Source organism: Myotis daubentonii, chromosome 10, assembly GCF_963259705.1.
Source record: "Myotis daubentonii chromosome 10, mMyoDau2.1, whole genome shotgun sequence".
Lineage (NCBI taxonomy): Eukaryota > Metazoa > Chordata > Mammalia > Chiroptera > Vespertilionidae > Myotis > Myotis daubentonii.
Genome location: NC_081849.1, coordinates 34,226,008 through 34,367,475, shown reverse-complemented (window position 1 = coordinate 34,367,475; position 141,468 = coordinate 34,226,008). Strand labels below are relative to the sequence as shown.

General features: G+C 45.8%; 5 protein-coding genes across 13 annotated transcripts; 3 read left to right on the top strand and 2 right to left on the bottom strand.

Moving 5' to 3' along the window:
• The first annotated feature begins 39,424 nt into the window (after positions 1–39,424).
• On the top strand, positions 39,425–58,057 carry KEL (Kell metallo-endopeptidase (Kell blood group)). The gene is made up of 18 exons (XM_059712039.1): positions 39,425–39,463; positions 39,737–39,878; positions 40,110–40,286; positions 42,222–42,346; positions 42,645–42,791; positions 45,910–45,972; positions 46,067–46,255; positions 46,490–46,638; positions 47,737–47,866; positions 53,631–53,741; positions 54,831–54,929; positions 55,164–55,241; positions 55,656–55,756; positions 55,919–56,029; positions 56,192–56,259; positions 56,482–56,651; positions 56,983–57,078; positions 57,780–58,057. Exons 1-18 carry the CDS (start codon positions 39,440–39,442, stop codon positions 57,939–57,941), a joined length of 2,142 nt encoding a protein of 713 aa, XP_059568022.1. The 5' UTR covers positions 39,425–39,439; the 3' UTR covers positions 57,942–58,057.
• Positions 58,024–59,462, bottom strand: LLCFC1 (LLLL and CFNLAS motif containing 1). The gene is made up of 2 exons (XM_059656072.1): positions 59,321–59,462; positions 58,024–58,751 (listed from the first exon to the last, which is right to left on the bottom strand). The coding sequence occupies exons 1-2, from the start codon at positions 59,460–59,462 to the stop codon at positions 58,567–58,569; spliced, it is 327 nt and encodes a 108-aa protein (XP_059512055.1). The 3' UTR covers positions 58,024–58,566.
• A 950-nt stretch (positions 59,463–60,412) lies between these two features.
• On the top strand, positions 60,413–98,320 carry TRPV5 (transient receptor potential cation channel subfamily V member 5). Of its 5 annotated transcripts, none has more exons than XM_059712035.1 (16): positions 60,413–60,565; positions 64,670–64,857; positions 67,149–67,246; positions 67,368–67,490; positions 67,902–68,039; positions 68,330–68,428; positions 68,564–68,739; positions 69,126–69,272; positions 71,107–71,319; positions 80,925–81,011; positions 81,110–81,186; positions 81,403–81,568; positions 81,773–81,839; positions 83,617–83,885; positions 93,122–93,228; positions 93,952–98,320. In XM_059712035.1, exons 2-16 carry the CDS (start codon positions 64,730–64,732, stop codon positions 94,238–94,240), a joined length of 2,184 nt encoding a protein of 727 aa, XP_059568018.1. In that variant the 5' UTR covers positions 60,413–60,565; positions 64,670–64,729; the 3' UTR covers positions 94,241–98,320. The 5 variants fall into 5 exon arrangements, with proteins under 5 accessions (XP_059568018.1, XP_059568016.1, XP_059568017.1 ...); XM_059712033.1 differs by having other exon boundaries at positions 60,413–60,642; XM_059712034.1 differs by having other exon boundaries at positions 60,413–60,642; positions 64,667–64,857.
• Positions 98,321–109,556: 11,236 nt separating this feature from the next.
• TRPV6 (transient receptor potential cation channel subfamily V member 6) lies at positions 109,557–124,719 on the top strand. 3 transcript variants are annotated; one of them, XM_059712031.1, is made up of 16 exons: positions 109,557–109,683; positions 109,937–110,091; positions 117,895–117,992; positions 118,153–118,275; positions 118,718–118,855; positions 119,144–119,242; positions 119,392–119,567; positions 120,064–120,210; positions 120,294–120,506; positions 120,963–121,049; positions 121,139–121,215; positions 121,459–121,624; positions 121,987–122,053; positions 122,423–122,691; positions 123,692–123,798; positions 124,013–124,719. In XM_059712031.1, exons 2-16 carry the CDS (start codon positions 109,964–109,966, stop codon positions 124,287–124,289), a joined length of 2,172 nt encoding a protein of 723 aa, XP_059568014.1. In that variant the 5' UTR covers positions 109,557–109,683; positions 109,937–109,963; the 3' UTR covers positions 124,290–124,719. The 3 variants fall into 3 exon arrangements, with proteins under 3 accessions (XP_059568014.1, XP_059568015.1, XP_059568013.1); XM_059712032.1 differs by lacking the exon at positions 109,557–109,683 and adding an exon at positions 109,717–109,836; XM_059712030.1 differs by lacking the exon at positions 109,557–109,683 and having other exon boundaries at positions 109,734–110,091.
• Positions 124,720–124,802: 83 nt separating this feature from the next.
• Positions 124,803–140,486, bottom strand: EPHB6 (EPH receptor B6). 3 transcript variants are annotated; one of them, XM_059712028.1, is made up of 18 exons: positions 140,192–140,486; positions 139,725–139,885; positions 132,420–132,618; positions 132,075–132,139; positions 131,082–131,835; positions 130,227–130,382; positions 129,565–129,915; positions 129,351–129,475; positions 129,000–129,162; positions 127,936–128,050; positions 127,670–127,722; positions 127,366–127,485; positions 127,018–127,265; positions 126,608–126,781; positions 125,961–126,110; positions 125,507–125,700; positions 125,228–125,383; positions 124,803–125,122 (listed from the first exon to the last, which is right to left on the bottom strand). In XM_059712028.1, the coding sequence occupies exons 3-18, from the start codon at positions 132,517–132,519 to the stop codon at positions 125,014–125,016; spliced, it is 3,033 nt and encodes a 1,010-aa protein (XP_059568011.1). In that variant the 5' UTR covers positions 132,520–132,618; positions 139,725–139,885; positions 140,192–140,486; the 3' UTR covers positions 124,803–125,013. The 3 variants fall into 3 exon arrangements, with proteins under 3 accessions (XP_059568011.1, XP_059568010.1, XP_059568012.1); XM_059712027.1 differs by lacking the exon at positions 139,725–139,885; XM_059712029.1 differs by lacking the exons at positions 132,420–132,618; positions 139,725–139,885 and having other exon boundaries at positions 140,192–140,482.
• Positions 140,487–141,468: the final 982 nt, after the last annotated feature.

Here is a 141,468-nt window from a genome sequence, read left to right as displayed (position 1 = left end):
AGAACCACTGGACCATGGTGTTCATGCAGCAAGATATATGGGCAGGAGTACTGATTAACACACACTATCAAAAGAAATCAGGAATGAATGAAAAGGCTTAGACCATCTTCCCCAATGAAGCCATGAGTCCTTTCCCCAGTTTCCAGATTTGAGCCAGCTCTCAGGCCAGCTACCACCAAATGAAGAAGAGTTGAGGTACTAGAAATAGGATTCTATGACACCGTGACAGCGATACCCACAGTGATGTCTCCAGACTCTCCCCAAAAGGCCTCCAACCATTTATTTGTGTAACCATCACTGAAGAAAGAGTAATGTGTTAAGACCTGTGGGGTATAGTGTGTGAATTGGAGCTCATACTCAGAGATCTGAAGCATCATCAATGTCCCCCTTATCAGGGAAATACATGTGAACCAGGTAATTAAAGGAGTATTGATCCAGATCCATCCCACAGTGGTTCCACTGAACCTATCCATTTTCAACTCTTCTTCTCTCCCCTTTCTCCTCTCTTTTATTCTCCCTTTTCCCTCTTTCTCTGTTCTCCTTTTCCTTCCCTTTCCATGCCTTCAGATTCCTCCATTTCTCTCTTATTCTCAGCACAAGTGAACATTGATTCTGCACCAGGCTCTGTGCCAGGCATTGAGAACTCAGAGCTGAAATCTAGGCCCTTTCACCAGAGAGCTCCCAGTGCAGGGAGGGTCAGAGGTGAGTCAGTGAGCAGCACTTTATAATAGGATCCCCACAGAGGGGGACCTCCCATTTGGCCAGCAGCGGGGTGAAATAAAGAAAAGCTCAGAATCAATCAAGTCTGAAAGAAAAATGAGCATTGTCAGGGAGAAAGTGGGGAATCCCATGTTCTTAAGCTTGTTTTCATATGGGATCTGGCTTCCTTCAAGGTTAATCTTGTGTGTGTTACTAATCATGTGAAAGAGACATTTAATAGAAGACACACCAACCATGACAACATTCAGAAAGCTATCTTATAAGCAGGAACCTCTCCCTCAGGAGTTTGGGTTCTAGAACTACCTGGCTTCTGCCAGATTATTTTATTTCTCACTCACAGATGAGGTCCCCTCCTGAAGTCTCCCAGAATACTCCTGGATTTAAATAAGAAACTACTCTGGATAGAGAACTATAAGTACAGAAAACTAGCTTTCCCAGCAGCTCACATTCTTTCCCCTGAATTATCTTGCCAATATAATTAGTGGAAACACATGGAATTTATAACAAGTTCGTGACCTTAGGCCAGATATTGAACATCTCTGAATATTATAGGGTTGACTTCCAAGGAAGAAAATTAAACAGTCAGCCTTTAAAGGAGCAGGTACATATCAGATCCTCAATAAATGTCAGAAATGGAACGCCTGTCTGAGCTCATCTACACTTTGCTTTTTACGTAAATCATTGTCCAAATTCGCATGGTTAGCCAGTGTCCATGCTAAAATTAAACTCGGGACTGATGAATTACAAGCAGAGCTGAACTGGGGAGCGAAAAGTGCAAGGAAGAGAAGATATATATAGTCAATAAACAAGTTCATGGAAGAAAAACTGCGAATTGATTAGGTTTCTTAGGGAACCAGTGGAAGTTGGGAAAGATTCATGGTCAAATCATGGAAGCTACTTTCCAAGGAGCAGAAGTGTGGCTAAAATATGAAGGAAAGAAAAACAAATCGATGAATGATGATAGGCGTCTGTTGATGAGTTTCTAGAATGGACCGCAGACTCAAAGTCAGATGACCCCGTCTCAGTGTGCAGGCCAGATGCAGTGGGAGCGGGAGGCTGTGGGGAGGATGGGGTTTGCAGCTCAGAGGCAAGGTCTGCCTGACAAGCCTGGTGATACTTGTTCTGTTTCTTTATGAGCAGGAGGCTCGAGGGCCAGGCCATGTTAAAGGAAAAGAGGACCAGACCCAAAATGTTGCTGCTGTGATTTGGGGGCCCCTTACGAGAGGAAGGTGGTTTGATCAGAGGTGATGCTTCCAGAATATTGTGTGTGTGAGAGAGAGAGACAAAGTATAAGCTGTCTGGATGGACCTCATTAAATTATGGAATTAATTATCCATGTAAACCTGCTGAAAGAAGTCAGCGTGCATGGTAAGGTGTTAGAAGTTTAGCGAAATTAAAAGAAAATTGGAAAATATTTGGTTCTGTCCAGTGATATGCTACATTAGCCATTCTCTAGTTTATTTGTGGTTTATAATTATTTCCCTTGGGTTGAAATGAAAGTATTATGTGTTGGTGTAAATTACGGCAATGGATAGAGACTAGACAGTGAATAGATAACTTAAGGCTATGAACGTATAGAGTGAAAAAGACAGAGAAGAACTTGATGAGCGAGTAAAGAGGAGGTATCTGGTATCAGGAAGGATGATTCTGTTTAGAACAGAGCTAGAGTAGTCTTGAGAAAGAGAAGATTTACGGAGGCAGGGCTTGGGAGAGTTGGACAGAGGCTGGGGATGGTACCGCTGGGTAGAGTCTGTGCAGACAAAATCCAGAGACAATGAGCTCAGCTGGCTGACAGAAAACCCAGGATCCAACGGGCAAGGATAAAGATGTCTCTAAATATCACAGATACAGCAAAACTGCTTAAGAGTGAGACTTGCCTTTTAACAATTAATACTGCCATTACTGACCACAGACCTCCCGATCTCATGCTGAAGATGCTGGATACATTTTTTTTTCCTAGTCCTTAGAACGACCTTGCTAAGAAAAGATTATTGTCTTCATTTTACAGATGAAAAGTATGCAGCCCCTAGAGCAGCCGTGGGCAAACTATGGCCCCCGGGCCGGATCCAGCCCGTTTGAAATGAATAAAACTAAAAAATAAAAGAGCGTACCCTTTTATGTAATGATGTTTACTTTGAATTTATATTAGTTCACACAAACACTCCATCCATACTTTTGTTCCGGCCCTCCGGTCCAGTTTAAGAACCCATTGTGGCCCTCGAGTCAAAAAGTTTGCCCACCCCTGCCCTAGAGGTTAAGAAACACAGATTAAAAGGGACAGAAATTATATTTGAACTTGAGTCTATCTGATGCCAAAGCACCACCCTGGTGCTTCCCAACCATTTCAAGGTGCTCAAAAATATGTGGCATACCAACCATGGCAATGCCATCCACTGAGTGAACAAATTCCTATGTTCAATTGTATGTGGTTGGTGCTCTGATAAAGAAAATGCCCAGCCATTGAAAAATATTGCTGATTTTGTATTATATGAATTTTCTCAACTAAAATGATCCATTTTATAACTTTTAGCATCAGTTAGTGGATTTTCATCATTTGTTACCATTTAAAGAGAGTCCTGCAGCTAAAGGAGGTTGGGAACACTGCACAATGCCACTCCCAAGCTGGCCTGGCCTGCATCCTATTAGCCCAGGTGGTGGATGCCCGGTGGCCCAATAACATGCACAGAGCACACACCTCAAAGCCCTTCACGCTCTTTAAAAAGGCATTGTGTGCCTCATACGTGTGTGTGAATATGAGATGCACACATTATGGGATGAATGAGAGGAAGGAAGGGTGAATGGGCTGAGCATGGGACACTTACCCAGACTCTGACTGTTGTTTACTATTGTGACCAGAGGTGAGAAAGAAACATTTGCTTGAGACAATTCCTCATTGATTATAGGTACCTTCCTTATGCTTATCTCATTTTTATGAGGTAATTAATGTTAACAATTATTGTTACTGCTTACCCTCCAAAGCAAGAACAAGAATGAACCTTCAGATCACGACTTCCAAGCTTCACAGGTGTGTACCTTCTCAGGAGTGTGTATACAGCCCCACCTAGTGGCAGCTCTGACTATGCAGCAGTGATACCTGGGACCTCTCTGTTAACAACCTGCAAAAACAGCATGTTCCAGGAATGTTATCATAAGGAAAACACAGAACCAGAGCACCTGCTCATTTTCGGGAGTGGGGAAGGAGTAAATAACATTAGAAAATTGGGGAGCAGGGGACAATTTCTTGAAAACAGTAGACAATTTTGAAGCAAATTTGATTTTTAAAAATTGTTTGAGAGAGATCCTTGAACAGAGTCTCAGTATGTGAGAACAACAGTTTATTTCTATGAATAGGAAAACACAATTGAACGGCTTGTTAAAACTGGGTTGAACTATGGCCTTAAGAAATTGTAATAACTGAAGGGGGTTCAATATTAGATTGACTCCTTTCAGAAGAGCTAAGAAACTGGGGGCAAATTTTGATGAAATGCTTAGAATTGTAAAACCCAGACTGCTGTGTCTGAGAATTCACAGACACATACTTAAGTGGATTTTTTTTTGTAAATACATTTATTGTCTCTGTGGGGATTATGGGTAGTAGACATTGAACTGTTTTTACTGAACGTATTGAATGCTACTCATAATATAAGCTCAGTCTGTGGTGTCCACACTGTGGACCAGATCTGTCGTAGAGTTTGACTGCCTCATCTTCACCACAACCACACACATGAATTACTCTGACTCGGGTTAAGGGCAAGGAGAAAGAAGATACAGAGATACCAAAAAACTTGCCCACACTCTCATCAGTACTCAAAAGCCAAGATTTAAATTCAGGTCCCTAATTCCAGTTCTTTCCACCGCAGCATACTGCTTTTCTTTGTAGCACATGCATGTAAATTTCATTTTCACATTGCATATGATATAAAGTTAGAAGAGTACAAAAGTGTAGGAGAAAGTGAAAATCAAATGAAAACAAAAATTACAAGTGAAAAGCAGTCTCCCTCCTACCCCAGGCATCCATTTCCTCCTCCTTAAAGCACCCCTTTCTCGACAGCATCTTCTATAACTTTCCAGAGTATATTATCCATGTGTATGTTAAGAAATGTTAATTTAACATTGCCCTGGCTGATGTAGCTCAGTCGATTGGGCATCATCCTGTTAACTGAAAGGTTTCAGTTGAATTCCCAGTTAGGGCACATGCCCAGGGGTTTCGGGTTCCATCCCCTGTAGGAGGCATGCAGTAGGCAGCTGATGGATGTTTCTCTTTCATATTAAGGATTCTCTTTCTCCCTCTCCCTTCCTCTCTTTCTCTCTCTCTCTCTCTCAAAAACAAAACAAAACAGTAACAAATATTTTTTTTTTAAAAAAAGAAATGCTAACATCAAAATGTTAGAGTCTCCAACATTATAAGAAATTTATTTTTTACTAATGCAGAAAGTCACAAGAGGTTAATTAACTTAAACATTAAAATCAAAACTACCTTGTTTGCCCCAATACAATTTTACATTCAATCAGAAGTTAAATATAGCAGATTTTCAAAATATAATATTCACCATTCAGCCATGTGAATAGTTTTGAATGACTACTAACATAAGGCTTTTAAATAATTGCTTAAGTTTTCTCTAAAGCTTGTATGCATGCCAACAACTGTCCCAAAAGCTTTCAAATTACCCACAGTCTGTTTCCCTTCCCTTTCTTGTATTAAAAATGTTGTTCTGATCCCTGGCTATGTGGCTAAGTTGGTTGGAGCACTGTCCTGTATGCCAGGTGTTGGGTTCAATTCCCAATCAGGGCACATAGCCAGGTTTTGGATTCCATCCCCCATCCCTGGTCAGGATGCATATAGGAGGCAACCGATTGGTGCTTCTCACTCACATCGACATTTCTCTCTCTCTCTCTCTCTCTCTCTCTCTCTCTCTCTCTCAATCTCTCTCTTTCTCCTATAAAAAATTTTTTTGATGTTGTTTTTTTTAAATGTTCTGATTCCCAGATCCTTTTCTTGGTCATTAGATAAACCCTTAGCCAATGACATTAATGTTAGCTAGGAACACTCTCATCAAAAGAGTCTGAGCCAAAAATGCGTGTGTGGATTTTATTTCTGGATATATTGTGGGCAAGCTAGCTGGTCACTTCACTAACCAAATGCCTTTAAGTTTTGAAAATGCTCTAAAACTCTTTTCCCACATGTTGTTTTGTCAGGTTGAGTCTGGTGTTCACGTGCAAAATGAATCAGATCCACCACACTGGGTTGTGCAGTACATTTTTGCAAGTGATCCCATTTTTAGCTAAGTTGCAGCTGAGCTTTCCTTTCAGCTAATTAGTACTTGTTCTCAAATTGGGGAGTTCTAACACAAACTAGGCAATGAGATGCAATTTACTTCCTTTCCACTGTCCTAAAATTAACTAAGCTGTAAAAATTTGTGTTCCCTTGTTTTTCCCTTTGTCGGCCCCAGGGTTTGGTTCCATCAAGAAGAATTCAACAGAACTCAATGTTTCACCAAATCTTACTGTTCTGATCTGAACAGTAATGGAGTGCTTCTTTTCAAAATCCAAGCTCTTTGGTTGCCAAGCAACCATTAATTTATTGTAACTAGCTAATAGTTAAAATTATAGGTGATGATTAAGTAGAACAGTATGTTTTTTTCTATTCCTAAATGTACATAGTATTGGCCAAACCAGGAATACTTCTTGAGATTAAGAGAAGAGGGAGGGAATTTGCCTACTCTCTGTAGGAGCCCTATAAGAGTGGTTGTAGAGAATACAGTGAACTGTGGGGGTTATGCAGTCTGATCGCCCACAAAATTGGAGGAGGCCCAGGTACTGGAAGATCCTTGTCCCTAAGGGAGAATGACATGAACTATGAATAAGTTACAGGGCTCCCCCCGGGGACCCTGGCAACACTTCCATTAAGAGTTCTCCCTGCTCTCAGACTGTGAGGTTGGGTGTTTGGTTAGGCTGGGCCTTTTAATCCACGCTTTTTAATATAAGGATATTTCAAAGTGCATGTAGCCAATGTATTCAATGAACTAAATTTAATGGGGTAGATGTTTATGGGTACTTTAGATATCCTAAAAGGTCATGTGCATGTCGCATTGCTTAGCAATCATCCTCCAATCCCTGCACTGATTATTCACTCAACTTACAGCTTTTTGAAGCCCCAGAGTCTCTTCATTCAAGAAGAGAGTCCTCTTGGACCAGGAACCTTTGAGATGGCTCATCCTTCCATGGTATCCACTTGGCATCTTTTGCTGTATTGACGGTAGGAGTGCAGTCTTGCTATCATCCCCATCATTGATGAGGCAAGAGCTCTCCCTGCTCTCAGACACTGAAGATAGGTGTTCATTTCTCCCTATAATTCTGTCTTCCTGCTGCTCTTCTCCTGGGTCCCTGGGGCTTTGAAACCTGGGAGTGGGATAAGTAACAGACTTCTGCATCTCTGATCTCTAGGGGTTTTGTCTTGGGGATGCCTTTACTTTCCTAGGGCATGTGGGAGAGTGGGGACTACAAAACTCTACTCTTGTGACTTTTTCTCTAGTAACTGTAGTATCATATTTTTTTAGCCTGGATGGTAGCGAAATAAAGGTCACTGGGCTATCATTCCATGTTTAATAAGTCTGGCAGCATTGTGTACTTTTGAATTTGTGGTAATTAATGCCTATTTCCTGAGATTTGGCCTTTGAAATTCTATGACAATGAAAATGTCCATTTCAATATGTCAATATATAGGCAACCAGAGAATGAGCAACTTTTCCACAATAGAAACAAAACTGTAGGAGAAGGTGATAGCTGTCTACCTTGGAGTCCACTGATTTTTGTCTCTGGTTTACTTAGGCCAAAATCTAGGTGGGAAGTTCAGAGTTGGGACAAGATTAAGGTTCATATCAGGAGAACAAAGCTATAGATAGGAAAGCTATGATGAGAGCAGGACATGTGGTCGGCAGACAGACAAAAACTAGAAATTTATGCCCTAACTGGTTTGGCTCAGTGGATAGAGCATCAGCCTGTGGACTCAAGGGTCCCAGGTTCGATTCTAGTCAAGGGCATGTACCTTGGTTGCGGGCACATCCCCATTAGGGTGTGTGCAGGAGGCAGCTGATCGATGTTTCTAACTCTCTATCCCTCTCCCTTCCTCTCTGTAAAAAAATCAATAAAATATATATATTTTTAAAAACTAGAAACTTGGAAAGGAATCTGCAAGAGAGAAGATGGGAAATAAAGTAGTCTTCTTCCACACCTGCTCTTATCCTTCAAACATGCTCAAGTCTATTCCACTCTGGGTCCTCCACGAAGCATACACTCAGCGACATGTCCAAGAAATGTTTCAGGGAAAATGACTATGGTGAAAAGAATCTTATACTGCAGCTCAGACCTAAAAATGTTCAACAAGGCCAGCGAGTTGTTCTTGACCCTAAGTCGCCATCTGAGCTGCCCGGAATCTCTTGGGAACAGATCTGCCTTTGTTCCTTGCCTCCCACAGTCATCAGCTGGGAGCAGCCCGTGGGAAGCATGGCCCTAGTGCAGACAATGGTAGGATTTCAGAGCACAGCAGCTGGGGCTTCCCATCAGCTACACTCCCTGCCATCACAGATATGTCAGGTGTATTTCCATGTCTACTGCATACTCTAAACAAAAAATGAATGAGTGAATGAATAAATTTTCTGAATTCTGGCTTATCCATTAAGTTACCATCCAATCTTAATCTGTCCTTCCTTGCCAAGTTTTCTGAAATAGAAGGATGCACCCACTGTTACTACTCCCATGTCTTCCATTTATTTCTTCATCCTCCCCATAGCCCATTGGAACTGCTTTAGCAAAGGCAATCATGACTTCCCAATAGTCTTATTGCAGGGAATATGTGAGTTTGGAGCTTAGGCATAAAGTCGGCCAGGATGATAGTTGTGGATGCAAGGATATGGGAATAGCCAAAACTTGGAGGGAGGAAAAGGGGGAGAGATAAAGATTTGGAAGTTTTATAAAAACGAGAGAAGAAAGAAGAGGCAGAGAGGCTTAAAAAAAGGTATGGAATTTAAAAATACCTTTCAAGATAATGAAAAAAAATTTCAGACAGGCAGCCTAGGAAAACACAGGAACTTCTTGGGAAAAATAATCAAATCTGCCATCTTTGCCCTGGCCGGTGTGGCTCAGTTGGTTGGGCATCATCCCATGCACCGAAAGGTTGCCAGTTCTATTCCTAGTCAGGGCACATGCCCAGTTTGCAGGCTCAATCTCTGGTAGGGTGCGTGCAGGAGGCAGCCAATTGATGTTTCTTTCACTTTCATATTGATGTTTCTCTCTCTCTCCCTCGCCCTTCCTCTCTCTATAATTTTTTTTTTAAAATTATATATCTATACCCATACGTATACCTATACCCATACTTATATCTAATTTATATCTATCTGTCATCTTTTGGCTGATTTCAGATTTACCAGAAGAGGTCAGCAAAGACATCAATACCAACCTTTGCCCTCTCTAGAGGCAAGGTGGCTGGTTGAGGGATTTTTGTCTCTTTGCTGAGAGCTTATACAGGGCTTCCCTTTTCCAGACTACCTTTCTCAGGCCCTCTTCCCAGAGTTTTGTAGCTGTCTGGGCTCTGGGTGAAGGGGTGGATCACAGATTTTGTGTCATGAAATGACAGACTTTCCATTGCTATCTCTATGCTTCCCCTCTAAGTCTGAGTAAATTCATTAAAGCTTCTGGCACAAGCCAATACACTCAGACAAGAGAAAAAAGTGCAGGTGTAAAATATTAGAAGGGAGGAGGAGACAAAATTAACCTTAATTTCAAATAACTTGATTGCATATCTGGAAAACTCAAGAAAATAAAGTGAAAAACAGAAAGATAGCTAAATAATATGGCTGGGTATAAAATCTATAGTCAGAAATCAAAAGCCTTTAAATATACAAAAAAAATAAAAAAGCCAATTAGAAGGCATAGCAGAAGAAAAAGGATTCTGTTTGCAAAGACAACAAAGAAGTAAAACATTACTAGGAATAAACTTAAGGAGTTAAAGTTCAAGAATCTCACAAAGAAAAGTTTTAAAATGCTCCTGAGAAGCACACAAAAAAGACATAAAAAGTGGAAAGGTGAACTCAACAATTCAAAATATCAGATTTCCCCTAATTGTATCTATTTAAAATTATATATGTTATAGCAACAGTGTTTTTTTAATCTAGACAAGCTGATTAAAATTTTTATGTACAAATGTAAGCAAGCAAAAAATAGCCAAAACAATTCTGAAAAAAAAAAAAAGAGTAATGAGGAGGAACTATACCTGTAAAACAGATTATAGAGCTATAATTAAAACACTTGAGTTCTATAATTTGGGAAAAAAATGAATTATTCCATAAATGGTGAGATAACTCAGAAATCTAAGAAAAAAAATTAAGTTAAATTCACTGCTGCCAGTATATATTTAATGTGGGTGAAAGATTAAAATGCAAAAAATAATAAAGTTAACATCTCTATATATAAAAGCCTAAGTGACCATTTTGACCAAACGACCAGTCACTATTTCATGCACTGACCACCAGGGGGCAGATGCTCAATGCAGGAGCTGCCTCCTGGTGGTCAGTGTGCTCCCACAGCCAACCTCCTGTGGCCAGCCAACCTCCCACGGCCCCTCCCCCTGGTCCCCAGTAGGCCAACCTCCTGTGGTCACTCCCCCCGGCAGGCCCCAGTCACCAGCCAGGCCAAGGAATCCTACCCGTGCATGAATTCGTGCATCAGGCCTCTAGTATAAAAATAAAAGAATGTGAATAGGAATGGATAAGATCTTTCTAAGTGTGACATAAATATGGAAGTCAAAAAAGAAAAGATTGATAAACCTGACTTTATTAAGAATTTTTAAAAAATAAGTATGGCCCTGGCTGGTGTGGCTCAGTTGGTGGAGCCTCATCCCATGCACCTAGAGGTTGCAGGTTTGATTCCTGGTCAGGGTAAAGGCCAGAACTGTGGGCTCAATCCCCAGTAGGGGGCATACAGGAGGCAGCTTATGGATGTTGCTCTCTCATGGATATTTCTCTCTCTCCCCTCTTCTCTCTCTCTAAAAATCAATATAAACATATTACAATTTTTTAAACAAAATAAAAAAAATAAAAAATCAGTATGAAAACAGAGTATATAGACAAATAACAAACTGAGGAACACATGTGTAATTCATGTCCTAAAAGACTGATTTTCCCAATGTATAAAGAGCCTCTACAAATTAATAAGAAGTATAATAACCCAGTGGGAAAAGAAAAACAGGCAAAAGATAAGAACATATGAGAATACTCTAATCTTCACTCATAAAGAGATCAAAGCAAATTAAAACTGCATTGTGATACCATTTCAACTTATTAAATTGGCAAGCATAAAAAAGTTTTATAACAAACTGTGGGAAAATAGGTAGTGTAAAATGAAATAACCTGCATAATGGGTAATTTCATGATACCTTTCAAAGTTACAAATGTTCATACCCTTTGACCTAGTGAGTCTTCCAAGGAATTGTCATCCAGTCTGACATGGGAACATGACGTATGTATTTGATTATTAAATGTGTCATTGGCTGTAAAAGCAACAGATTGGGTTGAAAACAACTTAAATATTTATCAGTGAGGAAATACTCAAATAAACATTGTCAATCCACATTGTAGAATAATCTAGAGCCATTGAAAAAGGAAAAGGAAAAAGAGGGACTTCTTAAGTAGGGATATGTCAATGGACATATACTTCCACTTGTACAAAAAATAAAAATGTGTGTGTGCATTTTTTTATACAAGCTTAAGATACCTCTATAAACATACACTGAAATATTGATAACATTAATTTCCTGTGGGGAAGGGGAGTCAGATGTTGGGGGACTGAGGGGGAGAAAAATGTTCCAAAGCATATTTTGAATTTTGAACCATGTGAATATATTGTGTTCTGTTGCTAATATTTGAGTGTGGCTATGTGTTTCTTTGATATTCTGGCACTTTAAAAAAATTGTCTATTTGAGATACCCTATAATAATAATAATCTAGGTATGCTAATTAATATATAGAATAAGATCTTATTTATCCAAAATTCAAATACAGAACTACTTTCCCTCACCTTTCTAGAATCTGGCTAAGATCAGGAAATGGCAAAATAGATGTCCCAGAGTCCATGGACAAAATAAAGCTAAGGTACTTTACTTATAGGAAGTCTGTTAGACTCCCTTTCATCTATTTTATTTTATTTATTTATTGGAGACAATTATATCAAGCTTGATAAAATGATTTGCTCATAGAAGGTATGAGTAAACGGGCAGGGTCTACTGAAAGCAACCAGCAGTTCACAATCTGGGCCAAAAGCAAAGTCAAGCCAAGGACTTAGGACAGCAGCATGTGTGTTTAGTTAGTCGAGGAGCAAACCTTCTCAGAGGTCATATCTGTATGACTGTGATATCCTCTTATTGGTCTTGAGGGATCCACATCACATTCAGGTATGCTCAGTAGGGTCAGTTGATGTGGGTTTTCATCCTTAATGTTAAATGAAATAGAAAAACTTTTAATGATAAAAGTATAAATCTTTTTATCCTATATAATAAAAGGATAATATGCAAATTGACCCTAACAGCAGAATGACTGGGAATGACTGGTCACTATGACACACACTAACCACCAAGGGGCAGACGCTCGATGCAGGAGCTGCCCCCGGTGGTCAGTGCGCTCCCACAGGGGGAGCTCTGCTCAGCCACAAGCCAGGCTGATGGCTGCCAGTACAGCGGTGGTTGTGGGAGCCTCTCCTGCCTCCTCAGCAGCGCTAAGGATGCCCAACTACAGCTTAGGCCTGCTCCCTGCTGGCAAGTGGACATCCCCTGAGGGCTCCTGGGCTGCCAGAGGGATGTCTGACTGCCAGCTTAGGACAGCAGGTGGTCATCCCCCGATGGGTCCCAGACTGAGAGAGGGCACAGGCCGGGCTGAGGGACCCCCTTGAGTGCACAAATTTTTGTGCACCAGGCCTCTAGTGTATTTTATAATACATAGAACCCAGAAGAAAATTTTAACTTCTCTGAAATGCCATGACTACAAAACTGATGATCAAAATATAAAGAATAAAAAATATCTAATAGCAAAGAAATGAGAAGAATCATAGAAGTCATTAATCTAGGATGGATCAGAACAAAACAGATTGCAATGTAATGATTAACTCTAATAGAGTAATTAAGAATATTGCTGCCATACTCTTTGACCCAGCTATCCATTTATAGGAATTGTTCTTCAGATATTCTTACACAAGATGCAAATATACATACACACGGATATGTTTATACTTGTGGGAAACAAATATCTTTTATTTAAAACAATGAAATTTGAAGCAGTTTATATGCCCACTAAAAGTGACTAATTAAGCAAACGATGTTATTTATTTTTATTTCTAACTGCATACCATTGTAATCTGAGAAGATCCTTGATATTATATCAATCTTCTTGAATTTGTATAGGCTGGTTTTGTGTCCTAACATTGGTCTATCTTTGCGAATGTTCTATGTGCACTTGAGAAGAATGTACATTCTGTTGCTTTGAGGTGAAATGTTTTGTAAATGTCAGTTAGATCCATCTGATCTAGTGTCTCATTTAAGGCCTCTATTTCCTTGTTAAATTTTTGTCTGGAAGATCTATCCAGTGATGTCAGTGGGGTGTTAAAGTCCCCTATTATGACTGTATTGCTATCAATTTCTCCCTTAAAGTCCATTAAGAGGTTGTTGTTTTTTATGAACTTGGGTGCTCCTATATTGGGTGCATATATGTTTACAAGGGTTATGTTTTCTTTTGAAGCATTCCCTTTAGTTTTATGACATGACCTTCATTGTCTCTTGTTATGGCCTTTGCTTTAAAGTCTATTTGTCTGCTATGAGTATTGCTACCACAGATTTTTTTTCCTTTCCATTTTCATGGAATATATTTTTCCATCCCCCTACTCTCAGTCTGTTTATATCTTTTGTTCTAAGGTCAGTCTCTTGTAAGTAGCATATATATGGGTCATGTTTTCTTATCCATTTAGTCACCCTATGTCTTTTGATAGGACCATTTAATCCATTTATATTTAAGGTTATTATAGATAGGTATTTATTTCCTGCCATTTTTATTTTCTTTAAAATAAAAATGACCCTCTTTCCTTTTCTTCTCAAAGCAGCCCTTTAACATTTCTTGCATTGCTGGTTTGGTGGTAATGTACTCCTCTAACCTTTTTTTTTGTATGGAAAACTTTATTTCACCTTCAATTTTAAATGATAGCCTTACTGGTTACAGCAGTCTTGGATTTAGGTCCTTGCTTTTTATTACTTTGAGTACATCATGCCACTCCCTTCTGGCCTGAAGTGTTTATATTGAGAAGTCAGCTGACATTCTAATGGGAACTCCTTTGTAGGTAATTTTCTGTCTCTCTCTTGCTGCCTTTAAAATTCTTTCTTTGTCTTTAATGTCTGCTATTTTAATTATGTTGTGTTTAGTGAGGGTCTCTTTGGGTTCATCTTGATTGGGACTCTCTGTACCTCCTGAACTTGTGTGACATTTTCCTTCACCAAGTTGAGAAAGTTTTCTGTCATTATTTCTGGTATTCCTGTAATGTGCATGTTGTTATGTTTCATGTTGTCCCAGAGTTCCCTTAAGCTATCTTCCTGCTTTTTAATCCTTTTTATATTTGCTGTTCTAATTGGGTATTTATTTCTTTGTCTTCCAAATTGCTAATTCAATTCTCTGCTTTATCCAATCTACTTTTAATACCCTCCGGTGTGTTCTTGATGTCAGATATATCATTCTCTGTTTATATCTGGTTCTTGTTCATGGCCTCTATTTCCCTTTTCATACTGTTGTATTTGCACTAGGAACTTAAGCATCTTTATAACCATTGCATTGAACTCTATGTCTGATAGGTTGCTTGCCTTCATTTCATTTAGGTTTTTTTCTGGAGATTCCTTCTTTTCTCTCATTTGGGGGTTGTTTCTTTGTCTCCCCATTTTAGCTGTCTCTTTGTATTTGCTTCTATGTGTTAAATAGAACTGTTATGCCTCCCAGTCTTTATAAGATGGCCATATGTAGAAAGTGTCTTGAGGGGCCCAATAGTGCAGTCTCTTTTTTCACCTGAGCTGGATCTCTAGGAATGCCCCTTTTGTGTGTTATTTGGGCTCTCCTGTTGTAATTAGAACTTGATTGTTGCTGTCCTGTTTGTGGGGGGTATCTCCCCTTTGACTTGCGGCCAGTGAGGTTCAACTCCAATGTCATTGTGCCAGCTGTTCTACAGGTGCTTTTGGGTCTGCTATTTGAGGGACTTGCTGGATTTTGCTCTGATGTTGTTGACTCTGGTCCTTTTGTTAGTCTATCCTGGGCCTCCTGGGAGCTTCTATAGTGCAGATGAATGCGAGTCATTGTTCCTTTCTGGCCCTGGGCAACCAGATTGAGGTCTGAGAGGTTGAAGGCCCTAGTAGTCCAGTGGTCAGAAACTCCTTAGCCCAGAGGCTGTGTTTGCGTTGAGTCTCACACCTTGATTATCCCTGTTCTGAGCTGTACTTCCTTCCCCAACAGAGTTGGTCCTACAGATGTCAGCTGCAATCACCTGGGGTCTCACTGACTCTTGCTTTGCTGAACGGTCCAGGATGGTGTCTGTGGTGGGGGGTTGGGGGTAGGTGGGCCTCACATAGGAGGTCCCGTTGGCATTCTCCTCCCTGCGTTGTCTGGGGTGGTGAGAAAATTATGTTATATCCATAACTATGTTATATCCATACAATAGAAGACTATGTAGTTATTAAATAGATGGAGGGGATACTATATATTGATGTATAAAACTGAGTATTTAAAAATTATGAAAATGCCAAGTTGTAAAACATCATGTGAAGCATTATGTATTTTTTTAAAATTTTCTGTTTATGTGCATGCATGTTAACACTTGTATGTTAAGATATTGTGTGGCTCAGTGGTTGAGTGTTGACCCATGAACCAAGAGTGCACTGGTTCAATTCCCAGTCAGGGCACATGCCTGGGTTTTGGGCTTGATCCGCAGTAGGGGGCATGCAGGAGGCAGACAATCAATGTCACTCCTTGATGTTTCTATCTCTCTCTAAAATCAATAAAAACATATTTAGAAAAATATGAATGGAAAGGAGTTATAAAGATAAACACCAGACATTTGAAACTAATATAATATTCTATGTTGATTAAAAAATAAAAAGATATTTTAAAAATATTTTAAAAGATATACACCAAACTGTTTAAGAGTTGATTGGGAATTTGGGAGGAAGAGGGAATGGACAGCAGTTCAGAAACTTTCACATTTTACTTTACACATAGCAATATTATTTGATATTATTATTATTATTATTTTAAATATATTTTATTGATTTTACAGAGAGGAAGGGAGAGAGATAGAGAGTTAGAAACATCAATGAGAGAGAAACATCGATCAGCTGCCTCCTGTACATCTCCCACTGGGGATGTGCCCGCAACCCAGGTACATGCCCTTGACCGGAATCGAACCTGGGACCCTTCAGTCTGCAGGCTGACGCTCTATCCACTGAGCCAAACGGTTTCGGCTGATATTATTATTATTTTAATCCTCATTCGAGGACATGCTTATTGATTTTAGAGAGAGGGGAAGGAGAAAGGGAGCAAGGGAAGGAGAGAGAAAGAGAGAGATCAGTTGCCTCCTGTATGTATCCAAACCAGGGACTGAACCCACAACCTTTTGGTTTACTGGATGATGCTCCAACCAACTGAGTCACACTGACCAGGGCAATGTTATTTTTTAAATGTTTAGAAAGAAGAATATTTTTGTTAACCCCAAAAGTCTAATTGATGGGATAGATTAGGAAATCAAATCCAAACCAAATCATAATTGGATTAAGATAAAGTAATAAAAATGACTGAGCTAGAGAATGGTGTGTAATAATTCTGTTTGGTGTTTAGGCAGAGTTCTTAAATAGGGGATTTCAAATCAGTAAAAGTTATTATAATGAAGAGAGATTGTTTTGTCTGCCTGAAACTCATGCCTTCTTTCTCTGGGGCAGCACCCTATTCTCTTGGGAAATGCTTCTCTCCCCTTTGCAAACATTTGGCTTAAAGAATATGCAAGTTTCTTTCCAAGTCTATGCTCCTGACCCAAACGATAGGCCTGAAGGCAAACACCTAACCCATAATGAGTCAACCTTATGAACACCGCCACCTCACCCCAATTATAATTGATGATGTAGTATCCACCTGACCTGGCAAGACCAATCACAGCTCTTTTGTGGCATTTTTTCAAACTGGACTTGGAGGAGAGAATCATTTCTTCTTGATGGTGAGAATTAAGGAACGTGTATCCCTGGGGCTGCCACCACCCATGTGGAGAAAGCCAGGTTGTAGGAGATGATGGAGCCAAAATCAGAAAGGCACCATGATGAGACATGGAGAGCAAAACAGCCCAGCTCCACCACTGCCCCACTTCCTGGTTTGTGGTTGTGTGGGAAAGCAATTCTTCCCATGGCCTAAGTTAGTTCAGGTTGGGTTTCTGTCCTTCACAGCCAGAAACATCCTGGCTAATAACACACACACACACAGAAGGGTGAGCAAGCTAACATTTATTTGCTTCCACCTTCATTGCAATGGTAGTGTAATAATGATATATGAATCTGAAAAGGAACTGATAATATTCACAAGATTATAGATTAGGATGACTACCACTTTTAGAATTTAAATAATAAAATCATGAAATAGCGCAGTACTTTTAAGTTCTCAAAGAAAACAGTTCATCCAAAGATCATTGTTTTCTGGTTGAGTGATCAATCATTTGGTAAAAAAATAGAAAGATTTCTTACAGCTTCAAAGACCAGAGACAGAATTTCTGATCACATATTTCACCTGTAAATAACATTTGAAAGTTATTTTTAGCAGCTCCCTAGGTAGAAAAATTATGTTGGAGGGATTTAATGGAAAACCATGACAGCTACTGGATGGTTGTCACGATCAGTATAATGGAGACTAAAAACCACAGGTGAGATCAGAGAGATAATGAATGAAGCACACATTCAGACATGGAATAATTAGTGCAAAACTTTATGTCAGAGAAAGGAATCCAAAGTTTCTGCTTTGGTGTTTAATATAGAGATTAGACTGTTTTTTTAATTAATCTTGTGGAATTGAGTTAAATACAGCTATCTTCAACCCATTTTAGAAAATAGTACATGCCAATGTACTCTGTGCATAAAAAAGCATGATTGTTAAAGCAAAACAAAAGAAGTATAGGAGGGAGAACTATTTCTCAGAAGGTAAAACAACTCTCAAGAAAAGTCTCATTCAATATTGAAAAGTATAGCCAATTTGTAAAGTTTAAAAATAGAAGATGAACTAAGATGCTACTACTAAATTATAGAGAAGGTATAAATGATATTCACTATAACAGATGTCAATGCATAAATTATTAATCATAGCGGTCACTATGTAAGATAATGGGAAGGCATAATAGAAAAGAATAATTAAATAATTTTACATTTGATCAAATATAGCACTAAAACTTTTCATGAAAACATGTTTAGAATGGAGCAGAGTAGGGCAGCCATCAGAACTCTCTTTGTAGACCTCCAAGTACATGGAGTAATTGAGGAGAGCTCCAGCTGCTGGGCTGTGAAACCCTTCACCGTGGGAGGCTCTGCTACCCACAGGCCGCTCCCATGGTATCTAAGGCACACCCATTCCTGGGGACAAGGGATTCTTCTGACTGAAGCTTCAGCTGGAGGAAATCATCCTGGGATGATTTCCCAAGCTGCCTTGACTATGTGGTCTTCTGGAATGCTTCCACCTACCTTCCCTCTCTCCTTCGTCCCTCCAGGCCAGACTTGCATTGTGCTTGAGGACTCTCCCAGCCTTCTCTTGCTCCCTCCCTATATTTCTCCCAGGCATTTCCCTAATAAACAGTTGCATGGTTAATCTGGCTGTCGCATCTGGTTCTCTGATAGCCCAGAGATAGTGACAAAATAATGCATTTGTGGTGAAAGCTGCACAGTATCAGACTATGAGCTACCTTGGCAAGTCCAGGGAGCAAGCATGCTAGAACTTTAACATTTCAGATGTGGCAGGAGAAGGAAGGCAGAATTAGACTTAACAACATAGTGGCTTCCCAAGATGGGTACATCCCAGGGGCAAATATGGATTTGTTTTTGGCTGAATTCAGCACTTTGAGAAGATCTCAAATGAGGCCCTCAAATGTAGGAAGCATTAGCTCCAGGTAGTAGCCAGGGGATGCATACTGTGGTTGGCTCATGTACTCATCAGTGCAAAGGGTTCAGGGAATAGAATTGAGCTTCCCAGGCAACAGCAATGGTTGAGCTGGAGATGAGATCCAATCTTAACAGCGGTTACAACCAGAAATGGACACAGAAGTTCTATGGCATCATTCAATGCAGAGGTCACAGTAGGAAAGCAGCAGCCCAGGAGGCTCACTCAGTCACCACAAATAATCATTAAGGAGTAATAGCACTCACCACAAACTGCTCATACTCTCAGTAATAGGACCCATAATGTAATTCTTATTCGTCAGGATTACCTCAAAAAGAGTGGTGCTTCTTGGGGAAGGGAGGCAGGGAAGAAAAGGACTGACATCTTATATAATAAAGAGGTAATATGCAAATTAACCCCCAAGCCCTCACAAGATGGCTGCCTATGACCAGGCAGGCAGGGGGGTTAGTGAGGGATGACCAAACAGCTGAACAGCAGACTGTGTGGGGCGACCAGGCCAGCAGTTGGGGGTGTCCAAGCTGGCAGGGAGGGCAGTTGAGGGTGACCAGGAAGGTAGGCAGGTGAGCAATTAGGAGCCAGTGGTCCAGGATTGTGAGAGGGATGTCCAACTGCCAGTTTAGGCCCTATCCCCAGGATCCCCCAAGGGGTCCCGGATTGGAGAGGGTGCAGGCTGTGCTGAGGGGACCCCCATGCATGAATTTTGTGCACTGGGCCTCTAGTTACTCAATAAAACAAATTAATGAATATATTGACACTTGGACAATCCATTTATTCAGGCAATCTTAACACACTTTTGTGAAATTAGATGAAAAAACTTCCTAATAGCAGGAATTCTTCTCAATACCTTCTCTAACCACAATAGATTTGAAGAAGAAATTAATAATAAAAATAGTAACAAATTCTTTTATTTTGTGAGATAGTAAAATATTTTTGTAAGTAAAAATTGGCTTAGGAAAGAAATTAAGAATTCAATAGAAACCTATTTTAAAGCATTAATAAACACAGCTCTGCATATCAGAATGTGTTCAGATGTGGCCAAACAGTGTTTAGAAGAAAATGTATTCTAAGAGGTCTGTAATAAGAAATTTTTAAAAAGAGAGATTAATGAAAAATTATCACACTATAAAATTCTAGAATAGGACAAAGTATTAATCTAAAACAAAAGAGGAAAATAATGTAAGTTATTAATATGGAAAATATGTGGTATAAATTATATCAAATTAAAAGTTGGTTATTTGAGGAGAAGAAAATTGGTAAACCTCTGATAAATATAATCTACACTAATAAAAGAAACATGCAAATTGGTGTCACTCTGCTATGCCCACCAGCCAATCAGGATGAGCATGCAAATTAACTCAACAAGGATGGAGGTTAATTTGCATATGCAGGCACAGAGTGAAGACTGAAGATGACTAAAGACTGAAGACGACTGAAGACTGAAGAGGCTTGGCTTCTTTGCTGTGGCCAGAGCAAAGGCCTGGGTCCCGGGTGCTGGAGGAAAACCAGTGCTGGCAGCCAGGGAAAGGAAGGCCTATTGCACGAATCTCTTCATGCAATGGGCCTCTAGTAATAGTATATAAAGATATCTTTATGGTCACCCATATGTTTCCCATTATATCTCTTGGATAGCTGTGACATCTACCAATTAAAAAAATAAACACACGCACGCATGCACACACACACGCACACATGAAAAATCCTAACATGCCCTGAATTAATCTCCTTTGCTGGCTCTTCTCTTTCTAGCCATCAAATGTTGGACAGACCCATGATCTGACCTCTAAGATTCATCCCTAGGGGATTTCCTCTGGACCCTTGACTTTAAAAATAAACTAAATTCAGACTTCCAATTTGTTACCTCTATTCTTGACCTTTCCCTTGAACTATAGATGTTTCTCTTTAATTTTGTACTCAACATCTCTACTTCACTGTCTAGTAAGCATCCTTTAAACACTTAAACAGAACCTAATACATGTACCCATTCACAGCTTATTCCTCCTTCAATTTTCTTTCCCACAGTTCCTCCAGCTTTTCAGGTATCAAACCTAGACATTTTGTTATTGCATCTCTTTCACCTCTCACCTCATCTCACATTGGAATGTATCAACTAGTCCTATTGGTACTATCTTGAAATATATCTATATTTCAGCTGCTGCTTGCCATTTCCATTGCTATCACTTAATCTGTATCTTTATCTTCTCTTTTCTGGATTTTGTAGTGATTCTAATGGCCTCCTAACCAGCCTTTCTGCTTCTATTCAACACTCCCTTCCCAGGGGACTGGATGATCACTCAGACACTATCCATTGATTTCCCATCACACATAAAGAAAAGTTCAAAGTCTTGCCTCAGATCATATGGTTATCTCCTTTATTCCTGCCCAAATGTCAGATCACATCAAACATGGTGCTTCATTCCCACCACCCTCCATATCTCTCTACTCCCTTTTCCTGCTTTAGTTTTCTTCACAGTAGTGGTCACTACCTAACATTGCAGTGTTTATTTGTATGCATGTTTATTCTCTGTCTCTCTCTCTCTGGCTTCCAAAACACTGCCTACCCTTGCCCTGCCCCATCCCTATTCACAGCTATTTCCTATGGCCTCTTTTAAAAAATCTACTCAGGCCCTAGCCGGCTTGGCTCAGTGGATAGAGCATCAGCCTGTGGACTGAAGGGTCCCAGGTTCGATTCCGGCCAAGGGCACATGCCTGGGTTGCGGGCTCGATCCCCAATGGAGGATGTGTAGGAGGCAGCTGATCAATGATTCTCTCTCATCATTGATGTTTCTATCTCTCTCTCCTTCTCCTTTCCTCTCTGAAATCAATAAATAAAAAGAAAAAAAATCTACTCAGACATAGCAATTCTCAAAAATACTTAGGTAAGAAGGTGGAGTGGAGGCTTGGAAAAGGTAACAGACTGTCTGAGACTATGGGAGGCCCCCATATGTCATAGTCAGAAGCAGGAGCCACGAGCACAGTTGTTTCAATATATGCTGGGCATTGAGTTATCACACAGAACAGAGATGCTATGACCTCATCAGAGAATATAACAGCTATATAACAAATACCTGCTGCAAAGGTAGACAAGACCTGGAAGTACTATCAGTCATCCATAAATACAAGAATGGTGGTTGAAGTTCACTTCACTTGATGATCTTTCTTGTTATAGGGTGGAGCTAGAATGGAGTCCTTATTTCTCAAAGTGAATCTCAAAGTACAAAGCTTGCTGGCTCTAATTCACCTCTAGTCACAGGGAGAAACTGAAATCAAAAGGTTGAAGACTCCCGGTATGGAAGTGTTGGGAGAGAAGTAGGGAGGTCTTCTCGATAATCTGTGAGCTCTCTGGGAAACTGGCTGTGCTCAGGTTTCCTCAGGGCGGGAACAACACTTTTAGTGGGTCTCAGTGAGTTTGGGACTAGTAGCCTGAACAGGGTGTGTGCCCTGTAGCTTCGGACATCTACAGCCAGCCAGCTTCTGGGTCATCTCTTTGTTGGAGAACCACCAAGTGTGGTTCTGACTCTTATCAAGAGTGGTTACGCCTTCCAAGCTTGAGTAACCTAGTCTTAAATATAGAGAGTGCAAATCCATTAACAACACTCTTACATTTTAAGCATAGCGTTGGCACTGCAACTCAAACTGCTATACTAAAATCAAGTTGCATCCGCCAGTTCTATATTTACAGACCACAGGCTTTAAAAAATGTAGAAAACAATCTGGAAAGCAAAGTAAGAAAAGTTCATTTCAAAATAAGGTTTGCTTGGGAGACTCCGGGTGCCCAAAAGCGAATTGTCTTGGAGACTCTACCGCAACAGCCACCCAAGATCTAGAACAGGAACAGAGGCAAAATACACACATTCTTATTATCTCATGATAAATTTGGATATCTTATTTTTTTTCAATTAAGAAGTGAAAACAACCCAGGACTAGCCTCATGAGAATCTGGGGTTAGATAGATGTGTCATCTTCATATCCTCTTTGGAGAAATGTCTCTCCATGTCTACTGTACACTTGCAATTTGGATTGTTTGTTTTTTAATGTTGAGTTTAGAGAGTGAGGTAGGGAGAGAAAGAGAAAGATTGATGTGAGAGCTGAACATTGATCAACTGTCTCCTGCATGCTCCGTACTGGGATGGCGCCCAAAACACAGGCATGTGCCCTGACCGGGAATTGACTAGCAACTTTTTGGTTGGACAATGCCCAAACAACTGAATCACACAGGCCAGGGCAAGAGGTTTTCGTAATTATGTATTTTAGATACGAGTTCTTTGTTGGATGTGTGGTTTGCAAATATTTTTCCAGTGTGCACTCTGTCTTTCCATCCTCTTAACATTGTTTGTTGCACAGCAAAAGTTATTAATTTTGATAAAGTGCAATTTATTAATTCTTCCTTTTATGGATTGCAGGCCTGAGAATCAGGAGCACCAGTGTCCAAAGGCAGGGGAAGATGGATGTCCCAGCTCAAGCAAAGACAGCAACTTCATCCTTCCCCTGCCTTTTTCTTCTATTCCAGCCCCCAGCAAATTGATGACACCCACACACACTGGCAAGGGTGACCTTTCTCCTTGCAGCTTCAGTGAAATATAATACTGTGTAAGTTTAAGGTGTACAATGTGATTATCTGATACACATAAATAAAAGCAAAATGATTGCCACAATAAGGTTAATTAATACACCCATTACCTCATATAACTAGTATTTTTTTTTGGTAGTAAGAACATTTAAGATTTATCCTCTTAGCAACTTTCAAGTATATGATATAGTATTGTTAACTGTAGTCACAATGCTGTACATTAGATTCCCCAAATTTATTCATCTTGTCACTGGAGGTTTGTAGTCTTTGACAAGTATTTCTCCATTTTGCCCACCCCATCCCCTATTCACCGCCACCCCTGGCAGCTCTGTTTCTGTGAGTTCAGCTTTTGTAAGAATCCATATATAAGTGATATCATGCAGTATTTGTTTTTTTTTCTGTATGACTTATTTCACTTAGCATAATACCTTCATTTTTATGGCTGAATATATATATATAATTTTCTTTTTGTTGCCATAGCTTTCCATCTATTATGTGAATAATGCAGTGAACATGGGAATGAAGATATTCCTTCAAGATCCTGCTTTCATTTCCTTTGGATATATACCCAGAAGTGGGATTGCTGGATCATATGGTAGTTCTATTTTTATTTTTTTTTTCAGGAATATTTGTACTGTTTTCTGTAGTGATTGCACCAATTTACATCCTCGCCAGCACTAATCCGAAGTCTTCCTTTTTTTTTTTTTCCCCCCAATGATTTTAGAGAGAGAAAGGAAGGGAGAGAGCGAGAGTGAGAGAGAAACATCAATTTGTCTTTTCACTTGTTTATACATTCATTGGTTGATTCTTGCATGTGCCTTGACCAAGAATGGAACCAGCAACCTTGGTGTATCAGGATGATGCTCTAACCAGCTGAGCTACCTACCCAGAACCTCATCTCTTCTCTTTTTAACAGTAACCTTTCTAACAGGTGTGAGGTGATAGTTCATTGTGGGTTTGATTTGCATTTCCCTGATGATTAGTGAGGAAGAGCATTTTTCACATACTTGTTGCCCTTTTGTATGTCTTTGGAAAAATGTCTGTCTATTCAGCTCCTCTGCCCATTTTAAAATCAGATTATTTGTTTTGTTTACTTATTTGTATCAAATTGTATGAGTATCTTATCTAATAGATTAGATATTAACCCCTTACCTAATCTATTGTTTAAAAAGATTCTCTCCCATTTTATACATTTTTTTTTTACTTTGTTGATTGTTTCTTTTTCTGTACAGAATCATTTTATTTTGATGTAGTCAAACTTGTTTATTTTTCCTTTTGTTGCCTGTGCTTTTGGTGAGATATTCAAGAAATTACTGCCAATCCCAATGTCAGAAGTTTTTCTCCTATGTTTTCTTCTGCGAGTTTCACAAATTTAGGTCTTACATTTTAGTTTTTAATTCATTTTGTGTTAGTTTTTGTGTTTATGGTGTAAGATAAAGGTTCAATTTTATTCTTTCGCATGTGGATATCCAATTTTCCAGCACCATTTGTTGAAGAGACTATCCTTTCCACGTTGTGTATTCTTGGGTTCCTTGTCTATGATTAGTTGACTATATATATATATATATATATATATATATATATATATATATATATATATATACATATATATATATATATATGTGTTTATTTCTGGGATCTCTATTCTGTCCCACTGATCTCTAAGTCTGTCTCTATGCCAGCATTGTACTGTGTTTTTTTTTTAAGATTTTATCTTTTTAGAGCAGTTTTATATTCACAGCAAAATTAAGATGACAGTGCAGAGATTTCTCATATACTCCGTACCCCTACACAGGCATATATAGTCTCCGCCATTTTCATCATCCCCTACTAGAGTGGAACATTTGTTGCAATAGATGAACCTATATTGACACATCAACATCACCCAAAGTCATAGCTTACATTAGGATGAATGAACTCTTGTTATATATTCTATGAGTTTGCACAAATGTATAATGGCATGTATCCATCATTATAATATACAGAGTAGATTTACTGCTCTCAAATTCCTCTGTGCTCTACTTAGTAATCCCTATTCCCACTCCCCCACAATCCCTGATAACCACTGATTATTATACAGTATCCATTGTTTTTTTTTAATTGTTTTATTGCTTAAAGTATTACAAAGGGTATTACATATGTGTCCTTTTCCCCCGCCCCCGCCCTTGATAATCCCCTGGCCTCCCCTACCCGCCAGTGTCTTATGTCCATTGGTTATGCTTATATGCATGCATGCAAGTCCTTCGGTTGATCTCTTACCCCCCTCCCTCCTGCCCCCCAACCCTCCCTGGCCTTCCCGCTGCAGTTTGACAATCAGTTTGAGGCAGCTCTGCCTCTGAACTATTATTGTTCATAAGTTCATAATGGTCTCTATTATCCATGAATGAATGAGATCATGTGGTATTTTTCCTTCATTGACTGGCTTCTTTCACTTAGCATAATGCTCTCCAGTTCCATCCATGTCTTTGCAAATGGTAAGAGTTCCTTCTTTTTTACAGCAGCATAGTATTCCATCGTGTAGATGTACCACAGTTTTCTAATCCATTCACCTACTGATGGGTACTTAGGCTGTTTCCAGATCTTAGCTATGGTGAATTGTGCTGCTATGAACATATGGGTGCACATATCCTTTCTGATTGGTGTTTCTGGTTTCTTGGGATATATTCCTAGAAGTGGGATCACAGGGTCAAATGGGAGTTCCATTTTCAGTTTTTTGAGGAAACTCCATACTGTCTTCCATAGTGACTGCACCAGCAGTGCATGAGTGTTCCTTTTTCTCCACATCTTCTCCAGCACTTGTCGTTTGTTGATTTGTTGATGATAGCCATTCTGACAGGTATGAGATGGTACCTCATTGTTATTTTTATTTGCATCTCTCGGATGATTAGTGACTTTGAGCATGTTTTCATATGTCTCTTGGCTTTCTGAATGTCCTCTTTTGAAAGGTGTCTATTTAGATCCTTTGCCCATGTTTTGATTGGATTGTTTATCTTCTTTTTGTTAAGTTGTATGAGTTCCCCATAGTTTTATCTTTTCCCTAATGTCATATAGTTAGAGTCATACAGTATGTAGTCTTTTCAGATTGGCTTCTTTTACTTAATAACATCCGTTTAAGTTTCCTCGATGTCTTTTCATGGCTTGATAGCTCATTTCTTTATGGCACTGAATAATATTTCATTGTCTGAATATACTACAGGTTATCCATTATCCTGCTAAAGAACATCTTAGTTGCTTCCATATTTTGGCAATTATGAATAAAGCTGTTATAAACATCTGTGTGCAGGTTTTTGTGTGGACATAAATTTTTAACTCCTTTGGATAAATACCCAGGAGCATGGTTTCTGGATTATATAATAAGAGTATGTTTAGTTTTGTTAGAAACCACCAAACTGTCTTCCAATGTGGCTGCATCATTTTACATTCCCATCAGTAATTAATGAATGTTCCTATTGCAACACATCCTTAACAGTATTCAGTGTCCTCAGTGTTCTAGATTTTGGCCATTCTCATAGGTGTGTAGTGGTATCTCATTGCCATTTAATTTTCATTGCCCTAATGCTATATAATGTGGAGCATCTTTTCATATGCTTATCTTCCATCTATTTATCTTCTTTGGTGATGTATCTGTTAAGATCTTTGGGCCATTTTTTAATCAAGTTGTTTTCTCATTGTCGGGTTTTAAGAGAGGTTTTTTTGTGTGTGTATTTTTTGGATAATAGTCCTTTATCAGATGTGTCTCTGGCAAATATTTTCTCTCAATCTCTGGCTTTTCTTCTCATTTTCTTTTTTTTAAAATATATTTTATTGATTTTTTTACAGAGAGGAAGGGAGAGGGATAGAGAGTTAGAAACATCGATGAGAAAGAAACATCCATCAGCTGCCTCTTGCACACCCCCTCCTGTGGATGTGCCCACAACCAAGGTACATGCCCTTGACCGAAATCGAACCCGGGACCCTTCAGTCCGCAGGCGGATGCTCTATCCACTGAGCCAATCCGGTTAGGGCTCTTCTCATTTTCTTGATATTGTATTTCACAGAGCAGAAGTTTTAATTTTAATGAAGTCCAGATTATCAATTATTTCCTTCATGAATCATGCCTTTGGTGTTTTATCTAAAAAGTCATCACCATACTCAAGATCATATAGGTTTTCTCCTATTACCTTCTAGACATTTATAGTTTTTGTTTTTTTACACTTATTTTTTAAAATATTTCAATAAAAATGATTTTAAGTATAATAACGTTACATGCAATAAACATAAATATTTTAAGAAAAAAGATTTTAAATATAATACTAGAGGCCCAGTGCATGAAATCATGCACGGGTGGGGTCTGGCTGGCTTGGGGAAGGGTCATAGCCAGTTGTCCAGCCCCAACCCCTGGTAGAACTCCTGGTCAAACTCCCAGTCGAGGGGACATTTTGCATATTAGCCTTTTATTATATAGATTACATGCAATAAACATTAATATTTTAAGAATAGAAGAGTTTATACATTTATAGTTTTGAGTTTTATATTTAGGACTGTGATCCATCTTGGGTTAACTTTTGTGAAAAGTATAAAGGTCTGTCTAGATTTTTTTTTTTTTTTGGCATGTGGATGTCCAGTTGGTCCAGCACCATTTGTTGAAAAGACTCTCTTTGCATTGCGTTGTCTTTGCTTTTTTATCAAAGATCAGTTGACAATATTTTTTTCAATCTTTTTTTAAAATATATTTTATTGATTTTTTACAGAGAGGAAGGGAGAGGGATAGAGAGTTAGAAACATCGATGAGAGAGAAACATCAATCAGCTGCCTCTTGCACACCCTCTACTGTGGATGTGCCCGAAACCAAGGTACATGCCCTTGACTGGAATCAAACCTGGGACCCTTCGGTCAGCAGGCCGACGCTCTATCCACTGAGCCAAACTGGTCAGGGCAAATCTTTAATTTCTTTATTGATTTAGGTATTACATATGTGACCTCATCCCCTCATAATATTAATGGGAGTCTAGTTCTTCCCCCTCTATTTTGTTCCATTGATTTCTCTTTTTATTCTTTAACCAATACCACACTGTATTGATTATGGTTACTTTATACTAAGCCTTTGAAGTTAAGTAGTGTCAGTCCTATAATTTTGTTCTTTTCGTTCAATATGGTTTTGGCTATTCTGGATCTTTTGTTTTTCTATATAAACTTTAAAATCAGTTTATCAATATCCACAAAATATCTTGCTGGTATTCTGATTAGAATCGCATGGAATCTATAGATCAATGGGGAAAAAACAACATCTTAACAATATTGAGTTTACCTATTCATAATTTTATTCATCAGAGTTTTGTAGTTTTTCTCAGACAGATCTTGTACATGTTCTGTTAGATTTATACTTATGGAATTAATTTTGGGGGATGCTAAGGTAAACATGTTTTTAATTCTAAATTCCATTTGTTCATTGATGGAATATCATATGGTTTTGATTCATATCACTGTGTAATACACACATTTGAAATCAGGAACTGTGATGCCTACAGATGAGTTATTCTTTTTCAAGATTTCATTGGCTATTCTAAGTATTTTATTGTTCCATATAAGTTTTAGGATTTTTTCTATTTCTGTAAAAAATATTATTGGAAATTTGATAAAGATTGTATCAGATCTATAGATTGTAGTGCCATGAGAATAGCAATGTCCATTCCAAGGATGCTGTTTCCAGAGGATAAAAACATGTAATCCCCAAGATATTGATAAGTTCTCCACATGAGAAGATAGAGTTTTCTTCCCAGCTTTGAGTCACTCTTGATCATCTGGGTCTTAATGCAGTAGTGCATGTGCTCAGAGCTTTACAAGTGAACCAAAAACTCATAGTAATTTGTCTGTTTGCAGATCAGACCTGACCTCTTCTGCATAACCTCTTCTGCATACTCTTTATTAGAAGGAACTAAGTTTCCCAAGGCCCCTTCCCCTCTGACTTCTAGGAAGATGCAGTCAAGAGGAATAAGGTAGAAGTAGAGAGGAAGCCACAGTGTTTCTCTTTTTCTCTCTGCTTCAGGGTGCACCTCCAGTGGTAGCTGTATCTACTCTGTGGCTACAACTCTCACTGGGCAGCCTTTTTTTCTACAGTCCCAGTTTGCTGAGCACATCCAATATGATTCCATGTTCTGCTGGGTGATCCCTGATCCAGGGCTCTATTAACAACGTCCTTCCCTTCATTCCAGTAGCCTTATGGGTGGTAGTAGTTTTTTGTTGTTGATGATTTAGGGGTTTCTCATTGTCCCCCCATCCATATGGCTTCTCAATTCTTCTATCATCTGTGTACCCAATTACAAGTATTGAATATCCTCTGTTTGAAATACCTAGAGTGGTTTGTTTCCCTGGAAGGACTCTAACAGTTAAAAAAATTCATAAAAATAATGCCAAGTTGAACAGTTTGAACAAGGATATCAAGGTCTCTGGGTGAACCAGCAAGCATTATAGGCACAACTTAGCAGTATGAGTTCTACTTCCCCTTTTCACACTATACTTGTTCTTAAGGGTTGTCATGTGGCACAACTGATAGAAAATCATCCACATCCTAGACCATGTAATTGACAATCCTTAGAGTTGTGCAGTTCACAATATGGTCATCTGTATCTAACAACTCTGGGTGGATAGATGTTAATCTAATTTTTCTTAGATAGTGATGTCTGTTCTAGTAAGACTGGAGTCAATTCTGAGAGATAGAAGAAATTACAATAACTCAAAGAAGAGTAATTTTTTCACAGAAAAAAAAGTCTGTAGAGACACAGTTCAGGGCTGGTATGGCCACTTATCTCCATAAAGTCCATAGCCACACAGACAATGGATTCCTTCCATCTCACAAGTCTGACATCCCTAGAGTGTCTATCTTATCCTTATAATCCATGAAGCATATACTTTCCAGGCAGAAGAATGGAGTGAGGGACAAAATAAATGGAGAGGCAATGGGAGGTGCCAATTATCTCCTAAGAAAGATTCCAAATAGCTACTATCACACTTCCGCTCACATCCCTTTGGCTAAAACTTTCAGGAGTGAGGGTGGGTGGGCTTAGGTTGTTCCTTCTCTGGTCTATGGTTATCTCTAAGTAGTTGATGCTCATGCTCTGGCCTTAAACTTATAGAAACTTCTAAAGCCCCCATAGAAGAAAGAGAGACTAAATCAGAAACCTAGAGTCATAGGCTTTGAGTACTAGATTTTACAGATATGAATAATTAGGTTAAAAAATCACAACTAGTTTATGAAAAATGTAGGATTGAAAAACAGATTTTCTGATTCTTACTTTGGTGATCTCTTCATGACATGTTGCCTCACAGGGAAGGCTGTTCTTCTCCCTGTGGCATATTAAACAGAGATGCAAACTCTTTACAATTCATCTCCTCAAGTGGTAGACTTTATTTTTCTGTTCTTTGAACCTGGGCTGGCCTTGAGACTTGTGTTGACCAATCAAATATGGCAAAAGTTATATTGTACACATTTTCAATGTAAGTCTCCAGAGCCTTGCAGCTTCTACTCTGCTCTCTTGAAATGCAGTTGTCATGGGAACAAGCCTGAGCTGGCCTCTGGGGGTGCTCAATGGGGGAGATCTCAGACACCTTGGCCAATAGTTCCAGCCAACCACCAAATTGTGAGCCCGTTCTGGTCTAAGCAGCTCTGAGCTGGCCTGTTACTTGAAACCAAGCACTATAAATGGGCACAGCTGACACTCCAGCTGTATTTAATTTGCCAAGCCATAGAATGGAGAGCCAAAAAAATTATTTTTAAGGCACCAAATTTTGGCATTGTTCATTATGGAGCAATAAATTACTGGTGCACTACCAAACAAGCCAGTCATATTTCGTGTGTGTGTGTGTGTGTGTGTGTGTGTGTGTGTGTGTGTGTGTTTAAGCTTCACAGAGGAAGACCACAAAACTTGTCCTATTATTTGGTTTCCTATTGTTATAAGTGGGAAAATTGTTGTTCATCAATCCTTTGTACAGCACAGAAAACCTACTGAACATTAAATAGGACCATCCAGTGCTAAATTTTTAATGCCATTTGTATTGATAAGACAGATTTAATGAAATCATGCATAAATATTTTCCCCTCATTTTCCACATGATGAAACAAGTGAAGTTCCTTGTCCTTGGTCATGAAGTTAATGTGACTGATTTAATAATGGAGTTAGACTCAGCAAGGTGGAAGCAGAATTGTCTTTATTCTTTTCTACAACTATTCATGCAAAACCTGTTCTGTCAACTTGTTCAGCACCACTGCGTGAGATCCAGGGGCTTTTCCCAGGTACTTTAGAAAATAAGAAGTCTCCCAGTCATTTCCTGGTAATAAAATGGGCACTCTACCACCAAAACTCTGGATCATTGTCTCTTTCAAAATTTCTGTCCTTTGCCTGTCTGCACTTGTCTCAGGCTTGAAGAATGCAGTGGGAAATGCAGCTCATGGTCAGAATCTCCTCTCTTTCTCTACCTATCTCCTTTCTAACTTGCAACTGCAGTTGTGGTTCCTTTCAGGTTGATGCTTGGGAAGCGGGTAGAAATAAGGATGGAAAAAGTTTTACTTTTAATCTAGTGTTGGATTCCTCTGTCTTGGCAAATTAAGAGACTAATGTCCAAAGTTGTCTCTCCCTTATGGGACACTCTCTTATGGGCTCGTCAGAGTTATTCTCACTAGAAACATCGGATCAAAGTTCTCCAAATTGGATTATGCTTCCTTTGGTTTACTGATTTCAATTTTGCCTTAATTTTTACTCCCAAGGGTGTATGTCTAACCACTTCTGTCTGGGTAGCCTTTCTTCTGGCAGGAAGCCCTGCAGCATGTACATTCCAAGTCAGCTGATGGCCAATTCACTCCATGAGATTTACAGAGCACGGAAAGTATGTGGAAGGTGCACATCCATAGAAGTGCATCTTGTGTCCAAACATGTGCATCTCAGGGCAGGCACCCACCTAGAGTTTCTTAATGACATAAGTTATGTGCTACTTATGTCAAGTTCTCCAATTTAACCTCTTGAACATCTTCATTTGTCTCAAAGCAAGTGATAAACATGATTCACGGCGAGGAGAAGGAAAACTCTAGTATATCCCCAAACTCTAAAAAGTCTCCATTTTCCAACATCTTAGCAAATTCAGTCTTCACTATAATTCTAAAAGCTATTATTTTTTCCCATTTTATGAACAAGAAAACATGAAAGTATAATAAACTTTCCCAAAGTTATAAAGTTAATAATTATCAGAGCTGGGAGTCAAGCCAAAGCCTTAACCATTGAGCTTCTCAGTCATGAAGATTCTGTTTTTTGGAAGTCTCTTCCTAGACAGAATCTTCTTTTATCTAAACTCTTTAAACTACCCCTCATTGCTTGACCATCTATATATATAAAAGCCTAAGCAACCATCACAACTGAACAGACAACCAAACAGGCTGCGTGGGGCGACCAGGCTGACAGGGGGGTTAGTGAGGGATGACCAAACGACTGAACAGCAGGCTGCATGGGGTGATCAGGCTGGTAGAGGTGTTAATGAGGGATGACCAAACAACTGAGCAGCAGGTTGTGTGGGGCGACCAGGCCGGCAGGAGGGTTAGTGAGGGACGACCAAATGACTGAGCAGCAGGCTGCAAAGATGGCGGTGCCCACAGCCAATAAGGAGGGAATATGCTAATTGACTGCCATGCCCTCAAAGATGGTGGCGCCCACAGCCACAAGATGGCTGGCAGGGGAGGGCAGTTGTGGACGATCAGGCTAGCAGGGGATGGCAATTAAGGGTGACTGAGCCAGCAGGGGAGGACAGTTAGGGGTGACCAGGCCAGCAGGGAAAGGCAGTTAGGGGCGACCGGGCCAGCAGGGGAGCACTTAGGCATCAATCAGGCTGGCAGGGGAGTGGTTAGGGGGTGATCAGGCTGGCAGACAGAAGCGGTTAGGGGCAATCAGGCAGGCAGGTAGGCGAGTGGTTGGGAGCCAGCAGTCCTGGATTGTGAGAGGGATATTTCACAGGGATTGGACCTAAACTGGAAGTTGGATATCCCCCAAGTGATCCCAGAGTGGAGAGGGTGCAGGCTGGACTGAGGGACAACCCCCCCCCGACCCTCGCCAGTGCACAAATTTTGTTTACCGGGCCTCTAGTGTTATATAAGTGCCTTGGGGCTGGTATTCTCCAAACTCTCAAACATCTAATTTCACCTTTGGAAGATTGTGGCCTTTGTTATCTGTCCATATAATCAGCTACTATCTACAGTAGTTAAGGTATCAAAATCAAGGATGAGATATTTATCTGTATAATGTGGTACTCTCAGGTATGTACATCACCAGCAATTCACTTCTAGGATCAATTGACTTCAGTGACAAAAGCAAAGAAGCTACCTTCTGAGGAGCAATAAACCCAATTTTGAATGAGCCCGAAAAAATCTTGATGTCCCAGGAATGCTGGGGCAGTTGACAAGAGAAGGAAAAAACAGATCACTGAGGCAGGTTTGGGGACATTCTAGTTGCATTTTCAAAGGGAGCCATAATGAGAGTTGGGGATCACCTTTGAGAAAGTAGAATTTATGATTTTTGGAAGAAATTTAAGTAATGATAGAAGGACTACCTTTAATATTTACACCATGTGCATCTCTTTTATAGATATAGGATTAGAATAAGAATATGTAATCACTGTTAAATTAGTAAGTCCATCAAACATTATTAGGTAATAGTTGGTTTGGTATTTGAATATGGCAAAAACTTGAAGACTAAACTCTGAAAGTGTACAAGTTGACACATCTCAAAAAGAAGATCCTTGTTCGTTATTTTTCTTGGTATTTTTCCATGCTACCACTTCCTTCTTCCCAATCTGACAGGGATACAGGGAATTACTCTTAACAAAGGAAACTTCAGTCAACAAAGGTATCAATTTCATGTATGTATACTCACAAAGAATTTGGATAACATCTTACTAAGCCCACTGTCTTAGTCAACTACTACCATGATAATGCTTTATAAAAACTAGAGGCTTGTTGCACAAAAATTTGTGCATTCAGTGGGGGGTCCTTCAGCCTGGCCTGTGCCCTCTCACAGTCTGGGACCCCTTAGGGGATGTCCACCTGCTGGCTTAGGCCTGCTCCCTGGGGGATCGGGCCTAAGCTGGCAGTCAGACATCCCTCTGGCAGCCTGGGAGCCCTTGGGGATGTCCACTTGCCAGCAGGAAGCAGGCCTAAGCTGTAGTCGAACATCCTAAGCGCTGCTGAGGAGGCGGTAGAGACTCCCGCCACCACCGCTGTACTGGCAGCCATCAGCCTGGCTTGTGGCTGAGCAGAGCTCCCCCTGTGGGAACACATTGACCACCAGGGGGCAGCTCCTGCATTGAGCATCTGCCCCCTGGTGGTCAGTGTGTGTCATAGTGACCAGTCATTTCCAGTCGTTCTGCTATTAGGGTCAATTTGCATATTACCCTTTTATTATATAGGATAGAGGCCTGGTGCACGGGTGGGGGCCAGCTGGTTTGCCCTGAAGGGTGTCCCAGATCAGGGTTGGGGGTCCCGCTGGGGTGCCTGGCCAGCCTGGGTGAGGGGCTGAGGGCCCTTTTCAGGCTGCACACAGCCCCTTCAGGGTGGGGGGGGGGTGGTCCTGCTGGGGATGCCTGGCCAGCTTGGGTGAGGGGCTAATGGCTGTTTTCAGGCTGGCCATGCTCCCCGGCAACCCAAGCTCCCAGCCTCTCCTTTTTTTTTTTTTTCTTTTTTCAGCACTTCCTTGAGTGGAGGCCAGGGTGAGTTGGAAGCAGGTATCTGGGATTTATTTATCTTCTATAATTGAAACTTTGTAGCCTTGAGCAGAGCCCAGGGCCAGCCAGGGCAGGTGGGAAGCTTGGCTTCCTCCATCACCAGGGGCAACCCAAGCCTCCTGCTGCTCCAGCTTCGTGGCTACCACCATCTTAGTTGGGTTAGTTTGCATACTTGCTCCTGATTGGCTGGTGGGAGTGGCTTGTGGGTGTAGTGGAGTGGTGGAGTGATGGTTAATTTGCATGTTTCTCTTTTATTAGTGTACATTGCTCAATGGTTACAAGAATAAGCATCTGTGCCTTGACTACTTTCCAGCTGATGTAGGCTGTGTTAAAGCATGCTTCAGGTTGCATTTGGATGGGCTTGAACCTAGGACATAGGTTTATGCAGGTCTGCCACAGGCATTTGTTCAGGAACTCAGGCTGAAGGAGCAGAGCCTAAGCAAGTCATGTTTTCCCATAAAGGATCACCTGAATGCAAGAGTCAAGCCAAGCCATGCAAGTAATTTTAAGACTTAATTTTCATTTTCATCGTGATTAGTAATATTCCACTGGCCAAAGCAAGTCACATGGCCAAGTCTAACATCAATGGATGAGGAGAAGTGTTTTGTTCATAGTGGGAGGGGAAGGGTAGTGAATCGTTGCTAGACATTAAAGCCAAACCATTACACCCTCTTTATTGAAAACTTCACATGCTTTCTAGCTAGGATGAGGAGCTTGGTCTACCTGTGTGGCAGCAGAAATATTGTCACCTTATATGAGACCAGCAGAAATCTACATAAAGAAGAAATGGCAGGAACCCAACTTGGCCAATCGTCTATGTAATGAACGCCTACAAATACTCATATCACATAAATGATGGCCCTTGTTATATGTGCCCTCAAGCATTGCAAGGCATCTCAGGCCACATGGCAATGTGGCATTTTCTTATCTATGAACTATAAATCAGCATTTCCACGCACATCAACAGTCAAAGGCTCCCCTACTTTTGCAGAAAAAACTAATAATTTAAAGATTGACCTTGACCTCTTAATTTCCTTCTGGTTATGCTTCAGACTATTGGCTCTGCCCCCTCTTTTAGGCCTAGAACTTATCTTTCAGAGTTTGTGCTTGCACTTGCTTGTACAGATTTAAACTTAAATACACTCTAAGAAAATCACCTTAAATTTACACCTTGGATCCTCAACTCCTGACAGACTCAGGTTAGGTTCTATAATACAGCTTCATACCCACAGACCTTTATTCTGAATTCCATCACTACCTGACTAATATCTCAGGAGGGTCATAGATAAGTATTGCAGGAAGAGGTAGGAATGATTAACCTTTGGTAGAAAAACACAAAAATCAAGGCTAAGAGTTTAGGTACTAAGTCATCAACAAGATGTATTAAATTCAAGAACTAGATGAAACTATCAGGAGTTGTCAAGAGCACAAGACTCAGGAAGAAGATATCCAATATTAGATTATGGAAAAATCTGCATTGATAGCTGTTAGTTATATCTGGTCTCCAGGGAGTCCAAAGAGTCACACCTTTACCTGGCCTGATGCCCTCATTATTCTCTCTCTCTCTCTCTCTCTCTCTCTCTCTCTCTCTCTCTCTCTCTCCCTCTCTCCCCGTCCAGTCTCTCCCACATAATTTCTATCTGTGAAATAGACTGAGTATACTTGCTGAGTCTATCAGGTGAAGAATGGTAGAACCAAAACTCATACAGAAGGCTGGGAGAGGTGAGATCACAGGGAAGATATGGCCTGTTGAGATGTAAATGCCTCCAACTGCCATGTTGCTTAGAAGAGGAAAGGGAGAAAAGACTGAAACAGTCTGTCTTAGCAGTCTCAGGGTAAGGCAAACATTTGAAAATAAAGGAGGCAGAAAATTACAACCAAGAATGCATTATTTTCTAGATAAGATGCTGTGTGTGTATGGGAGAGGAAATGAGAGAATGGGAAAGATAGAAACATCTAATGATGAGAGAGAATCATTGATTGACTGCTTCCTGCACACACCCCACTGGGGATCAAGCCCACAACCTGGGCATGTGCCCTTGACCAGAATCAAACCTGGGACCCTTCAGTCCTCAGGCTGAGGCTCTATCCACTGAGCTAAACCAGCTAGGGCCTGATGCCCTCATTTTTAATTTAGAGCTTCTACTACCAAGAACATTTATTAGTTACTGATTGATTGTGTTATCACACAACAGGGCAAGCTTACTCTGAATTGAAATAGGGAATCTCAGTCATATCTCCAACCTGGGAAGCTATTCCTTCTACTTCTTCTCTTCTCCCCCAGCCCAAATTCAATTCTTTAATTCTCTTATCATTATTTAAGATTTTTTAAAATTGTTTTTTGAGAGGGGGGAGTGGTGAGAGAGAAACATTAAGGTGAGAGTGAAACATCAACCAACTATATATGCCTCCTGCATGTCCTCTACTGGGAATTGAGCTGCAACCTAGGCATGCGCCCTGCTGGGAATTAACCAGAATCATTTTGGTGCATGGGATGATGCCCACCCAACTGAGCCACACTTTCCAGGGCCCGTTCCCTATAGTTAAACACACACACACACACACACACACACACACACACACACACAGACACACACACCATCTTATCTAGAAAATAATGCATCCTTGGTTGTAATTTTCTGCCTCCTTTATTTTCAAATGTTTGCCTTACCCTGGGACTGTTAAGACAGACTGTTTTGATTTTTTCTCCCTTTCCTCTTCTAAGCAACATGGCAGTTAGAGGCATTCACATCTCAACAGGCCATATCTTCCCTGTGATCTTACCTCTCCAAGCCTTCTGTATGAGTTTTGGTTCTACCATTCTTCACCTGATAGACTCAGCAAGTATACTCAGTCTATTTCACAGATAGAAATTATGTGGACTAGTGTAAAGCAGGAATTCCAGATCTAGACAGTCTGGAGTTGATTTCAATCTGGATTCTACCAGTTACTAATCATGTGATCTTGGAAAAATCTCTTAATCAATCTGTACCTCCAATTTCCTCATCTATAAAACAAAGTAACCATACCTTATTTGACAGATTAGTATAGGACTAAGGAAGTAATGTATCATTAGTATGTTGCCTTGCATATTGTAGACCAACAAAAAATGATAGCTATCATAATTTGCATGTATTTATTTATGTTGTTCCAGAGTTTCTAAAAGCAATACAATAGTATCAGACCATCTATGTAGTAAAGGATGAGATGGTGAACCTAGTTTTTCCACTTTTGGTTTCTCTCACATCTCAATGGAATATAAGAAAAGGCTAAGAATTTGCTAAGATGTTGGAGAATGGGGACTTTTTAAAGAGAGTTTGGGGATACTGGGGTTTTCTTTTCCCTCACTGTGAATCATGTTTACCACTCACTTTGAGGCAAATGAGTATATGAAATAGTCTAATTTGGAGAACTGACATATCAGGAAGTAGCACATGACTTATTTCTGAACATTATAAAAGACAAGAGACTCTGGCAAAAGGGCAGAGCAAGGCAAGAGGAGCCTCCCAAGGGTAAGATTGCTTGGGGAGTGAGGACCCCCTCCCCCCTTTGCCTTCCCTGAGAAGCTAAGATAAAGGAGGAGAGGCCAGGGTGTCTCCTGACTGATAACCAGGCTCCACCCAGAGGCCAATGGTGTGTGTATGGGGACAGGGGCATCCAGTGGCAGAAGTGCCCCTTCTCCAGGACCAAAGAACGGGTGGGAGAAGGAGGGGGTCCATTTCCTGAATCCTACTCCTCAGACTCAGCATCCAGACCAGAACCGGGAAGGATTTTGGGAGCCAGAGAGAAGGACAGAGAGACGGACAGGCAGACAGACGGCAAGTCCCCTGAAAAAAAAAATTTTTTTTTTTTTCATTTTGGAGTCAGAGGCCTCAGCTGGGGAGTGGGGGCGGCTGCTGTGTGAGAATGCCCTGCTTGCCACTGGAGGGGAGGATGTGGGAGGCTTGGAGAGTAGAAAGGAGAAAGGACAGGAGACGTTGGGGGTAGGGGGCTAGTGGTACATCCTTGGGACATTTTCATTCTGAAGCCCATCTGGGAACACTGCCCTGGGATGAAAATATGCATGGAGAAGGTGTGAAAATGACCTGCTATAACTCTCGTTACTGTACCCCCTCCCTGAATCAGCTTCTCTCTCCTCCTGCTCAGTCAGTTCAGGAGGGTGGGGACAAGTGTGAGGAGACCACGGGGACTGAACCTGTTGAGTGGAATGGGGACCCTCTGGAGCCAGGAGGTAAGTGATGTCCTTGACCCACACTGGGCAGATTTATGACACCCTTCCAGCTCTAGCATCCCATCCCTCACAACCTGCTTTGTCCTTATCCAGGACAGGCAACATCTCTTGTCTATGCATCTCCCAGTGGTGCCCATGGGCCTAGTTAGGGAGAATGGTCTTGGAACAAGGGGCCGTAGCACTAACTTATTTATTCTCTCCCCTCTCCCTGTACCTTTCCTCCACCCTTCCCCTCCCTTTTGTGTTTTTCATCACCTGGTTTCCTGTATGCAGAGACCTCCAGAGGAGGGGCAATCCACTGAACAGAGCAGATGGTGGGCCATGGCCAGGCGGCTGATAATGGCTATACTGCTTTTAGGCCTGCTCCTTGGTTCTTCTGTCCTTTTGTTCTACATCTTCCGGAGCTGTGGACCTCGTAAGCAGAATCCTGGAACCCCTAACCCCATCAGCCCTTACTCAGTCATGGGCTTCATCTGTCCATCACCCTGAGGCTCCATGCTCACTGATTTAACTCACCACTCATCCTGACCCTTCCATCTACCCGCTTCCAGGTCTCTCTTTGGTCCTCACCAGATGTTCCTTTTCCCAGGCCCTTGGGGGAGCCCTCATCTCTCTTTTCTCCCAGCTCTGAGCGTTTCCCCCACAGGTCCCTGTGAGATGCCCATGTGTTGGCATCTCCTGGATCATTACCTGGCCTCTGGGAACACCAGTGCGGCACCCTGCACTGACTTCTTCAGCTTTTCCTGTGGAAAGGCCAAGGGAACCAGTAATTCTTTTCAGGCCCTTGCTGAGGAGAACAAGAGCCGACTTCGGAGAATACTGGGTAAGGAATGCAGGGCAAAGATTCTCTGTGCAAATGGGTGACTGAACCTAGAGCCATCATGACTCCCAAACCTGTGTGGTTGTGGAACAGCTGGCCTACACCATCCCTAATGGGCTTTCAGAACACTGCCCAGGTTTGCATTTCTCCTACAGTACCTTTCACCTCCAGACCTCCTCTGACCCATCTCTTCCAGTCCCTCACTTGGTCTTGATCTAAATCCTATCCTCTTTTCCTTTCCATTTATCCGTGATTACTCCACTCTCTCCAAGTCCTCCCTTTTACCAAGCTCCATCTTCTTTGTTATCTCCCTTACACTTTCAATTTCTGTTTCTATGCTTGGCATCTTCCCCACCAGCACCTCCTCAAGAGTTTTTGCACTTTAATTCTTCTCTCCATCACTTTCAGTCTCTAGCCTTCAAATCCTTCTTGTCTATAATGCCCCTTGTCATGTTATCCTCTCCCTCCCATAAACTCCCCATTCCATGACAATCATCTGTTCTCTGCTGAAACCTGGGACCATGGAGTGCAAGCTGAACTTGAAGAAGTGGGATAATGGGGATGGATGATGGGAGATGATGGTGAGAACGAAGTGGCATAGTGGGGTGAGACGTGATAGAGGGGACTTTATATGGCTGTGTGTAAGGAATGAGTATAGATAGACATGAAGAACAGAACCAAGTTAAAAACCCCAGGGCACCAATTGGAATTTAGGAGAAATAAATGCATCCCTGTGCTCTCTTTATGACACAGAGAGAAGTAGGCTAGCCCTTGGTGGGGCGCATGCTTTCATTTAGGGACAGAGATGAAACGAAACAATAGGCTTAGGATAAATTCTTTTTTTAAAAAAAAATCTCTTTTATTTATTTATTTATTTATTTATTTATTTATTTATTTATTTATTTGACTGATTTCAGAGAGAAAGGGAGAATGATAGAGAGATAGAAACATCATGGTGAGAGAGAATCATTGATCAGCTGCCTTCTGCATGCCCCCCACTGGGAATTGAGCCCACAACCCAGGCATATGCCCTTAGCTGGAATCGAACCTGGGACCCTTCAGTCCAGAAGGCTGACACTCTATCCACTGAACCACACCGGCTAGGACAGCTTAGGATATATTCTGTTGCCTACAGTGGAATGAAAAGATGTCAGGAGGACTGAAGGAGAGGTGTTAGATATTAGAAGGTGGATGATTTTAATGGGTATGTGTTTGGGTTATTGTCATGTGTTTATTTTAGGGAAATCAAAGAGTGAGTAGTCTGAACTAGGGGAGCCCACCCTGTTTCTTCTTTTTGCTAAACCTTTCATTATGAGCTTTCCTCTCTTCAATCCCTAAAAGTTCTTTGATGTCCTAACTTTTTTAATTCCTTGACTCATCTCCATCCTGTCTTCAATTTTTACCCTTTCTCCTTTATTCGTATCTCGCTCATTCCTCTCTCTTCCTTTTGTTTCCTGTATTTTCCTCCTTATTTTCTTTCTCACCTTCCCTTTATTTTCCTCATTGTCGTCTCCACACTCTTTTCCCCTGCTGTTATTCTTCCATCTAGGTCAGGGGTCCTCAAACTTTTTAAACAGGGGGCCAGTTCACTGTCCCTCAGACCGTTGGAGGGTCGGACTATAGTTTTAAAAAAAAACTATGAACAAATTCCTATGCACACTGCACATATCTTATTTTGAAGTAAAAAAACAAAACAAGAACAAATACATTCTTTGTATTTGCATGTGGCCCGTGGGCCGTAGTTTGAGGACCCCTGCTCTAGGTGATCCAGTCCAAATTAGACAGTCTTCCCATATTCCCAAATTTCCTCACCTCTCCCTTCCTCCCTTCCTTCCCTTTTCCCATGAGCCTTTCCTTTCTTTCCTATAAGCCTCACACCTTCACTGTTTGTCTCTGTGCAGGCCCTACTCCTTTAATTCACTAATGCTTCTTTTCCAGAGACCCCGGGATCCTGGCATCTGGGGTCTGGGGAGGAGAAAGCCTTCCAGTTCTACAACTCCTGCATGGACACAAGTGCCATTGAGGCTGCAGGGGCTGGTCCCCTCAGACAAGTGATTGAGGAGGTGAGACATGGGGCATGACTCATATGGACACATGTTATGTAGGATCAATTTATGCTCAGGGTTGCCGTTTTATTTTCTAGAGGGTGGATCCCCAGGTTCTAGGAGAAAGATGGAAATGGAAATGCACTGAGAAAATATTAGGACCTTGGGTGAAGCTGGAGAAAGAAGGATAGAGGTGGAGCCCTAGAGAGATCAAAGAGCTCAGAGTAACAGTCAGGAAGTAGTAGCTATCTGAGGAATGGGATTCAGGTGTCAGAGATGAGACCCCTTTGCTGAGCCTTGTTTCTCTTCTTCTCAGCTTGGAGGCTGGCCAATCTCTGGTAATTGGACTTCCTTAGACTTTAACCGAACTCTGAGACTTCTGATGAGTCAGTATGGTCACTTCCCATTCTTCAGAGCTTATCTGGGACCTCATCCCAACCCTCCACACACGCCAGTCATCCAGGTGAGGGATGTACTGGCAAAAACACAGCGAGACCTGGGCCTGCCTAGAGTTCTAGCCTCTTGTTTCTTAGAGGAAGGTTGCAGGTTTCAGGAGAAAGGATAAATGTGCAATGTAGGGAAAAGGCCTATCTTTATAGAAAATTATTCTTGTGAGAGTTAGGGACTCTAGGCAAGATTAGGGAAAGAGTAGCAAGGCCAGTCCAGGGAAGATATAAATAGTTGTGGTCTTCCTTATTGCTTATCTGATTACCCCAGAGCCTCTTAACTAGACCTCTATCCTCATTATCACCATTTTCTTATTTACACCAAGAGCTAATTATGCTAATATCTCTGCTTAAATGCCCCTGACTCACCAGGTCATCTAGTTCTTAATCTTTAGCAAAACCTTGCAAGCCTTTTTAGTCTGATCCCTACAGACTTCTCCAGCTTTATTTATCTCCTGCCACATCCCTTCTGCCCCTTAAATTCCAAGCCATGCTCACTCACTTACCGCTCCTCAGTCCATTATATATATGACTTCCTTTACCTACAACACTACTCCCCAACTCCCCATGCTCAGCCTGGAAAATATACATATTTGTCAAATTTTGGCTTACATTATTATCTCTTCACTGACATCCTGGCTCGAGATAGAGAACCTATTCACCCTCCTCTTTTCTATGCCTTCAGCACTTAACACTGTGTTGAAGGGTGTAAGCCTTTTAAAAACAGGGCCACACCTTATTCACCTGTGATTCTCAGGACCTAGCACAAAGCCAGGCCCACACCAGGTGTTTGTTGAGCAATAAATAAATAAAAACACTGGAGGCATCTGTATTGTGGCAGGTAATGTGATGCTATATATTTGACCCCATTCTCAAAAACTTCACAAGTTTATAAAAGATAAATATACAAGAAAAACTGACAATCAGTATATGGTATTCTGACTTTAGTTCCAAAGGGTGTGCTCAGAAGTTTAATGAACTTGGGGGATTAGTTAAAATCTGAAATGGTTAAGGAAGAATCAGAGAGGGGAGAATATGGGCTGAGCCCTGGAGTATGGTTCATTCATAGAGGTAAAGGTGAAGCTAAAGGACATGAAAAGAGCCCTTTAGCTTCACCTAAGAGGCTTTTTAGGGGAAGCCCTGAACTAAGAGAAAAGCCTGGGATGGTGTGACTCCTCTGTGGGGTGGGTGAACAGAGGCTATGGGGTGAGATGCCATCAGAGGTAAAAATAAGCCTGAAGACATGAGGTTGAGCTGATTATTCCATACCTAAGAAGCCAGATCGAGGTGATAACTTTTGACATAATAGAAAAAAATTGCAACTAAAGTCTTTCAAATACAATAGTTGTACAGTGAACTTAAGTAGAGTCAGCATTTTGGGAGGTCAACCTAGACATGCTGAGGAATTGAGATGAGCAATTTTGAGGTTCCGAGCTAAAATGCTTATGGTAGAAATGGAAAGGAAAGCCCAGATGTGAGGGTTTAGGTGACTCTATCCTTGTGGTCATGATCCAGAGGACTTGATGACTGATTGAATGTACATGAAGGAAATGGAGGAGTTGCAAAGTGACCCCCCAGTTTTGATTTTGTATGAATGGAAAGAGGTGGTTACTGTCAACTTGAGACTGGATGGACTCTGGGGAGTAGAATGAGTAGAAAGAATAGACTGGGGGAGCACTCCAATAAGGGGGTGGAGGCAGAGAGGAGCAAGAATAGGCAGTGAGGTGGGAGTCAGACTAGCCACAACGTGAGCCACATAGGACATGGGAGGAGGCAGTTTTAGGAGAGAGGGGTCATTTTTGATTCTAAGATTTCTGAGCTCAGAGAATAAGGAATGAGAAGGCAGCCTTGGAAACCTCCTACAGATAACATCAGAAAGGGTTATGAAAATGGCCACAGGTCATACAGAGTGTAGGAGGAAGATAAGGAAGCTGAAGCAGGGATATAGATGACTTAGTTCTTTAGCTTGGACATAAAATATGACAAGGGAGTCACATGAAAGTTTTTTCAAGGTCAGGGAAATGTAGATAGCTCAAGGTGGGAGTGGGATATTGAAGTTGGAAAAAAACAAGGAAAGTGTAGGAGAAATAATCCAGAATAGAATCAAGGACATGCCAGTGCCAGAACCAAGATGAGGGAAGGGAGGTGAGCAAGCCACTTGGCTAGTGTGCAAAATTTAAAAGAGTCCCTAAAACTCAGTAGTCAAGATAAATAATATTTAATGAAAAATTTTTTAAATATATTTTATTGATTTTTTACAGAGGGGAAGGGAGAGAGATAAAGAGTTAGTTAGAAACATCGATGAGAGAGAAACATCGATCAGCTGCCTCCTGCACATCTCCTACTGGGGATGTGTCCGCAACCCAGGTACATGCCCTTGACCGGAATCGAACCTAGGACCTTTCAGTCCGCAGGCCGATGCTCTATCCACTGAGCCAAACCGGTTTCAGCTTTAATGAAATTTTTTAAAAAATGAAAGTCAATGGAAAAATCCACAATAAACAAAATATCAAATTTTTTTTCATTGTGGATTTTTTGAAAAACAAAACAAAACATTTTTTCCAAAATAGATTAAAACTCTACTGTAGACTTTTTTGAAAATATCTACAATTTTTTAAAAAAGTGAATAAAAAAATACATTTGAATCAACCACGCTTCAGGGCTCAGCTCATATTCTCCCCTCATTTTGGGGGAGAAAATCTATGGTGAACAAAGCCTTGTTATTTTACTCAGCATGGATTTTTAGCATTCATTTTGATTTTTAAAGATATCAATTAGGATATTAGTTACCTTGATTACTGAGTTTTATTACCTCTTAAAGTTTGCATCTGAGATGGTATCTCACTCCTATACTCTAGGCCTGGCCCTAGCACAGACACGGTTTCTTTCAGGAGACGATTATCATGCTTCTCTCGCTGAGCACCCCCAAAACTGATTGAAATACCCACCTACTCTTCACATTTCCTCCATCCCCTTGCACCCAGTTCTTTCCTTTCTTTGTAGTCTCACTCCTTCTCTGTGTCCTCTTCATCCCATCTCCTGGGGCTGTCTTCCATGGCACAGTCCCCACCTCCCCACACCTGTCCTCTCCTTCCTCCACACTTCCCCTTTCTCTCCAGTCTCTCTTGTGTCCAGATAGACCAGCCAGAGTTTGACATCCCCCTCAAGCAAGAGCAAGAACAGAAGATCTATGCCCAGGTAAGATGGAGCGATGGACAAAGGTTTTGACCTTTGACTCTAGGAGAAAGACGGGGGCCACTAGTTCCTATGACTGAGGTTACCCCTCCCCCAGATCGTGCGGGAATACTTGACTTACCTGAATCAGCTGGGAACCTTGCTGGGAGGAGACCCAGGCAAGGTGCAAGAACATGCCTCCTTGTCCATCTCCATTACCTCACAACTGTTCCAGTTTCTGAGGCCCCTGGGGCAGCAGCAGGCACAGGGGAAGCTCTTCCAGCTCATCACTATAGACCAACTGCAGGTGCCTTGAACCGGGGACTGGAGGAGGATGGGTATAAAATCCTCTCTTTCAAACTTCCTTGACCTCCTTCTTTCTCCTCATTCCCTGAATTCCTTTCCATCTCTAACATTTTTGGCTCCATCCTTTCTCCTAACCATCCTCCTCCCCAATCCCCCTCAAACCCTGAAGGTGGGGAAACCCTTCTTCCTTCTCCTCCTTTTCTGTTCCCCTCAGCCTTTGTGTCCCTCTTCTAAGGAAATGGCCCCTGCCATCGACTGGTTGTCCTGCCTACAAGCAACATTCACACCAATGTCCCTGAACCCCTCCCAGACCGTCGTGGTACATGACCTGGATTATTTGAAAGACATGTCACAACTGGTGGAAAAACAGCTGTTGAGCCACAGGTTTGCTCCAGGTGGGATCAGGGAGGTACAGGGCAGATGAAAGAGTCTGAAAACCCAGAGGTCTCAGGAACACAGGTGACTTGGAGAATGAAGGCTGGTAAGAGCCCCCCAGGAAGATGAACGGGATTCACAGACACATGGGACAGAGAAGGGTTGGGGTTGACAGCCCAAAATAAAATGGAGGAAAGATGAGAGGCTTGGGGAAGGAAAAACACACAGGAAATGAGGGATACCAGTGTCTGGCAAGACACAGTATTTGCTAGAACCAAGCCTGTGAAGAGCCTCTCTGAGTTGTAGGAGATTTTGGAAGGCAAGTCATGGGGTTAGCTTGGCCATGTGTCTCATCAGTTGCTGATGAGTGTGGGTGGGAGGAGGCGGCATATGAGGGGATTGGATGGAGGAGATAATGGTTGGGCTGCTCTGGGGGAAAAGCTGAAGCAGAGGCCATTTCTCATATGTGGAGGCCTTGTGGGAAAGATCAGGAAGTCAAAGAAGGTGGGGGACATGAGGGTAAGGCTCTGTGTTGGGCCTTCCTCCATCCCTGATACCTGTGTGGCCACCACCTAAAGGGGCTTCTTCCAAGGATTTGGGCCCTTCTTCATAGTAACTCAGTGGCAGCAACATCTAGAGATGCTTTCTGAGGGAAACAGACAAGCATTCATGTGGGTATGAGCAGATTTACGTAAAGGCACAAATCAAACCTATAAGAGAGTTGCCATCAGGGCAGAGAAAGGTCCCTGATCCCAGCTTTGTTGTGCTTAGAAGATACATCTCAAGATGAGAGAGATCTTGGTCATAGAAGTAGATGAATCAGTTTTGTGAAATCTAAGTCCAGTCTTCAACTAGTCCAGATCTTTCTCTCCCTGTGACTTGAGAAGTCTGCCTCTTCATCTAGTTCTTGGTTTCATCATTCTTCAACCCCACTCCAACCCAAACCAAGAAAATCGCTCCTTCACTTTTTCACAGTCAAACAGCTCTTCTCTATAAATACAGAGGGACGAGGCTTCTCCCAGGAATCCAGGCGACTTATGCAAGGGACGACTTTGCATGAGGGATCACCAGAGCCATGAGATGTGTGGGTCTCTTTTCTCTCCACAGGGACTTTCTGCAGAGCCACATGATCTTTGGGCTGGTGGGGACCCTTTCTCCAGCCCTGGACAGTAAATTCCAGGAGGCACACAGATCCCTGAACCAAAAACTGTGGGAGCTGACTGAACGGCCACCTGTGGTGAGGACAGGAGGGCATAAATTGTCCCAGATTGGGGGCTAAAGGAGCATCTGTTATTTTGAGGGGTAAATTTTGGCCTATTCCTCTCAGGTAGGGGACATAAGAGTAGATGCCTCTCAATGTCTGGGCTTTCCATGGAAGCAGACAGGTTTGGAATGCAAGGCTTACCTTGAGAATTGAGGTACCAAGTAACAGACCTTTTAGGCACATCTGGCTATGTCTATGCCTATGGCCTTTTGCTGAGTATTAAAGTTTGAATATAGAGCTCTAAAATTATCAAGAACTGCTTTTCCTTTGTCGTGACCCTTAAACTATTTTCCTAACTATCCTGAACTCTGTGACTTGAGGACTGGATGAGACACAGATGTAGCTAGTAGTGGCTTTTCCTTTGCCCGGTGATTCCAGTGTTTGGTGCTCATATTCTTCACAAAGAATTAATCTCTGACATCCAGTGGTATCTGTTGGGTCACACTATGGGCTTCGTGTTGCAAATCCTGATGTATCTGAGGGAGGAACAGCATAGCAAACACACTTCACTAATTGAAGTCTACTGTGTTAGATAAGATGTGGAGACACTTCTTTACAGATAACTTTGAAATCTGGATTGGACACATCCAAATGCAAGTGGAGGTATCTAGTATGTTAGAGATACCCTAACCTCTGCAAAGGCCTCGGTTTAGTCTTGAAAATCACTGCACTTTTGTGGGGGTTTTTCTTAGTAATTTATGAACCATTTCTCTGCCTTAAAGAAAATCACTGCTTTGGCAACCTGAAATATCTGTGGAATTCAAAGAGGGAAGATGTATGCACATGGACCTGGGGTATATTTATTGTTTATTGAGAATCTATAAATGTGCTAGACATTTTTCTAAGTCCTTTAGATAGATGAGCTGGTTTAATCTTCACAGGTTTTCCATGAGTTAGATGCACCATTTCGTCCCTGTTTTATAGACAGGGAAATCTAGGCACAAAAGAAACTTGATCAAGGTAGTACACCAAGTAAGTCGATAGAGCTAGGATTTGAACTCTATCAGTCTGACTCCAGAGTTTCTGTGATTAATCATTGTGCTAAAAACAACAAAACAAAACACATACACACACACACACACACACACACACACACACACACACACACACACACACATATTCTTCTTCTTAGTACTTTCACTTAAGACCCCAAGTAGGTTCCTTCTGCTCAGCCTTCTCTTGACTCAGATTAAAAAGAACAGAAGAACAGAGTCCTAACTCCTATTAGTTGGGGTTGCTACAAAATACCTGGCAACAACTTCCTGTAAATTCCAGAACAGTGTCCTGATGGCACTTCTTGAATGGGGAAAGAGTGCCGGCCAACATTGAAACTCACACTTGAACTCAGAAGGCTTACAAATGGCTAAAATTAGGAGAATATATATATATATATATATCCTATATGGTATATAGTTGTTTGGGGGATAAAATGCTGAATGAAGCTCTACCAACAAATGGTTGTGTGGCTTCGGGTAAGCCACTTTACCTCTCTGAAGCAACAGTACCAAATATGACACATAATAATAACAGCTGATACACGGTGTGTACCTACTGTTTTGTAGTTTCATTGCATGCAACTTTTAGCATAAATTGTTTTATTTAATCCTCCTAGAAACACTCAGAGGACCTCAGAAAGAACAAATACCTTTTACAAGACCACACAGCTTATAAATAAAAGAACAGACACCAAAACAATGTGCCTGGCTCATAGGGCCATGTTTTTAACCACATACTATGCAGAATTGAGAAATAAGTGGGTGGTACAGAAAATGGGTTCTTTCTATAAAGGTCAAGAGAGTAAAATTGTTGGCTTTGTGGTCCATATGGTCTGTGTTGCAACCACTTAACTCTGTTCTTGTACAACAAATAAATGAAAGGACGTAGTTTCATTCCAAGGAAACTATGCTTTAGACAACAGATACTTCTGGAGTTCCCAACAGGGAGAGACCTGGGTTGGTTTGACAGAAGAGTGAGATCTCCACACAAGAGGAAGGATAGAAATAGGGTCTAGAGAACTGAAGTTTTCTGGCAAAGAACGGACTATTATTTCATTGAGACAACGCATGGGATAGGCTGGCTAAAATGTGGTGTAATATGACAGATCCTCCTGGTGGCTCTGGCTGAGAAGAGCAGGCTGGACTATGCCTGCTGCTTGGGGAGCATGCCCAAGAGTTTGAGGATCAGCAAGGAGCCAGTGCAACTGAAACAGAGAATGCAAATGAGATAACAGTAGGGAGGAGTTCAGAGAGCATATAGGGCCTGGTAGGTCACTGTAGAGACTTTGGCTTTTCTCTGCATGAAAAGGGGGTCTATAGGATTTATTTGTTTTATGTTTTAAAACAGGGGTGAGGAACCTTTTTTTCTGCCAAGGGCCATTTGGATATTTATGACATCATTCATGGCCATACAAAATTATCAACTTAAAAATTAGCCTTAATTTTTTTTAAAATTAAAAAGGAAGGGGAAAAAAAAAAGTAGCCTTCTATATTTGGTCAAACATTTAATTAACTCACTCCTAATGCCTTGGCAGGGCCAGACCAAATGATTTCACTTGCCAGATGTTTCCCACCCCTCTTTTAAAAGAATGTAATTTGAAATTAAGCAACAGGGTTTCCTGACAAATGTGTGGTATGAGTCAAAGACACTACCAAGATTTAAGCCTTAATTTGACCTGATTTATGATTCTGTTCTATGGTTATTAAGTACAAAGTTCTGACTATATTCCTCTGAATGCATTCTATTTTATAGTGTCCTTATTTAGAAAGACTGCTAGATCTCATTATATGAACATATTTTGTTGATGAATTTTGAATATATAGTCAAAAAATGGCTATTAATCCAGGTTTTATTATATTTGAGAAGCTGAATTTGGGGAAGTAAAAGTAGGACTTTACATTTGTACCTGTTAAATGTGAACTGTTTATATTCAGCCCAGCTTCCCAATGTACTCAGGTACTTTCATCCTTTTTTTTCCAATCATTCATTATATTACCTTCTTTCCCCCCAACCTTGAGTCATTTGCATTCTATAGTCTGTCTTCATCTAGATTACTGTTAAGATCTTGAAAAAGAAAGAGCATCGGGTCAGGCTGTTGAAGACCTGGCTATAGATCCATCCATTCATTTATGCGGCAAATATTTATTGAGCACCTGCTAGGTACAAGACCCTTCTATAGGAACTTTAGACTGCAGTGAACAAAAGAGACAAGAATCTCTGCCCTCAGACACTTATATTCTAATGGATGTAGAAAGATTTTTCAGTAGTCCTGGTCAGGGAAGCTCATACAAACTTGAAGTCATTAATTTTCAGTGTTTTGTTATAGTTCAGCCAGCTGAGAATCCACTCAAATCATCCAACATAGATTTCTCCAATCTAATTCTCAAGGATTTAATTTGTGGTTTTACCAAATGCCTCCTTGAAATCAAAATAATGCTAGTAGGGTAACAGCTTAGAATTTACAGAGTGTTTTCAATGGATTCTTTTACTTCATCTTTTAAACAACTCTGTAATAAACTTGGAACAGATAGCCATTCTCACTTTTATAGCTGATGTATCGGAAGTACCAAGATTTAAGTTAAACATCAACATTTAGTAAATACTGAATTCTCTGTGTGGAAGAGGTATTGAGGTGTTCCTAGAGGATGCATCTAACCTATCAATGTGTCTTGTTGGTCTTTAAAGCTTTTTATAGACGTTTAATTCATCATCAGCATTCAAAAATTAGGAGATGGCATGCCAGTAATCTGATTTTTAGCCCTTTGTTGTAAACATGAAGTTTGTGTATTGCTGGGCTCGCCTTCTCCAGGGCAACAGCTGACTGAAGTTCAGCCCAGACTGGATGTGTTCTCTCCTATTTGCCATCACCCCTCCATGTCCTGTGGTTCTGATGTTGGATAACTTCTCTGTTATGTCACCTCATGGCCCCTATTTGAGTTTGTGACTCCTGGTTTGAAGTATGTCCTCACGTGATTCCTGTTAATCATAGAAATCCCTATTATTTTGACCTTGTTTGTGCTCAGTGATCCTACGTTAGCCCTTAGTCACTGCACATTATTTTCCAAGTGTTAAAAAGTGGTCAGTTTAATGATTCCCAGAGTTGCACAGGGGTGAGCAATGGGTAGTCTGAGGTGGCATCTATACTCTCCAGGAATCAGGGCAGGCCTGCCATGGCCCAGGATATGGAGACAGGCATGGAGCAGGCAAAGGCTGTTGGAGAAAGGAGCAGGCACCAGAGAAAGGGATCAGGGAATAAGTCAAGAACCAGGAGATATGAAAAGGGGAGGCACCACCAAGCACAAAGCCAGTGCTGTTGGCTGCTGTGCCAGCTGTCACTCCAAACGAAGCTTGACATAGGGAGGCCTGAGAGGGATGGACCTTGAAGATGGCCAGAAGAGCCTGCACTTGACCCAGTCATTTCACTATCAGACCCACGTTCCCTTTCCACTTGTGTTTGCTTTTCAAATTTGTGTTTCAGCGCTCCAACTAATACACTAGAGAAAGTGTCTGTGTGCCTTCTCCTCACAAGGTCCTTAGCAGGTCTCATAGCGAGGGGACAAGAGTACACAATGTGGGCAACCAGGTCTGGAGCCACCTCAAAAATGATAAATGTCCTAACAGCCAGGCTGATAATACTGGCCTTCTCTTTCTGGTCCTTTTGTGGGAGCCCCATAAACTCTCTCCAGTCTTAGGGCCAGAGAGCTTAGTGGCAGCCTAAGAGGAGATTTAAGGGGAGTAAATAAGTTACAGGAATGAAATCTTGTGACTTCACCCCACTTAAATTAGCCTATTACCTGGTTTTTCAAAGTCCCAGCTCAGCTTTCCCTTAGGCCAGCTCTCATAGTCCCACTGTGGCCCACTGGCCGCGTTTTGCAGTCTGCCCTAAGTCATCTCTGGGCCTTCCTCTTGGTCAACTTTTTCGAAACCATTCAAGCCCACCATCAAAACCTCCCCAGCATCACTCTTTTTCTTGTTCTTTCTGTCCTACTGTTAAAAATCACCCCAGATGCCAAGAGTCTCTTGAGTTTTTGTCTTTGAGGTTGAAGATGTCCCCTACCTCATCCTATTTTCTCTTCATTTTATATGGCTTTGGCTGCAGGTTTCTTAGCTTTCTGAATTCACATCTTTAGTCTTCTCTTCAGTACTGTTCTCCTACCAGGCAATAGTATGGCATCTGAACCCTAATAATTTTACTCTGATGATTTTCTTCTTTATAAGACAAGATCTTGCCATATGATCCATGATAACCATTTGGAGAGTGGGGAGGGTGGTGGATGGGACGGAGAAATGAATGACCTTCTCTAATTTGCATTTTAAGCAAAGAAACGTGGGAAGGGGAGTCATTGTTGGGTTTCCAGAGCAGTGCCTGTGGTAGGTGGGGACAGGGTGGCCAAGGGATCTGAGAGGTTTGGTATCTAGTCCTCTCCTTTCCAGGAGCCTTTCCATTCTTCATAAGGATACTTCCCAGAAGCCTTGCTTTCAAATTCAGTAGGCAATAAACAAGATGATTTGCCCAACCCAGGCTTCTGAGGTTAATCTTGGAGAACTAAGCCTGGGTTAGCTAAACAGCAATGAACCCATGTATACCACCAAAAGGCATAACAGAATAAAGTGAGACAAACCTAGAATGTTCAGAAAGAGTACAGTCTCTTTTGGGAGGAGGACTAGACAAGATTGGCTTGGGAAAACAGATGAGGAAGACCCTGGATGGGAACCTCTCATTCTAACTTTGTCTCTGTAGCCCGCCCACCCTCGATGGATGAAGTGTGTGGAGGATACTGGAGACTTCTTTGAGCCTACCCTGGCAGCCTTGTTTGTTCGTGAGGCCTTCAGCCCAAGCACCCGAAGTGCTGTATGTGAGGGCTCTTCCCCAGCCTATGTCCCTCCACCCCTCTCCACCCAACATATCCTCTCCTATTTCTATTGACGGTGTCCTTCTCTATGGTTTGTGTATTTAAGGAGTCAGGCAGTCACAGAGAGAGAACCCACTGTCCACATATATCAGAAAGAGAATGCCTCGTGCTATGTCCCCAGGGTTTGCATAGTTTAGCTATGAGACATAAAGGGTACACAACATGCACTAACTTGAACAAGTCATCCAACTTTCCTGCTCTTGTGTTTCCTCAACCAGAAAATGAGAAAACTGAACTCCATGACCTCTAAGGCTACTCCCTGTTTATGATTTTTTAACAACACATGAAATGACATGAGGATGGATTGATATAATCTTAAGAAGTGAAAATAAATAACTACTGAATACTTTTTGAATGCCTATCATGTGCCTGGTACTCTTGTAAGAACTTCTTTTGAACTACTTTAAGTACAAGCATCATTCTGATACTTTAAGAACTGAAGCACAGAGAGACTTTCCCAAGCTACCAACCAGCAGAGTCAGGACTTGAACTCAGGTCCCGATACTGTCGTCCATTTTCCTCCATTAAGAAAAGATATACATGAGATGGTAAATGGCAATAACTCTATAGTCAGGTTGTAAAGCTAGGGCGACTTCAACTTGTTGGGATGCTGAAGCCCCCAGGAATATGGAAAGAGGAAAAGCATGCCTTAAGGAAGAAGGTGTGAGGAAAAAAAGGGGTGTGTGTGTGAGGACAAGAGTCCTTGAGAACAGAGATATTCCTCATCCTCCTTCTACTTTCTGAGTCGATTGCCTGGTCCAGAGTAAGGATGGAGTCTCCCTCCTTTGGCAGGGTGAGTGCTCCCCACAAAAAGACATAGTCTCCCCTGTCGACCCTCAGGAGTGGCCAGCTCCCACTTTCCCTTTCTGTCTCCACAGATCTTTCTGGGTTTTTGGCCACTAGGGAATACCACTTTCTACTCTCTTCCTGATATCTTCCCCTTTCTCTGGCAGCTCCTCAGGGCCAAGGCCCAAGACCAAGACTGGTCCTCATCCTGTTTCTCTGTCCCTGCCCCTTCACACCCACAGGCCATGGACTTATTCACTGCCATCAAGGATGCCCTCATCACCCGCCTCAGAAGGGTTTCCTGGATGGATGAGGAAACCCGGAAAAAGGCCCAGGACATGGTGAGGCCAGGGGAAAGAGACAGGTTGGTTATGTGCAGGGCTGGGGGTGGGATTGAGTATTGGATCAAGAGATCACAGAGGCAAGAGGAGAGCACCCACGGCACAAGGGTACACCAACATGTGGTACACATACCCTAGTGACAACAGGGAAGGTGGGAACAGGGCAGTGAGCAGGAGAACTTCCCTTTGATAGCTCAGGGTAGCTAAGTTCCTTCTACCTGTGTCTCTCCCCAGGTCACCCAGCTGCAGGTGAAGATGGGGGGCCCAGAATGGGCCATGGAGCCAGCGCTGGCCAGACAGAAATACAGTGATGTGGGTTCCTGCCCTTGACAGCTCCACCTTAGTCTTCAACTTCTTCACCCCCTGACCCACACAAATGGCAGATAATCTATTTTCCTTGGGTGATCTGAACCAATCCCTTCGGGCCCTCCTGCAGGCTGGACTTTATGGGCAAGATACTGTGGGTCTTGCCAGCAGATGAATGGAACCTTTTCAGGTCCTAATGTGTGTGTGCACACGTGCACATATGCATTCTTGTGACTTGCCTGAGGGTATTTATCTGTGTGATGACACATGTGAAGCCTATCTAGCCCATGTGTGGTGTGGTGGTGGTGCGCTGGTTTCCACTGTACTAGGGATGTCTGTGTGTAGGGCTAATCTGTTTGGGTTCAAATGTAGCCATCAGGGTATGTGGATGTACACTCGTCACCTCTTGGCTCCTCCCAGGTACACCTCGGACCCAGCTTCCTGCAGTCCTTCCTGAGTGGTATTCGATCCCGCCAAGCTAGAATTGTCCATAGCTCCTTGCAGCCTTTTCTCCACCACAGGTATGAGAACAAAGTAGATACAGACACTGCATCCCAGAGATAGACATCCATGATTAGCAAGAGAGCAATCTAGGGGCTCAGGGAAACAGGAACAGTGATAGTAGTTGGGGGCAACTACATATGTCTTGATAGAGCTGGTATTCATATGTGCTCATCCCACAGGTGGCAGGTGTCCCCCTGGAGGGTCAATGCTTACTATTCAATAACTGACCATGTAGTGGTCTTCCCAGCTGGACTCCTGCAACCACCATTCTTCCATCCTGCCTACCCCAGGTATGGGCCATTCCATGAGGGTGGACAGGAAGTTTCCTAAAAGTGATGGGCAGCTGTGAGGTTTGGGGGGATGGGGCTGGCAATGGATGGGACTTGTGGTTGGAGGATTAGGGTTAAAAATGTCAAAGGGTTCTGGGGATAAGATAAGCCCTGTCTTTTTAGGGCCGTGAACTTTGGCGCTGCTGGCAGCATCATGGCCCGGGAGCTGTTGCACATCTTTGACGAGCTCTGTGGGTATCAGTGGGCCATTGGGAGGTGGGGTCATTGAGAACCCAGGTGAAGGCTCCAAAAGAGGCCTAGAGGAGGAGAAAGGGAGGGTATGTGAGGGCTCTGGGTGGGATAGTCCTGAGTCTTTGCAATACTCCTGGGAGCCAGCCCAGCCTGTGGTACCCCCATGTCCTCACCCCTGCACCATGCCTCAACATTCTATTCCCTTGCCCTATTTTCAACAGTACTCCCTGGAGGCTGCCCAGCCTGTGATACCCATGCCCTAGAGGGGGCGCTGCTGTGTCTGGAGCGCCATTATGCTGCCTTTCCATTATACGGTGTAACTTCCTTCAATAGCTCCCACATGGTACTGGAGAATGCTGCAGACATGGGGGCATTGGCAGTGGCACTGCAGGTAACTCACATCCCAAAGGTCAGAATCTCTTTTCACTAGCGAAACAGACATCCCTCATGCAGACATAGTTGCAAAGCTTTCTGCCCATCATACACCCACTGAACAGTGGCCACTTGGGGATCCCCCTCCTACCTAATAGATTCCCTCTTTTCTAGGATAACTATAGATTTTCTCACAAGTACATTTCTCCTGGCTCAGACCTGTGTGTCAGTGCAAAACTTGGGAAAGGGGGCCATGAACTGGTTTGGGGGTTTGTGTATAGGGCATCAGACTTCCAAATGGCACAGGTTTGGAGCCTAAGGGTTACTCTCCATCCCACCCCCATATCTAGGCCTACAACAAGATGCTATTATGGCACCGTGGGGAGACCACCCTGCCCAACCTAGGCCTCACCCCCCAGCAACTCTTCTTCCGAAGCTATGCCCAGGTAGGTGGCCGCCATCTCCCACCACGGCTTGCTCCACGTCAGATAAATACCCTATTGGTAAAGCTTAAAGAATCTCTGCCTCCTGATATGCATTTCCCCAAATGCTCCCACCATTGCCACAGATGTTCTTTCACACATGTCCCCTTGGGCCCATCCTTTCATGTTATCACAAATTCTTCTGCCAAATTTAGTATGTCCTTCAAAAAACTAACAAAAAATCTCTACTTCCAAATCCCTCCCGGGATGAGCTCAACTTTACCCCCCTTATTTCTTCTCCTGAAAATACAAACCCATGAAAAACAAGTCTTAACAGACTGTCTATAGACTGCGTTTCTCTTCAAAGACCTCACTCCCAAGTGTGAGCCCCTCAGTACCATGTGTTCCCTCAATAGACGCTGCCCCCAATTTCTCAATATACTTAAAGACCTTGTCACAGAGTTCTTCCAATAGACCCCACCTCTCAGTCACTTACAAGTGGTCTGATTCCACAGCTGGGGCCCTCCCCTGAATGCCTAGAGCCAGGTTAAATGACCTACAACTGGAAAATGCTCTTCCTCTCTCCTCATGGCCCTTGGTCATTCCCATCCCTGCTTGACCTTTGTCTGCTGTTCCTTGCACTACCTTGTCACTAGGTCTTGCCTACTGATCCTTATCTACCCTGTTTTTCTCCTTACCCTCTGTGAACCTTTCTTCCTTCCCAGGTGATGTGTAGGAAGCTCAGCACACAAGATTCTCAGGACACTCACAGCCCTCCCACCCTTCGAGTCCATGGGCCGCTCAGCAACACTCCAGCTTTCGCTAGACATTTCCACTGTCCACGTGGTGCCCTCCTGAACCCCTCAGAACGCTGCCAACTCTGGTAACCTGGCTACCAAAGAGACCTCAATGCACATATATCAATATCTCCCTGCCCCATCCATGGAATCAGGGTGATGTCTCCTCTCTTCTTTTCCAAAAATAAAATCTGGCACTTGGTTTCTGCCTGTCTCTTAATGACTCTTTCCTGATTTGCACTGCCTAAAAGTCAGAAAAGATAAAGGAGAAACTTTGAAGCAGAGTTCACAGACATGGGAAAAGGAAAGAACCAATGATTGGTGAACTGGTAGGTCTAAAGGTCAGATGTTGGGTGATTAAAGAGACTAGTTCGAGATAGGAGGGCTTTGGTTAAGTCTCAGGAATCTGGCCCCCAATTGTTTCAGGATTTTATTGCTATTACTTTTATTGTAGCTATCTCCTCCCCCTAATCTGCTGTGCTGAACAAAGCCAGTAGGGGCGTGGAAGAGAGAAGAGCATGGGTCTGGTGTATTGGGCCCTGAGGGATGGAGCTCAGAGCAGTGACAGACAAGGGGCAGGACACTGTGTATACATCTCCCTGGGAGTAGTGACCTAAAGCCCAGGGGAGAAAGGGTCAGTAAGCTATCATGAAGCCGAGGTAGATATCCAGGTCCTCATCCAGGAAAAAGGCTGCCACCTCATCTTCAATGTCTCTTATAAAAAAACCAAAACACTGGCCACATTAAAGCACAAGGCTAAGTCGAATAGGTGGTCACGAACAGCTGTGTTCTCCATCTCTGATGTCTTGTCATCCTCTTGTTGGGCCATGTTCACCTCCTGCCACATCTCACCCACTGAGGAGGCCACAAAGTACTCTTCGAACTGCTCTTGATTTTGGTCTGGAACAGAGGAAAGGGAGAAGGTAATGGAACACTGATCCTAACCTGCCCCTGTACAGGAAAGGGGAAGAAGTTGGAGAATATGGGGAAAGTTAGGTCCTGGGGCTGTTAACTCAATTATCCATATCCTTGTCCTTGACCGGAGAGGTGATGCTCCATCAGGGGGTCACCTCTGGTCTGTGCGAAACCACAGCTCCAGCCCAAGAGCACCAACACCCCATTTCCAACTCAACTGTGTCCTCCAAAGTGTTACATCATTTGGGAGTGAGGGACCACCTTAAAAAAGAATGAAAACCAAAGAGCCTCTTCCCACAAATATGCATGTATGCTCATACTCATGAAAGCTCCATGCAATTTCCACTGGCCTGGAGTATTCCCCTGAATAGGGCTCTCCCCTGCTCAAGACCCTTTCACATGACACCCTCACACTACAATAGTAGGGGACCTGGGTATTCTCCCACAACCCAAACCTATCTCAGATTTCTCTCTGGCCTGATAAGTCATCTGGGAGTGATTAGAAACAGATCTGCAAACCTAGCCTCCTGAGGTTGTCCTCCTTTTCTACTTACCTGTAGAGGGCATTTGTTCTTTCTGACTCCTCTCACTGGGGCCTGGGCTCCCTCTCTGAGGCTTCACCCCCTTCATCCACAGCAGAAGTAGGATGGCTGCCAGTAATGCTGCTCTGAGGAGCTGGGAGCCCAGGGAAGTCATGGGTCTGCCCAGCCACTGTTGTGGCCTTCCCCACTCCCAGTGCCCAGCAGGCTCCCTGCCACCTCCCTCCCCTGTCCCTGTCCCACCCCTTCCCCCTTCCCCCTTCCCAGCACCGTTTTATTCCCTTCCCTTCTATAGGACCTCTGACCTCATGAGCTCTGTGATATCACAGCCATGGGCTGACTCATTCCAGCTGACTAGAGAGTTCCATCACTAAACAAGAGAGTGGGGAGTATTTAGCAGGGGACGACCAAGCCTTAGAGCATGACTATGGAGATCAATACAGATGACTTAAGAGTTTGCGAACTGCTTTCACATCCATTACATCCTTACAGCAGCCAGGTCTCAAAGGAATAGTGTCATCATCCCATTTTATAGATAAGGCTACTGAGGTTCACACAAGAAATGACTCACCCACTCACGATCACAGAGAAAATAAGGGGCAGAGTGGGATTGTTGATTAATTCTTTTGATTCTAAATGTCACAGCTTCCCACTCTTCCATGAAACCTTTCTTAAAGGAAAGTGGCTTGCATAGGATGGGCTGAGACCAGATGCCTGAAATAAGGATCCTCAAGTTCTGGGCTGTGCTTAAAACTCAGGTCCATTGAAAATGAGGGAGGTGGGGGGGGGAGGGGGAGGGGTAGAGGGTGGACAAAGGGTCCATCTGGGCTGTGTGTGTATGTGTGTGTGTGTGTGTGTGTGTGTGTGTGTGTGTGTGTGTGTGTGTGTGTGTAAGAGAGAGAGACAGGGAGAAAAAGAGAGGCAGACACAGAGGGAAATAGGACAGACAGAATGCAGGGTGTCCTGGACCTAAGTCGAACCTATTCTCTCCTTCCTCCTCCTCCCCTAACTGTCCTCATGCCTAGACTTTGCCCTCTTGTACTGATAGACTGGAAAAGCCTTTTCTCTCATTGTACATCCTCTTGTACTTTTAGTCACAGAGAAAACTTTGTTAGAGGTTCATTCACTAAACTTCTTGCTTGGTAGAAGGAGGTAAAGTCCTCAGAGAAGAAGCAATGTGGCAGAGAGACAAGGAGCCCACCTAACAGATCTCAAGAAACCTGCCTCAGCGGCCCACTGCCCACCCTACCCTTGAACCTGGTGAGCACATACCTGTTGGCAGTAACTGACTGTGGCTAATTTTCATCTGCTTCTTGGGACAGAGACGATGGTTAAGGGTGAGTTGGGGTGGGGTGGAGTGAGGTGGGGTGAGGTGGGGGAGACAGTATGGAGGGCTGTTCTGAAAACCAGAACAGATATAGGTCATGAGATACAGGAGAGGCATGCAGATAGGGATGAGTGGGAGAAGATTCTAGACACATTTGCTCTATCCCAATGAGCCCAGATCACTCCTGGTGCCCATGCATTCCACATCTGAATGAACCACCAAATGCAGGGGTAAGGATGTGTGCAGAAGCATGGACCTTTCTGGGAGAGGGGATCGCATGTGGAAATTTCTTTCTACAGATGTTACCCACATTGCCTACTTCATATACTACTGGTGATCCAAGCCAGGTGACTCGGTGACTGAGGAATGGTACAGGAGGTAACTTGATGGTGGGGGTGGAAAGATTAAAGTAAACAGGTGACTCTGCTCATTCCTACCTTGAACTCATTGACTTGCAGGTCCAGGGAACGATGCTTGGGTAAAAAAAAAAAAAAAAAAAAAAAAAAAATCACTAATGTCCTCCTGGCTATTTGGAGGACGGAGCCTCTTGGTTCCTGGCCAAAAAAGAAGCTATCCCCAGCTTGTGAGCATAAATGGGGAAGGAAGCTGTGGTGGAGAGCGTCTTGCAGAAGAGGAAGGAATGGAAAGAACCTGGTTAGAATGACCACCCTCCTTCCCAGCTTCCCATCTGAAAAGAATATATCCTTGAAGGAACCAAGAATCCCTTAAATTTTGTTTTCTTAATAAGAACTATTTAAGAAATATGAAAAACAAAAAGGGAAAGTAGTTCCACCCTCAGTGGGCATCACTATTAATGTTTTCAAGTATGGTATTCAAATCTTTTCCCTATGTGGCTGTGGGCATGTGCGTAGGAGTATATTTCCTATCAATTAAAATCCAGGTATCATGTGTGGTCCTCCTTACTGCATCAGAATAAGGGGTTGGCTGCTTTGGTACCAACCGGCTCTGGGCCCTGACATTGCTCTTACCTGCTTCTCCTGGGCACCTGGAAGGCATTACAGAGTCACGATGGACGTCAAGGCATCATCATAGGGTTGAAGCTGCTGCCTGAGGGAGAGAGGCTGTGGGTGTCTTTGGTCCCTGAAATCTGAGAAAGCATGCAGAAGAATGAGAGGAGAAAAGGGACAGAAAGTGTAGTGATACGGCAGACGACAGAGGTGAAGGAGTAGTGGGGAAGAAAGCTGGAAAAGAGAAGAGAGAACTCCTTAAAGATTAGAAAACAGTTTCCAAATCTCTAGTGTACCCCTGGGACAGGTGGGACTGTTACTGGAAAGGGGACCTGGCCTGGAGCAGGTCTGCCTAGGGCTGGTTGGTAGTGTGTGGACTCTTGACTTGGTGCAGGAAAGATTCTACAACAGGAGTCCAGGTGATTTTTGAAAGTATGCTATTAAAGCTCAGGACAGTGAAACACAAGAAGGGCTTAGAATAGAAGAAGTGACAGGAGAGGGCCTAGGTGGGAAACATTAGCCTGGGTGGGGCCGCTTTCACTCACTGGGAAGTCAGAGAAAGGGGGCCTTGAGGACAGGGTCAGAGGGTTAACCCAGGAGGAGCTGCTACTGCCCATGGCTCCCCTGGTTGCAAGCCTCATGGGGTCTCTTAGTTTAGGCAATGAATGCCCGTGGGGAAAGAAGAGGGGGAAGGGAGGGAAAAGGTGTGGGTGTGTTCCTGGGAGAGAGAGCAAGAACTGGGACCTTCGTTTTGAAGGGTTTTAAAGAGTGGGAGATTAGGGAAGGTCGTAGTGGAGGATCTCAATAGAATATTCATCAGTTCTATGCTGATGTGCCAAAATGAGATTTATTCCCTTAAATTCATCTGTCCTTGGGTGTGGTTGACAAATGGCTCTCATTGGATTTGGATTTCTGTTATCTGTCTCCCCGAGTAGGGTGATTTAAGCTCTGGTTGGGGAGAAGTGCAAACCATTTATTCTTTTTTATTTTTTTTAAAGATTTTTTTATTGGTTTTTAGAGAGAGAGGAAGGGATAGGGAAAAAAAGAGAAACATTCATATGAGAGCAAAACATTGATTGGCTGCCCTGACCAGAAATCAAACCAACCTTTTGGTGCATGGGATGACGCTCAACCAACTGAGCCACAGCAGGCAGGACCAAAACATTTACTCCTAAGTATCCTTGGTTTAGGGAAGATAGGATTTACTAGATGGCTGCAAACTGCTATTTAATTATCTATCTCAGTTTCCCTATTCCACTTGCCAAGGAATTTTCCTAGCTTCTTTAAATCTTGCCTCAGGACAACCTGGTTCCCCCAGGCTGCTGGTACCTGCCCCTCCCACTGGAGAGCACAGTGCAGGCTCAGAAGGGCAAGTGAGAGGGTGAAGAGCCTGCCCCCCTTTCTCCTCACTGACCCAAGGACACTGCCCTTGGTGAGAGACCCTGTGCACCTGCTCCGTGCGGCTCTGACCGGGCCTGCCCTCTCCCACCCCCTCCAAGATTAGCTTTATAGGCTGGGTGCTGCTTTCCTGTGCCTGCCCCTGCTTATCAGCTCATCTACAACCCCCACCTCAACCTTATCGCTGCCTCCATCTCCTTAGACTAATCCCAAGGCTTCAGAGGCTATTCCACCTCACCCTGCCTAACCCCCAGAGCAGCAGAAAAATGTCCCACAAGGTGACTCCCTCCCCTTAACCAGCCCGCCCCTCCCCCTCCCAAGGGTGAGAGCATGCTTTCTCCTTGTCTCTGGCATCTACTCTTTCTTGCCTTTTTTATTTTCCTTTCAACTCCTGTCCTACTCTAAAGGTTGTTTTGTCCACCTTGCAACTGCTAGAAAAAACACCTTCATTCTTACAGCAAAAGAAGCGAGCATTCCCCCTGCTCCTGGAGACCCCGAAGGGGGAGGGTCCCCTGACTATCTCCACTCAAATCTCTCACATCTTTATAGGCAGAAGTTTCCTAAGAAGCAACAAGGTCTGGCATGTGATCTGGAGCTAAGGTTTCAACTTTAAAGCCAGTTCCAGTTTTGCTACTTGCTGTAGGTACTCACACTTCCCGTCTGGGCTCCGTCTTGGTCTTCTCACTTATGAAATAAAGAGGATCTTCCCTATTCCCACCTACCTCTTAGGGCTATTGAATGACTACAGTTCAGTCGTAGGTATATACTGCTTTGAAAACAATCAGGAGGAGAGATAGAAACTGCCCTATCAGATAGTTTGGCTTACTCTTTCCTCCTGCTGTCTCATTCCCAGAGAGGGACCCAAAGGTGGGTGGGTCTACCTCCTTCACCTGCCTCTCTTCGTGTTGTGAAAACACAGGGCCCTCTGAAGGTCTCCTCTGATGGGGGCTCCAAGTAGCTGGAAGAGAAGAGGAGTCACCCTGAGTTTCTCACAGAGGAGGAGTGGCCTGGACCCCTTTTGTGAGTCAGGGCTGCAGGGCTGAGGACAGAGATGACCACCACTCAGGGAAGCAGCCCCAGCTGCTTCTAAGCTCATCTCTGGAAGGAGAATCAACATCCTTGAGTTCTTAGGATCATGCTTTACAGCCACTTCCATGAGAGAGCAGAGGTGCTCCCCTCCTTTTACAGAGTAGCAGACTGAGGCACAGAAAGCTCACCTAACTGATTTGCAAGGGCTGAGAGAGCCAGGATTCAAACCAGGCTGATAGCCCAGCTGGAGGACATGATTTTCTGATCACCTGCATCCCACTGACTGCTCACCTTGCTTGTGGGAGCCAGCTTCTAGGTCTCCCGCCTTGCTCCCCATTCAGAGTGCTCTGCCCCGCCCCTCACCTGTCCAGGTCTCAGCCCCAACCCACTGCCAAAGTTCCCTCCCCTCTCCCCTCCTGGCTGTAGGGCGGGCTCTGTGTCTCAGAGGTTCACTCTAGAAACAGCTCCTCCCCTTCCAGGTAAAGCTGCTCTCTCGTGACAGGGCAGTCAGTCAGCAGTGCACATGCATACACACACACCCCTCACACCCTCCACAACCACAGGCTGCACATACAAATAGCACGGGAGATACAATCATTCTCACTCCCAACCCCCAAGCAAACCTGGCCACTTCCTCAGTAGCTGCTGAGTCCTGGACCTGCCTCTTCACCACGCCCCATCACCTGTCTGCAAGGAGAAGACATGGGGACTCCTCCACCCAAGGTGAAAGGGCCCTGGACCCACCTCCAGAAACTTCTGACCTCATGGATGTTCAGAGAGAAAGACTGGGATCAGCAGCTGGATGAGGCCCACATGCTGCAACAGAAGAGGTAAGCTGTCCGGTCACAAGGTGTCCCACCTCTCGCTGATCCACAGACCTTCCTGCCCACTCCAGTCTATCCCCAGAGTTCAGCACCAGGCACTTGGATGTGCCCTTTCTCCCAACCTACCGTTATAGTCGCAAAACCCAAGTTGCCCCTCTCAGTGATGAGGGGTGGAGGGTGGAGTTGAGCCACACAGGGAGACCTTGATGTGGATTCCATAGATTTAGAGGCAGAGCTCTCATCTGCCTACTTGGTGGGAGAAGAGGGTGGGGACAAGAGGGACCAGAGGGAAGAAGTCAGTATGTTAGGGGGGTTGCAGACAGGTACAGGCTGGTGGAGAGCAGGTTGCTGGGGAAGGGATGAGACCCTGTGGGTTGAAGAAAGAGGGCGGAATCAGCTTTAGTAGAAATGGAAATGGATTGGTGGGGAAGAGGAGAGCTTTGTTCACCTGGAGCTGACAGCCAAGGAGGGAAACCCACGTGACACTGGAGAGTCCTCAGTTCAGTCAGCGGTCGCCAACCTTTTGGATCTCATGGATCACCAGTGGTTCGCGGACCATCAGTTGGTGACCAGTTCATCTGCCTTTTATTGAGTGGGGCTTGTGCGGCGGTGTGCTGGGGACTGGAAATACAGCTGTTGATAAAGCCTGTGTCTGCTTCTGGGACACTCAGTGCAGGTGGGGCTGATACACCTGGGGGCAGGTCATATCTTGGCTAATTAGCCCCGAGGTACAGATCCCAGAAGCGCAGGCAGGGCAGGGACCTATCTTGTGGGTGGGCCTCTGCCTCGGAGTGTTTGGAGGACTTGTCTCCCATGGGAGAGCATGGGAGCTCGGGGAATGAGCTGAACACACACTGGCAGATCAGGGGTCCAGCCAGGGCTGGTTTCACAGGTAGGTGACCTCTACAGTTGCACAGGGCTCTGAGCTTCAGAAAAGCCCTGCACTCTATTTAATGCACTGCTATCATCTGGAAATTTTAATATTTTAAACAAGGGGTCCTGCACTTTCATTTTGCCCCAGGCCTTGCAAATTGTGTAGCAGAGCTTGGGTGCAATCTGAACCCTCATTCCAGGAAAGGCTCTCTGCTTGCTCAGCAGCACCCACTCCAGGCCCTGCAATGGAACCTTTGGCCTCCCACCTCTGTCCCTGCTTTGGAATGGGATTAGGGCAGACCTTCCCTCTGCAGGGGGCAGTGGACTAGAGGCGTGGGGCGACAGGCTGTGTGTAGTGCCCGCAGCATAGAGCTGAACTCTGGAAGCCTAGCCCTGGCCGCCCTGAGCTGCGGCTGGGACTGAGGGTCCAGGTGAGATGGGGCAGGGGCTGTCCCTCTCTCTGCTGGTCCCTTTCTGAGAGCACTTCATTAAATTAGGGCAGACCTGAGCTCTGCCTTGAGAAAAAAAAACAAAAAACTGCTTCGGTAAGTAAAACACCCTTTCCAATGGCACATGGGGCCACTGAAGAGGAATTGGGGATTGAGAGACATCATGGTCACCAGTCAGTTTGTCTGCCTTTTGTCTCTCCCTCATGACCCTCAGTCTGCCAGACCCTGTGATCATCTTCACAGCCAGCTAATACTGACTTGCCCATCAGGGTGGGCTTTAGTTTTGTCTCTTGTTTGGCTCATCCAGGCAGGGAAAGCAAAGACTGGCTGAGAGAGGTGCCCTGGGATGGGCCTCTCCACAGGGTGCCCCCCCCTGCCACCCCCCGCCGCCCCCCCACCCCGCCCCCCCGCACTCCAAGCTGCACTATCCGAGAAGCTCCAGGTTGTGTTCCCCCTTAGTTACAACAGGTGTGTTTAGACCATTCAATTTGAGGGCAACACCCAGAATAGATTCTCCATAACCCACCCCAAACTCTCCCTGCCCCCATCATGGATGTGAACCTAAACAGTCCAGAGGGGTAATCAGAACTTCAGCAACTCACAAACACACACTGCTCTCATACCTGGCCTGCCTCATCCTCTCTGCCCAGTTCTAATCTCGCAAACTCCCCAGGCCAGGGTGTCAACCGGGGACCAAAGTTCCATCTCCCTGACCTGCTCCAGCCCCCCAGGTTCCTGAAACATTTACACAGCTTAGATGGATTCAGCCAGGCCTCATGGCCTCCTCTCCTGGCCACCAGGGCCACCCACTCTGCAGCCCAGGCCCTCCTCCCCTGGTCACTACAAGCCTCTGCTGAGTCTCCTACTCAATGAGCCCGGGCCCCCAGTGTGGGAAGACCTAGTGTGATATAATGGCTCTGCTCTCAGCTTCACTGCAATTCTGTCTCTGCATCACTCATGTTCATTTTCTCCCAGGATTCAAGAATCTCCACTACTTCAGGCTGCCAAGGACAATGACCTTTGTGTCTTGAAGAAACTCCTGCTAGACAGAAGCTGCGACTTACGGCAAAGAGGTGAGCTCAGAGTTTACTGTGATAGAGATGGGGCCCCTCTGGCCCAGCACTTCCAGAGTTTCTGCAAAGGGGTCTGTTCCCTGAGGGGAGGGTTTGATGCCTCTGTCTTACTCTTCTCCAGGAGCCCTGGGAGAGACAGCACTGCACATAGCGGCCCTCTATGACAACCTGGAGGCTGCCATGGTGCTGATGGAGGCCGCCCCGGAGCTGGTTTATGAGTCCACCCCCTGTGAGCCATTTGTAGGTAAGGAGCATTTAGTTTTTCAAGGTGGAAACAAGTAGGGGAGGGTCTGTTCACATGGGCCTCTGAGTTGGGAAGAATACACAGGTTCTGGTCTTGGCTTCCACGACTTCCTCAAGCCATTTATTATTTCCCTCAATTCCTTTCATGTTCTCTAGAAGGACAGGACTCTATTTCCTTCATAGCAACACTAGAGTGATTGCAATTATGCCCTACCCCCAAAATTCAAGAGGTAGGGACAATGCTGTAAACAGCCTGAGGGACTAATTGCCCTCAGTCACAGCCCAGTCTGCAGAGCTGAGGGCATAAATCTATTCAAGGATGTGTCAGGGACCTCCTGCAAGCCAGGCAGATGGTTCACCTTTGGAAGAAATGGGGACAGACCCCCATGACTGAGGGCTCTCTCTGAATCAGGTCAGACTGCACTGCACATGGCCATCATGAACCAGAATGTGAACTTGGTGCGAGCCCTGCTAGCCCACGGGGCATGCGTCTCTGCCAGAGCTACAGGAACAGCTTTCCGCCTCAGCCCCCACAACCACATCTACTTTGGTGAGAACCAGAGCCAGGGCTGGGGAAGGGGAGGTAGGTGGCAGGCAAGAGCCAGGAGAGGATGGAATGAGGAGAGCTCTGTGCCTGATGGCGTGGGGTGGACTGGGGTCAGCCCTTATAGGGCTTAAGGCCAGAGCCCATTCCCCCAGGGCCTCTGCACCATCCCTGCCTCTGGTTCTGCTGACAAGTGTCCCCAAGCCCAGAGCTGAGCTGTGTGGAGGAACAGGCAGTCACTGGGGAGGTGCCCATCCCAGCCTGCACTCATGCCATGGAGCTCTCTGTTTCCCCAGGGGAGCATCCTTTGTCCTTTGCTGCCTGCGTGGGCAGTGAGGAGATCGTGCGTCTGCTCATTGAACATGGAGCTAACATCCGGGCACAGGACTCCCTGGGTAAGCACTGGAGTGTGGAAAAAACTTGGAAAGGACCTGGGTGGAAGAGGAGGGTCTGGGACAATGGTCAGGCCCACCATGGGGACCATCAGGGACTAGGGCCCAGCAGCCACATGACACCGGTGTCCTCCCCAGGAAACACAGTGTTGCACATCCTCGTCTTCCAGCCCAACAAGACCTTTGCCTGCCAGATGTACAACCTGCTGCTGTCCTATGATGGGCATGGGGGCCACCTGCAGTCCCTGGACCTTATACCCAATCACCAGGGTCTCACCCCCTTCAAGCTGGCTGGAGTGGAGGGCAACACTGTGGTGAGGGACACTCTCCAACCCTACATGTTCTCAGATACTTCTCCTTAAACTCTCCAAAAGGATGGTAATCCCTTACATCCAACTCTGTCACTAAAAGCCTCAGTCTCAGGAATCCCTGGCTAAGGAGGACCTGAGGCTCATTCTTTAGAATATCTACGGGGAACCCAAAGTTCTGTTCCCTTTGCCTGTTCTCTTCTTTCAGATCTTTGTAAGGTTTGTGGGAAGGAAATATAACAAAAAAATAATAAGGTTTATGGAATCAAAGGCTTGCTACCTCCTGACTGTCATCAGTCCCAAGGAATGGGTGCCAAGCTCTTCAATGGTGGTGCTCCCCTGGACCAGCTTCTCACACACTGACACTCCAACTCACTGCTGTGTTCTCACAGATGTTCCAACACCTGATGCAGAAGCGGAAGCACATCCAGTGGACCTACGGGCCGCTGACCTCCACTCTCTATGACCTCACAGAGATCGATTCCTGGGGAGAAAAGGTGTCCTTTCTGGAGCTCGTGGTCTCCTCTAAGAAGCGGGAGGTAAGGATGAGATGGAGGATCAGGGACTGTCATGTGTTCGCGCAGAGCCTATCTATTTGCTAAGATCCTGGGTTCCAGACACTTCCTCACCTGATAATATATGGAAATATATGGAGACAAGACTCCTGGAACCTTTGGGAGAAAAGTCCAATCAACACCCCTTTCCTGACTGCACTTGCCTTTTGCTTAGCTCTAGTCCTTTTCCCTTACCTTTGTCACACTGACATTTCAGATAAGGAACTCTCCAAATGGAGGTTGCTTACTACCACTCACTCATTAATTTAGTCATTCAGCATATTGAACACCTTCTGTGTCCCAGATGCTGTACAAGGAACTGAGAATACAGAAATAAACAAAACACAGTTCCTATCTGTCAACTTCCTCAATTACAGTCCCCTTCCTCAATAATTGCAGTAGAGTACAATGTATACCATTCCAGGGGTTTGTACTGTGCATAATGGCAGCAAAATTGAGGTTGGGTGGATCAGAGACAATGTACCAGAAGTGCCTGAGGTGGGTCTTTAAGGAGGAGTTAGGAATTTCCAGGAAGATGAGAAAAATAGAGAGCTTTCTGGAGAGGGAAAAACAATGATCAGCCCGAGTTGTGTGATATGAGGGAAAGGCAAATATGTTGAAGACAGGTAGAGAGGATAAAATACTTTGAACTACCAGGAACTACCACTACAAGATAGTGGCCAGATAAAGCTTCTGGTATTTATTTGCCAGTTGTTAATTTCTTAGGAATCCTCTAGAGCCATAAACTCAGATGACTAAGTGGTAATGAAAAGAAGAAAAGGTGAGTGGCTAGTTTGTATGAACTTCCTCAGAGGATATTCCTGGACACAGTATACCTCATTAAAGCCTACTCCCTCTGATAGATTGTGCCACCACAAGTCCTTGGTCTCTGATTTCAGCCAACTCTCAATATTCTCTTATAGGTTTTATTCTTGTCTTTGTCAGCTAGTTTTCTATTCCTTCAAAGTTCTCTTCCAGCTCCTTTTATGTCCCTCACTGCCTTCCCCCTTAGTTCTATCAGAAGACCCAGTCTCCTACCTTCTTTATCTTCCTGCCTGGTCCTGCCACACATATCTGGAAACTGCACTCTCTCTCTTCTCTAGGTTTAATGGAAAATATATTCTTTCTGTTAATGGTTAATCTCTCCAGCTGTGCTTTGAATTTTCCTTTTTTTAAAAATAATTTTCCTTTGTATATTTTCTCAAACGTCCATTACCCCCTCACATTTGTATCTTTAACCTTTCACTATCTAGTTACATCAGAGGTCATTGACACATTCTACTACCTGGGTCCACTCTCGCTTTTCTCCAGACCATAAGACTGCTAGAACAAATCTGGCTACTTCCTTGCTTGAACTCCCAATTGCTTCTCATTATGTTAAGAAAAAAGTTCAAACTCCCCACGTTAACATTCATGATGTAGGATAATCTGTCCATTATAGCATTCATTCATTTTAACTCCTGCCCATCACTCCCAACAGGTTATCTCTTATCCCCAAACATATCTCATCTGCAAATAGCTTCTCATACCTTCCTGCCTTGGCAATTGCTACTACTTCATGGAATGATCTTATGAACTTTCCCTTCACTCAACTATGTGCTGCTCATTGTTCAATGCCTCAATGATGCTATAGTGTCTTGTGTTCATTTCTATAACACTTGATCCGTAGCCCTAGCATATAAAAAGGGTTTACTAGTTGTCTGTAAAAAAAATGATGATGCCAGTGCTGGTGACTGCCCTGCCCATCTGGGACCCAGTGGGAAGCCCCACACTGCTCACTATGTTGGTCACCCCAAGCTGCATTCTCCTTCCATGGCAGGCTCGCCAGATCCTGGAACAGACCCCAGTGAAGCAGCTGGTGAGCTTCAAGTGGAGGAAATATGGGAGGCCCTACTTCTGCATTCTGGGTGCCTTGTATGTGCTCTACATGAGCTGCTTCACCATGTGCTGTGTCAACCGCCCCCTCAAGAATTGTAGCAGCAATCGTACAGATTCCCGAGATATCACCCTTCGGGAACAGAAGCTGCTACAGGTGACTCTTCACAGAAGGAAATGAAAGGGAATGTTAAAATGGGGCGATGGTGCTGGAGACCAAAATGATACTACCCAGGGAAGATACCCTTCACTGGGCTCTAACAGCTGCAGGCTCCTAAGCAACTGACAGAAGTTGGACATGAAATAGGGGCACCAGAAAGGAGGCTTACTGAGTAAAAATACACTTGTCCAGGGAGTTGTGGCTTCTCTCACTGACTTTGAAAGGATGCTTGGTGTTAGGAATACTGTGCATTGGTAAAAGTCCTTTCAGTGTAGGGAGAGGACCAGTCTTTTGTAATGTGAACTTGAAGGGAAACGCTGTTGTTCTAACGGAAGAGAAATCATGCTCCATGTCCATGTCTGGGTCCATTTCATCTCTGTGAGGGCAGCATAGACCTCTGGCTTCCATTCTCTTCTGTGTTCTGTCAATACGAAGCACATTGGCAAGGATGTGTCAGCTGTCTGACCACCTGTCAGATACGCTGCAGAAGGATGCCTGTATAGTGTAGCAGGCCGAAGCCAATAATCTCGGAAGCAAATTTACTCTGGTGGGCTTGCATCCCGTGGTGTCCTTCAGAGACCTGGGTGGTTAGGACACTGAGTAGAGGTGTGGAAGAAATGTAAGAGTCTGCTGTTAGAGGAAGCAAATCCTCCTTTGAGTATAGCAGAATGAGTAGACTCTAATGAGTATTTTTGAAGATAGGCATTCAACAAGCATAGCTACATTGGGCTGGTTAATTTTTTGTAGGACAACTTTTTTGTCCTGGTGATCTGAAAAGAGCTGAAAGGGACTGCAGGCATGTGGGCAGAAAGTGAGACAGAGGAGGAAGAATTTAGCCAGCAAATAGGAGGTAGGTGACTGGAGATGTATGCTCTATGCAGGATGGACTAGCCATGGGTATAACTCAGCCTGGACTAGTGTCAGAATGAGAGCATAAACTGCATAGGCCAAGGAGCAAAGTAAGACCAAAGACAGTGGTATGCTCAGAGAAGGAACAGGGCCAAATGCCTCACTAAACCCTAAAGTAGATCAAGACACTCTATCTCTTCTGCTTCTATAACCACCTCTAAATATATAGACAGATGCTTATGTATCCAGAGCCCTGTCTCTCATAAAAAAGGATTTGCTGACTTGTTAGAGGAGGGCATGAGTGCTTAGGGGAATTTGTGTCCCATGCATCTCAAAATGGGCATGAGGCTTGCCCCTAGTACGGAGACCAAACTGGGGAACTAAGGACATTTAGAAGATGGCCCAGTGAATGGGTGAGTGGCTGGAAGTAGAAAAAGATATAAACATGAAGGAGTTGGGGGTAGCTGGGCTTTTCCAACATCCCCAGCCCTATTTCTGCAGATGCACTAATTCCCAGCCTTCCTTTGTCTCAGGCTTACTTAGGGGTTTTCTGGATCTGGAATGTAGATAGTGTTCTGGCCCAAGAGTTGGGTGATGCCAAGTGATTAATTAGCACCAAATCTCCTCCCTGTGTGACTTTCTCTTTGGGGCAGGACTAATTGTGTACAAACATGTTCCTTTGACCCAGATAGTCTAAATTATATTATAAAACCCCTCCCCTTGCCTCAGGACTAGGTGAAGCATAATTTTAGCTGACTGTGCCTACTCATCTTCTTCTTTTTTTCCCCTCTCTCTCCTATTCTTTTCTTTTCCTATTTTATCCTTTTTTCTCTTTTACTCTTTCCCTGGTAAGATGAGGGACACTGGAGTGCAGGGGCAGGGAGTCACATACAGAAGTGCCTCTCACCCCCTGTTATTTAAGTAATTATTGGTCCAAACAGAAGACTCTTGACTTTCAAATATCTTTACCTGCATGGGGAAGGGGGTAAAGAAGGTTAAGAATGCTATTGTAAGGGGTTTGGATAGCAAAGCTCACCAATGAGAGGTTCCTATTCTTTGGCATTGCCCCTTGAGACGTGGTCCTGAGTTTATGGATTTTTTGTGTTCCTTGCATTCAATAGTAAGTCAATCTGGATCAGATCAGGGGCTTCTACACCTATCACCATGATCTGAAAGATTCTGCTTTCATGATGCACCAGATTAGTTAGCTAATAGAAATTTTTCTTTTTTTCCTGCCTTTTTGTTACTTGAAAAAATGAAAATGTATCAATACATGTGTTGACTTGATTAATGCAATTGTTGACAGATTCCTTAGCCCATGGAGCTTTTTGTTAGACAAATGAATACTTTAACATCCAATTAAATTAATCAATCTGGACACACAGGATTTCAGTCTTAGTCACTGTAGGATTTCCTCTGTGGATCTCGTGGGTTCTGGAGCAGTCACTGGGCTCCATGAGGATAGCCTAGAGCCGTGGTCGGCAAACTGCGGCTCGCGAGCCACATGTGGCTCTTTGGCCCCTTGAGTGTGGCTCTTCCACAAAATACCACGAGTGGGTGCGCACATACAATGCGATTGAAACTTCGTGGCCCATGCGCAGAAGTTGGTATTTTGTGGAAGAGCCACACTCAAGGGGCCAAAGAGCCGCATGTGGCTCGCGAGCCGCAGTTTGCCGAGCCGCAGTTTGCCGACCACTGGCCTAGAGCACCGTCTCAAGACAGCTGAAGTGAAAGAAAAATACTACACACTACTCAAAAGCAGATGTATATGAGGATGGAGTTCATCTCAATCTAGTCTTAAAGATATCTTAATGGGCATCTTAAGCCTAAGATGCCTCATTGTTCATCCATAAAAATTATGCTTTTCCAGAGTTTCCCAAGAACTCTGTTAATTAAGTGGAGTTAATTTCCTATCTCCATTCAATGTCTATTTGGTTTGGACAGTACAACAACCACTATAGCATGGGTTCTCTTAGGTTTGCAGGTGGGTAGACAGTTCAAAGTCTGGGAGTCAGGCAGCTTGGTTGTTAGTTTTAACAGATCTGTAGATCAATAGTTTTTAACCAAGATTGCACATTACAAACATGGGAAGCTAGTAAAGATACCAGTTCTAAGTAAGCTATGTCACACCTAATAAGTCAGAATGTCTGTGAGGCCCTGAATTGGTATTTATAAGAAACTCTTTTAGTGATCCTGATATTTAGCCAAGGCTGAAAACTACTAATTTCCATCTTTAATATCGATTCAGCTCCAGCTGTCCAGTCTGAAGTCAATCACTCCAATCATTAGATTCCTGATGTGCTGGTCATCAAGAGGGCATTAGTCACTCACCATCAGATCTCTGTCTCTTAAAGATTTTCCATCATCAAATTTCCATTTTGTCTCTTGAAAATGTTTTCAATCTCTCCTCTGTCCTTTCCGCCACCAAAAAATTTCACTAATTCATTCATTAAACAAATAATCATTGAGAGCTTCATAGAGCCTAGATATTTTTCTAGGTGTTAGAAATTCAACATGTTCTGAGCAAAACTCTGGCCTTTTATCACTGAGCTGAGACCTGGGTAAGAGAGAAAGGTACAAAGTGAGTTTAAAGCAAAAAAGAGGCCTATGCAAAGGCAGAAAGAGCCTCGCCAACATCTAGGCACTGAGTGAAGACTGGGAGCACAGAAGCTGGGCGGGAGCCTCCAGATGAGGCTGCCAGGCAAATCTTTCGCTGATCACCAGGGCCTTGCAGGCCATACTGATAGAGAAGGCACACTCTTTATCCAGAAGTAATGGAGAGCTCTGAAGGATTTTAAAGAAGGGAGGACCTTGACTAGACTTTATTTTAGAAAAATGTCTCTGTAGGGTGGAGAACTGATTGGAGAAGGCCAGGGATGATGTAGGGAGATCAGTTAAGAGGTAATTATAGGTTAGCAAGCAAGAGACAATGGTTAATTGTTCTTGGGTTGTGATGGGGAAACTGAGAGAAAGGATTAGCACCAGGAGACTTATTGAAGGTAAAAATCAATGCTACAGTGCAAAGGATTGGATACAGAGAGTAAGGGAGAAGACCGTGGCACGAGTGACATGGCAGGCAGGTTTCCATTCATTTTAAATCATCCTCTGCTTGTCATGGTCAGTGGATTGATCTGTCTACACATCATTGTTTCTCAAAGCTCTCAATGACCCAGAGCATCCCAGCTATTTGAAAGCCCCACTGATCTCCAACTCTACACTGTTTTGTTCAGGAGTCCTAACCACTTTCTGTGGAACAATCACAGCAAATTAAAGACAGGGAAAGAGATGAAGAGAAGCAGGGAACCAGCTAGGTAAAAACAGCATCTACTGAGTGCTTGCTTGGTGCACTTTACATGTGCTCTGGACATTCTGTGAAATTGCAGATTCTGGAAGCAAGTCTGGGGTGGGATCTGAGATTCTGCATTTCTGACTCACTGCTGGGCGATGCTTTAATTATGTATACCCTATTTTGGATGATAAAACACTTTCATACCATTTGATCCTCATACATATCCTAATAAATAAATAATATTATTATCACCATTTTTAAGACAGTGAATCTGAAGTCAATCAAGAAAGGTTAAGTACATTGGCAAAGACACTCATCTAGTGAGGGCAGTGCTGGGTCTGGGGTTCTGGTCTGCTTCACTCCGAACCTTCCCCTTTAATATGAAGCCAGGTCATTTCTCCCTCCAGACCAAGGTGCTGAATTCCAGTTTTCCTTCTTCGGGGATCCATTGCATGAGAAATGTATGTCTCCAGGCTTTGTCCTGAACCTGGGCCTGCACACTCATCTGGCCACATCTAATCTTTCCCTGGAAAGATGAGGGACACTGGAGTACAAGGGCAGGGAGTCACATACAGAAGTGTCTCCCACATCTAGCTACCAAAGCTACTGTCTATTTTCTAGATTTGACCATAGGAACCATTTTTGATAGGATATAGGGTAGGTCCTCCTTCTTTGGTAAGGACTCCTCTGAGAAAATGCAGAGACCAAGACATGAAATAAAATGCTTGGAAAGCAGTCTTAGATTGTTGTGGTCCAGCCCCAGCAGGTCCAGGGGTTCCCAAAGGTGTGGACAGAGTTGGCGAAGAAGGAATGGCACAGAGGCAGCGTTCAGTTGATCAGCATAGGGAGGTTCTCCCTTTATTGGCCTGTTACATCTATATTTATACCATTTGATCCTATAAGCATGCCTCTATATTTATACCATTTGATCCTATAAGCATGCCTCTATAATCACATCATGGTATGTTTTGGGTAACATTCTACAGTTCCTTGTTTCTTATCTGACCTTTGCCAAAATCCTGTCTCTATCTAGTTTTGTTGATTTTAATCTTGTCTAGGTTAATCTCTGTGTTCCATTACAAGGGCTATTCCAAGGTCACTGCTCTACTGATAGGCTACAAGGAAGTGACTGAAGGAGATTATCCCACCCAGTAAAGGTTATGTCCTCCCAGCCTCGCTGCTTGCCTTCCCTGGGACTGCCCTGTGTTGGTGGATCTCCAGGGGTATAGGCTTTGGTGCTTTCCCTGGTGGGAAGACCCCTGGGGATGTGGGCCCAAGTCCCAAATTTATTGCCAACAGTCTTAGTCCAAGTTCTTCATAAGTAGTACATGGTATTTCTGTAACACTAGGGGGTTTCACTGATTTATTCTCTTCCTTAGTCCCATTAATCCCTAACTCCAGGGAAAAATCCTCACCTGGGGAAACAACCTTTCTCGGGGAGGTGGTCCTGTTTAAAACACATAGTGCTAAGAGGGGAAGCAAACATATGCCATGTACGCCAGGTCCCTTGAAACATAAGCTATGCAGATGTTTCTTCCCTGCAGTGACTGTGTCAAGCAGCAAGGGTGGACCAGCTTCTGGCATTAGATGAGAACCAGGAGATTTTCCTCTTTTTTGGTCTAGTGGTTCTCAACTTGAAGTATAGAAAGAATGCCTACATTTAAAAAAAATGCTAGGTCTCTGATCCAAACTAATTGAGTGAGAATCCCCAGTGTTTGCCTGGGTATGGATGTCGTGACAAAAACTTCCCAGTTGTTTTTGATGGGCAACCTAGTAAGAAACCCCTGTACATTTGAGAGGATCAGAGTAACTCTTCTTTATGAGCCAGTAAGACTCTTTCTGGGAGCTTCATTCCTTTGTAAGACTGGGATCTTGGGGAGGAACAGTGGGTCTAGGACTGAGGTTTGATAACTTTTTCTGGTGTCCTCCCAGCTTCCTCCCAGGTCGTCCAGGCTTGCTCCCCACCCTTCCCCCTGGTGGTACATGCTTGTGCTATGCACATCCCTTCTGGGCATTTCCTTCAAGGCAATGAGCTCAGCCAGCTGGCAAGTGAGAGCAATCTCACTGGGCCAATTCTCACTGAAGTCAGCCTCTGCAGGGGAGTTAGCTGCTGACAACACCTGAAATTTCAAGCCATGTGATGATGTAAAGACTTCTGGTCATTGCTGGAAGACATTTGTTTTTAAAGAGGTGGGGTGGAATATTTTCTGTGTAATATTAGCCACGCCTGCTTAAGTGACCTTGAGCTAGGAACCTGAAAATCCAAGAAAAGCCCAATTAATTATCACCCTTTCCCCCATCCCCACATCCTGAGTCCCCCTTGACCATTCTCCTGCAACTCTCAGATCATGCTCGGCTGCTACATACCTGTTCACCCTCTCCTTTCCCTCCTTCCTTCTTTTCTTTCTTATTATGGGAACACCTACTATGTTGTGTGTTGTGGATGAAAAGTCAGAGTTAGATGTCCCTGCTCTCAGGGAACTCTAAGATTACTGGTGAGACCTGGAGTCCTCCGATGATTTCAGTGTGAGGGCTGTGAACAGAGTGGCACCATGGACCTACAGAAGAGTCACCTGACCCAGGAGGAAAGCTGTGACTTAAATCTCGAGGATTAAGTAAGGGTGAGCCAGGGAAACATGATGGAGGAAGGAGACTGTAGCACCCTACTTCCTGGTTTAAGGGAAAGGACCTTTGGCAACAAAGTGGTGAAGGAAACTACTTTTTAGGGTAATCAGAGCCCAGGTGGAGCAGATACAAACACTTGGGGTCTCTGGACACCTCACCAGTGAACTTGTGCAGGGATCGCGTACCTGTAAAGGAATCTGCTGAACAAACTAACAGTACTGGTGAGGGGAAATCCAAGAAGAAGGTGGTGGTGATAGAAATTGTCCCTAACATTTCTCATTAGTTGGGGTTTCACCTTTTCATCTCTGGGGAAGAGCTAGTGCCACTCTCCCACTGTCCTCTAGGGGCGTACTCATCCCTACAACTCACCTGACCAATTTGTGCACAGTACTTCCTTTTCTTCTTAATTGAGCCAAGGGAAGGTTGGTGGCAGTTTTGTAGACATACTCAACCAAGATACAAAGTTTTAAAAAGAATTTTTTAAAATATGTTTTTAATTGATTTTTAGAGTAAGAGAGGAAGGGAGAGGGACAGAGAGAAACATCAACTGGCTGCCTCCTGCATGCCTCCTACTGAGGATTGAGCCTGCAACCCTGGCATGTGCCCTGACTGGGAATTGAATGGTGACCTTTTGAGTGCATGAGACCACACTCAACTAACTCAGCCACACCAGCAAGGGTCAAGATACAAAGTTTTAAACTGAATTCAAAAATTTTGTATGGACATGTATATGACATTGATGCAGTTATTTTTATATTTAGTGCTATTTTGTTTCTATAGTTAACATACTTATTTATCCTATTACTTACTACCTGATCTCAAAAGGAGTTGGCATGTTTTACAAGATGCCATGGGAACATTAAGATAAAGAACAAAGCCCATTAACTGAATTTCAGGACATAGAAGAGGGTATTCAAAGTAGTTTCTAGAGCTGAGGATGAAGAGAGAACTCTGAGCTTCCTTGAAAACAAAAGAAAAGGAAATTTCCCATTATATTATAAAATACAATGAACTAGTTTCTCAAGACAGATAAATGTCAGAGAAGTTTACAGATCATCAATTCTTTAAACAACAAAAATGTAACTAAAATCTAGTCACGGGTTGTTACATCACACTGTTCAGCAGGCACAGATACCAAATCTTTTCCCAGTCTTTCTTGGCCCCATATGATGTAGTTTCAACATTTCAACCATCTGCTGGTCAGTCTGGCCCTATGTTTAAAGGCTATCTCCTTGGCTTCTTTTGCTCTGTTCTACACATTCTGAGCCATGAGGCACTTGGTGGGTACTTTTTCTATACCATAGATCACCTCCTACCATATGACATCTCTTCCTGTTTCAAAAGCTATGCCTCTCATTGTACCAGTGAGTGCACCACCAAAGTGCACTCACTAAGTGCACTCCCTCTGCTAAGAGGTTCCAGTTTATTAGCAGAGTAAAGTTACTTAGCTTTCCTTATGTGTCATGAGCAATCATATCCTCTTCAGTTGAAATCATCAACTTTCGCACTGACTCCAAGGTCCCTCACCTCCTAACTTGGTTACACTATTCAGAGACATGACTATGGAGAACAGAGTTCTCAAAAGTGTAAAGGGTATTTGAATGTGTTAAAATTATTTGTCTAAATTTATGTGGGGACTGCATATGTATGAACTGTTTTCTGGAAGGAGGGTCTGTAGTCTTTATGATAGTCTCAGATGTGCTCAGAACTTCAAAAAAGTTAAAGATCATTATGGTAGAACTCCATCACTATCTCTGTATAATGTGGCAAAGACTCACTATGATGTAATATGCATCCAAAAAGGATGGTCTTATTTTTATCTTGAACATAGGACTATAGCTTCCACACCTACTGCTCAGGACAAGACAGGGGCCCTTCCTCAGAACTAAAATCCATATAGTGTCTCTAGCACCTTGCCTGCTCTTTTCTCTATTGCCAAGTCCTAATAAAACCATGATAAATATATCTATACTATTTTATAGATTATGAAGTACAACCAAATACATCATCTAATTCCAACTTCACAGTAACCCTGGGGAGGTAAGCATCAGAGTTTCCATTTTTCAGATGAGAAACCTCAAGATCAGGAAAGTCTAGTGCCTGAGTTGAGGTTGTGCTAGAGTTAGTGGGTTCTGGCTCCACACGGGAAACTGAATTCTGTTTATAAACTGAACTATATGTTTATAGTCCCTTCTACCTGCCAGGAAACACAATGGGATTGGAAAAGCTGGAATTTCCGCATAGCTGAAACCATTCCAAGCCACTAATACCTCTTCCTGTTACAATAACTTTCTAAACTTGATGCTCTGAAATGTGATCACAGCCCTTCGGTACATATAGCATAAATTACCACTCATAACATATGTATAAAAGATGACTTGCTAGGGAATTACTCAAGTTATCAGCATAAGCAACATATGGATACACAGACTAATGTCCTGGTCACAGAGTTAGCCACAATGACAAAACCATCCTGGGTGTGGTGGTGTAGAAAGGTGATCTTTTCTTCATTTTGGATAGACCTGAGTTACTTTATACCAGGGGTGTGGAACCGTTTTTCTGCCAAGGGCCATTTGGATATTTATAACATCATTTGTGGGCCATACAAAATTATCAACTTAAAAATTAGCCTGGTATAAAAAAATTAGCCTGCTATATTTGGTCAAGCATTTAATTAATTCACCCCTAATGCCTTGGCAGGGTCAGACCAAATGATTTCATGGACTTTATGCAACCTGTGGGCCTAAGGTTCTCCACCCTTGCATTAGACCACTTGCCCAAAAGGATTTGAGTTTAAATTAATCAGAAAGCATTTCTCATCCTGAATTTTCCCTCATAGGAGGCCTATGTAACTGAACAGGATAAAATCCGGCTGGTGGGGGAGCTGGTGACCGTCGTCGGGGCTCTAATCATGCTGATCCTAGAGGTGAGGTACACATGGGGTCCAGGCCAAGGCCATCTACCTGAGACCTCAGACTGAACTGCAGTCTCCATGGTCTTTTTGTTTTACTGGCCTCTTCCCAGATCCCAGACATCTTCAGGGTTGGTGTCTCTCGCTATTTTGGACAGACTGTCCTTGGTGGGCCATTCCATGTCATCATGTGAGTGTCCCTTCCTTCCAGCCCCATGTCTTCCCTCACCAGAATTGCTCCAGGTCTCTGTGGGACCTAGACCTCAGCTTACTTTTCCTATATGTGCGTTTCAGATATAAAGATTAAGTCTAAGTGTGTAGATACCACCCAAGTCATGACTGTGTTGGAGAGGACCTAGAATATCCAGCCTTCCTCTCACTTCCTGCTCTCTGCTCTCCCCTCCAGCATCACCTCTGCCTCCCTAGTGCTGGTGACCATGGTGATGAGGCTCTCCAACACCAGAGGGGAGGTGGTGCCCATGTCCCTCGGTCTGGTACTGGGCTGGTGCAGCGTTATATACTTTGCCCGAGGATTCCAGATGTTGGGTCCCTTCAGCATCATGATTCAGAAGGTCAGTGCTTTCCCCAAAGTTTCCTCTGGCTTCATCCATGGGACCTTCCCAGACAGAGGGAGCGGGTGGGAGCCAAAAGAAAAATGATGCTCAGAGTGGATCTGGTGGAACTCCATGGACCTCCTGATCAATTAGTGATAACTGCTGAGAGGCAAATGGGAAAAGGATCACTCCACCCTCTCTCCCCTTCTCTGTTTTCTGTAGATGATTTTTGGAGACTTACTGCGTTTCTGCTGGCTGATGGTTGTGGTTATTCTGGGATTTGCCTCAGGTAAGAGCACTACTCCTTCCCCCACTAGATAATTGGATCCAATTCTTCAGAATATTCTCTCTCACTCTTGCTCTCAGTTCTTGTTTGCACTCCCATTTACTCCCCCTCCCAAGTGGAAAGTGAGTCAAAATACACACTGACACCCATAGAACCAAGGTCATTCAGGTTGGCCTAGAAGGTAAACCCATGTGCTCTGACTTTCTGAGCCAATAACATTCATGTTGACTACCCACTCTGCAAGATCCTTAAAGGACATGTAGAAAAAGGGCTTTGTAGTGAGAGGGACATTAAACAGGAAAGACTGGCCACATGTGGATTTCAGAAAATGATGTAGGCAGAGACAGTGCAGTATGTAAGCCGTCTATATGTACACTATAGAAGAAACATAAAGCATTCAATAACACATAATGTGCTTTTTTTTCTATGTGTGGTCAAAGTTGAAAAAAAGAGAAAGAATTCTCAAAAGGAGGTACAAAAAATGTTTGGAGAGTTTGAAGAATGAGAGAGGAAAATAGACAGAGTTGTGAAGAAAGACTGGGCAGAGAGAGGCAAGCAGGTGCTTACCGAAGGCCCTGGATGCAGTGGGAGAATGCCAGGAAGGAGAGAAAGGATCACAGCATGAAACTGGCAGACAGGGGGAGGGACAGGGAAAGCAAATGAGTAGAAGAAAGTTTTTAGGCAGAAAGAGGAAGGAAGAGCCAAAGGCGACAACTCTAATCCAGTCTTCAATGTCCTCAACTGAACATCCATAAGACAATGGGATGTTCTAGATGATATTTGAAGAACCCCCCAATTCTCAAAGACCAGGGCTCAGTACAAAGGGCACTATTCCTGTCTTAGGAATTCCCTATTAAACGGGGATCCTATAAACCAGTAGACCAAAAAACTGCACCAGCAGCTGAACTATAAAAGGTTAAAACTAAAATATATGTATATATCCTATCTAATAAAATGATAATATGCAAATTAACCACTACTCTGTCGTAAAGATGGCGGCATCCATAGCCACAAGATGGCGGCGCCCAGTCCTCTCAGCCCCGCCGGAGTCCCCCAGTCCTGGGGGGGCGGCCGCTGAGAGTGGGCAGTGTGAGTGGCCTGGCAAAATGCTTGCTTTGTCGCCACGGCGACGAGGCAAGCGTTCTGTGCCTGGCCACAGAAGGGCCTCTGGCCTGGCCAGGGCACAGAATGCTTGCATAAGAAGAGAAGAAACTGGCGAGCTGAGCAGAGTCAAGTGGCCCCTGACTCCCAGGCAAGGTCAAGTCTGGGCGGCCAGAGGGTGGAGGGGGTGAAGGATAGTGTGACAGGAGGGGCTGGTGGCAGAGGCACAGGGGTGAAAGCTGGCTGAGAAAGAGGAAGGAAGCCCTTTATCAGAGTTCCTGATAACAGGGAGGGAAGTCTTTGCATTTTCCAGTGGTAGATGGGCCTCTGGCCAGGCCAGGGCGCAGAATGCTTGCGTCGTTGCCCCGTCGATGAGGCAAGCATTCCGTGCCCAGCCATGGATGGGCCTCTGGGCCGCAGGCACAGAGTGGCCAGGCGCATGGATTCGTGTGCAGGGCTATTAGTGTGTGTGTGTGTGTGTGTGTGTGTGTGTGTGTATGCTTAGGTCCACATGTAAAATGTAACTTACATGCATACATTCACACATCTATATTTTTAGGTGTGTAAGTTGGTATAGGTGCATGTAAGTGTACGGAGATATATGTTGGAAGTAGAATGAATGCTTATTGTGATCATTCTCTTTTCTTCCATCTCTATGCCTTTTTCTTGGGCGGAGCAGCGTTCTTTATCATTTTCCAGACAGAGGACCCAAAAAAGCTAGGGGAATTCTATAACTACCCCACATCACTGTTCACGACCTTTGAGCTTTTCCTCACCCTCATCGATGGCCCTGCCAACTATGACGTGGATTTGCCTTTCATATACCACATCACCTATGCGGCCTTTGCCATCATCGCCACACTACTTATGCTCAACCTGTTCATAGCCATGATGGGTGATACTCACTGGCGAGTGGCTCAAGAGCGCGATGAGCTCTGGAGGGCTCAGGTAAGTTTACTAATGTTAGTCTTACTAAGGAGCAGGGGGTGGTGGGGGGGAATCAGAGTGTTATGTTATGGTGGATGACTCTTAGGAGAGTCATAAAAAACCCAGTGGGGCTGTCACCTCAACAGAGATACATTTGGATAGATCTAGGAGAAAAAGGAGGGTAAAATGGTAGCAATGGGTAGTATCAACACCCAAGATCTGAGGATATTGATCACAAGGGAAAAGTAGATTCAGCCATCATCTTTGAGTCCAGGGAGAACTAGAAACAGTCTTGTTCTTATATATCCTAGTTTTTATTTATTTTTTTCTGATAATTTTAGAATTTTTTATTGTCTAAAGTTTTACATATGTCTCCTTTATCCCAAATTGACACCACCCCCTCCCCCCCCCAGCCATTATCACCCTGGGCAAGCCCCCACTGCCCCAGTGTCTGTGTCCATTGGTTATGTTAATATGCATGCATACAAGTCCTTTGGTTGCTCTCTAACACCCCACCACCACCATTTGTCTATAGATCGATCTGTTCTTGTTCATCAAATTATTTTGATCATTATATCCCACATTTGAGTGAGATCATGTGGTTTTTTTTAAAATATATTTTATTGGTTTTCTACAGAGAGGAAGGGAGAGGGATAGAGAGCCAGAAACATCGATGAGAGAAACATCTATCAGCTGCCTCCTGCACACTCCCCACTGGGGATGTGCCCGCAACCAAGGTACATGCCCTCGACCAGAATCGAACCTGGGACCTTTGAGTCCGCAGGCTGACGCTCTATCCACTGAGCCAAACCGGTTAGGGCGATCATGTGATATTTATCTTACTCCAACTGGCTTATTTCTCTTAGCATAATGCTCTCTATTTCCATCCATGTTGTTACAAATGGTAAAAGTTCCTTCTTTTTTATAGTGGCATAGTATTCCATTGTGTAGATGTACCACAGTTTTTTAATCCACTCATCTGCTGATGGGCACTTAGGCTGTTTCCAAATCTTAGCTATTATAAATTGTGCTGCTATGAACATAGGGGTGCATATATCCTTTCTGATTGCTGTTTCTGATTTCTTGGGATATAGTTCTAGAAGTGGGATAACTAGGTCAAATGGGAGTTTCATTTTTAACTTTTTGAGGAAACTCTATCCTGTCTTTCACAGTGGCTGCACCAGTCTGCATTCCCACCAGCAGTGCAGTCCGGTTCCTTTTTCTCCACATCTTTGCCAGCACGTATCGTCTGTTGATTTGTTGATGATAGCCATTCTAACAGGTGTGAGGTGGCATCTCATTGTTGTTTTGATTTGCATCTCTTAGATGATTAGTGACTTTGAGCATGTTTTCATATGTTTCTGGGCCTTCTGTATGTCTTCTTTCAAAAAGTGTCTATTTAGATTATTTGACCATTTTTTGATTGGATAGTTTATCTTCCTTTTGTTAAGTTGTATGAGTTCTCTTTAAATTTTGGAGATTAAACCCTTATCTGAAATAGCATTGGCAAATATGTTCTCCCATGCAGTGCTTGTTGCTTTCTTGTTTTGTTGATGGTTTCTTTTGCTGTGCAGAAGCTTTTTATTTTGATGTAGTCCCATTTGTTTATTTCCTCCTTAGTCTTCATTGCCCTAGGAGCTGTGTCTGTAAAGATATTGCTATGACATATGTCTGGTATTTTGCTGCCTATGGAATCTTGTAGAATTTTTATGGTTTCCCATCTTACATTCAAGTCCTTTAGCCATTTTGAGTTTGTTTTTGTGTATGGTGTAAGTTGGTGATCTAGTTTCATTTTTTTGCATGTGTCTGACCAAATTTCCTAGCACCATTTATTAAAGAGACTGTTTTGACTCCATTATATGCTCTTGTCTCCTTTGTCAAATATTAATTGAGCATAATGGCTTGGGTCAATTTCTGGGTCCTCTGTTCTGTTCCATTGGTCTATATGTCTGTTCTTGTGCCAGTACCAGGCAGTTTTGAGAACCATGGCTTGGTAATATAGCTTGATATCTGGTAATGTGATTCCTCCAACTTTGTTCTTCTTTCTCAGGATTGCTGTGGCTATTTGGGGTCTTTTTTAAATTCCAGATGAATGTTTGGAGAGTTTGTTCTAGATCTTTGAAATATGCTGTTGGTATTTTAATGGGGATTACATTGAATCTGCAGATTGCTCTGGGTGATATGGACATTTTAATGATATTGATTCTACCAATCCATGAACATGGTATGTTCTTCCATTTGTTTATGTCTTCCTCAATCTCTTTTTTCAATGTCCTGAAATTTTCTTAGTACAAGTCTTTTACATTCTTAGTTAAATTTATTCCTAGGTATCTTAAGTGTTTTGGTCCAATGGTAAATGAGAATTTTTTTTCATTTCCCTTTCGGTGAGTTCATAATTGGTGTGTAAAAAGACCATAGATTTCTGGGTGTTAATTTTGCATCCTGCTACATTGCCAAATTCATTTATTAGGTCTAGTAGTTTTTTTGATGGAGTCTTTGGGGTTTTCTATGTATAGTATCATGTCATCTGTGAATAAGGACAGTTTTACTTCTTCTTTTCCAATTTGGATGCCTTTTATTTCTTCTTCTTGTCTGATCACTATGGCTAGCACTTCCAGTACTATATTGAACAGGAGTGGTGAAAGTGGGCACTCCTGTCTTATTCCTGTTCTTAGGGGAAATGAATTTAGTTTTTGCCCATTGAGTATGATATTGGCTGTAGGTTTGTCATATAAGGCTTTATTATGTTGAGGTATGATTCCACTATTCCCACTTTGCTGAGAGTTTTTATCAAGAAAAGGTGTTAGATTTTGTCAAATGCTTTTTCTGCATCAATTGATATGATTATGTGATTTTTGTCTCTCAGTTTGTTTATGTGATGTATCACATTTGTTGACTTGCGAATATTGTACCATACTTGCAACCCCGGAATAAATCCCTCTTGGTCATGGTGTATGATCTTTCTAATGTAATGCTGAATCTGATTTGCTAGAATTGTGTTTAGGATTTTAGCATTTTTGTTCATCAAGGATATTGGCCAGTAGTTCTCTTTTTTTGTGGTGTCTTTATCTGGTTTAGGGATTAGGGTAATACTGGCTTCATAGACAGAACTTGGAAGTGTGCCTTCCTCTTGAATTTTTTTGGAATAGTCTGAGGATGATAGGTTTAGTGCTTCTCTGAATACTTGGTAGAACTCCCCTGTAAAGCCGTCTGGATGAGGGCTTTTGTTTGCTGGAAGATTTTTGATTGCTGCTTCAATTTCTTTGGTAGTTATTAGTCTATTCAGGATTTTTTGTTTCTTCCTGATTGAGTTTTTGGAGCTTGTATTTTTCTAAGAATATGTCCATTTCATCTAGGTTGTCCATTTTGTTGGAATAGAGTTGTTCATAGTATTTTTTCATAATCGTTTGTATTTCTGTGGGATCGGTTGTTACTTCACCTCTTTCATTTCTGATTTTGTTTATTTGGATCCTCTCTCTTTGTTTCTTGGTGAGCCTGGCTAAAGGTTCATCCATCTTGTTTATCCTTTCAAAGAACTAGCTCTTGGTTTTGTTGATCTTTTGTATTTTTGTTGTTGTTTTTATGTCATTTATCTCCACTCTGATCTTTATTATTTCCTTTCTTCTGCTTACCCTGGGCTCTTCTTGTTGCTCTCTTTCTAACTCTTTGAGTTGTATGGTTAGATCATTTATTACCATTGTTTCTTGTTTTTTTGAGATAGGCCTGTAGAGCTATGAACTTCCCTCTCAAGACTGCTTTTACTGTCCCATAGATTTTGGATTGTTATGTTTTCATTGTCATTTGTTGCCATGATGCTTTTTATTTCCTCTTTGATCTCTTTGGTAACCCAATCATTGTTTAATAGCATGCTATTTAGCCTCCAGGTGTTTGATTTTTTCCATTGTTTTTATTGTAGTTGACTTCTAGTTTTATGCCATTGTGATCTGAGAAGATGCTTGATATGATTTCTATTTTCTTGAATTTGAAGAGACTTTGCCTGTGTCCCAATATGTGGTCTATCTTTGAAAATGACCCATGTGCACTTGAGAGGAATGTATATTCTGTGGCTATGGGGTGAAATGTTATGAAGATGTCAATTAATTCCATCTGATCTAGTGAGTCATTTAGGATTGATGTTTCTTTGATGATTTTTTGTTTAGAGGATTTTTCCAGTAGTGTTAGTGCGGTATTAAAGTCCCCTACTATGACTGTATTGCTGTCAATCTCTCCCTTGATATCCTCCAGAAGTTTTTTATGTATTTGGGTGCTCCTGTATTGGGTGTGTATATGTTTACCAGAGTTATTTCTTCTTTATTTTATTTTATTTTTTAATTTTTTAAAAATTTTCTTATTGATTATTACATATGTGTCCTTATCCCCGCATAACCCCCCCCACCCCTCAAGTTATTTCTTCTTGTTGGATTTCTCCCTTTAGTATTATGATGTGGCCTTCTTTATCTCTTGTTATGGCCTTCACTTTGAGGTCTAATTTGTCAGATATAAGTATTGCTATCCCAGCTGTTTTTTCATTTCCATTTGTCTGAAAAACCTTTTTCCATCCCTTTACCATCAGTCTGTGTAAGTCCTTTTGTCTGAGGTGGGTTTTCTGTAGACAGCAGACATGCTTTCTTATCCATTCAGCTACCCTATGTCTTTTGATTGGGGCATTTAATCCATTTATATTTAAAGTTATTACTGATAGGTACTTGTTTGTTGCCATTTTTATTCTTTATGCCTGTGTTCCTTCTTCCCTTCCTATTTTTTCTTTTTACAGCAGACCCTTTAGCATTTCTTGCATTGCTGGTTTGGTGGTAATAAACTCCCTTAGTCCTTTTCTGTCTGTGAAGCTCCTAATTTCACCCTCAATTTTGATTGATAGCCTTGCTGGGTACAGTATTCTTGGATTCAGACCCTTCCTTTGCATGACTTTGTATATTTCATTTTATTCCCTTCTGGCCTGATGTGTTTCTGTTGAGAAATCAGTCACTAGTCTGATGGGGGTTCCTTTGTAGGTAACTTTCTGTCTCTCTCTGGCAGCCTTTAAGATTCTTACTTTGTCCTTGGTTTTTGACAGTTTAATTATGATGTGTCTTGGTGTTGGTCTTTTGGCACTCTGTGAGCTTTTTGGACTTATGTGAGTTTTTTCTTCTTTATATCAAGGAAGTTTTCTGTCATTATTTCTTCAAACCGGTTTTATATTCCTTGCTCAGTTTCCTCTCCTTCTGGCACACCTATTATGTGGATGTTAATTAGTTTCCTTTTGTCCCACAGTTCCCTTAGGCTCTCCTCCTGTTTTTTAAGGTTTTTTGTTTTGTTTTGTTTTCTAGATACTGCTCTGCTTGGGTATTTTTTCCTACCTTGTCTTCTAGCTCACTGATGTGGTCCTCTGCTTCTTTCAGTCTACTATTGATGCTTTCTATTGAGTTCTTTATTGCAGCAATGTCATTTTTTTCATTTCTTCTTGGTTCTTCTTCATTTCCTCTTGGTTCTTACACATGTTGTTGAATTTGTCTTCCATCCTTTTCAGCCACCTTATGACCATTGCTCTGAATTCTTTCTCTGACATATTGCTTGCCTCCATTTTGTTTATTTTATGGTGATTCCTCCTGTTCTTTCATATGCGGGCTGTTTCTATGTCTCCCCATGATCGCTCCCCTCTGGATGTCTGGTTATGTAGCTCTCTGTCTTGCATTGACTTTCCCTAGATGATATCTGACCTTTACATCCACAGATTGCCTCACCAGCTGTATTTAATTTGCCAGTTCTGGGTGGATGTAATCCATTCAGCTGTTCCTTCTATCTGCTCTATAAGAAGGCACAGGGCTCATCTATGTATTCACACCGCTTTGTCTCCTCCTGGACAGACTTTCTTGGCACTCATGGTCAGAGAGACTAGAGTTTTGGTGTTTCTGGGTTTGCAGCTGAGGCAGCTTGTTCCTGGGGGTTGTGGTTGTAGGGTCCTGGGAAGTATCTGAAGTCTGCCCAGTGGAAGGTAAGGCTGGGCTTCAGATCACTGCCACTCTTCCCTTTAAGATGGTGTTGTCTCTGTGGCAGAGCCAGCCACTCTGGGAGAGATTTCAGCAGCAGTAGAGGCTGCCAATCCAGGGGAGCCCCGTCCGCAGTCCCCAACAATTCCTTGGAATATAGCTGTCCCTCACTCACAAATATAGACACTCCCTGCACATCCATACACCCTCCTTTCATTCTCTAACTCACACACTATCTTACAGCTTGCCATCCCATTGGTAGCCATCTTGGATCTCCTATATCCTACTTTTTAATTTGGACCTTATCTTCTATAACTCCCTGTTTCTCTATGATCTGTTTTTAAAATATATTTTTATTGATTTCAGAGAGGAAGGGAGTGGGAGAGAGAAATAGAACATTGATGAGAGAGAGACATGATCAGCTGCCTTATCATGTCTCCACAGGGATTGAGCCCACAACCTGGGCATGAGCCCAGACTTGGAATAGAACCATGACCTTGTGGTTCATAGGTCAATGCTTAACCACTGAGTAACACTGGCAGGGCTGTTCTGTTTCTTTTATATCATGATAGGCTAATAAAATTTTAGAGTTGGAAATTCCTTTAGTGGTCCTCTAGTTGAGTTTCTATCCATTGTGTAATCATTTATTGGCCAGAGAGTCATTCAATATCTTTTTAAATGCTGATTGGGATCTTATTATCATGTGGATTTGGGCAGTGATTGGGAGGAGGCAAGTTTATTTCACATTTTAAGTGTTTTTTTGTTATTAGAAAAGCCCATGTTACATTGAGCTGAAACACATTTTTCTATAATTCCATTCTTTGGCCCAAGTTTTCTTGTATAATGCAGAACACACCCTTCCCTATTTGAATACAGCTATTAGTTAATCCCTCAAACTTTTCATTCATTTTATAATAATTGTTTAGATAATAATTATGAGTTGGGAAGTGTCCAGGAGCTGGAGGATACAAGCACGAACACACCAATGCAAGCTGTGTCCTCATGGACCTTACATGAGCTTGGAAAGACAGACATCAAACAAATGACTTCGCAGGAAGCTGTACAATTGTAGTAAAAGTGTCACAGAGAAGTAGAAGATGCTATGAGCAGGGTGCAACAGGGGAGTCTGACAGGAAAGTTAGGAAAGGCTTTTCTGATGGAGTGACATTTAAGAGGAGCCCTAAACATGGGTAAGAATTAACCAGTTAAGAAGAATAAGGAAGAAAGATAAAGATTAGGATTTGAATCTATCAGGACTCTTGGCTACAGGACAGAAAATCAAACTTAAATAGACTTAAGAAAGGCAGTGGGAGGAGTTTGTGTTGGCCTCCATAAATAAAAAGTTTAAATAATTAAACTAAATTTAGGTATGTCTGGTTGGAGCCCAGATCGTTTCAGGCACTATACCAGCTTTTCTGTTCTGCTCACTGTTGTCCAGCTTTTCTAAGGGAAGCTGTAAACTCCCAAAGGAATGAGCAAGTGTACTTCATAGCACAATGCCAAGGGCCCCATTCATGTTGTATCCTGATGCTGTGAAATGTGCCTTTAAAAGAGCATCTTCCTTCCAGTGAACCCAGTCTCAGTTCTATCTCATTGCAACAAGTCTGAGTTATACAACTGGATAGTGGTGGTGGTGGTAATGGAAGAGGAGTCTGGGGAGAACAGACTAATCAACCAGAACTGTATGCAGACAAATCTTCTTCAATTGATGAAGTGGGGGTAGAGGAGGAGAGATTATCTAAATGAAAGATGGGCCCTGTTACCAGAGAAGGTGGGGGTTTCAAAGATAGCGCAAAGAAAACAAAAAGTGTCCTTTTCAAGATAAAGAGGAAGAAAAGCTATCCAGGGAAAGGGAATGGAATGATTGAAAGTCCTGAGTTTGGATGGAACTTGGTACAACTAGGAAACTGAGAGAAGGTCAAGAGAAGTGCAGCTGGGACCGGTTTGGCTCAGTGGATAGAGCGTCGGCCTGAGGACTGAAAGGTCCCAGGTTCGATTCCGGTCAAGGGCATGTACCTTGGTTGCGGGCAAATCCCCAGTGGGGGGTGTGCAGGAGGCAGCTGATCGATGTTTCTCTCTCATCGATGTTTCTAACTCTCTATCTTTCTCCTTTCCTCTCTGTAAAAAATCAATTATATATATATATATATATATATATATATATATATATATATACATATATATATATATATATATATATATATATATATATATATATATTTTTTAAAGAGAAGTGTAGAGTACTAGAAAGACACAGGGTGTAAGAATGGAAAATGGAGAACTGGGCATTTTAAAGGATTGGCAGTCATTTCAATTAATGAAGCTTCTTGGCCCCAATCCATCCTGGCTGCATGCTCCTGTTCATGCCCTAATAGATCATGGGCCTTTCAAAACTGGGATGGTCCTGATATAATCAGAGGAATGCAGCATGAAGAGTGGGCATGCCCTTCCTTGCTTTGGACAATAAACCATGAATAGCACCTAAAATTGAGCTTATGATCAACTAGAACCCCGCATTTCTGTTACCCAACTTACTTCGCTAAGCTCTGTCACTGTTTTCCTGTACTTACACAGACACTTGAGTCTTAAACATAAATAAAGAACCTTATATTTGGTTTCCTTAAGTTTTATGTTATTGGTTTCTGCCCAGCATTCCTGTCTGGTGAGATCATTTTTATATTGCTTCTGTCACCTTGCAAATTACATATCCCTCCCTATTTTGTGTCACGGGTATATTTGATAAGTTTTTCTTCTGTTAAATTTAAGTAATTAATGAAGGCTGGGCAAAGTACAGAACATGTGACATGCCACTAGAATTTTCCCTGCTAAGTGTGCCATCATTAGCCTACTCTCTTCCTTGTTAGGATATTTGCTACAAGTTCTCTGAGCACTGGCAACCTTACTTAATCCTCAAGATCATAGAGATTCTATTTAATAATTTTATTTAAATCAGGATCATTGGTCTATGGCTTTCCTATGAAAGAGCAAATGAAATTACTTTGGAGTGAGTCACTTTTAATGAATCTGAATAGTAATGTAGGGGTCACTGTTTTATTCAAAGCACTCATAAAATATTCTTGTCCTTTTCTGATGAATTAGGAGTAAAGCAGATAGCATGGTGCCTGGCACAGGTGAGGGGAAGGATCAATGACTGTCATCTCCATTGATATCTGCTGTCTCTATTCCATAGTTGCCCTTGGGTTCTCTGTCTGTGTTCTTTGAACCACATGGCTCCTTCTGAGTTCTTCCTCTACCTCTCCCCCTGTCCAGGTTGTGGCCACCACCGTGATGCTGGAGAGAAAGATGCCTCGCTTCCTGTGGCCTCGCTCTGGGATCTGTGGGTACAAGTACGGGCTAGGGGACCGCTGGTTCCTGCGGTGAGTGACAATGTATATGCGTGAACTGAAATGTGTGTGATGCCATGGGAACAAGGGTGACCAGTTCCACATTTATCACCCTCCTCTCCATTCTTGAGATCCCCATTGGACCTTAGGGAGAAGTCATCACTCTATACAGTGACCCTGCATTAGCCAGTTTGAGGGAGGAGGCTGGAGCCGAGGAGGGTAGAAAGAATGATGATAGCTGATGCCAGGCTATGTGTCCATCAGGGCATGTGAAAAACTACATGTATGTATCTATGCTTGGATGTGGAGATGGACTACCCAACTTGTTATAATCTTATTCCCAGATGACCCCCATTCTAGTATGTTCTTGCCTAAAGCTAACCTCCTTCATACTCTATTCTTAGCTCCTAACCTGTTTCTTCTCTCCTCTTATTTATGTCCTGAATTTTACCTCATTTTTATGATACAATTTTTTATTAATTGGCTTTTTTCTCTTTCATATTCACCCATATTCCCCACCATCATACTCACACTCAAATCCTGAGTTCAAGACCTCCTTGGTCTCTACCCCAGTTAGTCCTTCATTCTATTGCACTTTCCTTCACTTGACCCTGGGTGCTCTTCTTATGTCACCTCTGCTCCTAACCTTCCCCTTTCCTCTTGGTCCAGTCTCCTACATGTGCCCCATTCACCTCTGTTCCTCCCCACAGCCCATCTCTGCCCACCTCAACTGAGTGCTTTCCCTTTTCCCCTCAGAATCGAGAGCCTCCATGATCAAAATACGTTGCGAATGCTTCGCTATGTGGAAGCTTTCAAGTCCTCAGATAGGGAGGATGAACATCTTTCTGAGAAACATCTCTCTGTGGTTGAAAATGGGACTCGAGCCAGAGGCTCTCTGACCCTCCCAACGCCCTCCCTGTCCCGGACCACATCCCGCAGCAGCAGTCACCGGGGTTGGGAGATCCTTCGTCGCAACACCCTGGGACACTTGAATCTTGGACTGGAGCTTGGTGAGGGTGATGGAGAGGAAAATATGTATTTATGATTAGAACTCCTGTTGCTCTTGACATAGCTCCAGGTGGCCTGGGTGGGAAGCAGGGAGAGAGGCACTTTCCTATACAAGTATCTAACTTCCATGCTGTTAATAATGGGAGGGGATGGACAGAATAATATTTGAAGGTCGTGTCTCAAACTTCATCTAAGCATTTCTGGAGATGGGCAATAGGCAAGTGTTGTCCGACACATCTTCTGAAAGCCCTACATCTTAGGAAAAGAAGGTTTTGTTTTGTTTTTAGCAAAGTTGGGCTTGGCCATCAAAGACATGAAATAGGGATGCTAGACTAATAATATCTGGATCATCTCTTTGCTTCTTGAAGGTACTGGAAAGTAGTAAGCTGTGTAGCCTGCCTGGATCCACATGCTGAATGTGGGAAAAGACAGGCATGGCCCTGAGGTTGTGGCTCTTCCCTTTTTCCTATAGCCCTGAAGGGCTCTCTCCCCACGTAGCAACCAAACCCCAACTAGAAGACTGTGAGAAAAAAGGTTCTTCATCCTTGCTTTATTTTTTTAATTTATTGTGGTAATATACACATAAAATGATGACTTTAATCATTTATAGGTATACAATTCCATGGCATTAATTATATTCACATTGTTGTTCAACTATCACCAGTATTTATTTATAGAACATTTTCATCATCTTATGGTGAAACTCTTATACCCATTCAACATTAATTCCCCATTATCTGCTCCCTAGAGCCCCTGATAATTAATGTTCTACTTTCTTTTATAAATTTGACTACTCTAGGCACCTCATAAAAGTGAAATCATACAATTAGTTCTATTGTATCTGGTGTATTTCACTTAGCATAATGCTTTCAAGGTTCATTCATGTTTTAGCATGTATAAGAATTTCATTCTTTTTAAAGACTAAATTAATTTAATTGTATGCATATACAAATTATGTTTATCGATTCATCATGGTTGGACATTTGGGTTGTTTCCACCTTTTGACTATTATGAGTAATACTGTTACAAATATTAGTGTACAATTATCTAAGTCCCTGGTTTCAATTCCTTTGGGTACACACAAGTGGAGTTGCTGGATCTTACTGTAATCTTTGCCTAATGTTTTGAGAAACTGCCATATTCTTTTCCTCAGTGGATGTGCTCTTTTACATTTCCTCCAGCAATATACGTACAGTGTTCCAATTTCTCCACATCCTCATCAACACTTGTTACTTTTTGTGTTGTTATTGCTGTTGTTGTTATTGAGAGTAGGCATCCTAATAGATGTGAAGTGGTATCTTATTGTAATTTTGGTTTGCGTTTCCTTAATGCCTAATGACATTGAATACCTTTTTGTGTGCTTGTTGACTACGTGTAAATCTATTTTTTTTTTAGAAATGTGTATTGACGTCCTTTGCCTATGTTTCAATTGTGTTGATTTTTTTTGTCTTTGTTTCTGAGTTCCTTGATTTTTGAGGCTCAGAGTGTAAAGTGTTTGTATCTTGTTTGCATCATGGTGTGTGTTTTTAAGTATGTGTGTCAAATAATGCCTTTCAATGCTTGAATGGCCCAAACATTTCTTTTATGGGATTCTCCCTAGTCTGTCCCTCTGGTAGCTCTTTAGCAGTTGACCAACCTTGTGACTAGAGGTAGCTCCCAGCTAAGTCTCCTGCCATCCCCAACTCCCTTTGCCCCTTTGCTGAGTTGTTGGGTGGATGACAATAATAGAAGAGGGGCCATCCCTCTTCAGGAAGGACATTGATAACTGGGTGTCAGGGTGCTCATTATAGGAACTCAGGTGTAGCCTCCCTCTTGACTCCAGCCCGTTCCTTCTCATCTTAGCCCCATCATCTCCCTCACCAAAAAACCATAATAACTTTTAAGAGGACTATAGTCTATAACAGCAAAGAGATATGTGGGATTTGTGAAACCATAAACAGGTTCACCCAGATACTCATGCAAAGCAAGGAATAGTATGGGATGGTGAGGGGTCACATGAGTGAGCATGCATGCACACACTCACACACATGGAGGGTACAAAGGTGGTATGGGTTCTTAAAGTGTTCAGTCAATCACCATGATCCCTTGTATTTTCTTTTACCTTGGAAGTATGTCCTCCCCTGTTGACAGCTATATTCCCACCTGTGTTCCAGATTCAGTTTTCTTTCTGTCTCTTCTGTCATCTGTGCCTATCACTTTTTTCTCTAATGTTCTCATGTGTGTATCTTCAACCCCTCCCTCCCTACTAGTTCTAGTCAGCAAATAACCGTGCTCTATTCTTTTCCATCTTCAAACAAGTTGCACCTCCACCTCACCACCGCCTTTTAGCTATGACTGCCCCACCTTTTTTCTCTCCCTTTCTCTTCAGGGCCAAATTTCTTAAGAGAAGACTCCATTTTCCACTGACCTTACACAGTTTCCTCAATCCATTGTGATGTGACCTTATCTCTCCATGCTACTGATATCACTCTCATCAAGGTTATCTATCTAACTGTAGTTAAATCCACTGAAATACTCAGTCTTGCTTGAACTTTCTCTAGCATCTGTCAGATTATAGGCAACCTCTCAGCATATCCACAGCCACATACTATACCACCCTATCTGCTTCTCTTCACCAATCCCTTCAATATTTTCTGTCCATAGGCTCTGTTTTTCCCACCACCTGGGCAGTCCCATCCACCTCGTAGAGTGCATTAGCATGCACATGTTTGTGATTCCCAATCCCTTATCTTCAATTTAGATATGTCTCCCAAGCTCCAGGCATGAACAGCTTGGATTCCTATCTATTGCACATCTGTACCTAGATATTTTACAGACATCTCAAATTCAACATGTCCCAAACTGAACAACTTTTCTTCCTCACCAAACCTGCTCCTCCGCCAATGTTTCCAACCAAATCAAAGTTGCCCAAGTCAGAATCCTTGGTGCTATCTACATCTGTCTCAACTCTCATCTCTTGTGGATTCTTTGCTTAAAACACCTCCTTTGAAAAGTAACTAGTAGTGATTAATAATGCATCACATGGTACAAAATTGAGAGAGCACACAAGATATACAGGGGTGGGGAGAAGCTTTTCTACCTCTGTCCCAGCTCTTCTGGTGTTCTTTCCAGTGGCATTCACTTATAAACGTTTGTTATTTATCCTTCCAAAATTACTCTCTGCATATCCAAGCATATGTATGTATGTTCCTCTTAAAAATACATATAATAGCCCAGCCAGTGTGGCTCAGTGGTTGAGCATCAACCTATGAACCAGGAAGTCACAGTTCAGTTCCTGGTCAGGGCACATGCCCAGGATTTTGGGCCTGATTCCTAGTAGGGGGTGTGCAGGAGGCATCCGATATTATATGTACATAAATACATATAACAGAACAGTATATTAGGAAAACAGTCCTTGCTTTTCTCATTTAATATATTTTGAAGATTGTTCCATGACACTATGACATAAAAACAACCCCTTTCATTTGTCTCTGCCTCTCTGAATCCCACTGGCATTCTAAAATGGGCCACTGTTATCTCTTGCCTGCATCACGGGATTAGGTTCCTAACTGCTCTCTCTGCTTATAGTGCACACTACAGCCAAAATGACCTTTGTAAAATGCAACTTTTGCCTCAAAGGGTGGTCTTCTGAAAGCCCTTCCATGAGCCGACCCCTGGCAACTTCTTCAGCCTCCTCACATATATCTCCTCTTGCACTCTGTCACCAAGCTAAATTATTATATTATTATTAGTTACTCCATGGTGCTATATTCTCCTTATCCTTGACCTTCACAATTTGTGGACCTTTCTGCACCTATTCCCCCTTCTGTCTTTGTAACTCGTGTTCATCCTACTGGTCTCAATGATCATACACTGATTGTGTGTTTGTGTGTGGGGGGGTGGTGTTCCTAACACATAGGCTGGGCTAGAGTCCACCTGCTCTATGTTCTCAGGCCATCTATTTTTTCTTTTTATTATGCATCCTGAACTTTATTGTACTTACTTGTTTAAATGTCCATCTTCTTTAGTGGATTCTAAGGCAAAGATGACGTCCATCTCATTCATCACTGTGTTGCCAATGCGTGGCATAATTCCTGGTACAACGAAGTGGAAAATAAATATCTATTAACTCAATCTATTAATGATTGACCTGTTTTTATTCTAAGTTTTCCCAGTGCGGTAACAAATGCCTGCCTTTGAGTGGGGTTGCAATCATTAAAAATGAGCAGATGGTATGGGTAGAAACACTTTGGAAAGGAAAAACACCATCACAAATGTGATGTGTGTGTGTGTGTGTGTGTGTGTGTGTGTGTGTGTGTGTGTGTGTGTGTGTCTATATGAGAGAGAATGAGAGAGAGAGACAGAGAGAGAGGTGGGGGGAAGGAGACGGAGGAGAAAGAAGTGGATATTATGAGGAAGAAGAAAAGAAGGGAAGAACAACCACAGCCCCAGAGCTCTGGGACCAGATCTTACTGAACCATCTGGTGTGTGGTATCCTCTGAAAGCAGCAGTGAAGACCTCAAGATCCTGATGAGAAAGGCAAATATGCAGACACAGCCACTGCTGCATGACAGACAGACAAGGTGAGTGAACCAGGAGCTGAAGGGTTCAAGTGGCCGGCAGATGTTCTTGCCCCAATGAGCAGCCATTTGTTGCTCCAGAGAGAGGGACAGGGGACAGAGAAAAACTGCTGTTTCTGCCTCAGGAATTCTTAGGGTACCCCCAAACGGTTACCATTCTCCCCTCCCGTCTCCCTCCTCCCCGGTGACTTCGGAATACAGAAGACAGAAAATTCTCATTTCTGAGCACCTCACACACCAGAGGCAGGGAGGTGACTGGAGGGACATTTTATTCTCTCAGGAGACCCTGCACTTTATAAACATGTCCCCTCCCAGCTGCTTGGAAAGCATTTGATTGACAAGGTTCTAGTAGGGAGGGTTGTGGAGCCCCCAGGAATGCCTCTGCCAGTGGCCTTGGGAAGGAAGGGCAGAGGTCACTGTCCTTCCCTTGTGCCACGCTGAAGGAATGCCAGATAAGGTCTGGGCCCTACAGGTGAGGGAGGCAGAAACCAGAGAGGCTGGCGAAGAATGGAAGACTTTGTGGGTCCCTGGGGCATGGTGCATATGGCAAAACTGGGTGGAAAAATAGAGGTGGAGCGAGGGCCAACTGTGGCCTCCACAAGGCGCCTTTGCACACCTGAGTTCACATGATGAAAGCTGTGAAAATACCTTGACGCAGGATCAAGGATCATTTACTTCTCCAGGTCAGGCCTACCTGGTTCTTAAAAGCCAATGGGGGGAGGGGGAGCAGGGGCAGGAATGAGAAATGTGCAAGGAAAGAAATGCTTTGACGGTAACAAGAGGTACGTTGGGTAATGTGGCCCCTGTCTCTGTCCTGGGACGGCAGCCAGGCAGGAGCCACCTGGGGTGGACTGGACACACCTGCTTCCTTTGCTTGTACTACCTCTTTGTTATCCTGGCTTGGAGGAGGAGGCGATTATAGCCCTGGGGCCCCAGGCAGTGGTGGCTTATGCAAGGCCAGGCTGCAGCTGGAGGGACTGGGTGTGCCTGACCCCACTCGCCTGTGTGTGCTGGGCATCTGTGACAGGGGTCTGCTTGTGTGTGCGCTTGCATGCAAGTAGTCCTTAAAGGGCCACTCTCTTTTTAACATGCTTTTTAACTCCTCTCCTTCCTCCTGCTGGGGTTAGTTGCTTGCATAACTCCTTCCTTATGTAGCTGTGAAGTCCACTGTGGGGGGCTGGAATGAGGTTCCTCCCAGAGATGCCAGCTCTGCCACCACTCCCACCCCCCACCCCCACCCCTGCCCCCAATGACTACATTGGCCAGAGACTAGCTTGGGTTCTGGGCTTATCTGAGGGCCACCCTGTTCACCTCCACCAGCTTTCTCATTGCCATGAGTGCCCCCACTAGGCAGCTGGGTCCTTTAGGGATAAGGAGTACAGGTAAAACGACCAGTTTCGCTTCGCTGCTCTGCCATGGGATTAGCTGATGGTTTCTGAAGTGTTTCCCTGACATGATTGTGGAAAGATAGTAGCATCATAATCATGAAAGCACATGGGCCACTAACATTTTACTCATGGAGGGAGTTTTTATGGGGATATACTTGCCGTCCCCTGGTTCACCTCTTTATGCTCCTGCCCTCTCTGTTTTTCCTCATCCATCTCCTTCCAATAAGAGGTAAGGAAGGGTGACAGATAGATCAAAGCCTGTGGCTCCCTGAAGGTGACCTTTGGCCCAGTCCTTTGAGATGCTCTCCTGTCCCAGGTCAGAGAGCATGACCCCTAAATGGATGACTAGTATCTCTTTCCAAGACTCTCAGACTTGGCCCCTCCTCTCCCTAGGTCTGGAGAGGACACCTGCCAATTGTTCTTTCTTATCTTTGGCAGAAGTCTCTGCCTCTTTATCCTCTCTCTCCCTCCTTGAGTGAACCTGGTGGGCACGAGGAGACAGTTCCAGGGCCCCCACAGCCTCTGTCCCAGGCCCTCTGGGCCTTAGGTCAGTGATCACTCCCTGTCCCTGAGTCCCAGGCCAGGGAGGAGAGGGACTCGGGACAGGATGGGGGTGGGGTGGAGTGGCTGCAACCAGCCACAGGTGTCTTTCTGAATACCAATTAATCTTTTAAAGGCAGAAGTCATTGTGTCTGTGTGGGCTGGGGATTGACAAACACCCTCCCCCCCTCCCAGGATACACACACACACTTCCCTGCTACCTTTCCTTGTTCTCCTGTCACCCTCTGGGCCTCTCTCTTGTACACTGACCCTCCTTTGCCTTTGGGGCCTAGGCAGGAAAATGCATCCACTAAATAGCTTGCAATTTCCTTGGCACAGATCATTCTCCATAGAACACAATTCAACATATACTGCATGCCAGGTACTCTGACAGGGAACAAGGACACAATGTGGTTTCCACTCTGCCTCTGAGGATCTACAAGTGGGGGAGATGGGCAGGTAAAGGGGCGATGCTAAGGCAGTGCTATTCTGTACAGAGAGCAGGGAGCACGGAGGAGGCTGGCACTAGTCCTGGCTGGGTGAGGATGGGTGCAGAAGAAAGAAAAGAGAGAACATAACATTTGAGCTGTGCTTCAAGGGATGAGCTAGAGTTTATACATCAGATACTTCCTGGGAGGCATCTTTCTAAACCAGGCTGGGACTGTGTGATTACTAAACCTGGTGCAGGCAAACGCCATAGGCCCTATTTCCTGCTACTCACTCCAATAGTAAACCAGGAGCTGGAGTTCAACAGTCTCTTTGGGAGCCAGTGGAGGGTGTGGGCCGTGAGATGATTGATACAGAAACCCACCCTATGCAGGTGGTAACAGTCTGAGGTGGGCTCTGCTCTGGTCCTCAGGGGGGATTTGCCCATGGGAGGGGATTGAAAGGGCTCCAAGACCCCAAAACAGTAGCAGAAGAGAGGACTGAGGGAGTAAGAACAGAGGCTGTTACTGTGCACCTGCCGTGGGGCCAGGTGCCTCCCACACCTGTCTCAGCTAATTCTCACCACCAGCTGTTGCTATTCTACTTTTCCAGACAGGCACCTGGGGCCCAGAGCAGGTGAGGGCCCAGCATAAGGTCAAGTGACCATGACTGTGCTCATTTTGCAGACAGAAAACTGAGGTTCAAACAAGTAGCTAATTTGCCCCAGACCTCTCAACTAGCAGTTAATAGTTTGGCTTTGAACCCAAATTGATATGTCCTCAAGGCCTTAGATCCTTCTATGACAAGATTCTAAGCCCCTAGACAAGACAGCTCTAAAGTCTTTACCAGAAAGTTATTTCAAATACTCCCTCCCAAGCAAAGTTAAAAAGGCAAGTGACTTACATTCATATGACACACTACAGCATATAAAGTCTTCTCGCGTCCCTTATCTTTTTTGTTGCTGTTAATCCTCACCTGAAGATACTAGTTTTTTTTTCCATTGATTTTTAGAGAGAGTGGAAGGGAGGGAGAAGAGAGAGGTCCATCGATTGGTTGCCTCCCAAACATGCCCCAACTGAGGGTCAAACCTATAACCCAGGGACTTGCCCTGGACCGGGAATTGAATGCACTACCTTTGGTGCATGGGCCAAATGCTCTAACCACTAAGAAACAGTGGCCAGGGCTCATGTCCCTCATCTTTAATGCTAACAACAACCCTGCAGAATCAATAGCACAGAGTGACTGTCCTCAGTTCACAAATGAGGAAGCCGATTCTCAGACTGTGATTGAAATCGAGGATCTCATCGGTGCAGGGCAGGATTACAAGCCCGGCTTCTGGGCTCCTGGAGAGACCTGTCCCACACAATCACTCTCTCCCCTGCCTGCATGGACAGATCCGCAAAACCAGACCTCCAGACCCGGAAAGTGGGGGACTACCCTCTACACCACGTCTTTGGCAAAGAACAACACAGAGGGTGGCTCTCAGAGACACCTCGGTGCCATGCTGGCTCACAGGCACTTGCATACCTCTGACAGTTTTAATACATGTCTGTCACCCTTGACGATGGCACACATCCTCAGCCACACAACCCACACTGGCACCTTCCACGTGGATGGCAGTGGGCAGCCCTGTGCTCTGGAGTCTCTCAGCACTGATCTGCTCCCGAGGGTTTTAGGCTGAGCCCTGATGCTGGACTTCCCTGTAGCTTGGGGACACATCTCAGTCAGCTGTTGTTGGGAACTTCAGGCAGGCTGGAAGAAGGGGGAGGAGCCCGGGAGGGGGGCTGACTTGAGTACTGGCCCCAGCACCCAGCAGGGCATGTGCTAAGGAGCTGATTCCTCGGGGCCAGCAAGGAGATCCCTATGAGGAGATCACCGGATGCACTATCGAATGGCTGACATTTACACTCCCACCTACCTGCACAGGGCTCCACACACCCGGGGCTCCACACACCCGGGGCTCCACACACCCGGGACTCCACACAACCGGGGCACCCGTGTCTGGAAAGCCTATCCCATGGGGCCTGGGTAGAATAGCATCTAGTACTTTCTATCTCTCCTAGTACTGGTCTCTGGTGGTGGCTGACCAGGGACCTGCCACTCCTGTTGCCTAGGGAAATTCCGAATTGCCCATAGCTATCTGGAGAAAGTCCTGCTTGGCTTCAGTCCCTGCCTTGTACCCAGCTGGGACACCGCCTCCTGGTCCCCTTGCTCCTGGCCTCTCCACCCTCCTCAACTCCTACCACACCCTGCTTAGGTATCTGCCACAGAATCTGCCCGGCCCCTCGTGCCCCAGCCTGTGCTGCCTCACAGTCCTCAGGGGCACTCCCTCCCTGAGGCTGCTCTGTCCAGGGGCAAAGCCACAAGCCTGGCTGTGGGGAGAGGAGGCCCAGAACTGCCACCTAGGTCTGCCTCTCAGGGGTCAGCCCGCTTCTCTATCCTGCTCCTGCATGCCTTACCCTGCTCCTCAGACTCTGACAGCTCCCCCCTGCAGTGTGCCCTGCCTGCAATTGGCAATTGCCCTGTTTTTAGACTGCTTGTTAAATAAATAGAATTTGAAAGGGTTTTTATCACCACCCTGTTGCACTTTCCCTGACTTTGGAGGGGGGAGGAAAAGACTAGAAGTGCAGGCGGGGCGCCTGTGGGGGAAGACTGCTGATAAAACGCTGCCTCGCAGGGCTGCTGGCCTAGCTGTGGTGTCCACTGAGAACACATGCTTTTGGAAAAGGGTCTTGCTTTTGGCTGGGGTTTTTCATAGTGATGATCTGATTTAGGATAATGACTAGATCCTGTCTTCTGCGCCGTAAACCAATCTGTTTACTCCTGGCCTGAGCCCAGTGTCCCACTGCCCAGAGTGAAGTGGAGGGAAGTGGCCCCCAGCCCCATCTCCAGGGATGCCCGCAGTGGAGGACTTTCCCCTCTCCTCACTCAGAATGACTCGGGTCCCAGGATCCTGCTATTTATAAGGCTAAAGGGTGAACAGAAGCCATGTGTCACCCTGTCCTGCCTGCCTCCATTCTATCTCTCCTCTCCGCTTGATGGAGAGGGGCCCTGTGATTCAGAGACAAAGACAGGCAGGTTTCACTGAGAAAGAAGAGCCCTTTCTGATATGAGGTGCTTCTGAGCTCCAGTGTGCCTGCAGGTGGGAGTTGAGGAGGGGCTGCCTGTTGAAAGGACCAGGGAAACTTAAGAACTTAAGAGTCCTTATTTTTGCAGATCCAGACACTAAAAGGTAAATGACTTGGCCAAGGCCACACAGTGACTTCTGGTGGAGCTGGGGTTGGAATGCAGCCATTCTGATCACATGCCATTGCCTCTCTGCTTTGTGTCCTCCAGAAGCCAGCCTTGTGGTTCACTCTCCAGATTTGGAAAGTTCTTTGGGGTCTGTGCACATTTCAGTGGCTTAATTCCTGGTTGACTTCAGCCTGATATGAAGGAGTTTGGGATAAAGTAAGAGGGGGTGAGAGACTGGGCGAGGCAGCAGAGTGGAGAGGCCCAGCTTGGGGGAAGGAAAAGGCTTTGGGGTCTGGAAGGAAGAAAGAAAGACAGGAGGAAGGAGAAGAGGCTCGAGAAGGGTAGCTGTGGGCTTTGCCACCCGCCTGCACACTGCCCTGTCTCCAGAGGGGCCACACTGGGACTAAGAGCCATGACTCCAGCCAGCAGAGACCTGGAGAGAGGGTTAAAGTCAGGTCAGGACTCTCACCCAGCAGCCCCTGCCCAGCCTCACTCCAGGCTGAGGTTGTGTGTGTGCTCCGGAACCACTGCAAGCCCCAGAATCTACGGAAGACCACTTCTCAACTTACAGAACTTTTCCTAAATTTAGAAGAGTTGGAGTAACTTCCTTGCTATTTTCTTTGGCTTAAGTTTGTCTTTGAATTTTAATGCTTGACCCCAGAAAAGAGGAGAAGGCGTTCCAGATTCCTGGTTTTTCCAGTTAAGAAAAGGCTCTGGGCAGGTAGGGAACACAGGAGCCAAGGCCTGCCTGTCCCTGTCGCCCCCCCCCCCCAGCCCCGCCTTGGTTTTGTGTTACGTGCATTGCTGGAGAGTTTCAGATGATTATTTAATTTGTAAATATTGTGTACATTTTAATAGCTTAAATTGTATAGACAGCCAAATAAAAACCTGCGTTAACAATTGGTGAAGAAAAAAAAAAGAAAAAGGAAAAAGCCTGGAGGGCCTGAAGCTGCTAGGCATTGGCCCCTTGGTGTGAGCACTCAGGCAGGCTCAGGGACAGCTATGGAGAGGCTGTAGGAGATGATGAGGGCAAAGGGCTGGAGTACGGTTCCCACCTGGGTGAGGACAGGGGGCAGGGACTAAGGTCGCATTTGGGGGGAAAGGGCATGAGAGTTTTGCAACAGTTTAGACCCCTGGCCTCTGACAGCTGAGGTGCCTGTGTGCACCAGGGGCCACTGTGACTTGCAGTCCTTAGCATCACAGGTGTTTGAGCTGAAAAGGAGTATCGAGAGTTCTCGCACCAGCTGCCATCCAGGTGGCCACGGGCCCAGGAGTTCCAGTCACCATCTGCCCGAGGCCCTGGGCAGTACAGTGACCCACATGTGTGTGTATATGCCTGCATGTGTGTGTGCACATGTGTGCACACTCTCTGTCGATCTGACATTGCTCCTGTACAGGCTTTATGTGTTGGCACACAGGTGTGTGAACCCCGAGACTAGAACAAACTCCAACTTTAGCTGGTTTGGCTCGGTGTATACAGTGTCTGTTTACGGACTTAAAGGTCCCGGGTTTGATTCTGGTCAAGAGCACATGCCCAGGTTGCAGGCTCGATCCCCAGTAGGGGGCATGCAAGAGGCAGCCAATCAATGATTCCCGCTCATCATTGATGTTTCTCTCTCTCTCTTCCTCTCCCTTCCTCTCTGAAATCAATGATAAAAAAAATCATTAGAACAAACTCCAGGCTGAGTGAGCAGTGGCTGTGACCTCGCTGCCCGAGCCAGCTCTGTCATCACAGCCCCTTGGCCTGCCCATCCTGCTCTCTCTTGACAACAGAGCTAAGGGACACCCTCAAAGAGGGTGTGGGGAGCAGGAATGGGGTGACGCAGTAAGCTGCACAGGAAACAGAGGCAGAGAGGAGAGAAAAGACAAAGAAACCCAGGGTTCCACAGAGAGACCATTCAGAGCCCTGGACACAGACACACCCACCCACTATACCACACATCACAACCACACACACAGCATCCATCACACACCACACATGCCATACACACACACACACACTTCACACACACACACACACCCCACCTCACACACCGCAACCACAGAAATCCCACAGGCGCCAGCTCAGGGACTAAGACCAGAGGAGCAGATACAACTGCAGAGACAGAGGCCTGAGCAAGAAAAAAACAGAGAAATAGAAAGACATAGAACAAATGAAAAGAGGGACAAAACCAGAACAAAATATATGAATACACTTTTTTGCCCTAAATCAGTGTTTCTTAATGGAGAGTGATTTTGCCCTCCAGGGGCCAACAGTCAATGTCTGAAGACATTCTTGATTGTCACCCCTGAGCCAAGGGAATGCTCCTGTCACCCAGTGAGTGGCAGCTGAACATCCTACGATGCTGGCAAACCCCACACTACAGAGCTTTCTGTTCCAAGGTATCAATAGTGTTGAGGATGAGAAACGGTACCCCAATGTAGGAATCAGTAGGCAACGTCTCAGCCACAATCCGGCTGTGCCCCAGCCCTGTTTGCACTAACACATGCATATGCATGTCATCTCTCCGATCCCCTTCAGCCCATGCCAGTGTGGCCCTCAGAGGAGGCTGGTCAGACTCTGGTTGACCCTCCCCCCAGGCTCCTTCATTGAATCCTGAGGACCTAACTTTTGCTTAGAGTTCAAGCTCAGCCTGAGGCAGGAAGAACCTGTTTCAGACCCAGTCAACATTGACCCTCCAGTCCTCCCTCCCCCATGGGCCCTGACCTCTTCATTCCTCTAAAACTAGGTCAGAGACTGACTGCCATGAGGTCAAGGCAGACTGGATGACCGCCAGCCACCACAAGTCGTATGCTCATCTTTATAGATGGGACCATCGAGAGGGACAATGACTTGCCCGTAGTCATAAAAGTTTTCTTAAATTTTGAGTCTGGGCAAGGGGACTTGGAGAGGGTGTGATGGCAAGTCTCACCAGATGAGGCTAGCAACTGTGACTGTCCCATCCTCCCCCTCAGCCCCTGCACCTATAGCCTCCTGTATTTGGACCTCGAGTCTGGGACTCTGGGCTGCAGAGCCAACTGAGTTTTCTCTGTTGGGAGGTGCTGCCCAGCATGGCTTGGCATGAGCCAGGGTAGCCTGCCCTACTCCTCAGATTGGGCCACACTCCAGTAAAGCTCCCTATCCCCTCCAAATCCATAATCCCAGGAGGGTACAGGGAATGTGGCTTTAAGATGTGAGAGGACCCATGTAGGTAGTGTCACCCACCCTGTGGCCCACCTTTGCCCACTGTCCAAACATATAATGCTGGGTCCAAGAGGTGAGAGGACACTGTTGGTAGAAGCTAGTATCTGGTAAACTGCCCCCTCCCCTCTAGGCCTCCACACCAATTTGCAGTCTGTTTGCAATTTCCCATTTGTCCTGGTGACCCATACAAGGAAGCGCCAGGTGGAGGAGGAAAAAGAAGTCTGGAATGACTGATTCCTCCTGTAGCCTTTTTCCCCCATATGCAAACACAACATTGCCTTGTCCTCTCCCCAAACAGGACTGCACTGGGGGCTTTGGCTGGAGTCCAGCAGGACAGAGAAGGTGGGTGGGTCATCAGGCAGACAAACACAGGCTTAATGGGCACAAAGTTCCTGGGTTCAAGGTTTGGGTTCTAGTGCCTTCCCCCCACCCAGCCCGAACCCGCTGACCCTGGATGGGTGGGGAAGGCAGCTAATCGAATGGCACTGTTTGCTCAGGGCGCTCTGGCCTGGCCCTGGGCCAACGGCAGGAGCCTTGCTTCCCTTTCATTTTGAGAGTGACCTTCCTCCACCCGCCCACAGAGATACCCTGCCCTGCACCTAAGCTGTGCTTCTCCCCATACATCCCCTCTCTCTCTGCCCCCACCCCCCTCTCTCATCCAGGAATACATAGAAAAAAAATAAACTCTGGAGCTAGTGGGTGGCTCCCACACACCTGGGACTCTGAGTACCCAGGTGCCAGGCCAGTGGGTCTTTGGGTCGCTGTGGGACTTTGCATATGCCACGGCCTCTGTTTATTCCCAACATAAAAACTGTAGTAACCGATCTTCACAATGGCTCCCGGCTCACACATGGCAGAGTTCTGTGTGTGGGACTAGGATGGGCTGTGCTCTCTGCAATCCTTCATCACTGTGACTGTAGCTCCCTTTCCCTCCTGGAACTCAGTTGGAATGAGGGACTGTGGTAGGGTAGATAGATGTGGCTTCTGCATCACGCCAGTGGGTCTGAATCTGGCCTCGGTCACTGAACGGCTGTTGGCCCTGGGTGATCTACTTTGCCACTTTGAGCTTTGCTTTTCCCCCATTGGTATAATGCAGGGAATAAACACCCCTCACAGGGGTGACATAAGCCTACCTGGGACCACTTCGCTAAGGGCTTAGCCGACAACAGCGAGCAGGTGAATAAACACTGTCCGCTGGAGGTTGCCAGAGAAAGAATTTGCAATACAGTGGGGCCTTGACTTACGAAATTTGTTAAGGAGCTCGTTAACTCAAATTACTCTGTCAACTCAATGCAAAAAATCGGCCGAGAGACAGCTGGTGTTTCAAAAAACTCGTTAGTCGGGACACTCGTAAGTCAAGGCCCCACTGTACTTGGGCACATTTACACTAAAAAAAAAGTTATCTGAAATTCAACTTGAACTGGCATGCTGTATTTTATTTGGCACCCCACTACACATATGTTGTGTTGGGGAGGGTCTTGAGGTCCAGAGTGGGGGCTGCAAACCCTGTTCAGGGGCCAGGTCCTGCCACAACTCCATGTTGTGTCTGAGCTCATGAACCCAGAATGGATTTTACATCTTAAAGGGGCTGTAAAAAAAATAAAAGAAGAAGAAGAAAAAGAATGTGATCAGAGACTGTATTCTGGGGCTTGAAAGTCTAAAATATTTGCCTTTACTCTCTTGGCCCTTTACAGGAACAGTTTTCTGACCCCCAGTAGGTCAGGAGACTAAGAGTTCTCAATATGGTATACCTGTTCTAGGCCGGTGGGAGATTAAATTGGAAGAGTCAAGAAAAGCTAAGTCCCCAGCATGGACGCACAGGAAAAGGTGGGGGGAAGCAGGAGGACAGGACCTGTGAGAAAGGTGGGCTCACTCCCTTGCTCACTTGAGAGGCCCTCAACCCCCAAAGGCCTGCCTGACCCCTCCCTCCTCCTTCACTGCCTGAGTCTCTCAGCCTAGTTTGACCCTCCCAAACCTTTCTATAAAAGGTGAGCAGGTGTCCCAAAGTCCAAGGGAGGTCAATCCAGTCTCTCTGAAGGGCTCCCTTCCCTGGACTGGCCTGGGGACAGGGAGCCAGACCAAGGTGAAGGAGTTTACGCAAGGCCCCAGGTGGCAGGCAGGGCTGCTGGCCTGTCTCTTTAAATCTCAGGTAATTTGGGAGGAGGGAGGGAGTTTGCGCTTTGAGGAGCTCCTGCCTGAGGAGCCCAATGAGGGAGGCCCAGCTCTGCCAAGAGTAACAAACTCAGAGCCCTCTGCAGTCTGGCTGGGGCGCCTCCCCGAGACTCCTGTGCGGGCCAGGGAGGTAGGAGATGGGACCGCTGCAGGGAGAGGGCAGGCCGGCCCTTGGGGAGACCAATGTGGCTCCCAGGCGGAGTTCAGTCGGGGTCTGGTCTCTGCCTCAGCCCCACAAGGAGCCTGTCTTACACGACATGGGGTTGCCACTGCCCAAGAAGACGGGCCTCATTCTCTGCCTGTGGAGAAAGTTCTGCAGATGGTTCCAGAGACAGGAGTCCTGGGCTCAGAGCCGAGATGAGCAGAACCTGCTGCAGCAGAAGAGGTAAGCCTCCACCTGCTGCTGCCGCCCCCCTTCCCTCCTCCCCCTTTTCTCAGCCCACCTCCCCCTCCTCATTCTCTGTCTTTGTTTGGCACCTCTGTCTGGACAGACTGTACTCCATGCCTGGCCCCTTGGGAGCATTTTGTCTCAAGAGTCTCGGCCTGTGGGGCCTCAGGGCTCCAGGTGGAAGAGGCGGGCTGGTGTGCACACAGGTCTCACTATCTATAAGATCCAAGTCAGTTAGGCAGCTTCTTGGGAGTGCAGCTGATGCTTGAACGATGTGGGGGTTAGGGGAGCTGACAGGTGTAGCCAAAAAGCCATGAATAACTGATGTCGACCCTCCACGTACAAGGATTCTTAACCGCCAATTGACCCTTGAGCAATGGGGTTTCAGCTGCCAGGGTCCATTGAGCTGCGCTTGTCAATTGAACTGAGTGGGTCCATTGAAAAAAAAATCTGCTTGTAGGTGGATCCCCATAGTTCAAACCCACGGTGTTCAAGGGTCCACTGTACTTTCCTAATGGCCAGGCAACTTGCTGGGTCTTGGAGAGATTGTGACATCCACTAGAGGCATGCTGGTGGGTCAGAGCAATGCCTGATATCTCTACTCCCTGCTCCTTGAACAGTCTCTCAGGCAGAAACATATAGCACACATATGTAGGCATGTGGGAATGAATGAATGAATGAATGAATGAATGAATGAGAGGATCTGCAGACCCTAGAACCCCGCCCAAAAAGCCCAAATGTGATCATGGTTATCATTCCTGTGCATTTACTGCGTCAGCCATTGATGGGAGGGTCTGAAGTTGAACAGCTGGGACCCAGCCTAGAATCCATGATTTTCTACTTGGGGAGAGGGCACTGGAAACTGGCCAAATATACTTAGGACCCATACTCACCCACTCCCTCATCCAGATTGTGGAATTTGAGAGGCTCTAGTGGTTGAGCCCTAAAGAAATTTTACTTGTTGCTTCCAGCCCCTGAAAATGTCCCCACCCATCATCCCTGGCAGCTTAGAGTTGGGAGCTGGGGACATGGAGGAAGCTTGAAGCCATCCCAGTGTGTGGTCTTCCAAAGTCTACATGGACCGCCCCACCCAGGCAGTGGCATGCCTGAAGGAAATCCTCCTGTTGGGGTTTCCCTGAGCTCCTCAGAAGGCAGATAATATGTCTATTCATAGGGGAAAGCATAAACTTTTATGTGTCCATATGCAAATGGAGGGGCTTGCCTGAGCCTGACCAGGAGAGAGAAGGCTAAGGGGTCACATAGAGCCTCTGTGGGTTTTCTTCTTTGGCTCAAGGATACTGGGCTGGGATGAGCCCCTTTTTTTCCAGTTTTGGCTTCCCATCTCTCACATCAGCCACCCACCTCTGTCCCCCAGGCCTGGGAGAGTTGGGGCTGAGCACATGTTTGGCTGATGACATCTTGAGGCAACAGAATGGTATTGTTGTTGCAGACGAGGCCATCACTGGTCCCACTCATCCCCTTCCCACTCTTAGGACCCCAGGGCTGGGGAGCCAGACACAGAGCTCAGAGAGGCCTGGGGTTTCGGAAGGAGTGGCGGAAGTTCCCTGTGTGCCCAAGCGAGGCGCAGACAGAGTCTCTGAAGGACCACAGCCTGGCTGTCAGAGGGCTGCTTCCACTTGTCCTTTCTGTTCTATTTCTTCTTAAGACCATCTGGGGGCCTCCTCCTGAATCTCAGACTAGAAAGGTCTGATGTCACCACTGTGAGGGGTTCCCCTCCATTCCTGATCTCCCTGCCTCATTCCACAGCTCCTTGGCCCTCGTCTTCCCAACCAGGAGCCAGGAGGCCCTGAAATAACCAGGAAGGGGAGAGGATGAGGCTGTGCAGTCACCTAGCCTAAGGGGAGATGCAGGTAATTAGATAAATACCGGACATCCATGGACACGAGGACAATTCAGTCAGGTCAGGGGGTGCACTGATGGAAGAAAGTAGCCAAAAATGTTACCAGCACCCATCTTATCTCAGAGTCCCCGATCTAACTGTGGGAGGGAGGGCTTTATTCCCTGTGAAGGAGGCAGGCACAGAGAAAGCAAGCAGTGACCTTGGGGATCTGTGCCCAGGGCTCAGAGGGAATTCTACAGGGTGTAGCATGGTCCAGTGAGGAGGGAGGGCTTTCTGATCTCTTCATGCTGACAGGGAACCCAGCATTCTTCTCAGTGGGCTTTAAAAATACATATATATAAATATATATTGATTTCAGAGAGGAAGAAAGAGGGAGAGGGAGAGAGAGTGATAGAAACATCAATGATGAGAGAGAATCACTGATTGGCTGCCTCCTGCACACCCCACACTGGGGATTGAGCCTGCAACCCGGGCATGTGCCCTGACCAGGAATTGAACCAAGATCTCCTGGTTTATAGGTTGACGCTCAACCACTGAACCACACCAGCCAGGCACAGTGGGCTTTTCTTGTATCTCAGTCATGCAGCCCACTCTGGGTGAATCCCTGTCATTGCCATCCAAGCTGAACTCTCCCTTTTCTCCTGAACTGTCTCTCCCTGGACCTTGAGTTGTCTTTCCTGACATTCAGTGCCCTAAACATTCATTGAGCAGAAACTACTCTGCTAGGTTTTTAGAAAATGAACATGGCACCTTCCCTGCTCTCTGGGAGCTCAGATTCTCATGGATGAAATACACCAATATGCATCTACTTGCCAATGCTTGGTGAGCTCCTGAAAAGGGTGTGGACAGAGCCATGGAGCATAGAGGAGGACGCTGTGGTGTCTGATTTCAGCTGGTGTGGGGCGTGCTGGGCAGCTTCCAGAGGCTGTCTAACATGAGCCTTACACCTGCCCCCCTTGCTGCACGGTCGCCCTCCCACTAGTTTTCGGGAAGGCAATGAACACTGAAGGTTCTCCTCTGTTTAGACAGACACCTGTAAATATACGTGAACTGACGTGTCCATGAAAAGCAAGCCCTGGGACTTCACAGCATTTCCGGACTCCCTGCCTCAGTAAACACACGCACATGCATCCTTGCAGGCACACGGGGCTACCGACGTGCTTGACGGAGTTCTGGCAGATAGAAAGGTGGCCCGACTCCAAGTCTGGAAACAGCCACTTTTCTGGAAGCTTTGAACCTCATTCCGTTGTCAAGAACTTGACCTAGAGGGAGGTGACCCATGAGTGGCCAGTGTGTGTCTCCTCCCCAAACGTGGTTGCAGTTTCCTTCATCTGTGGTCACTGCTCTGGGCTGCCCCCTCCCCCTGGGAAGAGTCATAAAACTTGAAGAACCACATAATTTAGTGGTGAGCGCCTAAGGCTAGGTTCTTGGTGAAGCATTCTGCCTTTAACTCTCTGTGATCCTCCAGCCGTGATTTGGCTATGCTGCCTCAATTTCCTTTTCTGAAAAGTGAGAGCATTATTCAGCCTGGGTGGCAGGGCTGTAAGGAGCAAGAGGGAGCATAAGTGAGATGCTGATTTGGAAGCTGAAAAGCACATTTGACACGTGGGATTATTGTGATAAACAAAATCCACACAATAAAAGGGCACCTCCTGTGATGGCAGGAACTTAGAGGGGCTGTCAATTTCCTCCTGTCAGAACCATATTCATTCTGGAACCAAACTCAGCCACCATGTTGTCCGTGCCCTTCCCTTCCCAAATGACAGCCTCCCGTGCCTCCTGTGAGAGGCTGCTTGTGGCAAAACCAGTGAAACCCACACAGGTCCATACAGTCCCCTGTGCCTTTTCTAACCCCATTTCAAGCCCTGATTAACACTGAGAATGGGGACAGAGAAATGACAAATAGGACGCTCGTCCCAGCTCTGCCTCTGACTTGTTAGGACAAGTCACCTCAGACTCCAGGCCTCTTTCTCCATCTGTTGCATGAACAGATAAAACTAGTTTTCTTTCTACAGACTTCCCTGCTCTAAAATCCTGATCTCAATTCTCCTGCAGACACTCTTGATCCTGCCCTGTTTCCCAGCAACCAAATACAAAACTCCACTTGTGCACCCTGCGCACACATGGGCATGCACACACACACACACACACAGGTAGACACATACACACAGGCAGGCACACATGCTCAGGAATGGAGGGGGAGAGCACAGGTGGTGGGAACTGGGAGAAGAGAAGTGGGAGATTCTCACTTGGTGGCTGGAGGGAACCCCAAGGGGGAGATCTGTTTATGAAGAATGTGCTAGGTTGTATGCCAGGGACCTTGTAATGAGGTTTGCACCAGTTTAATGTAGAACTATTATCAACTTGATAAATAATTGTCCCACAAAATGAAACATTCTAAATCCTGCAGACACCTTTCATATGGTCATAATTGCAGATTCGCTCTATAATTTTGTGTTGCTACTTAATCAATGGGTGTTTAAAAGGCTTCACCTATTTGTTTAATGATGTGTAAGAAAACATGTATGTATAAGGCATTTCTCATTCTTTTGAATGTGAAGCATGCTTTTTAAAAGATGGCTTATGAATAATTATACCTCTAAGTTGGGGTTTCTCTAACCTTGGCACTGTTGACATGATGGGCAGGAAAATACTTTATTATGGTAAGCTGCTTATATAAGATGCTTAACAACATCCCATCCTCCAACCACTGAAATAAAATAGTACCTCTTTCCCCAGTTGCAACAATCAAAAATGTCTCCAGACATTGCCAGGTTCCTTGGGGAGGAGGCCGGGGATCACCCCTGTTTGAGAACCCTTGCTCTAAACTACTGTTTGTAGCTAGGGGATTCCAGTAATATTGTGAAGTATTCTGCTAAACAAAGTGACATTTTCCCCCTGGAAGGGAGAGAGTATAATCTAACCATTCAAATGGGAAGATACTTCTTCCATATCGCCTCCTCTTCCTTGCCCCGGGGGGTGTCTGGCAGCTGTCTGGTGAAGATGTGTTGAGTTTGCTCCAGATCTAAACTTCTAGGCTGGATTGCTATAAAAGAAATGACTAGGGCTTCAGGCATAAGAATCTTTGGATGGGTCTGCTTTTGCGCCTTTTTTATGGGATCCAAGGATAGTCAGGTGTTTTGGGGGACCCCCTTCCTGCCAAGAATGTGAGCAAAGGCTTTCTCTGCTGTCCCCTTGTGGTCCTGTGATGCTATTGCAAGTAATGGCTCTGCCTGATCCCCTCAGAACCATTGACAGGCTGCCCCCCTTTTTGCTGGATTCTGGAGTTTGCCAACCAGAGGAGGCCAGCTCTCTACAAACCCTGCTGGGTTGGGTTCTAAGCTGGTTCTTCACGCAGAGTGTGGTCTGACTGTGCTTGCCAGATAAGTCCAGGACACTGAGTTAAATTGCAATTTCAGATAATACGCTGTTCGTATAAGTTTATCACAAATATTGTATGGGACAGACTTACACTAAAAGTTATTTGTTGTGTGTCTAAAATTCAAATGGAACTGAGCATCCCATATTTTTACTTGGTAGACCTGGCAAGCCTGTGTTGGACAGTCACTCCTTGACTTTTCCAGGCCCAGTAGGACCGTCAGCAGAGGCAAGGAAGTGAACACAGAGGACGTTTATGGAGGTTGTTTACTGGCTTCAGATATGTGTAGGGACCAAAAGGAATATATATCTTTGGGCCTGCCACCAACTAGCCTCCGCACACATACCCTAGGACAGTGGTTCTCAACCTTCTGGCCCTTTAAATACAGTTCCTCATCTTGTGACCCAACCATAAAATTATTTTTGTTGCTGTTTCATAACTGTAATGTTGCTACTGTTATGAATCGTAATGTAAATATCTGATAAGCAGGATGGTCTTAGGCAACCCCTGTGAAAGGGTCGTTCGACTGCCAAAGGGGTCGTGACCCACAGATTGAGACCTGCTGCCCTAGGAGGTAGGGAGCTATGATAAAGCTGGAACTTGGGTAAGAAGAGCCCTGGGACCCATCTCTAGCTTTGCTGTTAATTTTTCACACATTTAGTCAAAGCCGGACACAAAAGAAGAAGCTAATTGGAAGAGGCCAGGGAAAGAATACAGAGATGAGAAAGTGACTGATCGCTGTCTTCAAGTCCCCCTACTACAGAGGAAGAGATAGATACTAATTACAACACACATGCTAAGAGAAAGTACACCTGAGGAGAGAGTGCAAACCTTCCTGGGAGGCCATCTGTGTGCCTGCGTAGTGCTGACTCTAGGATATTTATAGAGGAGGGGTTTGGCCAAATTGTTGAGAAGGTGGTGGATGTGGTGAAGGGGAACATAGCAAACTTGTTTTGCAGCTGTTTGCATACCGAGAATACTATTTTTTTTTTTTTTTTGCTTAGATTATATGTTAGCTTAAGGTTGGCTTGGGGATGGCCAATAAAGATAATAAGAAGGGGCAGTGAGGTCAAACCATGCTCCTTATTCACTCATTCTACAGAGAGTGGGGATGGCTACTGTAGGCTAGGCTGGGTACTTATTCTAGGGACATGGAAGAGGCAATTATTGGGTTGGGGGGGTACATATCAGGTGAGAGCAGGGCATGGCACAAGTGGTGAGGCCAAAATGCTGGGTGGGAGATGTAAGTGGGAGGAAAAGAGCATGGAAAAGTGTTGCCCAGAAACTGTAAAGGGTCCCTTCTCCTTGGGCATTTAAAGACCCATTGAACTTGTGTAAGCTGTGATTGCAATTGCCATTTAAAGAGAGCATCTTGGCAGCATTGACAAATGTGAACTGGGGGTAAACAGGGTGTGGGGAGACTAGTTAGGAGAGTACTTTGCTAATCTTGGGTTAGTGAATGAGGACATGAATTAATGAGGGGCAGACAGGATGAGGAGGTAGGGATTGAATGGAGAAAGAATTCGATGGTGAATTGGCAGGGCCAGGAGCGGCATGAGGGGGCTGTGGCTAGCATTTGGGAGATGTGTCCGGGGCTCAATCCTCCTCTCCCATTGCCCTCCTACCCCCAGCACTGGAGTGGGTTTCCTGCCACCACCAGGTGTGTGAGCACCTGTCTGGCTCTCTCTTTGTCACATAATTGGCCATCCCTGGATAAACAGGGTTATTTCATTCACTTCCATGGAAAGACCCCATGGCTCTGGGCCGAGAGAGAAAATTGAATGAAAGGGGTCCCAAGTGTCTTAGTTAAAGTAAGTTTTAATAAAAAATTTAAAAAATATATGTTTCTGAGTTCATTGTAGGAATTAAACTTAAGAGAGGATTGAGGAGTCAGAGAAGATAATTTTTGCTTAAAATAAGTGAGAAACAGATAGGAAGTAGGAAGAGACTATAATCTGCCAGAAAAACAAAAAGGCTGCACTATTCCTTTTGGGTTGAGCCCTAAAGATGCTGGTACAGGGAGGGAAGAGCCAGGATCAAAGGGCTTCGCTGAGAAGGTCGAGAAAGCAGAGCACCATGCAACAGGAGAAAACCTGCTAACCTCTGCGTGTTGACTTCCTCCACAAACAAGAGGGAGGAATGCCTTGTATTCCTTGTCCTTGAAAACAAGGCTTATCATGGAGGGTCATCTCAGGACACTCAGTGAAGGCTGAATCAGGGTTGTTCCAGAAGTCAATAGTTCAAGAGGTGAGTGAGTGCCTAAGTAGAGCTCCTCCCCTCCAAGCCTGCTATGTACATACATTCTGGTGGCCATACCCTGGCAGGGGGCGGGGTGGGGGAGATGTAGAAACCAGTCACTGAGTTTTGGGCTAACTGGTCAGGAAAAAAAGAGATCAGAAACTCTTTGTACCCCAATGGCCTCACTTCCCTGAACCAGGGACCTTGGGGTTCATTATCACTGAGGTCCACGTGTTTACATACAATCAAGCAAATCCTCACCCGTCACCCCATCACTGGGCATGCTCACTACTGATACCTTTCTGATCCCATTTCCTTATAGGATCTTGGGGTGTCCTTTCCTTCTAGCTGCCAAAGAGAATGATGTCCAGACTCTCAACAAGCTACTCGAGTATCAGGCCTGTGAGGTGCACCAAAGAGGTAAGAAAGGAGCAGAGCCCTCAGCACCCAACTCTTTCTGGATCAGCTGCATGTGAGTGGCTCCCCAGGATAGCCCAGGACCTTCTGCTGTGGGCCCCTAAGACACTATTGTTCCCATTCCCCTGCCCTTAGAAGCCCCATGCCTCTTCTTTCTGTTCAGGAGTCATGGGGGAGACAGCGCTGCATATAGCAGCCCTCTATGACAACCTGGAGGCTGCCATGGTGCTGATGGAGGCTGCCCCGGAGCTGGTCTTGGAGCCCATGACATCTGAGCTGTATGAGGGTGAGGAACTAGGGGCCAGAGATGGAGGGAAGGGGAGACCTGTTGGATATTTCAAGTCAGACTTTGTGATGGATAACTTGGGGAAACCAAAGAGGGAACCTGAGCCCCACTACTTCCCTATTCCCATTCCCATTTCCCTTCTGCCTTGTCATCCTCATGGCATGGTATTAGAGCACCAACCCCCCAAATGGAGAGACCTAGAGAATGGTAAAAAGGGGGCTATGGCTGGATACCCTGGGAACCTTGCCTGGCCAAGGACTCTCTGTCTCCACCCCCTAGGCTGCCCTAGTATAGGATCATGTGAAGATATGGTATAGGACCTAGGGAATAGGAAGGGGGTGGGAGAGGAGTGGCTGGGACAATGATCAGGCCCATCCATATCTACTTGACCCTGCACAATCCTGAGGACAGACCCCATGCCTGAGGGCTCTCTCTGAACCAGGTCAGACTGCACTGCACGTGGCCATCATGAACCAGAATGTGAACTTGGTGCGAGCCCTGCTCGCCCACGGGGCCAACGTTTCTGCCAGAGCTACAGGAACAGCTTTCCGCCTCAGCCCCCACAGCCACATCTACTTTGGTGAGAACCAGAGCCAGGGCTGGGGAAGGGGAGGTAGGTGGCAGGCAAGAGTCAGGGGAGGATGGAATGAGGAGAGCTCTGTGCCTGAGGGGGTGGAGTGGACTGGGGTCAGCCCTTATAGGGCTTAAGGCAGAGCCCATTCCCCCAGGGCCTCTGCACCATCCCTGCCTCTGGTTCTGCTGACAAGTGTCCCAAGCCCAGAGCTGAGCTGTGTGGAGGAACAGGCAGTCACTGGGGAGGTGCCCATCCCAGCCTGCACTCATGCCATGGAGCTCTCTGTTTCCCCAGGGGAGCATCCTTTGTCCTTTGCTGCCTGCGTGGGCAGTGAGGAGATCGTGCGTCTGCTCATTGAACATGGAGCTAACATCCGGGCACAGGACTCCCTGGGTAAGCACTGGAGTGTGGAAAGGACCTGGGGAACAGACAGGGAATGGGAGGGGAGGGTCTGGGACAATGATCAGGCCCACTCTGGGGTGGGCATGAGGACTGTCGGGGACTAGGGTCCAGTAACCACATGACACCGGTGTCCTCCCCAGGAAACACAGTGTTGCACATCCTCGTCTTCCAGCCCAACAAGACCTTTGCCTGCCAGATGTACAACCTGCTGCTGTCCTATGACAAACGTGGGGGCCACCTGCAGTCCCTGGATCTTGTACCCAACCACCAGGGTCTCACCCCCTTCAAGCTGGCTGGAGTGGAGGGCAATACTGTGGTGAGGGACACCCTCCAACCCCAAGGTGTCCTTCTAATGGCCCCATCCTATACTTCTAGCCCTTTGAGGAAATAGATGTAAACATTCATCCTTGATGCCTAGCTCCCATTTTCAGGTTGGAAGTGTTTGCTCAGCCCCTGTCTCCCTTGTTCCTGACCCTTTCTTGCCCACTTTCTCCTTTCTGAGGTGTTGGAGGCTACAGTCTAGCTCTCATGCTATGGTGGTTTGTAATGCCCACATCCACCCACACTTCCAGTCCACGGGCAGCAGACTCACCTCTTCCCAAGTTCTAGAGGGAGTAAAGCAACCCAGGGAGTCAGAAAGCAATCCAGGGGTCAGCATAAACATGGGTCTTTCTGCCCCAAAGGCTGTGATCATTGACTGAAGGGCAGCCACCCTTTCCAGGGATGCTGTTCTCCTGGACCTGCTCCTCACTCGCACTCTGTGACCCTCCCCTTTACCAGTTCCTCCTGACTCTGTGTTCCCCCTCCCCCAGATGTTCAATCACTTGATGCAGAAGTGGAAGCACAGCCAGGGGACATTTGGGTTGACAACCTATACCCTCTATGATCTCACAGAGATCGATTCCTCGGGGGATGAGCCATCACTGCTGGAACTTATTGTCACCACCAAGAAGCGGGAGGTAAAAAGAGTTCAGGTCAGAGAGTGGCTGGGGAGGGACATCAGGGTCTCGGAGCCACTTGTTCTGTTCTCTTCCTGATGCAGGCTCGCCAGATCCTGGACCAGACACCAGTGAAGGAGCTGGTGAGCCTCAAGTGGAAGAGATACGGGCGACCCTACTTTTGCCTTCTGGGTGCCTTGTATGTGCTCTACATCATCTGCTTCACCATGTGCTGCATCTACCGCCCCCTGAAGCCCAGGACTGATAACCGCACACAGCCCAGGGACAACACCCTCCTGCAGCAGAAGCTCCTTCAGGTGACCACTAGGAGCAGCTGAGTTTCTGGGCAGGATCCACTCTCTCCCCTTTCTCAGACTTGTTATCACTTGTCCTAAAACCCACACCTTTCCCCTCACCCAGGTCTCAAACACATAGGCACAAACTCAAAATACACACATGCAGAAACACACACAACACTCAAAGAGTGGAGTTGGAGCTAGCCAAACAGGTTAAAAAGAATGGAGCACTGGCTCCCTTGGTTGGGCATCATCCCTGTGCACTCGAAGGTTGCCAGTTCAATTCCTGGTCAGTGAACATGCCCAAATTAATGTTTTGCTCTCAAATTGATCTCTCTCTCTCTTCCTTTCTCTAAAAGTCAATTTAAAAAAATATTTTTTAAAAGAAAAATCAAACAAGGACACTGACTTCTGACCAGGGGCAGGCAGGGCAGATGCCTGAAAACCCTGAGTACTGACCATGTTTCTCTCCCCCAGGAGGCCTATGTGACCCCCCAGGATGCTATCCGACTGGTGGGGGAACTGTTAACTGTCATTGGAGCTGTGTTCATCCTGATTGTAGAGGTATGGTGTGGACTGGGTCTGGGGTGGGACTGTCTGGTCCAAGGTTCTAGCCTGAGCCCTGGCCAATAAGTGCCTTTGTGTCTCTCTAGATTCCAGACATCTTCAGGGTGGGGGTCACTCAATTCTTTGGACATACCATCCTTGGGGGGCCATTCCATGTCCTCATGTGAGTCTCCTTCCTCACTCCCAGCCCTTCCCTCACTAGGGCTCCAGTTTTGCCTCCTGGATTCCTGACCCTACAGAACCTTAACCCCACAGGGCCCTCTCAGGTGATGTGTGTGACCCTGGTTATTGAGCTTGCGAAGACTGAATCTGAGTGTGTGGGTCCTGTCTCAGTCACACTCTTGCTCTTGGGTCCCCAGGATAATCCCAGAACCCTCTCATCACCCCTTCTCTGCTCTCCTTCCAGCATCACCTATGCCTTCATGGTGCTGGTAACCATGGTGATGAGGCTCACCAACACCAGTGGGGAGGTGGTGCCCATGTCCTTTGCCCTGGTGCTGGGCTGGTGCAATGTCATGTACTTCGCCCGAGGATTCCAGATGTTGGGCCCCTTCACCATCATGATCCAGAAGGTTCGTGTCTCCCTTCAAGCTTCCTAGAAAAAGGTCCTAGGGAAGAGGCTGCAAACATTTCTGTCAAGAGCCAGATAATAGATGATATCTCGGGCATTGTGAGCCACATTATGGTCTCTGTTGTATATTCTTTTCCTCTTCCTCCTTCTCCCCCCATCCCCTCCCTAATCTTTAAAAATATAAAAACTATTCTTAGTCCAAGAGCCATACTAAAATAGGCCAAACAGATCTGGCCTACAGCCATAGTTTGCCAGCCCTGTCTTATAGGGTGGAGCTGTGAGAATTTTCAGTTAGAACCTATTCGAGGATGGGAGGGGCAGTGGCTCAAGTGACAGGTGTGATGTTCTCCCTTCCCTCTTTAGATGATTTTTGGTGACTTGATGAGATTCTGCTGGCTGATGGCTGTGGTCATCCTGGGGTTTACCTCAGGTAAATCATCTATTCAGGATGGGGACTATGGGAGGGGGAGATTGGAGGATTTTAGAGAACATAGAACTGCTGGGATAAACTTGGGGAAAAGTAGGAGGCAGCGGAGGTAAGTGGGGCCATGGTGTCTGAGGATGGGACATCCCTCAGAGATGAGGGAAAACTGGGAGTGTTTGGGAGAGGTGGCTCTTGGAATCAGAAGGATAAGCCATATGGAAAATAAGGTAACCTAAGAACCCAAAGTATAGAGTGATGAAGGGCTGGGATGGTGCTATGGAGATGAGGGAAATGGGCAGAGAAGAGCTGGATGGAGTTTGGTCATGTCCATGGTTACTCTCACCATGGTAACTCTCACCCCCTTGGGTGGAGCAGCCTTCTATATCATCTTCCAGACAGAGAACCCCGATGAGCTGGGCCATTTCTACAGTTACCCCATGGCACTGTTCAGCACCTTTGAGATGTTCCTCACCATCATCGATGGCCCTGCCAACTATGACGTGGATCTGCCCTTCATGTACAGCATCACCTATGCTGCCTTCGCCATCATCGCAACACTGCTCATGCTCAACCTCCTTATTGCCATGATGGGCGACACTCACTGGAGAGTGGCTCACGAGCGGGATGAGCTCTGGAGAGCTCAGGTGAGCCCCCTAGTGGCTGGGAGGGTTAGTGCAAGTCATTTCCTTTACAAAGACCAGGCCAAATTCAGGTAGAAGCAGGATATTTTGACCCCACATGTTTGGGTAGTTTTTAAGCAGTACACAGAATAATGCAGTGTATAGTAGAACTGGATTAGCAATACCGCTGAACAGTACTGAAATAGCTGGAAATAATTCCTCACAGTTTGCTCAAAAATTAAAACATTCATTTTCTAAAACAAAAAAAATTAAAGAATAAAGCTAATAGTGGCTAAAATGGCATTCTGAAGATTTTGCTACTGAATAAAAACTGGAATATCCCATCTTTCTGGCAATATTTCAGTCTTCAAAATTTGACCCAGAAGAATTTGACATGTTAAACATAATGCCACCAACCCCCCCTTGGTGTAGCAGAAAATATCTTCAGAGCATCATGGTGGGGACAAGAGGCCATTAATTGAATCAAATCATCACTTTAAAATATATGCAACAAATAATTTATCTCAACAAAAATAATTCCCACAAAATAAAAATGAAAATCCTGAAAATCAGATAGCATTTAATGTGTAGAAAATGGAGTTTATAAGAAAAATGAACTAAATGGGGTTTGCCAGGAATATTTTTTTTCCAGGCAAATGCAGATATTAGATGTCTCAGTATGATGTTTGCATTCATAAATGGCCTATATGTCTATAGGGTCAAAATATCCCGTGTATCCTTGCTTTGTTCACCTTCCCATTATTCTTGGAGCAAAGTCACCAACCTCTTGCAGCATCAGCACAGTGTCAGGTCACTAGGCAGAGAACTGTGAGGCTCACATCCCATTGACAAAACTGACACTACTATCCTCAGCTTAGGAGTGCTGTTTGGTGAAACCAGAGTTCCTGAGTTTCCTAGCTGCTGTTTAACTGTCATCCCTCTGCCTAGCACCCTCCTTTCTCCCTACACTTCATCTCAGTCTATACCCAGCCTCTTCCTACTTCCCCTCTGTCCCCACATGCAGGTTGTGGCCACCACAGTGATGCTGGAGCGGAAGTTGCCTCGTTGCCTGTGGCCTCGCTCGGGGATCTTTGGGGGAGATTACGGGCTGGGGGACCGCTGGTTCCTCCGGTGAGTGACAGTGAGGAGCTGGGTGTTCCTGTGATCTCAGGGGTCCTGTGCTCTTTCTAGTCCCGATGGCCTGGCTGCTGAGGGGCTGGGACCACCTGGCACATCAGCAGCAGACAAGGAAAAGGCCCATCATGGCGGGGTGGGATGTGCACAGGAGACAAGCAGGTCTAGCCCGTGGCCCTTGGCCACCTCCCAAGTCATCTATCCTCCCCAGGGTGGAAGACAAGCAGGACCTCTACCAGCAGCGAGTCCGGCGCTATGCACGGGCCTTCTGCAACCGGGGATCCGATGACTTGGACAAGGACTCAGAAAAACTCCAACCACGCCACCCCTCTGGCCCCAACTTGTCCCTTCCTACCCCCTCGGTGTCTCGAAGCACTTCCCGCAGCAGCACCAACTGGGAGAAACTTCGGCAAGGGACCCTGAAGACAGATTTGATGGGGGTGGTCAACAGGGGTCTGGAAGAGGAGGGCTGGGAATATCAGATCTGAACGTGTGTTCTTGCTTCGGTTCCCAGCAGCTGCTTTCATGTTCCTGGGAACATTGCAAAACCAAAAATACCTCCTAGGTCAAGGGGGAAAGGAGTAGAATAGTTGGGAATCCCTGTGCCCAGGTATCTATTCCTTGCTGGGCTCTGGAGCAAACAGAAAGCCGGGAGGTGGCTGGTGCCCCGTCTTGGGCTTTAATGGAGTCCTGCTGCACTGTCACAGCAAAGCACTTTAAAGACAGGCTTGCCACTTTTGCACCCAGTCTCCACCCCATGTCAGAGCGGGAGGGGTGAGCCCTGTCCAGGTGCTCTAGGGAGTTTTGGGGAGGCATGTGGAGAAAGTGTGTGAGTGGGGACAGACAACGCTCTGGGGTGGGGTGACCCTGGTTGAGTCTTGTCACCTTCTATCTTCCAATAAATTGTTCCCTACTCTGCTCCCTGCTGTGCAGTGTCACCTTGGAAAGGGGGGCGGGGGGGGCGGGCGCGGGGCTTGCAGACTGAGGCCTCACCACACCTCCAACTTGCAAAATCCCTTTTTTCCCTTTAATGTGGGGAGGGAGTGTGGGAAGGGACAGAGGGCAGGAGAAGGAAGCATCCTGAAGGTTGGGTTGAGTAGGCTGGGCATGAGAGGCCAAGATGGAGACTGGTTCATGTCTCCCACATCCCTCCTTGGACCTGTGTCCCAGCTGTGTCCTAAGCAGCGTCAGGCACAGCTTCCTGCCAGGGCCTCAGACCTCCACTGAGCCTGGCTGCCTCAGGTGCCGCTGCAGGAGCTGGATGTTGTGTAGCAGTTTCTTCTGGTGGCCAGCCAGGGTGATGCCCAGGGCAGGCAGGTCTCTGGTGGGGAAGGAGTGGATCAAATCTGGGCCAGCGTCTCCAAGATCCCAGGCACGACTCTGGCCTAGGGCCCAGAGGCTCCCCCACCCACCTCTCCCTGCTTACTCCAGGCTGAGCTGAGCCACATCATTGAAGGTGCAGAGGCCACCCCTGGAGAAGTTGTCCTGGTAACACTCCAGTCCAATGGCAGAAAGCCAGGCTTGAGGTGAATCCAGAGTAGGAAAGTCCAGGGACACAGGGTTCAGGAGGGCCTGGGATGGTCTAAGGGGGAAGGGGGAGGCAGGTCAAAGTCCCCTCTTCATCCGAGCCCCAGCTCCTCAGTTTTCTTTTTGGTTTGTATCGACCCTCCCTGGCTTTCCCAGGCTCCAGTCCCAAGCTCCAGACCTGTCCCCAGAGCTCCCGCCAGCCTGCAGAGTGTCTGGCTTGCGAATCATCTTGTCAAATGCAGCCACTAACTGGTCAAAGTGGGGACGCTGGGTACGGTCTTTCTGCCAAGTGTCCAACATAAGTAGATGTAGTCCAGGAGGACAGCCTGGAGGTGGGGGCAGCCGGAACTCCTGCTGTATTGCATTTAGCACCTGGGGATTAGAGGAAGAATATGGCGAGGGAAACTTGTAAGTGGAAAGAGTATATTGTTAAGTAAGGGGGTGGGCTGAGATCAGGTGGAGCATGAGGGCACACTGGTGAAGGAACTTAAAAATACAGAAAGCAAGAGCCATGAGATCTTAGGGAGGGAATGGATCACAGAATGGAGGTCTTAGAATGTGGGAGTCTGTGAGGCTGGTGGGTGGGAAGGATCAGCGGTGGGGAAGCTTTGATGTCTAGGTCAAGAGCTCACCTCTTGGTCACTCATGTCCCAGTAGGGCCGTTCTCCATAACTCATCACTTCCCACATCACTATCCCAAAGCTCCAGACATCGCTGGATGTTGTATGTTTTCCATGTGCAATGACCTCTGGGGCTGCCCAGCGAAGCATACAACTTGGGCCCTGAGGGGTAGGGTTAAAAGTACCAATAGCGATAATCACAACAACAGTCACATTTATTGAGCAACTACTCTGTGCTCAGACGTGAGTCAAAGGTCTCACATCAAGCATCTCTCTTAATCCGCACAACAACCCTGCAGGGTAGATGATATCTTCATTTTGTAGAGGCTGAGGCATCAAGTGATATGAACTTGGGCAAAAAGTCACAGAGCTTAGGGTGGAGTGCTCAGAATTTGGGCCCAGCTGCTCTGACTCTAGAGTACCTGTGATCATTAGGGGAAAGGCAGGAAGTGGTTCTAGGTTTCTGAGGTCTCCCACCTTCCCTTTCTCAAGTCCTGAAATCCTTTAATGCTCCCTTTGCCCAGGCTTCTATCCTGGATGAAGCACAGGTGAGCTTTATCCCTTCATACACAATGATATGCCGCCCAAGGTCCCCACCCCAGGTTCTGGCTCATCCTCCAGCACCTGCTGAAGAATGCAGAGTCCCAGACTGTTCTCACCTGAGGGCTGTGACCAAGCCTGGCCACTTTGCACACCAGGTGGCTATTGACCAGCACACTGTGGGCAGAGAGCGCTCGGTGGACGAAGGCAAAACTGGACAGGTACTGCATGGCGGCGGCCACTCCCCGCTGCATGGCCACCAGCTGCAGGCTGCTGAACTGGCCCTCCCGCTGCTGAGGGGCAGAGGGCAGAGGTCAGCAACTATGTGGGAACCTCCACACATGCACAGCAGACATTAGCATTAGAGGGTGGGGGTTTGGGAATCAGAAAATGGTCTGGGAATGAAGGCTGAAGACCACTGAAAGTGGGCAGGAGGGAGCCAAGGTATAGGGCTCTGCCCCGGGAACAGTCTAGAACTGCACACTTTCCCAGACCCAAGGGCCCTCCACCTTCCCCCAGGCCAACTGACCCTGAGGAAGCTGTCCAGGGGACCCAGCTCCATGAGCTCAGTCAGCACCATGAGGGGCCGGCTTTTGGTGACCACGCCCTCCAACCGAACGATGTTGGGGTGCTGGAACTGGCCCAGCACTGCGGCCTGGCTGAGAAAGGTCATCTGCAGGCTCTCGGCACCTCCAGTCCACAGGGCCTGGATGGCCACAGCCTGCTCCCGCCTGCCCCTGGGCTGCAGCCGGCCCCGGCGCACTTCTCCGAAGGAGCCTGGGGGGACAGGTGTAGGTTGGGCAGTGGTCAAGGAAGGACAGTGGGCTCACGGTTAAAAGGAATCCTGCCAGGCCCACCCTCTCCGCTGTTGAAGTACCTGCCCCAATGACCTCTTCAATCTTGATATAGGTAGGGTCCACCTCCCGGGCAAATTCTCGGATGGCCTGGCAGGGGTCCTCGTATGTGGATGGGTCGATGTAATACTTCACCCCAAGCCCTGTAGGTGCGTGGGGTACATTATGAGGGTGTAGTGCAAGGCTAGACCGCCCCCACACTGCAGGCATGCCCTGGTCCCCTCAAACTCAGGGGAGCCCACCTTGGCTGGTATGCTTCTGGCCTGAGCTCCCAGCTCTTCATCTCTGCACCCCCGAACTGGGCCCCATTCCCCCGAGACCTCTCACCTGGGCTGCTATACTGCTGCAGTTGCTCCGTGTAGCCTGTCGCATGTCGCTTCCTGAGGGTCAAACCAGAGTCCTGGAATGACACTCCTCCTCCCCCTTCCCCCACACAGGCTGCTCGCTAGCCTGAGACCAGGTCCCTCCTTCCCACCTCTGCATGGGTCCCAAGAAAGAGCTGGGTGTGGGGGTTTCTGCATTGGGCCTTGGGCTTCCAGGGCGGGGGTGTGAGGCAGAGTGGTGGTGTGGGGACATGGTGAGGGCGGGCTCACCTCTGGAAGACAACAGCCAGCACGGTGATGGCGGCCAGCAGGAGGAAGGCCAAAGCCCCCAGGATGGACCCAATCACCAAGGAGAGTCTTTCCGGAAGCTGGGCGGACAGCTCACCTGAGGAACCAGTGGCCCAGGATCACAAGAGGTCAAGGCCTCACATGAAAGTGCACCTACCCACACTCACTCACACCCACCCACACCCACCAGCACCCATCCACACCCACCCGCACCCATCCGCACCCACCCGCACTCACCCGCACCCATCCACACCCACCCACACCCATCCACACCCACCCACACCCACCCGCACCCACCCGCACCCATCCACACCCACCCACACCCACCCACACCCACCCACACTCACCCACACCCACCAGCACCCATCCACACCCACCCGCACCCATCCGCACCCACCCACACCCATCCACACCCACCCACACCCATCCACACTCACCCATACCCACACTCACCCACCCACACCCACCTACACTCACCCACACCCACCCACCCACACCCACACTCACCCACCCACATCCACCCACACCAACCACATTCACCCATACCCACCCACAGTCACCCATACCAACCCATACCCATCCACACTCAACCATACCCACCCACACCCACCCACACCAACCACATTCACCCACACCCACCCATACCCACCCACAGTCACCCATATCAGTCCATAGCCATCCACACTAAACCATACCCATCCACACCCACCCACACCCACCCACACCAACCACATTCACCCACACTCATCCACACTCACCCACACCCACCCACAGTCACCCATACCAACCCACACTCATCCACACTCCCCCACACCAACCCACACTCACCCACACCCATCCACCCCAACCCACACTCACCCCCACACACCCACACTCACTTTCACACACACCCATACCCACACCCACACCCATCCACACTCACCCACACACACTCACAGAGCCAAAGATGGGAGCTCAGCCAGGAACTCCCCTCACAGCCTTTGGCCTGCAGGGCCCTGGGCCTCTCCTCACTACCCCTGGTGCCCTCCACCCAGGCTTCCTCTCACCTTGAGGCAGCGTCTGGAAATAGACCTTGCCTCCATAGGGGCCATGGCCTGCGGCTGTCCGAGCCCGAACCTGGAAGCCATAGATGTGGCCGGGGCTCAGCTGTGTCACGGTTGCTGTGTTGGTCTCGCTGGTCAGGGTGAAGGAGTGGGATTCATCTTCCGCCTGGAGGGACAGCCACTCACTCCCTGTCTGCCTGACCCAGCCCTCAAAGGCTTCCAGCCCCTCCCACTTCCTCAGGGCTCCTGGGCACCTCCGAACCCCCATTCCGCCTCCCCCCTCCTCCCTCTAGCCGCAGGGTGGGACACTGCAAGTTCCCTCCAGCCCTACAGGGATGCCACATCCCTTCCCACCTGGTCGTAGTAACGCAGCTGATAGTCCAGGATGTTCCCATTGGTCTGGTCTGGCTGCGGCCAGGACACTGTGATGCTGTTGGGTGCCCGGCTCACCTGGTGCATCACCGGGACTGCAGAGGGAACTGGGGTGGGAGTCAGTAGGCGGAAGACGGGAGTGGGGGAGGGGTTCTAAGGAGGCGAGGTAAGGCCTTGGGCGGAGGAAAAGGCTCACCTGCGTGGCTGGTGCTGACATTAATGGATGCAGCCTGGGGAGGGTCCGGGCTGAGCTCTGAGACTCCGTTGACGGCCTGCACCTCCAAGATGTAGGGTACGTGTGCCCGGAGCCCCCCGACTAACACCCGGCTCTCAGTCAGGCCCCTCTGGCGGGGGTCGAAGTGCACCTCATCCCTACAGCGGTGACAAGCGCCCCCGCCGCCAGGCTCCTGGTGGCTTCCGCACTCCTTGCACACGACGTTGAAGAGCAGGTCCCCGCGCCCCCCGAGCTCCTGGGGCAGGCGCCAGTGCAGCATGAGCGCCGAGCCCTGCACCTCGAACCAAAGCTCCCGGGGAGCCGACGGAGGGCCTGGGTGCCGGAAGGGGCGGGAAGGGCCACAGAAGGGAGTGATTGAGGGAGGGAGGAGGCAGGGGCGGAGACACACAGCATGGGGTGGAGCCCAAAAGCAGAGGAGGCAGGTGAGAGGAGAGAGGCAGGAGGTGGACCAGGTGGGATGGGGTCAGGGAGAGAGACAGGTAAGGCAGGTAGGGGAGGAAACAGAAGATACAGAAGAAAAGTCACCGCCAATCACAACAGCCCCACCTGTCGCCCTTGGGATCCCCCTCTTCCCGCCCCACTCCCTGTCCTGTTTCTACCCCTGGGGTAGGTGGGGGACTTACCAGTGCAGGGGGCCTGTGGGGGGTCAGAACTGGCCCGAAAGAAACCCTCACGGCAGGGGCAAATGGGGGCTGCAGGCTCGGAGGCGTGGCTGCGGGCAGGGCACGGGGAGCAGGGGTTGTTCCCGGCCAGGGCCTTGTAGGACCCCTCTGGGCAGGCTGAGGAGCAGAGGAGAGTGGAGGCTTCAGCTCACGCAATAACCCCCTCCTGAGCCCCCACACCGGGCTGGTTCCTCCTTCCTCCTGGGATGGAACCCCCAGCTCTCTCCTCCCTCTTTCCCTCCCTCAGGCAGAGATTACTTCTGCCACTTAACTGGGGTGGAACTGCATTTCCACTGATGGAAAAAGTGAGGTGGGCGGGGGTTACGGGCAGGCCAAGCACCAGAGGTAGGTGTCTGTAGGCTGATTGCATAACCTCCCTCTGCAGAGGCCTCCTGCAACCTCCACCTGTGGCAGAATCATTCTCCTTAGTCCTCGGCTGGGATTCACTGCTTTCCACCTGCGTCCTGGCCACCTGGACCTGGGATGAGCCCACCCCAAATGCAGGGCAAATACGGACAAAGGACCCCATCCCACGATAACCCAGGAGTTCAACTCCTTCTGATCGCCATCCCTTCTCAGGCCTGCACCTCTAGGAGCCTCTGCAATGGCTGCGGAAGTCTCCAGAAGGTGCTAAAATTTTCAGATGAGTGGATGAGAGTTCGTGTGCTTTAGGAAATAAAAGAGGAGTCCTTCCCTCAAGTAGAATAATCCTAACCTTCGGGGAACAAAATGAAGTTTGGGGTATTCAGGAAAGGAGCTGAAAGGTCAGGGCAGGTGGGGAGATCTTAGAAAAGCATATGGGGGCTAGGGTCTCACCTTGGCAGGCCTTGTCTCCACGTGCAGGCTGGTACCCAGGTTGGCAGCGGCAGCCTCCGACTGCGACCATCCACTTGCCCTCTCCATTGCAATGCAGCCTGGGGGGACTGCCCCCCGCCTGGCCGCCACCCCCATCCTCCTCTGGCTCAGCATGAGCCACACAGGTGCCCATGGCTGCCACCAGGGAGGCCCCCCCGGCCCCACTGGCCTGGGTCTCAGGGAAAGAGGTGAAGGCACGGAGCACCGAGGGGCAGGCATGGTAGAAGAGCTTGATGGCCACGAGGGCCAGGCAGGCCCCGGTGTCCTGGAAGGCCACATAGAAGCCACGCTGGGTCAGGGGGCCGAAGCTCCGCTCTTTAACGTTCAGCTGCAGCCCAGCCCTCGGCCCCGGCCCATGGGGCTCCACTGCCCAGGCAGAGGGGGCAGGAAAGCTCTCGTCCGCTGCAATCGTGTCCACCTTGGTCCAGCGTTTGAGGTGCCAGGCTGGAACACTGTTGGGGCCATCAGGCTCCTCCGCCTGGCGGTAGTACAGTGTGAAGGTCTCCCGACAGGTACCCCCGGCCACACCCAGGCTGGAGCAAGCCCGCACGGAGAAGTGGAGTCGGATGTGTGCCCTCTGGGCGCTGCGTCGCTCTACAAAGTGTGTCTGCAGCCAGTTGTCCTGCCCGGTGCCTGGCGGGGACCCTGCCACATGACAGGCCTCGAAGGTCCTAGTCAGGCGTCGCTGGTCATCCAGAACACTCACTTCATCCCACTGCAGGGAGGGGAGGGCGGAGATGGGTGTTAGCAGCTCAGGACTTGGAGGGTGCAGGAAGGGGGCATATCTCTTCCTCTGAGACTTGAAATGAATGACATGCAAAGCAGGGTAAAGGATACCCCAAAGCCCCGTTCCTCTGGAGGGAAAGTCCCTACCCAGGGTTCCTTCCCCAATTCCACCCTCCAGGGAGAAGGGTGAGGGCAGGGCCACGGGTTCAGAATGAAAGTGACACTCACCCCACCTGGTGGGTAGGTGAGCCAGCCTATTTCGGACGTCTCTCCGCTGGTGTCCAGCAATACCTCTGCCCAGAGATAAGAAGGGACAAGCACTGGCCAAGGCTCCACCAGCACTGCTAACCCCCAGCTCATTCCCAGGAGTAAAAACAATCTCCCTCCCTGGTCCCTGTAATTCACCAGCAGGAGCGTAGCTGACTGGGGAGCCTTTCTCTGAAACCCTCCCCACTCCTTCCCCCCTCTTGATGTCCTTGGTCTTTTTCTGCCTTCTTTGAATCTTTCCCATTTCCCACCTGAGCTGGATCTGTACTAGCAAGTGGGGGTTCTCCGGTGCCCCCTCCCGCTTACCTTCCAGAGCCAGAACAGAGGACACCAGGAGCAGGACCCGGAGGCTGCACACCATGCCCGCCACTCCACTCCCTGACTGGGCAGCACCCTCAGCAGCCATGGGGCATCTTCAGGGCTCCCACCATTGCTCTGGCTGCCACCCTGTGCCCAGGCAGGGCTGCTGCTTTGCAAGACTGGGGACTGCAGCCAAACTTGCTTCCTAGGGAGACAGGACCAGAGAGGCCGGGGGAGGTAAATGCATTTCTTCATTAGGGCCCAGGCTCCAAAGCCTCACGCTGTGTTTCCTCCTACAGCTCTCAAACTGTCGCAGCACCCATGACCTTGGGGTGAGAGCAGGACCTGACTCTCCCCTGACCTGACTGGTGCCAGACCCACCGTCTTGGAGGGCCATCTGCTGGGTGGCTCCTGTCCCCCATGACCCTCCTCCCTCTTAGAGCACAGGGCAGTTAGTTTTGGGCCAATCTTAGTCTTTTCTTCTGGAAGGAGCTATTTCAGTTCTTTTTCTTCATTTACTCTCTTCTCTTCCTCCTTCCTCCAGCCTCCCTGTGCTGGGAATCGGGAAATTCTTCTCATTAAAAGCAAGTGAGTTAAAAGCTACTCCTTCACTGGGGACACACAATCCCCCCTCCCCACACTCCCATCCCCCATTAGACTTGGATATGCCAGGCATCTCAGAAAGGCAGTGGAGCGAGAGGGACCGCTGAAGGAGAGCTGTGGGGTATGACGGGAGGGTGGGTGCCAGAACAGATGCACAGAGACCTAGGAGTGAAGACTGTCTAAGAAATGAGCCAATATCCAGGAGGGAGAGAGCTATGGAGGTCTGGCATACCGAGGTCCTCTCTCCACAAGGGGAGACAATTAATGCATGCCTTAAATATATGCAAAGATGCTTCTAGTTTGCTTACAATGAAAGGAAGGCGTGTTGAAACAACAGGGACATACCATTTCGTCCTATGAGATGAATAGTGCAGTGAGTTGGAGAAGGCATGGAAAATGGGCTCTGTGAAAATTCCTGCGCATAGGGGTTCAGGAATTTTGGAACAGGCACTTAGAAGGACAATTGGTGATGTCTGCCTAGCAGCTTCACTTCTATGAATTTGTCCTCCAGGAACCATATACTTGGATCTGTTTGCACAGATGTTCAAACAAGGATATTTATTGCAGAACTGTTTGTAAAGGAAAAGACTATAAAGTTACTATACATCATTAGAAAGAGGGTTTATGAGGATGTAAAGTACAGCATAGGGAATGCAGTCAATAACATTGTAATAACTATGTATGGTTCAGATGGGTACGAGACTAATCAAGAGATCACTTGGTAAGATATATAAATGTCTAATTACTATGTTGTACACCTGGAACTAATATGATATTGTATGTCAAATGTAATTGAATTTTTTTAAAAAAATTTATGGCACGACCTTCAAAAGGAATAAGAGCTACTGTTTATGTACTAATATGAAAATAATTTCCAAGTGAAAGTCCAGTGAGGAACAGTATAAAGCATGCTCCTGATTGGAAATTTAAGGATGTCCATATCCATGGGTGAAGAGACAAAATGTAGGGAGAAAGTTGGAGGGACAGCTGGAAGCTGGTGTGAGGAAGACTCATACCCACTGTATTCCCTTTATTTTTTTTTGTTTAAAAAATCTTGTATATATACTATCTTTCAATAAATCATTTATTAAACATCAATTTCTTTAAATCTGTATAATAGCTGTTTAGTAAAATGAATCGAAATAGTGTGCATGCCCTCAAAATGAATGACTATGTGATAAGCTACCCTTTCATATAAAACACCCTTGAGCCCTCAAAAGCACGCACTGCAGCCCACAAGCCCAGGCCCAGAGGCATGTCTGCTTCCAGGGTCACAGTGACAACAAACAGGCTCAGAATTTCCTGCTTCTTGGTCTAGAGATTAGTGGTGACCTATCTCTCTCCTCATGGCTCAGTCTCAAAAGTCCATGAGTGACATGGACAAGAGCAGCAGATCCCATTTATTTCTGCTGAGAAGAAAACACGCATGTTGCTCAAAAGGCACAGGACTAAGAAAGAAAGAGAGAAAGAAAGAAGAAAAGAAAGAAGAAAAGAAAGGAAGAAAGAGCAAGCAAGCCAATTGAAAGTTGGAACATGTGTCCCCCTGGATATTTGTGGCCCTGGGATCCACAGTGCTGTTGAAAACGACACATTTCACAATGATGCTAAAATAAAACTATATTCAACTTTGATAAATATGATTTAACTAGAGGCCTGTTGCACGAAAAGATTCATGCAATAGGCCTTCCCTTCCCCTGGCTGCTGGCACTGGTTTTCCTCTGGCATCCGGGACCCAGGCCTTCGCCCTGGCGGGAGGCACTTTCAAGCCTCTCGCGGCTCCGGAGCTGCCTTCAGTCTTTCTCCACAGCTTTGCATCTACGTATGCAAATTAACCACCATCTTTGTTGGCAGTTAATTTGCATATCTCGCTGATTAACCAATGGGAGGCGTAGCGAAGGTATGGCCAATTTCAATCTTTGTCTATTATTAGATAGGATTTCTACAAATCTACTTTTTTTTTCTGGTAATGCTGGCTATACAGTAAGATGAAATCTTCAGTGTTATCTCCATGTGGTTACCGTGAAAAGACACCATTTCTACATCTGTATGAGCTGATGTGTGGTGGGTACCAACCAGCATTGACATTTATCTAGAACAGTGGTCAGCAAACTGCAGCTCGCGAGCCACATGCGGCTCTTTGGCCCCTTGAGTGTGGCTCTTCCACAAAATACCGACTTCTGCACATGGGCCACAAAGTTTCAATCACACTGTATGTGCACACCCGCATGCAGTATTTTGTGGAAGAGCCACACTCAAGGGGCCAAAGAGCCGCATGTGGCTCGCGAGCCGCAGTTTGCTGACCACTGACCTAGAGAGTTCAACATAGTGCATATGGAGGCAATAAAGAAGCATTTTCAAATCATCACATTGCACAGCTTAAACTTACACAATGTCACTGGTATATGTGAACTGTATTTTAGTAAAGTTGGGGGGAAACAAAGGTCCTTTGCCAATACTGTCGTAAATGCTACTAGAATCTTGTGCAGATTAAATGCATGTTTCCAAGGAGAACAGGGAGGTCATGAAGTGAAAAGCATAGCCCATCACCACAGGCTGTTTAATAACTATCCTGAACTAATTCACAGGGAAGGTGCACCCCAAAACTCTCAATGGCTTAACTGGGAGACATGCCTGACTCACCAAAACCAACCAGAATCTGTCCAGGACCAGACAGTCCTTAGGAACACTCTTATCAAAAACTGAAAATTCCTGCAGAACATCTTTAAACAATGAAGGCATTGTGCCATTTGCCCAGCAGTTATTCTGTAAAATAGCCTCTTTCAGTGAGAGCATGGATGCATTCTGGAATCTGTATAAAGAAGAAACTAGAAGCACTGGGTCTTCCCAAACTGAGAAACTAGACAAATAGTCATGGAGAAGGGATAAAAAACACCTTAGATACATCTCAATGATATATATATTTTTTTAAGGGCAAGCAGCAAAGAAAGAAAAGATGCAATGCAGATAATACCAGCCGTACAATATGGAACATTCTGGAAGATTAGGAATGGCAAAGCATTTGCTGTGATGACACACAATACAAATAACACAGTGGCTGTGGTTGTTGTGGGGCGTGCATGCATCATTTTAGCAGGCATCCTAATGACAACATGAAGCTGGCCTCTCTCCAGAAATTCCGAAAAGAGCAAAAGCAATTATGAGACATGTTAAAGCCACTCAGCTTCTGTCCTCAAGAGGAATCAGAAAGGAAAGAATAAAATGGATTGCTACTTCAGTAATTTTTAAAAATTTTACTAAGAACAAAAATATTCATTAAAAATAAATGATTGAAGATAATAAAGTACCCAGAAGTGTAGTTTGGCTATTTGATGAGGACATCTTTTAGATTTGGGTCCAGAAAATTGAAGATTATAAACAGGTTTCTATAGAGAAAAAAAAAACTATAACTGAGTGAGACTAGGCTGTTGGGTCAGTTCTTGCTTATCAAAGGAACCAGGTAAGTTAAGTCTTTTCATTTTTAATAGCTGAAAAGGATTGGAGCGCATCTCTATGAATAAAATAAATAGAAGAAAGAAGAAACCTTATTAAGATATGAAAGCAATTGCTGTCAGTGAATTCCTACCACTGCAGATTCTTTTGAGACAAGTTCCAAACTCAGAAATGTAAGTGACAAGAACATGGAAGCTCCATGCACGTGCCTCGAATACTAAACAAGCAGGACTTAGAACTTGGTTTTTCAAATGGCTGAGGACTAGGACATCTTTCTGGTTCTCTTCCTTGTGGCCTGCTTGAGACTCTATCCTCTCCAACTAGTGAAAGGAATTGGCCAGTGTTTAGAAATCCTCTAACCCATGAAAGAGCAAAAAACTTATCCCAATCAGGAAAACTTTCAAATTTCAGATGTATACATGCTTTTAAAAATATCAAACACCAGAAGCAGCAGAAACGTAGCTGTCAAATGATAGCTCAGAAAAAGAGATGGATTAGACAGTTTCCTGTGACAAAAAGTGCCTTCTGTAACTTCCCGTCTTTCGTTTTTTTTTCTCAGCTCCTTTAATGGCTATATCACTTCGTACCTTTTTCATATAAGTAGAGACTCTACATCCACAAGCCCACTACATGTCTTTGGTTTACAAAAATATGACAGTTTCTTAGCATCAGGATTGTATTTTGTTTCAGAAGCTGGCAAAGATGAAAGATGTGTAGAATCTTAGCTTATAAATCATAGCCTATGATTTCAGTCATCTATAAAACTGCAAGATTTAAGCAGGAGTAAGTCTGTAAGAATTTTAAAAGTATGCTAAATGTGATAATGTTATGAACAAACCAAGCTGACTTAATATAGTTTACATAACTCAATCCACAGAGTAGATTTTTTAAAAAATTGAATAATCTAAGCCAAATAAGCTTGGAAGAGGTATGGCAGAAGATATATTGGGCCATTAAAATTGGTCACTGTAGGATAGGAACTGAGGGGAAGGCATTAACTTTGTCTTACATATATTTGAATTATTTTTCTTATTACAATGAGCATATCTTATTTTTATAATTAAAACAAGAATCGCATAATTAAAATCTAGACTAAAATCTAAACAAAAAGGGGACGTATTTATAAAACCTAGACTACTGTAGCTTATACTTATATTTTATCCTCCCTCCTTTTTACCCTCTAGGTTTCAAAATATCTAGAAATTTTAACTACAAGAAGAAAGCAGAGATGGAGAGGCAGGAGGAGCTGGTAATGAATGAGCAAAGAAATGTCAACAAAAAAAGCAAAGAACTGTTATCCCTGGATTTTCTTTAAGCTTTTCTTCCAAGAAGTTCACCTTGTCTCACTGATAACATCACACTTCTCTTACAGGATGTCAGAACTGTGACTTCAAAAGGAAAGAAGGGACCAGAGAGGACTGGACACTTGGGACACACTCAAGGGGCACTGCTGTATACTGAGCTCAGACAGAAACATGAAGCAAAACAGGCTGCAGGGGCCTGCAGGGTGAATGGCGATCCCAAAGGCAAAGGGACCAGTGGTTTCATGTCTGGTGTGGTTACTGAGCTGGTCCTCACACCTGTTAGCCACAGGGTCAGCGTGGGAGGGGTCAGCACACAGGCCCTGCCCTCTGTCCTCTTCAGCAGCTGTTTAAACGCCCAGGAAATTCCAGTATAATCCTTGCTCAGCTTAATGCTGCAGCCTCTCCCCTTTAATCTCCACCTGGGACCTGGTCTCAGGCACCCTCTCTTCGAGCTCTGGCCTCCTGCCTTGTAAGGGATCCCATTGGCCGTTAAGGCAGCATCCAGAGCAGACAGTGAGGAGGTGGCTGTCCTCCGGGCTCCAGCCTCTCTGTCTAGGCTGGAGAAGCCAATTTGTGGATTACCTAGCAAGGACAGTCCTATGTCCCTTGAGGCCTCCAGCCCTGAGAATGTCCCCTAGAGCATGAGGATGCAGATGAATGTGCCTCCCACTGTGGAGCTGGGGGAGGCTCTTAAGATGCAGGCAGTGTCTGGGTTTAGCCAGATGGCCACCTAGAATGAGCCTCTCTGGCTGTGCACTGACTGGGGACATGCATGACTCTGGAAAAGAGCATAAGGGAGGGTGTTGGTGCAATGGTACATGTGCACAGGGATGAGTAAGTGGAAATTGTGGTGGGAAGCACATGAGTGCCAGGACCAGTGCCTGTAAAAGCAAGTGTAAGAGTGTAAGGGAGTGTGTATGAGGTGAGATGGGTGTGGATGGTAGGTGCTGGGAGGTATGCACGAATGTGTGTGTGTGTGTGTGTGTGTGTGTGTGTGTGTATGTGTGTGTGTGAACATGCCCATCAGTGCAGATCGGGCCCTCAGGTGCCCATGAGCCCTACTCCACCCCTAGTCTGCCGGTGAACTGCCCTCTGCCCCAGGAGTTGCTTCTGTAGGAACACCTGGGCTGGGAGAAGGATGTAAGCAGGGAAAGAGAGAAAGGGAGACCAGAGGTGGCCAACCCCCTTCCTCCCAACTCTGCTCCTCCTTCCTTCCACCTGGTAAGGAGTGCAGTGTGAACACGGCCCAGCTCAGGAGATGGTGACGAGCTGGGAGAGAACTGCTGGCCCAAAGGAGGAATGGTCCTGCCCTTCCCATGCTCAGCCATGGCTGCCTGTTGCTCCCCAGCATCCTGGTGCCACAGCTGTCGTTGCCAGCCATCTTCTTGCACCCTACATGAACCAAGACTCCAAAGGAGTCCTCCCCCTAGCCCACTAGGTAGGTACAGGAACCCCCACCCTAATCTTCCTGTGATGGAAAAGGTCCGTTCACCTGAAGGAGCCAAGTGGCCCCTCTGAACAGCTCCCAGGATGGCTCAGTCCCCCAGTGTCCCATTACTTGGACAGCTTCCCGGCAGTGCCCACAGTCCCACAGCCCCTTTCCCACCGAACCAGCATCTCCCCTTCCAGAGCCTGAGTCAAGTTCCCCTGGCAGTGGAGGGCCTGGCCCAGGTTAACTGATTGGGAACAGGCCCAGCAGCTTTTCTCCACGGGCACTGCCAGGGACATTACAACATCTAGGCTATGCTGGGCCCACGCCAGCTCCCCCAGGGATGGGAGGAGAGAGGGTACCAGACAGCCAAGATTGGTGGGTGGTGGCCAGCGAGGCCAAGCTCCCAGACAGAAAGTGAGGGGGCGGGGCTGGGGCAGCAGCAAGCAGTAGACTTTGGTGCAACTTGGGGTTTGGGCTGGGGAGCAGGAATCAAGCCTTTCTGCCACCACATGGCTGACTTACCTAAGGTGATGCGGTGGGGAGCTGGAGAGCTGGGGGGAGCTGGGGGCAGGTGTGGGATTAACCTCCTGGCTCCTCCCAGCTCCACCGGGATTGGAGAGATGCCACTGGAGGGGTGGGCAAACCTCTGCAGAAGGCCGGGAGCCCCGGCTCTGCGAGGACCCCTAAAGCAGGACCCCATGTCAGAGCCCGAGTGTCTGCAAACACAGTGGGGATGGCAGTAGCAGCTAGGGTAAAGGGGGTGTCAATGAGGCTACTTAAGAGGGCAAGGGAGCCCGGTGGGCTAGTTCCGCATCCCCTCGCGAACTCGGCTCTCGCCTAGGGAGGGGTACTCGGCACCCCCAGGAGGCCTCCCGAGCATCTGCAGAGGCCCTGGCTGGAGGGACCCTCTATTTTGCAAACCTTAATTCCTCCGTCCCCAGGCACAACGACTCCCACCCTCCACAACCGCCGGCGACCCTGGGGCTCACCTTCCGCAGGCCGCAGGCTCCGCAGGTCTGCGCCCCCCAAGGCCCGGCGTTCGCCCGGCGCCGCCCGCGCCTCCGCTCGGGTGCGGGGACCCCGCTCTCCGCTCCCGGGTGCGCCCGCGCGGCGCGGCGCGTCTCTGGGGCTCGGGGCGGCCGAGAGGCGGGGGCTGGCGGCGGGGCTGCTGCTCTGAGGGGCGGGGGGCTCCGGGGTTCGTGCGGAGCCCCAGTCGCGCTGGCCGTCGCCCAGCTGGGTCGCGGGTCCCGCCGCCCGCGGCTCGGCTCCCAAGAGGCGGCTGGAGCAAGCGCAGCCCAGCCCGCCCCTCCGCGTCCCTCCCAGCCCGGCCCGCCCCTCTCCGGCCCCTGCTGCCGCCCTCGCTCTCCCCTTTTCCGGGGAGCCGAGCCCGCCCTCCCTCCCGGCCCAGGCTGGGAGCGCGGGGCGGAGGGACGTGGGCTTGGAGGGGGGCACGCGCGAGGGGCCGGGCGGAGGCGGGGATCCGAGCACCTGGGAGATGCGTTAACACCCCGGGGCCGATGGGGTCCGGGGCCCGGGAGAGCCGGGCAGGATGGTCGGGGCGGGCCGGGCGGCAACCTGGCCAGACCCCCGCGCCCTCTCCCCTTCCCTGCTTCTCCGTTTCAACTCTAGGAACTAAACCCACTGTCTTAGTTCCTGCTCTGGTTTGAACTCAGGTGGGCGTGAGCTGAGAAAAAAAAGAAGGAAAAGCCGGGGGTGGAGGGAAAGACAAACAGAAATCTCAAAGGGGACAGGGTTGTGGAGTGCTAGGCAGCCAGGGAGGGGGCGCGTGGGCATGAATGTGTCTCTGCTCCAGCCTTTAAACTCTTCTCCCCGCGTGTGACTCTGGCTCTTGGTCATGGTTGGGGCTGCAAACCCTCCCCTCCCCAAAGGGCAGGGAAGCCTGGGTCTTACGGGAAGTCCTGATGTCGGTGCCTGGCTTTGCATGGCCGGGCAAGTCGCTGCACCTCTGGGTGCCGCCTCCCTTGCCCGCTCCTCAGTGAGAACCTCCCCCACGGGGATGAGAAGCGATGGAAGGGACTCCGCGAGTTCTCGGATGGAAGGGGTGAGGAACGGAGGGGGCGCCGCCAGGAAAGGTGTTTCCGCCCACCCCCTCTCCTCTGCTCAAACCCCGGGCAGCAACGGGGGTCTATTGTTTTGGGTTCCAACGGCGCTAAACTGGGGCCTCCCGCGAGGTGTTGCCACCACCTGCTGGTTTCTTCAAGGAACACAGGCACCTGGCGGCATTCGCTCTGGCCTTTTTCTCCCC

Excerpts from the sequence above, each read along its gene's own strand:
- KEL (XM_059712039.1), top strand. The coding sequence starts at position 39,440 with ATGGGGACCCTCTGGAGCCAGGAG. Across the intron at positions 47,867-53,630 it reads TGACTGAACGGCCACCTGTG|CCCGCCCACCCTCGATGGAT; the intron begins GTGAGGACAGGA and ends TTGTCTCTGTAG. Across the intron at positions 56,652-56,982 it reads CATTGGCAGTGGCACTGCAG|GCCTACAACAAGATGCTATT; the intron begins GTAACTCACATC and ends CCCCATATCTAG.
- LLCFC1 (XM_059656072.1), bottom strand. The coding sequence starts at position 59,462 with ATGACTTCCCTGGGCTCCCAGCTCCTCAGAGCAGCATTACTGGCAGCC. Across the intron at positions 58,752-59,320 it reads AGAACAAATGCCCTCTACAG|ACCAAAATCAAGAGCAGTTC; the intron begins GTAAGTAGAAAA and ends CCTCTGTTCCAG.
- TRPV5 (XM_059712035.1), top strand. The coding sequence starts at position 64,730 with ATGGGGACTCCTCCACCCAAGGTGAAAGGGCCCTGGACCCACCTCCAG. Across the intron at positions 67,247-67,367 it reads CTGCGACTTACGGCAAAGAG|GAGCCCTGGGAGAGACAGCA; the intron begins GTGAGCTCAGAG and ends ACTCTTCTCCAG. Across the intron at positions 68,040-68,329 it reads CCACAACCACATCTACTTTG|GGGAGCATCCTTTGTCCTTT; the intron begins GTGAGAACCAGA and ends CTGTTTCCCCAG.
- TRPV6 (XM_059712030.1), top strand. The coding sequence starts at position 109,844 with ATGGGACCGCTGCAGGGAGAGGGCAGGCCGGCCCTTGGGGAGACCAAT. Across the intron at positions 120,507-120,962 it reads TGCAGCAGAAGCTCCTTCAG|GAGGCCTATGTGACCCCCCA; the intron begins GTGACCACTAGG and ends TCTCTCCCCCAG. Across the intron at positions 121,050-121,138 it reads TGTTCATCCTGATTGTAGAG|ATTCCAGACATCTTCAGGGT; the intron begins GTATGGTGTGGA and ends GTGTCTCTCTAG.
- EPHB6 (XM_059712028.1), bottom strand. The coding sequence starts at position 132,519 with ATGGCTGCTGAGGGTGCTGCCCAGTCAGGGAGTGGAGTGGCGGGCATG. Across the intron at positions 129,916-130,226 it reads CCCACAGGCCCCCTGCACTG|GCCCTCCGTCGGCTCCCCGG; the intron begins GTAAGTCCCCCA and ends TCCGGCACCCAG. Across the intron at positions 126,782-127,017 it reads CCCTGGACAGCTTCCTCAGG|CAGCGGGAGGGCCAGTTCAG; the intron begins GTCAGTTGGCCT and ends TCTGCCCCTCAG.